Here is a 144,179-nt window from a genome sequence, read left to right on the forward strand (position 1 = left end):
GAATTTTTTGTCATTGATTTTTATATTAATTGTTTTATGCTGCTGCATTGCCTCGTCCCTTAGTTTAGCATCTGAGCTCAGTAGATTTAAGTTAGCTTAAGAGGGGGTACACTATATAAGAAATTGACTATGGAGAATAGGTAAAGAATGCATTGCGAAGTTATATAAAAAAGATTTGGGCCAAAATGAGTATTGTACAACCAGAAATAATTCTTTTGAAAGAAATATGAATAGAATACAGAAAGCAGGTATAGATAGGACTTTTTGGGAATAATGATGATGAAGGGAGATCTCCAAGAAGCAAGGAAAGTTTTGTTTGCAAAATACTGCAATAAAACAAAACCTGTCCTTTCCTTGTGTTATCCCACTATGTGTTTGTGTTCCCTTGTGTATTTGTGTTTTTCCTGTCTTTATGTGTTTAGCTAATAAGAGTTATGTTGTAAAATTTTTCTGATAATAGGTTATATACCTTGTAAATATGCTTAGACATTATTCATTCTTTTTGGTTTTAATGCTCATGTGTGAAGTTGATGTTTCGAAAGTTATTTTGATCTTTTATGTATTTACTTATGTCATAATTCCTGTAACACTGATGTATATGTTACTTCAATTCTTTTGTAAAGCCCGTATTACCACAAATGTTATCTGTATTGTTATGTTCTTTAATGATACACTCCTGGAAATTGAAATAAGAACACCGTGAATTCATTGTCCCAGGAAGGGGAAACTTTATTGACACATTCCTGGGGTCAGATACATCACATGATCACACTGACAGAACCACAGGCACATAGACACAGGCAAAAGAGCATGCACAATGTCGGCACTATTACAGTGTATATCCACCTTTCGCAGCAATGCAGGCTGCTATTCTCCCATGGAGACGATTGTAGAGATGCTGGATGTAGTCCTGTGGAACGGCTTGCCATGCCATTTCCACCTGGCGCCTCAGTTGGACCAGCGTTCGTGCTGGACGTGCAGACCGCGTGAGACGACGCTTCATCCAGTCCCAAACATGCTCAATGGGGGACAGATCCGGAGACTTTGCTGGCCAGGGTAGTTGACTTACACATTATAGAGCACGTTGGGTGGCACGGGATACATGCGGACATGCATTGTCCTGTTGGAGGAGCAAGTTCCCTTGCCGGTCTAGGAATGGTAGAACGATGGGTTCGATGACGGTTTGGATGTACCGAGCACTATTCAGTGTCCCCTCGACGATCACCAGTGGTGTACGGCCAGTGTAGGAGATCGCTCCCCACACCATGATGCCGGGTGTTGGCCCTGTGTGCCTCGGTCGTATGCTGTCCTGATTGTGGCGCTCACCTGCACGGCGCCAAACACGCATACGACCATCATTGGCACCAAGGCAGAAGCGACTCTCATCGCTGAAGACGACACGTCTCCATTCGTCCCTCCATTCACGCCTGTCGCGACACCACTGGAGGCGGGCTGCACGATGTTGGGGCGTGAGCGGAAGACGGCCTAACGGTGAGCAGGACCGTAGCCCAGCTTCATGGAGACGGTTGCGAATGGTCCTCGCCGATACCCCAGGAGCAACAGTGTCCCTAATTTGCTGGGAAGTGGCGGTGCGGTCCCCTACGGCACTGCGTAGGATCCTACGGTCTTGGCGTGCATTCGTGCGTCGCTGTGGTCCGGCCTCAGGTCGACGGGTACGTGCACCTTCCGCCGATCACTGGCGACAACATCGATGTACTGTGGAGACCTCCTGCCCCACGTGTTGTGCAATTCGGCGGTACGTCCACCCGGCCTCCCGCATGCCCACTATACGCCCTCGCTCAAAGTCCGTCAACTGCACATACGGTTCACGTCCACGCTGTCGCGGCATGCTACTAGTGTTAAAGACTGCGGTGGAGCTCCGTATGCCACGGCAAACTGGGTGACACTGACGGCGGCGGTGCACAAATGCTGCGCAGCTAGCGCTATTCGACGGCCAACACCGCAGTTCCTGCTGTCTCCGCTGTGCCGTGCGTGAGATCATTGCTTGTACAGCCCTCTCGCAGTGTCCGGAGCAAGTATGGTGGGTCTGACACACCGGTGTCAATGTGTTCTTTTTTCCATTTCCAGGAGTGTATATTTTGTACCTTAGTTATTGTATTCTCATTAAATAATATTGTAATTGACACCAGTTCAGCAAATTAAGTAACTTGTAAGCATTCATTTCACTGCACACATTTCTGCTGGTCATACTATATGGACAATATGTGAGAAGTAGGGACTGTTAGTGTTTGCACGTGTTGTAATAATTCAGCAAGGGACTGGATAACAGCATTGCTGGTTCTAAGGACAATTCAAAAACTTTATGTGTGCACAAGTGGTGGTTTATGAACTTGCTATATTGTCCGCAAGACTCTTCGATGGTGATTGTGCACCTGCACATTTGCAACAGATGGCTGCTGGCCGTCTCTACAAGGACTACAGTGGGTCTGCGTCTTTGCTGAATCACCAGTACCATTATTTCTACAAGGACTGCAGTGGGTCTGCGCCTCTGGTGGCCCACCAATATCGTAATCTCTACCAGGACTACAATGGGTATGCTCTGTGATGACCTACCTAGCAATATTCTTCAAAACTTCGACTGACTCTGCTGTGGGTTTGCTCTGTTGTGGCCCATTACCTGTTGCATGTCTAGAGTTAGCAATGTCTTTCCGTTGGAAGGACAACACTACTTCTTTAAGACAGCGTGGAAATCCACTACTTCTGTGTGCATTTTCTTTTACTGCTCAGACTTTGTGCATAAAATTGTAATTAATACTGTGATCAATGATCAGGACTGTCTTTATGGACTGTGAGAAAATTTTAGCTTTTGACCAACATTGTATCAATAAGTGTGTGCCTTTGATTTCTTTGCTATTGTAATTATGAAAAATTTTTTCAAATCTGTATTGGCCACTGCCCAAAAAAATTTGTAAAATTTTTTGTGGGGAGCATGGGGGCTATGTAAGTAGGCTGTTTAGGTTTTCTTATTGGTAACGCCACGTAGCGCTCTGCATGAAAAATGACTGGCTGTGCTGTGTGCAGTCTGTGGCTAGTTTGCATTGTTGTGTGCCATTGTAGTGTTGGGCAGCGGCAGCTGGATGTGAACAGCGCGTAGTGTTGCGCAGTTGGAGTTGAGCCGCCAGCAGTGGTGGATGTGGGGAGAGAGATGGCGGAGTTTTGTAATATGTCATGAACTGCTATATATATTATGACTATTAAGGCAAATACATTGTTTGTTCTCTATTAAAATCTTTCATTTGCTAACTATGCCTATCAGTAGTTAGTGCCTTCCGTAGTTTGAATCTTTTATGTAGCTGGCAGTAGTGGCGCTTGCTGTATTGCAGTAGTTCGAGTAACCAAGATTTTTGTGAGGTAAGCGATTTGTCAAACGCATAGGTTAATGTTAGTCAGGGCCATTCTTTTGTCGGGATTTCTGAAAGTCAGATTGCGTTGCGCTAAAAATATTGTATGTCAGTTTAAGCACAGTCGTCTATAATTGTTCAAAGGGGACGTTTCATATGGCGACCCTGCCAGGGGACGTTTCATCGTTTCCCGTAGAAGCTTGTAAACAGGAACCCACCAACCGGAACTGGGTCATCAGCCAGTTAGTGATGTAGTGTAGATAGTGGCTGGACATAATTGGTCTTGAGTTCACACGTTCTCTGTGGACGCAACCATCTGCGATATAATGACAATTGCAGAGACTGTTACAGTTTTTGTGTGAAGCGTATTTAGAATGCCAGTGTGTTCGTAGTTGCTGTTCCTTTCCTGTGCTGCTACCCCCTTGCGTGAAAAAATGTTCTTACATGGGTCCACTCTGATGAGGTCATCGGTCCCTAAACTTTCACACTATTTAAACTAACTTATGCTAAGAACAACACACACACCCATGCCCGAGGGAGGACTCGAACCTCCGGCGGGAGGGGCCTCGCAATCCGTGACGTGGCCCCTCCAACTGCGCGGCTGCTCCGTGTGGCCAAATCTACAGTTATTACAGTCCATGACTACTTGTAAGACTTCGTCAATTCAAATAGTAACTCAGCGTACAGTACGTGTTCCACGAAATAACGATAAAAGATATTTCCCTACATTCGCGTTCCTAATTTCGAAATATATTCAGCTCTTAAGTGTTACTCACAAGGGAACCTCCCAGTCGCACCCCCCTCAGACTTAGTTATAAGTTGGTACAGTGGATAGGCCTTGAAAAACTGAACACAAATCAATCGAGACAACAAGAAGAAGTTGTGTGGAACTATGAAAATTATAAGCAAAATATACAAACTGAGTAGTCCATGTGCAAGATAAGCAACATCACGGACAATGTGAAGTCAGGGGCGCCGTGGTACCGTGGTTAGCGTGAGCAGCTGCGGAATGAGAAGTCCTTGGTTCAAGTTTTCTCTCGAGGGAAAAGTTTAATTTTTTATTTTCAGACAGTTATTATCTGTCCGTCCGTTCGTCCGATGCGAGGTAACTGCGCCGTGGTAAGGGGACGCTACACCTAAACAAAGATCGAAACAAACGACGTCAGTCGACTACAGCGCACGGAAGAGAGAGTATTCCTGCTAACGAGGCTCCCTGGCTGGCAGGTGACTGTTCGCTACTTTGGACGAGAGTGCATCTAATACGTGAGATGTATTGCGTGGGCAATATGAATCCAGCAAATATAGCTCGCGACTTCATTGGAGAGGCACGTCTTTTCGTCTACAAATCGCACGGTTTTGCGGTGCGGTCGCAAAACACAGACACTGAACTTATTACAGTGAACAGAGACGTCAATGAACGAACGGACAGATCGTAACTTTGCGAAAATGATAAAAGTAAACTTTTCACTCAAGGGAAGACATAAGCGAATTACCTCTCGTTCCGTAGCTGTTCACGCTAACCACAGGAGCACGGCGCTCCTGAGCTCACACTATCCTTGATGTTGCGTATCTTGCACGTGGTCTACTCAGTTTGTATATTTCGCTTATTTTTTTCATAGTCCCACACAACTTCTTCCTTTTTTCTCGATTGATCTGTGCTCAGTTTTTCAAGGCCTATCCACTATGGCAACTTATAGCTATATCTGAGGAGGTTGCGATGGGGAGGTTCCCTTGTCAGTGATACAAGGAGTATTATACTGCAATGCTGCTGTTACGTCGCGTTAATGTCACGGGTCTATTGCTCAATGTTTCCCACGTCGAATTTTTCATCTGGCGTTTCTTGCTTTGCCAAGGCACAGTAATGCCACAAAACTGTTTTTTCTTGACATGGCGATAATGGAGATACTGCCAGAAGTAATGCTGTGAGTACCGTGCGTGAGTCGTGCTTCGGTAGCTCAGATGGTAGAGCACTTGCCCGCGAGGGGCAGGGGCCCCGAGTTCGAGTCTCGGTCGAGCACACAGTTTTAATCTGCCAGGAAGTTTCATATCAGCGCACACTCCGCTGCAGAGTGAAAATCTCATTCAGGAATGGCGATAATACGAGGGCAGTTCAATAAGTAATGCAACACATTTTTTTTCTGAAACAGGGGTTGTTTTATTCAGCATTGAAATACACCAGATTAATCCCCAATCTTTTAGCTACACAACACTATTTTCCAACGTAATCTCCATTCAATGCTACGGCCTTACGCAACCTTGAAATTAGGGCCTGTATGCCTGCACGGTACCATTCAACTGGTCGATGTCGGAGCCAACGTCGTACTGCATCAATAACTTCTTCATCATCCGCGTAGTGCCTCCTACGGATTGCGTCCTTCATTGGGCCAAACACATGGAAATCCGACGGTGCGAGGTCGAGGCTGTAGGGTGCATGAGGAAGAACAGTCCACTGAAGTTTAGTGAGCTCCTCTCGTGTGCGAAGACTTGTGTGAGGTCTTGCGTTGTCATGAAGAAGGAGAAGTTCGTTCAGATTTTTGTGCCTACGAACACGCTGAAGTCGTTTCTTCGATTTCTGAAGAGTAGCACAATACACTTCAGAGTTGATCGTTTGACCATGGGGAAGGACATCGAACAGAATAACCCCTTCAGCGTCCCAGAAGACTGTAACCATGACTTTACCGGCTGAGGGTATGGCTTTAAACTTTTTCTTGGTAGGGGAGTGGGTGTGGCGCCACTCCATTGATTGCCGTTTTGTTTCAGATTCGAAGTGGTGAACCCATGTTTCATCGCCTGTAACAATCTCTGACAAGAAATTGTCACCCTCAGCCACATGACGAGCAAGCAATTCCGCACAGATGGTTCTCCTTTGCTCTTTATGGTGTTCGGTTAGACAACGAGGGACCCAGCGGGAACAAACCTTTGAATATCCCAACTGGTGAACAATTGCGACAGCACTACCTACAGAGATGTCAAGTTGAGCACTGAGTTGTTTGATGGTGATCCGTCGATCATCTCGAACGAGTGTGTTCGCACGCTCCGCCATTGCAGGAGTCACAGCTGTGCACGGCCGGCCCGCACGCGGGAGATCAGACAGTCTTGCTTGACCTTGCGGCGATGATGACACACGTTTTGCCCAACGACTCACCGTGCTTTTGTCAACTGCCAGATCACCGTAGACATTCTGCAAGCGCCTATGAAGATCTGAGATGCCCTGATTTTCCGCCAAAAGAAATTCGATCACTGCCCATTGTTTGCAACGCACATCCGTTACAGACGCCATTTTAACAGCTCCGTACAGCGCTGCCACCTGTCGGAAGTCAATGAAACTATACGAGACGAAGCGGGAATGTTTGAAAATATTCCACAAGAAATTTCCGGGTTTTTCAACCAAAATTGGCCGAGAAAAAAAATGTGTTGCATTACTTATTGAACTGCCCTCGTACTTGGTAAGCCAGATTTCGTTTTAATTATGGCGTTGTACCAGACGAAGTGTATACCGCTTCAGCAGTAATAACTGAATACTTACTATTCATTCACAGTCAGCTTATAATATATTTTTTCTATACCGTGCGTTTGTGTGTAAAAACTGTGTAGCGAGAGTGGGAAGCAAAGACACTACTGAGTGACTGTGATCGCAGTCGCGGATGACGGTTATATATTATCTCTAAGAGAGAATGATCTCTGCACGCAGTAATTAGTACGAAAATGATTAGGGATTCTTCTATACTGGGTTTGGTCACGATGGAAAACAAAGGGTTGGATGGACTACATACTAAATAAAGCATATTTACCACTGAAGCTCGCCCCACAGCCGTACGTATTTGAGAAGTTACTTTATTTTATTTTGGCACCCAGTTTCGGCATTTCAGAATGTCATCTTCAGGCTCTATATGCACTTGATATACAGATCTCCAGATATATCGGCATACTAGAGCTATCAGTGTCTGGATATCATGAATCCGTTATTCGCGAGCTTCCTTCGAAGACTTACCAACAACAACTTGAACACTCAACGATGGTAAACTCATTAACACGATTTGTTTCAATGCTGTCTAGCCATCCGAGAAAGCTGGTTTTCCAAACACCTGACATTTGACGACTAGGCAGGATTCAACATTTGGTGACGAGTTATTAGCAGAACCCAGTGCCTCGCATCCACGCTCGAAAAATTATGTATACAATCCAGGTGTTGTGGTCCATTTTTTTGCCTCCAAGATTTGCTTGAAGTCACAGTGTCGGACAACGGCCCTCACTTCTGGCATACAGCGTCTAACTAGTACACCGTTTCATCCACAGTCAAACGGCGAAGCGGAACGTTTTGTCAACGTTCAAGCAGCAGATGGCCAAACTTCGAACCGCACATATCAGGGATCAAGCATTGCAAATGTTTCTCGTTTCCTATCGTTTGCATAAATGACATGGACCATCGCCGGCGGAATTACTACACTGCAGCCACCATTGGACCCAGCTCCATCCACTCCACCATCCTCACTATCTAGCACCGAAGGAAGGCCGCAGATCCCGCTTGACGTCGCATGATATTGTCTTTTACAGAGTTTTAAGCGGCAGCTGACAATGGGCTCGGCGCGAGATCCTTCGTCGACTTGGCGCATGCATCTATCTCATTTACGACCCAGACGGATCGCAGCGCCGACATCACAATCCAATTCGCCACTCTCATGTGCACGGTGTTCCTTCTGTATCTCTTCCCGCGAAGACAGCGCGGTCAGAGCAGCCGCCGGAGGCTGTCGTCACGACACCGCGGGACGGCCTCAAGGACACGGAGCCTTCGCCTCCTCTCGTCCCACCGATGGAGCTGGACCAGCCCACGCCGCAGCAGCAGGCGACGCCTTCTACATCTGGTTACGGGCCTCAGGAGGTGGACGCGTACCCAAATGGTTGTTTTCCAGGGGACGTTTTTGCCAGAACGAAGGCTGATCCTGAACTAATTCTGCAGAGATCTGTCAGTCTATGGCGGTAGCGTGGTACTTGACTCTCTGCTCCACCCACTCAACACCTGCGCCCCCGTCTCTGCCACAACATGGATTTTAAAGTCTGGTATCATCAGATAGATACAGCAATAAGGAATACCGCTGTAGGCAGTACAGTTGAAGAGGAATGGACATCTCTAAAAAGGACCATCACAGAAGTTGGGAAGAAAAACATAGGTACAAAGAAGGTAGCTGCGAAGAAACCATGGGTAACAGAAGAAATACTTCAGTTGATTGATGAAAGGAGGAAGTACAAACATGTTCCGGGAAAATCAGGATTACAGAAATACAAGTCGCTGAGGAATGAAATAAATAGGAAGTGCAGGGAAGCTAAGACGAAATGGCTGCAGGAAAAATGTGAAGACATCGAAAAAGATATGATTGTCGGAAGGACAGACTCAGCATACAGGAAAGTCAAAACAACCTTTGGTGACATTAAAAGAAACGGTGGTAACATTAAGAGTGCAACGGGAATTCCACTGTTAAATGCAGACGAGAGAGCAGATAGGTGGAAAGAATACATCGAAAGCCTCTATGAGGGTGAAGATTTTTCTGTTGTGATAGAAGAAGAAACACGAGTCGATTTAGAAGAGATAGGGGATCCAGTATTAGAATCGGAATTTAAAAGAGCTTTGGAGGACTTACGGTCAAATAAGGCAGAAGGGATAGATAACATTCCATCAGAATTTCTAAAATCATTGGGGCAAGTGGCAACAAAACGACTATTCACGTTGGTGTGTAGAATATATGAGTCTGGCGATATACCATTTGACTTTCGGAAAAGCATCATCCACACAATTCCGAAGACGGCAAGAGCTGACAAGTGCGAGAATTATCGTACAATCAGCTTAACAGCTCATGCATCGAAGCTGCTTACAAGAATAATATACAGAAGAATGGAAAAGAAAATTGAGAATGCGCTAGGTGACGATCGGTTTGCCTTTAGGAAAAGTAAAGGGACGAGAGAGGCAATTCTGACGTTACGGCTAATTATGGAAGCAAGGCTAAAGAAAAATCAAGACACTTTCATAGGATCTGTCGACCTGGAAAAAGCGTTCGACAATATAAAATGGTGCAAGCTGTTCCAGATTCTGAAAAAAGTAGGGGTAAGCTATAGGGAGAGACGGGTCATATACAATATGAACAACAATCAAGAGGGAATAATAAGAGTGGACGATCAAGAACGAAGTGTTCGTATTAAGAAGGGTGTAAGACAAGGCTGCAGGCTTTCGCCCATACTCTTCAATCTGTACATCGAGCAAGCAATGACGGAAATAAAAGAAAGGTTCAGGAGTGGAATTAAAATACAAGGTGAAAGGATATCAATGATACGATTCGCTGATGATATTGCTATCGTGAGTGAAAGTGAAGAAGAATTAAATGATCTACTGAATGGAATGAACAGTCTAGTGAGTACACAGTATGGTTTGAGAGTAAATCGGAGAAAGACGAAGGCAATGAGAAGTAGTAGAAATGAGAACAGCGAGAAACTTAACATCGGGATTGAAGGTCACGAAGTCAGTGAAGTTAAGGAATTCTGCTACCTAGGCAGTAAAATAACCAATGACGGACGGAGCAAGTAGGACATCAAAAGCAGACTCGCTATGGCAAAAAAGGCATTTCTGGCCAAGAGAAGTCTACTAATATCAAATACCGGACTCAATGTGAGGAAGAAATTTCTGAGGATGTACGTCTGGAGTACAGCATTGTATGGTAGGGAAACATGGACTGTGGGAAAGCCGGAACAGAAGAGAATCGAAGCATTTGAGATGTGGTGCTATAGACGAATGTTGAAAATTAGGTAGACTGATAAGGTAAGGAATGAGGAGGTTCTACGCAGAATCGGAGAGGAAAGGAATATGTGGAAAACACTGAAAAGGAGAAGTGACAGGATGATAGGACATCTGCTAAGACATGAGGGAATGACTTCCATGGTACTAGAGGGAGCTGTAGAGGGCAAAAACTGTAGAGGAAGACAGAGATTGGAATACGTCAAGCAAATAATTGAGGACGTAGGTTGCAAGCGCTAGTCTGAGATGAAGAGGTTAGCACAGGAGAGGAATTCGTGGCGGGCCGCATCAAACCAGTCAGTAGACTGATGACAAAAAAAAAAAAAAAATCATCAGCCCTCAAATATGTGAAGGGCTGGGTGGCGAGTAACCGCAAATCCCTTTGACATGTCACCTGAGACTGTTGCACTAATATTCGGATCGAGTAACTGCGATGATTGCTGTTGCTGGAGGAAAATTTTCGCATTGATTTTGTCCGGCTTGTATTTTTCAGTTAACTGGCTTTTGACGTATGATAGCTAGTTATGGTGTTAGTACTGGGATTGCCTCTAAGTAAATAACTAGCTCTATGCATATGCGTAATATTCATGTCGATATACTCTCCTGTAGACGGAATACAATACCATGGTCGGTGCACTATCGAACAGCACGTGGGAGTAAAAAGTGAGGAATGCTGTGATTAGGGCCCAAATCTCCTCGTAGTCTTACAGTAGCTCTGTGTTAGACGTGCAGTTGTGAGGCTGTTGCACTCATAACGATATAATGGATAGGTTATTGGAAGCTCTGTTTCACTGTTACATTCATTTTATGAAGAAAGAAGGTGATGTATTTCTCACGAGACGCTATGATATCAACGAAGACTCAGAAACCACTACGCTGTCGTATTTCTTGCGTAGTAATCATAATAACACGGTTACGAAGATTGGGACACGTACGGGGTATTTATAGACAATCATTCGATATCGATGAGTTGTAGATGTTATGCTTCTGAATTTCTTTGTGCCGTTCACACATACTCAGCATCGTTGTGACTTTCCTTCTATACGTTAGAGGGCTATTTTTCTCGATTCTCTGTGTTACTACCTCCCTCTACCTAGTCGGTGACGGGTGAAGCTCTAGACAGCTTTCTAACTAATAGAACAATGCTGTTGGAACGCGATGGGATTTCTAGATGATTAGCGTGGGTCTGTGACTTGGCGGAGGATATCTCATACTCGTCGAAATCTTGTGGACTCAAATGCTATCTATCGAAGACTGGAAGATACGTGAGACTATTTCAGGTAAGAGATACTCTGACGAAAGGGGAGTTGAAAAGTGAACTAGATACCACTTCTTCTAAGTGTCTTATAACCACACTAATGCGTTTCCGCAAGTGAAAATTAGGTGCTAATAGAAAGACTTTTACCGAGAGATAATCAGCAGCAGAAGTTTTGTGTGCCTCTAAATTGATGGAGCGAGATCTTAATAGGAACACTAAATTTTCATCTACTCTGTATTTACACTCTGCAGGCCATTGTGCTGTGCGTGTATCAGGACTAGGTATTTCCTTTCCTATTCCAATCGGAAATTGAGCGATGGACACGTGGACTATCTATACAGCCCCGTATGAGGGTGTGTTACTGTGAACAGCTCAGTGACCGGGTTGTTCTAATCAGAATCGAAAGCAGACCAACACCTCCAACGACAGTTCAGGTATACATGCCGACGTCACAAGCTGAAGATGAACAGATAGAGAAAGTGTATGAGGATACTGAAAGGGTAATGCAGTATGTAAAGGGGGACGAAAATCTAATAGTCATGGGCGACTGGAATGCAGTTGTAGGGGAAGGAGTAGAAGAAAATGTTACAGGAGAATATGGGCTTGGGACAAGGAATGAAACAGGAGAAAGACTAATTGAGTTCTGTAACAAGTTTCAGCTAGTAATAGCGAATACCCTGTTCAAGAATCACAAGTGGAGGAGGTATACTAGGAAAAGGCCGGGAGATACGGGAAGATTTAAATTAGATTACATCAGGGTCAGACAGAGATTCCGAAATCAGATACTGGATTGTAAGGCGTACCCAGCAGTAGATATAGACTCAGATCACAATATAGCAGTGATGAAGAGTAGGCTGAAGTTCAAGACATTAGTCAGGAAGAATCAATACGCAAAGAAGTTGGATACGGAAGTACTAAGGAATGACGAGATACGTTTGAAGTTCTCTAACGCTATAGATACATCAATAAGGAATAGCGCAGTAGGCAGTACAGTTGAAGAGGAATGGACATCTCTAAAAAGGGCCATCACAGAAGTTGGGAAGGAAAACACAGGTACAAAGAAGGTAGCTGCCAAGAAACCATGGGTAACAGAAGAAGTACTACAGTTGATTGATGAAAGGAGGAAGTACAAACATGTTCCGGTAAAATCAGGAATACAGAAATACAAGTCGCTGAGTAATGAAATAAACAGGAAGTGCAGGGAAGCTAAGACGAAATGGCTGCAGGAAAAATGTGAAGACATCGAAAAAGATATGATTGTCGGAAGGACAGACTCAGCATACAGGAAAGTCAAAACAACCTTTGGTGACATCAAAAGCAACGGTGGTAACATTAAGAGTGCAACGGGACTTCCACTGTTAAATGCAGAGGAGAGAGCAGATAGGTGTAAAGAATACATTGAAAGCCTCTATGAGGGTGAAGATTTGTCTGATGTGATGGAAGAAGAAACAGGAGTCGATTTAGAAGAGATAGGGGATCCAGTATTAGAATCGGAATTTAAAAGGGCTTTGGAGGATTTACGGTCAAATAAGGCAGAAGGGATAGATAACATTCCATCAGAATTTCTAAAATCATTGGGGCAAGTGGCAACAAAACGACTGTTCACGTTGGTGTGTAGAATATATGAGTCTGGCGATATACCATTTGACTTTCGGAAAAGCATCATCCACACAATTCCGAAGACGGCAAGAGCTGACAAGTGCGAGAATTATCGTACAATCAGCACAACAGCTCATGCATCGAAGCTGCTTACAAGAATAATATACAGAGGAATGGAAAAGAAAATTGAGAATGCGCTAGGTGACGATCGGTTTGGCTTTAGGAAAAGTAAAGGGACGAGAGAGGCAATTCTGACGTTACGGCTAATTATGGAAGCAAGGCTAAATAAAAATCAAGACACTTTCATAGGATGTGTCGACCTGGAAAAAGCGTTCGGCAATATAAAATGGTGCAAGCTGTTCCACATTCTGAAAAACGTAGGGGTAAGCCATAGGGAGAGACGGGTCATATACTATATGTACAACAACCAAGAGGGAATAATAAGAGTGGACGATCAAGAACGAAGTGCTCGTATTAAGAAGGGTGTAAGTCAAGGCTGTAGCCTTTCGGCCCTACTCTTCAATCTGTACATCGAGGAAGCAATGATGGAAATAAAAGAAAGGTTCAGGAGTGGAATTAAAATACAAGGTGAAAGGATATCAATGAAACGATTCGCTGATGACATTGCTATCCTGAGTGAAAATGAAGAAGAATTAAATGGTCTGCTGAACGGAATGAACAGTCTAATGAGTACACAGTATGGTTTGAGAGTAAATCGGAGAAAGACGAAGGTAATGAGAAGTAGTAGAAATGAGAACAGCGAGAAACTTAACATCAGGATTGTTGGCCACGAAGTCAATGAAGTTAAGGAATTCTGCTACCTAGGCAGTAAAATAACCAATGACGGACGGAGCTTGGAGGACATCAAAAGCAGACTCGCTATGGCAAAAAAGGCATTTCTGGCCAAGAGAAGTCTACTATTATCAAATACCGGCCTCAATTTGAGGAAGTAATTTCTGAGGATGTACGTCTGGAGTACAGCATTGTATAGTAGGGAAGCATGGACTGTGGGAAAACCGGAACAAAAGACAATCGAAGCATTTGTGATGTGGTGCTATAGACGAATGTTGAAAATTAGGTGGACTGAGAAGGTTCTACTGAGAATCGGAGAGGAAAGGAATATGTGGAAAACACTGATAAGGAGAGGGGACAGGATGATAGGACATCTGCTAAGACATGAGGGAATGACTTCCATGGTAATTGAGGGAACTGTAGAGGGCAAACACTGTAGAGGAAGACAGAGATTGGAATACGTCAAGCAAATAACTGAGGACGTAGGTTGCAAGTGCTACTCTGAGATGAAGAGGTTAGCATAGGAAAGGAATTCGTGGCGCGCCGTGTCAAACCATTCAGTAGACTGACGACACAAAAAAAAAAAAAAAAAAAAAAAAAAAAAAAAAAAGAAAGGCTAATTTTCATGTCTTATATCCGTGGTCCCGTGGTGCCAGTAGAAGGCTTTTAAAGTCAGCTTCAACTGTTGGGACTCTGAATTTTCTCAATAGTGTTCTTTGATAAGAACGTCGCCTTTCCTCCAGCGATTCCCATTTGAGATTTCGAAGCATTCACCCACTACTTTGGTTGGAGTCAATAGGAACGTTTCTACAGGGCTGTATTCAGAGGCAAACCCAGGTCGGCAGACAAGTATTTTGCTATTGTTCACTGGGTCAGCCCTTCCAGAGTGTTTCTCAAACACATCTCAGAATGTTTTGTTTTGCAGATGGGCGAGATGGAAGGATATTGTTCAACATCTTTTTTATTTACCTCAGTAGCATTTCAGCACCCAGTCATTCTCATAAGACTAGGACAACTTTTCCAAGTCTGGAATCATTAACAGCTTTCCTGCACGAGGAGTGTTACTTATCGGCCATCAGCAGTACAGCGCCGACGTGCGTTTGGAGGCTCTGTACCTGGTAGTGATGGTGGCAGCTGTTTGCATGCAACCCGTGGCAGTGGCAGGCACGAGGACGGAGGTGTGATTGGGGTGGAGAAGAGAGTAAAGCATCTTACTGGCGCCATAGATCGACAGGTATCAGCAGCATTACTCTGGGAACAGCGTAGTGGAATTCTGCGTGACTTACACCCAGAAGGCAACTGACTGACATATCGTAAATAGCACTGGATATCCTCAGTTATCTGACGACAGTATTCACAATATTAAAAACTACCGTCCTATCAGCTTGCTCTCAATTTTGTACAAAATTTTCACAGAGATCTTGTTAAACCGAATTAGTTCCACACTAGACTCAGCCCAACCTATAGAACAAGCTGGATTCCGAAGCAATTTTAGCACTATTGACCACATTCTGACCGTTAGTGAAGTGATAAGCAGAGCGAATGAATACCAACTGCCTCTCTGCATTGCCTTTGTTGACTTTAAAAAGGCATTTGACTCCGTTAGCCATATAGCTGTCCTCCAAGCTTTGAGTGAGTAAGGAGTGGGAGCAGCATACATTGACGTGCTCAGGAAAATCTACGAGAATTCTTCAGCTTATGTTAACATCGGCGAATCAACTCAAGAATTCAGCATCATGAGGGGTGTCAAGCAAGGCGATCCCATCTCCCCAAAACTGTTCTCTGCTGTATTGGAAATGGCTATGTCAAAGCTGAGCTGGGAAGGTAAGGGAATTAGAATTAATGGAAGATGGCTTACCAACTTGAGATTTGCTGATGATATTGCCTTACTGGCCAAAGACTTCGCAGAGCTCCAAAACTTAGTTACAGATCTGGCATCGGAATGTCAGCTGGTTGGCTTGAACATGAACCTTTCCAAAACAAAAGTAATATCCAACAAATGGGTCCCAGCTGGAGATGTGAAAGTCAAGGACAGTCTACTAGAAGAGGTCAGTGAATATGTCTACCTTGGCCAGATTATAAATATGAAGGGAGACATAAGACCAGAAATCTATCGACGCATCAAGCTTGGCTGGCAAGCATTTGGGAAGAATTCAAAAGTATTCAGATCAAGAATGCCAGTAAATCTGAAGAAAGCAGTATTTGATCAATGCATTCTTCCTGTGATGACGTATGGCTGCGAGACATGGACACTAAACTCATTCACAAAAGGGAAACTTAGGACAGCACAGAGAGCCATGGAGAGATCAATGCTGGGCTATACAAGAAAGGACAGGAAAAGGGCAGATGACATCCGGTCTCTGACGAAGGTTAATGACATCTTAGAGAGAGTAGGTTCCTTGAAATGGCAGTGGGCTGGCCACGTTGCAAGAAGAAAAGACAACAGATGGACGAAGCTAGTACTGGAGTGGAGTCCGAGAGAGCACCGGAGGCCTAGAGGAAGACCACCAGACAGATGGGACAAAGACATCAAGAAGATCGCTGGTAACACCTGGCAGGGAACTGCCCAAGACCGTCCCACTTGGAGAAGACTTCTGAAAGCCTACCTGAATCCACGACTCGAAGAGGCCACATCATCTAATGACTGATTTTGCTAATGATGATGATGATGATGATGATGACGACAGTTACCAATCATTTTGATATCGCAGAAAGTGAGTACCTACCCTGTGGGAGGCCTACAGAAATCAAACTACAGGAAGCAGTTACTCCCCATACAAAGGGTCCGCAGCTCGTGGTCTAGTGGTTAGCGTTGCTGCCTCTGGATCACGAGGTTCCATGTTCGATTTCCGACCGGGCTGGGGATTATCTCTGCACAGGGACTGGGTGTTTGTGTTGTCCTCGTTATTTCATCATCATCATTCGTGACAGTGACTCGACGGGACTTTGCAAAAAAATTGGACTGTGGAAACATTGGGACTTTGTACAGGGGCTCATGACCGCGCAGTTGTGCGCCCCACGAACCAGATATCATCATCATCACCACACAAAGGGACTCTCATGGTGAATTTAATTAGTTAGTCAAACAGTGCAGCCGAGCAGGTGCAAGCTAGGGCGGGAGTATCACGGATACGACTCGCGAGCTGGAATGATGATCAGGAGTTTTTTCAAAAAATGTTTCAAACGGCTCTGGGCACTATGGGACTTATCATCTATGGTCATCAGTCCCCTAGAACTTAGAACTACTTCAACCTAACTAACCTAAGGACATCACACAACACCCAGTCATCACGAGGTGCTTTTTGTCACAGCGTAATCATCTAACGAAATATCAATCCCCCACGTAGACAGGGTGGTACTTACTGTTAACTAGATTCTTACACCTCCGTGCTGCTATTAGGCTACCTTAAGAGACTTCATAGGTGAAGCAACATTTGGCTACCTTAAGAGATTTCGAAAATGTGGAGGCATCCTGTGCTCTTACCGCTCCGTCATAATTTTCTAGTCCTGCTATACAAGACATACCAGATATTAAGCTAATAAAAACAGATGTCTTTACCTGATCAGAGAACACTTTTAGGAAATATAGCCTATGATATGCTACTCTACAGGATTTTTAACAACAATTAACGATACTTTAGCGATGTGAAAACGCATGTATGCTCCGATTTCTTCTGTTCTGGAAAATAACCCGTATAAAAGGGAAGAATCTGCACTCCTGGAAATGTAAAAAAGAACACATTGACACCGGTGTGTCAGACCCACCATACTTGCTCCGGACACTGCGAGAGGGCTGTACAAGCAATGATCACACGCACGGCACAGCGGACACACCAGGAACCGCGGTGTTGGCCGTCGAATGGCGCTAGCTGCGCAGCATTTGTGCACCGCCGCCGTCAGTGTCAGCCAGTTTGCCGTGGCATACGGAGCTCCATCGCAGTCTTTAACACTGGTAGCATGCCGCGACAGCGTGGACGTGAACCGTATGTGCAGTTGACGGACTTTGAGCGAGGGCGTATAGTGGGCATGCGGGAGGCCGGGTGGACGTACCGCCGAATTGCTCAACACGTGGGGCGTGAGGTCTCCACAGTACATCGATGTTGTCGCCAGTGGTCGGCGGAAGGTGCACGTGCCCGTCGACCTGGGACCGGACCGCAGCGACGCACGGATGCACGCCAAGACCGTAGGATCCTACGCAGTGCTGTAGGGGACCGCACCGCCACTTCCCAGCAAATTAGGGACACTGTTGCTCCTGGGGTATCGGCGAGGACCATTCGCAACCGTCTCCATGAAGCTGGGCTACGGTCCCGCACACCGTTAGGCCGTCTTCCGCTCACGCCCCAACATCGTGCAGCCCGCCTCCAGTGGTGTCGCGACAGGCGTGAATGGAGGGACGAATGGAGACGTGTCGTCTTCAGCGATGAGAGTCGCTTCTGCCTTGGTGCCAATGATGGTCGTATGCGTGTTTGGCGCCGTGCAGGTGAGCGCCACAATCAGGACTGCATACGACCGAGGTACACAGGGCCAACACCCGGCATCATGGTGTGGGGAGCGATCTCCTACACTGGCCGTACACCACTGGTGATCGTCGAGGGGACACTGAATAGTGCACGATACATCCAAACCGTCATCGAACCCACCGTTCTACCATTCCTAGACCGGCAAGGGAACTTGCTGTTCCAACAGGACAATGCACGTCCGCATGTATCCCGTGCCACCCAACGTGCTCTAGAAGGTGTAAGTCAACTACCCTGGCCAGCAAGATCTCCGGATCTGTCCCCCATTGAGCATGTTTGGGACTGGATGAAGCGTCGTCTCACGCGGTCTGCACGTCCAGCACGAACGCTGGTCCAACTGAGGCGCCAGGTGGAAATGGCATGGCAAGCCGTTCCACAGGACTACATCCAGCATCTCTACGATCGTCTCCATGGGAGAATAGCAGCCTGCATTGCTGCGAAAGGTGGATATACACTGTACTAGTGCCGACATTGTGCATGCTCTGTTGCCTGTGTCTATGTGCCTGTGGTTCTGTCAGTGTGATCATGTGTTGTATCTGACCCCAGGAATGTGTCAATAAAGTTTCCCCTTCCTGGGACAATGAATTCACGGTGTTCTTATTTCAATTTCCAGGAGTGTACATTTCACATCAGAAAATGATTTGTATGATCAACAACTTCCCAGTTTTGGACTGGGAAAAGTGAATGTTTTGCCGTCGGATGTTTATGTCACAAGTGGAACTGCCGTTATAGCTGTATATCCAAGCGATGCCTGCTTGTCACACAGCGTGCTAGGGGATAATAGGGGATTGCAACGCCCATTCCGCAGCCAGAGGCAGTAGTGTTCACGAGCCTTCAGGTGACTTGGAGCCGTGACTTAGCCTCTCGCAACCGACAGGTACAAAAAAATGGTCCGACCTACTGACCGCAAAAGCAGGAAGGTTCGCGACGCCCACTTGGTGACTAAACAGTGAATTAACCAGTACAATGGTTGAGCGACAAACAAGTGGACGCGTGTTTTGCATGTATTTTCCGATTTTTATATGAAAAATGTAACGAGATACAATGTGTCCAGTATTTGTACTGGACGATCATTCCTCGCCTTTTGTCTGACTGCAAGCTCATTAGGCCGAGACCTGTTGAAATAAAAACTTGGATGGCGGAAAAAATGTTCACTGAGGGAAATATATCTGTCTTTTGTCACAAATGTTTTTTTCGTGAACCTGAGCGTTCTTGAGTTGTGTAAGGTACGTACACACTAGGCCAAACAAGGTCAACGAACGATAGTCAACACTTTCGTTGGCTGAGAGTTGTCTAGTGTGTACGACCGGCAAATCTTTCGTTGAAGTTCGGTCTGCTGGCGGTTGTTTGGCGTTGGGACCCCTTTGTTAGAATGGATGTTCGTCGGTTCAGCTTGGCATTTCTTGTGTCTATAGAATGGGTGTGCATCTAAGTTTCTCAAGATAGGCACAAGTCGCACTTCCTATTTCTTACTGGCGGTTTCACTCTTTAATTTAACAAGAGCATCATCAGAAAATCTGGAATTTACGTTTTGAAGTACAGTAGTTGGATGTTAAATTAAAGAGCGAATCCAGTCAGTAAAACGTACTGACTGCGACCAGTGACTGTCCTGAAAAACTTAATTTGAACAACCGCTGTTTCTCCTGAAGGCAATGTCTGCTCCCGCTATGGGTGTGCATTTATTATGTTGAGAAATGCTGGAGTACAAAGTGGAATATGGAGAGAGCATTAAAGCTGAGCGTTCTATCGTGGACAGGAATGTTTATGGGGTCCTACGAACTGCGATTATAAAAACAAGGAGAAAAGACTAGACGCGTGGTGGGAAATATCTCTGCTATTAGAAAGTTATATACACAATTTGGAAAAGAAAATTGTGGTTAATTGACATCTTTTCGCCGTGAACGTCACAAAGATTCCCCCTGGCCGAATGCTTTGGCCCCACGCCCTTCGTTTCCTGTGAATGAGAAGCCGAGTGCCAATGCATTGGTGACCAACGTTCGTCTAAATCCATTGTCTGGCGTTCGTTGGCGTATACGCGCCTTTGCTGAAACGTTCATTAACGTTTGCGGACGCCGTGAGCTGCTATTTTATGGCGGCCAATTGAGAACTTGCTCAAATTTGCAATTCTACGAATTACAAGCGCAAATGCTGTCCTAGTACCGCGCCTCAGTTCCCCGTAGGCTAGGCGGACAGCCGTGGGCACGTGGCGAGCACGTACCTAACTTTTACACAGCAGCAGCTGCAGGTGTGGACCGGGATGCATTTGACCGCTAGCCGCAGGCGGTGGCGGAGGCAGCTGTTAACGACCAATACGCAGCAGCAGGTAACCGCCAACGCTCGAGGCGTGCTAAATTCACTCCATGATTCGAGAGTGGAGACTGCTGCCGTAAGGCCGGCAACGCACTAGGCAGCCAGGCTGCGGTAGCCAATAAAACAATGACAGTTGATTGCAGGCAGCGCACTAAGCAGGCAGGATATTGTAGCTACGGCAGCCAACAGAACACGAGCGACTGCAAGGCAGCCGGGCGGCTGTATGCATGAGCTGTTAAGCTCGTTGTGCGACAGTTCTCGCACTTCTCTGCTTTTGCAAATGTCTGAACTGTGAAGACCATGTTCTTCTAAAAATATGATTTAATATCACCAGTCTCATATACTCTACACACCAACACGAATAGTCGTTTCGTTGCCAATACCCACAATTACTTTAGAAATTCCGATGTAATGTTATCCGTTCCTTCTCTCGTATTTGATCCTAACAAGGGAACCTCCCCATCGCACCCCCCTCAGATTTAGTTATATGTTGGCACAGTGGATAGGGCTTGAAAAACTGAACACAGATCAATCGAGAAAACAGGAAGAAGTTGTGTGGAACTATGAAAAAAATTAGTAAAATATACAAACTGAGTAGTCCATGGGATACATAGGCAACATCATGGAGAAGATGAACACAGGAGCGCCGTGGTCCCGTGGCTAGCGTGAGTAGCTGCGGAACGAGAGGTACTTGGTTCACGTCTTCCCTCGACTGAAAATTTTACTTTCTTTATTTTCGCAAAGTTATGATATGTCCGTTCGTTCATTGACGTCTCTGTTCGCTGTAGTAAGTTCAGTGTCTGTGTTTTGCGACTGCACCGCAAAACCGTGCTATTAGTAGACGAAAAGACGTGCCTCTCCAATGGGAACCGAAAACATTTGATCACAAGGTCATAGGTCAACCGATTCCTCCACAGGAAAACACGTCTGATATATTCTACACGACACTGGTGACGGCATGTGTGTCACATGACAGGAATATGTTGTCGACCCACCTAACTTGTACACTTAGCGTATGGGTAAAAAGATTCTTCTACCTTGCCCGATTTAGGTTTTCTTGTGGATGTGATAATCACTCCCAAAAAAGTGATGAAAACATAAGAGTTTGTCACATAAACTGAAAATAAAAAATTAAAATTTTCACTCGAGGGAAGACTTGACCTAGGACCTCTCGTTCCGTAGCTGCTCTCGCTAACCAGGAGACTACGACGCTCCTTGATTCCCTTTGTCCTTGATGTTGCCTATCTTCGCATAGAATACTCCGTTTGTATATTTTATTAATTTTTTTCATAGTTTCACATAACTTCTTCCTGTTTTCTCGATTGATCTGTGTTCAGTTTTTCAAGGCCTATCCACTGTACCAACTTATAACTAAATGTGAGGGGGCTGCGATGGGGAGGTTCCCTTGTAAGATGGCGAAAGACCGTTCCATTGCGTAGAGATTATACTGTAAAATACAGTTTTGCAGCCAAAAGAGTGGGGAATAATACGATGTACTGGGATCCTGAATGGAACACCCTATTTTCGAAAAAATGAATTACTTGTTCAACGCCCCTCGCATGTTACGTTTTCTCTTTTTCTTTTTGTTAGAATCAATTTTTGCAGCACAAGTTTCGTTAGGTTAAATTATCGGTTGGTGTTACTTACAATTCACAACGTAGGGGATTCATGTGTGTCGTCCTAGAGATGTATTTACTCGCTCTGCATCGTCCAGATGACTGATTTTCGGCGCTCTTTCGACCACATTTATTTCATACCCCACTCCCAGGTTTTTCACTGTGTATTTAATCTGTGTGTTTACAGTGTGCAGTAGGTTTGGCCACTGTTTCTATGTTTCGATACAGTGTATGGATACGTGGAACTGTTTCAGTGTTTCGGAACGGCTACGGTTCACTGTTTGGAAACAGTGGTATTTTACTCCGCCCCCGTCTCGGGTAACCGGACCAGATTCGGTCTCGAGCCAGACACAGAAACTATATCGTTGTTTCAAAATAAGGCTGTTTCGGTCCACCTGTGCTTGGAACGGACTAATTGTATAGAAACAGTGATGTTTCATTCCCCTCTGTGTAGGACGAGTTTCGGGCTCGGCACAGGTACTGAAACACATTTAACATACCACTTCATGAAACATATCCAAGAGTGTCGAAATCTTTTTGACAAGCAATAGCATGAAGCTTAAGATATCCGAAAATAAAGCTTCGTTTCTAGCTGACTGTCGTATTCCGAAATGGCGTAACATCTGCTTTATAAACACTAGCCAAACAATAGAACAACGCATACTACTTACATTCAAAATAAAATATGTGAAAATCATTCAATTAAATTACAGTTTTTTGTAACATACGCTTCTCTGTTCATGTACAGTAATCATATTAAGAAACGCAAGTAAGCCTACAACATTTTGAATAAAAAAAGGCGTAGAGTGACAATTATTAGACATATACAGAAATTTGATGTAGGTGTAATTGCAAGCAATCTGTTTGACATATCACTGATATGGTGAACGGGAAGGGCTAGGAAGCATGGTGAATTTATAGTAACGGTTTGAAACACCTTGAAAGACAAAATTTTTTTCTGTTACATTTTATTATTTATTAGAATTATTTGGCGTTATTTGTGAGTCTGTAGTCACTGTGCCTATTATCCACAATGATTCCCTTTGTGTGCATGGAAATTAGCAGGATGGGTATATTACCCATACTAACGGAATGTGGAAATCGCAGTAGCATATCCGTTGTTTCTGCAGTTTGCTCCCACCTCCAGTTCCGTTCGTGGTGGTTCTTCTGTCTTCAGCTATGGCTGTCCTCAGCCAGCCGAAAAGTATGAAAGTCACACGACACGAAAGCAGTGCATTTGCTGAAGGAAATATAAAACTGCCATGGCGCCTAAGTGATAATTTCATACTTTCTGCGATACGATTAGCGCTCTTGCACCTCATTTGTGTTTATATGGACATACTTATGAAGTAGACATTCAAGATGATAAAATGTGTAGGTTTATTAGATTACAAAACGCAAATTGTTTCACTGTTTCGAAACAGCGTATCGAAACATTACATTGTACTGTTTCATTTGTTTCGAAACAGTTACGTGTTTGTTTGCCCATCTCTAGTGTGCAGTATTGCCAACTGTCAGATGTGTTTATCCTTCGTCTTTTGTTTGTGTTGCGGTGTGTATATGTGGTTTGATATTTGCTATGTGCGCGCAGGTGTGTGTGTATGTGTGTGTGTGTGTGTGTGTGAGAGAGAGAGAGAGAGAGAGAGAAGTCATATGACATAGTGATATTCCCATATCACAGATGGTGCTAGTATCGCGTACACAAGTTATAAAAGGACAGTTCATTAGTGGAGCCGTCATTTCTACTCGGGTGATTCATGCGAAAAAGGTTTCCGAAGTAATTATGGCCGCACGACGGCAATTAACAGACTTTCAACGCAGAGTGGTCGTTGGAGCTAGAAACATACTCATTTACTTTTTAGCATCTACGATAGTGACACGTTTCGAGTCCTGTAGTTCGAGTTCCTCCTCCTCCGGATTTCCGATGGTTCCCATTCTACTTACACATAGCGCTCTGCTCCAGATGTACACACTTTCAGGAACTTCCTCCTCATTTCCATATCAAATCTGACACTAGTAAAGCTCTTTCATTAACAAAAGCTTTGTTCGCCAACGGATTTTACGTCCGACGTCTTTCGCGCTTAGATCATCTTGCATAAGTTTACTTCTGTATACAAAAATCCCTTGTCATCTAGCACTACTGCTCCTTCCGCTGTTTTGATGTTCAACAAATCGTTATTCTCCTTTCTGCTCATTCTTCACCACCTTCGTCATTGCTCTGCCTACACTTAATGAATGTTCTGAGATAAGTATGCTGTTAACTCCTTTCAAAAGATATCAAATTTTGTTCATTACTATCGGACAACTTTCGGAAGTCAAGGAACGCGGTATCTACATGGACGCCTGCATCTGCTGCCTTGTGTTGGTCTCGTAGACGAACAGAGCGAGCTAGGTTTCGCACGATCTTCGTTCGCGGAATCTATTTTGATTCACGCAGAAGAGATTTCCTGTCTTCAGAAATATCTACGTACACATTCTTCCAGCGATTGTCGTCGGCGAACTAACTCTATAATTGTTTGCTCTGTTCGGCGACTCTTCTCGAAAATGAGAACGACCTTTGCTTCCTTCCAAATACACTAGGAACCCTCCGCTCCTCCAGGTATCTACGGTAGACTTCTGCTGCAAGAGGAGCAAGTCCATTCGTAAAATGTATGAAAGATCGTACAGGTCTTCCAGCAGATCCAGGCGTCTTTCATCTGTCGAGCGAATATAGTTGCTTTTACAGCCGTCCTCACACGGGACGTGTCTGTCATCCGCGAAGAAAGGGACATGTGATTGTTGGACGGTCTGAAATCACCTGGTGTATCTCACGCAGCGTAACGTGCTGCTCATCGTGATTTGCGATCGCAATGATTTCCAGCGGCTGTTCCTGTCTGCATCTGCGCACAAAGCACAGTATTTGTTTACGGAAATGGACTTGCGTGAGAAAGCTGCGAATCTCTGTCAGCGACCGTTGAAGAATGGTGGAATCAGCCAGAGACGTAGATTGTAGTCTTGCGTTCTCTGGTCCATGTTTCCTGGCAAATTCACAGAATTGAACAAACTCTTGGACGGAGAATACTCTTATTTACAAGATATAACATCGAGTTTTCCAGATCACACTTCCGTTAATTTAATAACATAGTCCTAGAATCTTTTAGAAACATAACGTGAATAAAAAGGTCAACACCCAAACGCGAATCTACCAGCTTTCGTTTCGTAGTCAAGCACCCTGTCTGTTCACCTGCATCCATTCGTGTCCATTGTTCACTTGGGGAATTCCACCAGGACAATGCGACGCCCACACGCACTGTTCAGAAGAGATGTCCACCTTCTCGTACTCTTACGGATTTAAGGACAGCCCTACAGGATTCATTGTGTCAATTACCTCCAGCACTTCTTGATACTTTAGCCGAGTCCATGCCACTTCGTGTTACGGCACGTTATTGAGCATATCTAGGGTGTCTTGCAGTACGTGTCACCTGTCAGGGTGTCCGCCCCTGGTAGCTGAGTGGTCGGCGGAGTGTCGTGTCTAACGGTCCGGGTTGGATTCCAGGCTGGGTCGGAGATTTTCTCTGCTCAGGGACTGAGTGTTGTGTTGTCCTTATCATCCTCATTTCATCCACATAGACACGCAAGTCGCCAAGTGGACATTTGGAGGCAAAAACGTGGCCTCTATATCTTGATCTTGAAGTTCATCTTCATTAGGATGACAAGTGGCATTGTCTAGAAGCAACAGTGCTTTGCGGGGCAAGTTGTTGGCTTTCAGTTTGTGGCACGAACTCGTTACAAAACCATTCTTTAAAAATGTCTGAGCTCATCTAAGTATTTTTTTGGTTGTAATATTTCATCGGTAAAACACTTTTAGATACATTTTTAAATGCTCTCTTTTTTTTGGCTTACCTATCATAGACAGTTCTATTTTCAAATTTTCTATGGCGTTACTGCATGTAAGAATTGTCACTCTTTCTTTGCTACGTTTGTAGCCTGGCGCTGCCTTTTCGGCCTTTGACGCTAATGTTTTTTCCGGTAACATTTTGTAATTGAGACCTGTCTCGTCGCAGTTAAAAATTTGATCGCCTGTTAAGTTTTCCTTGTTCAATACTCTGTGAAGTTTATTCCTAAACAATTGAACAGCTTCAAAATTTGCTGAAAGCTTTGCACCACAGACATTAAGTTGCCGAATTCCGTATCTTTTCTTCCATCTATCGAGCTAGCCTACACTAGCTGTGAAATCAGGTTCACCTTCGTTTAATTCGTTACGAAACTTTAAGGCTTTTTCCTGCAAAATAGGTCCCGACATGGGTACACCTTTATCTCTGTTGAGTAAACCACAGAAACAAAGCTTCACTTCCTTTTTGATAATCACATTTTTCATGGTTTTCCGACCTTCCCAAAACAGGCGAGGTTGCTCGCTGAGAACACCACTTCTCAGTTTCATTGCGGTTCCTTTTCCAGTCTCCGACTGTTGTTTTCCCGACGTTATAATCTTGTGCCACTTTTAATAAAGTTTCACCATTGTCTATTCTTTTTAAAGCTTTAAGTTTTTCTTCCATTGAAACGACCACCTTTATGCGTTTTGAATCCATCACCACAAATTTTTACAATAAACGAAGTGCAACACGTCCACTCCACTACAGATCTACGTTAGCATTGAGGAGTGAGGAGTAGCAGACGGCGACAATGAACAGAGTATCAACAAACAACACGTTACTCACTGACCTGCCGTCGGCTGGCGCACGGCCGGCGCTCTGAAAGGGTCGGATAACACAGAAGGTCGGAAACCGAAGATCCGATAAACGAGGCTCTACTGTACATCAGAAATGGCGTCTTGGTTATATGTTACACTACGCATATAAATGTCTAAAGCAGGAGCAGGCAGGAATCCTGCACGTGTGCGGTGCACTTGCACGCGTGCAGTTAACAGGTGTTCTGCGTGCACACAGGGGCAACTGGCCACCCGTTTATCCCCCCCCCCCCCCCCCCAATACACACACATACACCACACCTTCTTTCCACTCCTTCCTCTGCAATGCGTTTGTTTCCTAGCTTGCTCTATTGAATGTAGGAATAAGATTAGTAGGAGTGCTTGAAAGATGTGTTTTGAAAGAGTATCTACTACCTACGATACGTTTTATTTAATTATCACAGGTGGAGTGGAGCAAAATTTCTACATACAGACAAACGCAAACAGTTACTTAAATTTTCATCTCTGATGTTTGCTCTTAACCGACACATACTAATTTAGCAAATGGTTTTCCACCTCTCGCTATATTAAGCGCAATCTTATAACTTGCTCGTACCGCTGGGCTGTTATTGTTGTCGTCCTGAAAAATTGAAATCAGTGCTCCATAAAATGTTAAATCAGTTAGATAAGAGACGTGACGAAAGGAAGTCGCAGATCTCTCGTGACCACAGAAACTACGACAGATTCATCTAGTATCGTCATATCGCTCTTCTTAAGCTCAGTCAGTTTCCCCATACGCTCAGAATCCGACAATAAATTGTACTCGTCCTTGTGAAATTTGTTATAACGGCCTTCAATACTAAACTTCCGCTGGCCAGCGAGAATACTGCCACATATTAAACATTTTGAATTTTCACGTTTTTGCACAAAGAAAAAATGATTCTCCCTTTCCTTTTTAAAAGATAGCAAATCTCCACTTCTCCGTTTCCTTGTTTCACTCTGCATTTTCCGGTTCTTGAAACAAAACGTTCACTACGTAGTGGTCGCTACGCATCAACGTCGGCAGCTTAGCCTGGCACTACACTGCCGCAACCTGCCGGCTGTCGCCACTGCCCCGGTCGACGATCGCACGCGAGCAGCACACGTGCAGCGCTGTGCGCTCGCGAGCCGCGTGCAACGTTGCCCGCCTTTGGTCTAAGGCCGGTATTACACTATCAAATTTCTTTGTCAAATATCTTTGTCAAAAATCTTTGTCAAAGATATTTGATGGTGTAATAGGGAACTTTGTCAAATGTCGTCCAATATTTAATCAGATCTAGAGCCTCGCTGTAGATTTGATCAAAGAAGTCGCTTGTCTTCTGTTCACTACAGTGTGACATGTTACCACATGGAGCGCTAGCATCGCTGCAGCGTCCTGTCGGCTGTAGTGTTTTTATAAACATTGCCGGTAAATACAATTGGTGTGTGCCGACAACTACAAAATTAATAAGAGATGTATGAAGCTGATGAGGCGCTTTACAACGTGGGGCACCCTGAATACAAAAATAGATTAAGAAAATTGGAGACCTAACCTAACCTAACCCTCTCCTGTAGCAAGGAATCGGAGTGTCACAGTGCGCCTGTCTTCTGCAGATGTAGCAGTTTTTAAGTGAATATTGCGCTTTGTGATGTGAGGATACACTTCACTGAGCACATACAGAAATGTATGCTCATCCATTCTTAAGTAATTGATGTACGACTTGACGTCCTCCACTATACCTCATGTAACAAGTTTTGTTGAACGCTTTTATCGTGTCGTCGTAAAACCCACGGCTTCACCCAGGTATGTTTCCTTTTTTTTTTCCCCGCTTCTCTTCCGTATGTGCACATAGTGCAATTGTGGCACATGCAACTGCAGCGGTTAGTAACAAGTTGTTGTTGTCAGCCATCTTGAACTTTGACGAAAAATATGATGACAGTGTAACACCCCTTCTAGCGCTACGTCAAAGATCTTTGTCAAATATATTTGACGGAATATTTGATCACATCTTTGATCAATTCTTTGACAAAGCAATTTGATAGTGTAATACCGGCCTAAAGGCTGTAACCAGACAGAGCGTAACCTAAGTGCGTGCAAAAGTGGTACAGGTCATACAGAATGTTCCACTGAACAATTTGAGGTAGGGAACCTGGGCTCAGAGGAGCCAGCTTAAGAAGATAATAGGAATCAAATCGCATTACTGTGTACGTTTTGATTTACGTTAGTTAACTGCAGATACCATCATTGACGCAATGAACGTACAATTTGTACTGTATCTTACAAAATGTGCTGAAAGTGGCTGCCATCAACCTCAATGCAAGCGTGACATCGGCAAACAAGATTCTGACGCACCCTGACGGATATCACTGGTATGTTTCGAATCACATCGCAGGAAGCTACAATTCTGGCAGCTAATTCCGTCTCCAAATTCACTGGAGTCTCATACACAACTGACTTTAGGTATCCCAATAGGAAATAATCACGGGAATTCAGTTCAGGTGACCTCGCAGACTATGGAATAGGATCTCCCCTTTCAAGGCAGTGACCAGGAAATACCCTACTGGTACTGCTCCATCGTATTGTACTGTACGTCTCTGACTAGCACTGACAAGGGAACCTCCCCATCGCACCCCCCTCAGATTTAGTTATAAGTTGGCACAGTGGATAGGCCTTGAAAAACTGAACACAGATCAATCGAGAAAACAGGAAGAAGTTGTGTGGAACTATGAAAAAAATTAGTAAAATATACAAACTGAGTAGTCCATGCGAAGATAGGCAACATCAAGGACAATGGGAGTCTAGGAGCGCCGTGGTACTGTGGTTAGCGAGAGCAGCTACGGAACGAGAAGTCCTAGGTTCAAGTCTTTCCTCGAGTGAAAAGTATATTTTTTTATTTTCAGTTTATGTGACAAACTCTTATGTTTTCATCACTCTTTTGGGAGTGATTATCACATCCACAAGAAAACCTAAATCGGGCAAGGTAGAAGAATCTTTTTACCCATGTACAAGTTAGGTGGGTCGACAACATATTCCTGTCATGTGACGCACATGCCGTCACCAGTGTCGTATAGAATATATCAGACGTGTTTTCCTGTGGAGGAATCGGTTGACCTATGACCTTGCGATCAAATGTTTTCGGTTCCCATTGGAGAGGCACGTCCTTTCGTCTACTAATCGCACGGTTTTGCGGTGCGGTCGCAAAACACAGACACTAAACTTATTGCAGTGAACAGAGACGTCAGTGAACGAATGGACAGATCATAACTTTGCGAAAATAAAGAAAGTAAAATTTTCAGTCGAGGGAAGACTTGAACCCAGGATCTCTCGTTCCGCAGCTACTCACGCGAACCACGGGACCATGGCGCTCCTGAGTTCACTTTTCCTTGATGTTGCTTGTGTGGCGCATGGACTACTCAGTTTGTAAATTTTACTAATTTTTTTCATAGTTCCACACAACTTCTTCCTGTTTTCTCAATTGATCTGTGTTCAGTTTCTCAAGGCCTATCCACTGTGCCAACTTATAACTAAATCTGAGGGTGGTGCGATGGGAGGTTCCCTTGTAAGTCTTTCAATGTTCTTTTAAATTCTAATTCTAATACTAGGTCCCGTATCTCTTCCCTATCGACTCCTGTTTCTTGTTATGTCTCGTCATCAGATAAATCGTCCTCGTCATAGAGGCCTTCATTGTACGCCTTCCACCTATTCGCTCTCTCTTCTGCATTTAGTAGTGGAATTGCAATTGCACTCCTAATGTTCCAGCCCATGCTTTTAATTTCCCCGAAGGTTGCATTGACTATTCTGTATGCTCAGTCAATGCTTCCGACAGTGATTTCTTTTTCGATTTCTTCACATTTTTCATGTAGCCATTTCGCCTTAGCTTCCCTGCACTTTCTATTTATTTCATTCCCAACTGATTTCTATTTCACTATTCCTGAATTTTCCTGAACTGTTTTGTACTTCCTTCTGTCGTTTTTGTGTTTACGTCTTTCTTGAATCAGCTAAAGTATTTCTTCCGTTGCCCATGGTTTCATTGCAGTTACCTACCTGGTACCCATGCTTTTCTTTCCAACCTCTTCGACTGCCCTTCTTAGGGACGTCCATTCCTCTTAAACTGAACTACCTATTGAGCTGTTCTTCATCCCAGTACCCATAGATTCGAACTTCAAGCGTATCCTTTCGTTCCCTGGATAAGATCAACTAACTGAATCTCCCAACCAATTGGCGGACGAGGAGTGAAAAATATAAAAAAGGATGAGGAACGCATATCAGGTGGAAAAGACGTCTCCTGCAGTAAGATGAAACTGAGAAAACCGAGATCAGCGATAGAAAAAGGAAAAGGTAGAGCAACATCGAAGAGAGTTCGAACCGGTAGAAGGATGGCTGACAACGGAAAACACACACACGTAGACGATCCTAACGGAGAAACAGGACTGCAGAGCGATTCTCCTCAATCGGAGGATCATTGCGAAACCAAGTCATATCCATGGAATTGGGTCAAAATTATGTCTAGGGAGACTATGAAGCAGAGACAGATGTCGATCAGGGAAAAGGAGAATACGGAGACACGGCCTGGACAGAATACTGAAACATTTCGAGTAGTCACAAGGGAACAACTCACGTTGTCATTAGATTCTAAAATGTGTAGTGTTCCTCTTGTTATTTTGCCACACTCTTTCTTTTTCTCCATTTACCAATTACTTGTGTGTATGAAATTCCATATCTGCTGCAACGATACACCATATATACGTTAACAGGATTTATACCGACTTAAAGACTTCAGCTTCAAAAGAATGTCTGTACGACTCCAGAACTGATGTTATCCTGCTGCAAGAATTAAGCATCTTTCCTTTTAATATTCCAGATTATGGCGAATATATCAATGTAGCTACAGAAGAACAGAATGGAACGGCTGTTCTCTGCAGATAAGGCATAGCAGTTCTGGAAATTGAACAGCTGGAAGGGGTGCCAATTTTCGAATGTATTGTCTTAAAGTTGAAAGCTTGTGTGCTTCATCATGTACTCAATGAAAGCACATTGAGCCAAATTTTTCAAGGAGGACATTATTTGTTTACTAAGAAAGAGCCCTTTGAGTTTGCTGATAACTGGAGATTTCAACAGTGTCATCCATGAGAAGGACCAAGGGCGAAATTACGAATACTCTAAAGAATGCCATGAAGTAGTCACAAATTTTTCTCTGAAGAACACTACGTAATTACAAAATTTTCTGAGAGTCAAATGTACCTATATCACACAAAGTACTTGTAGTCTTGTAGACAGAATATATGTATCAGACAAGATAGAAAATATCATCCTGAATACATAAATTATGTCACTCCAGACTATTTTGGGGATTATATTGCGGTTTTTGATACATTAAGGTCACCAAAAGAGGCAATAAAAATACAGGAGTCAATATTGCCTTATTGAAAGACATAAAACTGAAAGAGGATGTCGGACTGGAGTGGCAGGAAAATTACTAAGCCAAAGCAAGTTTAATTCTGAGCTGGACTAGTGGACCAACGTCACCAAACCACGCTTGCAAAACACTCTCATGAGTTACACCAAGTTAATTCAGAGACACTAAGAATATTATGAAATTTAATTATAAACATTTAAGGGCTTGTACAATCAGGATAATAGAGTGGGTGCCTCCTTACAAGAAACAAAAAAGATCGAAGCTAAAATACTCCTAGTAAAGAAACGACAAGTATAAGGACAAAAGTTGAAAGCTATACAGAGATAAGTTATTTACAACACGAGAATACATGAGAGCTCAACCTAACAATTGGAGAGATGACCAGGGATATGTAGAAACAATGGGATCTAAGAGAATTATCCCAATTTTAAGGAGAAGCAGTATGGTAAAACATAAATATCAGGATACACACAAGTAAAACTAAAACAGGTTGGATAAGGCTGTCAGCAATACCAAGACCACAAATGAAAGGCTATATCAGATTCCAATATGTGCTTATCATTTGTGCCAAAAATGTAACTTCACTGACAACATGCTTCAGAGACTCATTTGTAGCGGCTATATGGAATGTTGAAAATAGGTTATGATAAGTATCTCTCTATTAACTGGACAAATATATATGACTACTTCGTGTTTTATTACCGGAAGCAAAATTTTCTCCAGATATTAGAAATAATACAGTTATGTAGTTAACGTTAATTTCGTCAACAGCATTATCAAATATCACGTGAAAGACAGCTTCGCAGACTGTATCTGATCTAGACTGGTTCAAACAAACATACTACGGTGAAAAAGAGAAAACATTTGAAGACATGTTGAGCGATTTCTGTAACAGAACAGGAAAAGGATACAATTAATGTACAAAAATGAAATTTCTGATATGCAATTGTCTAGATGACATATTTAAGTCATTAACATTATAAGATCAATCATCAATCTTTAATATACACTACTGGCCATTAAAATTGCTACACAAAGTAGAAATGCAGATAAACGGGTATTTATTGCACAAATATATTATACTAGAACTAACATGTGATTACATTTTCACACAATTTGGGTGCATAGATCCTGAGAAATCAGTACCCAGAACAACCACCTCTATTCGTAATAACGGCCTTCATACGCCTGAGCTTGAATGGCGTGTACAGGTACAGGTGCCCATGCAGCTTCAACACGATACCACAGTCCATCAAGAGTAGTGACTGGCGTATTGTGACGAGCCAGTTGCTCGGCTACTATTCACTAGACGTTTTCAATGGGTGAGAGATCTGGAGAAAGTGCTGGGCAGAGCAACAGTCGAACATTTCCTGTATCCAGAAAGGCCCGTACAGGACATGCAACATACGGTCGGGCATTATCCTGCTGAAATGTAGGGTTTCTCAGGGATAGAATGAAGGGTAGAGCCAGAGGTCCTAACACATCTTAAATGTAACGTCCACTGTTCAAAGTGCCGTCAATGCGAACAAGAGGTGACCGAGACGTGTAACCAATGGCACCCCATACCATCACGCCGGGTGATACGCCAGTATGGCGATGACAAGTACACGCTTCCAATGTGCGTTCACCGCGATGTCGCCAAACACGGATGCGACCATCATGATGCTGTAAACAGAACCTGGATTGATTAGAAAAAATGACGTTTTGCCATTCGTGCACCCAGGTTCGTCGTTGAGTACACAATCGCAGGCGCTCCTGTCTGTGATGCACCGTCAAGGGTAACCGCAACGATGGTCTTCGAGCTGATAGTCCATGCTGCTGCAAACGTCGTCGAACTGTTCGTGCAGATGGTTGTTGTCTTGCAAACGTCCCCATCTGTTGACTCAGGGATCGAGACGTGGCTGCACGATCCGTTACGGCCATGCGGATAAGATGCCTGTCATCTCGACTGCTAGTGATACGAGGCCGTTGGGATCCAGCGTTCCGTATTACCCTCCTGAACCCACCGATTCCGTATTTTGCTAACAGTCATTGGATCTCGACCAACGCTAGCAGCAATGTCGCGATACGATAAACCGCAAACGCGATAGGCTGCAATCCGACCTTTATCAAAGTCGAAAACGTGATGGTACGCATTTCTTCTCCTTACACGAGTCATCACAACGTTTCAGCAGGTAACGCCGGTCAACTGCTGTTTGGGTACGAGAAATCGGTTGGAAACTTTGCTCACGTCAGCACGTTGTACGTGTCACCACCGGCGCCAACCTTGTGTGAATGCTCTGAAAAGCTAATCATTTGCATATCACAGCATCTTCTTCCTGGTGGTTAAATTTCGCGTCTGTAGCACGTCATCGTCGTAGTGTAGAAATTTTAATGGCCAGTAGTGTAATGTCGAAAAACGCTGTTACATATGTGAAATGTTCGTATATTAATAACTGGTGTAACCGCCAGAATGTTTAATGCAAGCATGCAAACGTACATGCATTTTGGTTGTACAGGTGGCTGATATCACTTCGTGGCATAGAGTTCCATACCTGTTGCAACGGTTCGGTCAGTATAGGACGTTTAATGCTAGTTGTGTATGACGCTGGAGCTGTAGTCCGATGAGGACCCATATGTGCTCCACTGGAGACAAATTAAAGATCGAGCATTGCAGGGCAACATGTCAACAATCTGTGGAGAATTTTGGATTACAACAACTGTACGCGGACGAGCATTATCCTGTTGGAAAACATCCCCTGAAATGCTGTTGATGAGTGGCAGCGCAACAGGACGAATCCTCAGATTGACGTACAAATTTGCAGTGAAGCAGATAACAACGAGAGTGCGGCTCCTGTCATATGGAAGCGCATCCCAGGCCACACTCCAGGTGCAGGACAAGTGTGTCTAGCATGCAGACAGGTTGGTTGCAGTCCCTTACCTGGCCTCCTTCTAACTAACACACACGGCTATCACTGGCTCAGAGGCAGCTCCAGCTTCCATCGTAAAACACAACACACCTCCACCCTACTCTCCAATGAGTCCGTGTTTGACACCGCTGACGTCGCAAATGGCGTTGGTTTGGGGTCAGTGGAACGCACGCTACAGGGCGTCTGGTTAGGACATCATTGTTGTTTGATTTTTGGGGCCGACTGCTGCTCAGGTTTCTGCTGCAGATTCAGTAAGATACGACAGAGCCATAACGCCCAACACAGCGGTGTTCCCTCTCGGCGGCTCTGCCACGTCGGTCTGGAGAAGTTGACACCCCACTTTCGAGAAATATACTTTTGTTTCAGAGTTCTTCGTAGGTATGCCAGCGTTCTAGAGTTCTCTATACAAAATTTAAACAGTTCTATAGAATTTCGTGAAGAAACCAATAAGAGTTCGGAAAATTTTACCCTTGTAAGAACGAAATTCCAAATTTGGGAAAAACATAATAACTACAATTCTGAATCGCCCCCCAAGAGTTCTACAGAAATGGTTAACGACATTTTTTTGACCAGGTTTATGAGATAATTGCAATAATGACGGACGCATTCTCACTAAGGAAAATCAACAAACTCACACTGGATTCCAGATGACAGTTCCGACAACAGTTCTGGATACCACCCAAAGAGTTTTATCACAAATTTGTGATGGTAATCGTTTATGATTGCGATGGCCTGAGATCGACTTCCCTAACATAATAGATTTTCGTACGGAGGCAAAAAATTGTTGCCCCAGTTGTGATCGGTGCATCTAGAGACAGGTCGGCACACGTTATGTCGATTGTCGCTATGCATCCGACTTCTGAAAACACTGGCAGTCTAACTGTAGTTACCATTTTTTCGTGTATTTATTGTGTTTTATTACAGTAACTTTAATTTAATTTGATATCCTTTGTTGCCATTAAGTGTCGGAATTGAAGATAGCTGTTTCTATAAAGTGCTTTCACAAATTCCTGTTCCTTCAGTATTCGGTAAATACTGGAATTTTCAAACACTTAATAAGACATGTGCTATTTTTTTTCACTGAGGAGTTCAGATGCGTCGTACAATTCAGACAAATTTGCACCTTCATACTTCCGTTGCAGTAATGAGGGAGCCATTCTCACTAAGGAAAATCTACAAAATCGCACTGGACTCCAGATGACAGTTCCGACAACAGATCTTGTTCGCTTATCGGCGGTAAAAGAACAACGAACTCATACAGTTAAATCAGTTAACTTGCGTCAGCCCTAAAGACACACGCTTAATGGCGCACCAATCATCAGTATTTGGAAATCATCTCTTCGATGAGAAGGTGAGTGTTTTCGTGGTGCTACAGCTGCCGGAGAGTGTCATTTGCTGGAGATAACTCTGGGCTAGATTTCTGGATGCGAAGAGTGTGTGTGTGTGTGTGTGTGTGTGAGAGAGAGAGAGAGAGAGAGAGAGAGAGAGACAGAGAGAGAGAGAGAGAGAGAGAGAGAGAGAGAGAGAGAGTGAGAGAGACAGAGAAATTGGAGTTCTCTGTTGTGTCTGCTCTACTAGGAGTCGCAGCCGATGCTTAACAGCCAAAAATAAAGGTTGTTTGTAAGATTAATCAACATTTTCAATTATTTAATTAATATGTTTAAACAACCTGTGTTACAGCTCAGGAACATTGCATAACATTAATCTGATTCTTTTACCCGTAACGTTGTATCGCCTTCAATAAATGTCATGGATGCAAAGCGTTGCATTGACCTGTATGTTGTCTCAAAGAGACATTAGCTTATGTAACTACGTGCATATCTTCTTAGCCTACCAAATGTTCACTGCGCAATGACTGATAGGAAATAATTATCGCAGGATGATTTCAATGTAATAAAAGATAATCAGATTTCATTTTTAACAATGAAATTGATTGTGATCAAATCATCCCAATTTCTGTGTCACTAGAAATATGCATTATATTTTGTTCACTAACTAAAAGTGGGTTGAAAGCTTATGACAATGGGTTCCAAATAAGCTTTGCAATATTTACATTTTACGAAATAACCTGACTAAAACTGCTGTTATCAGCAAGATATACTCTCTGTTCTTTCAGGTGTGGCAATTGACTCAAATCCTCATTTTATAATTGAGAGATGATCAGTTTTAACATAATTTTAAATGGACTGATGCTTTTGCCTTCTAGTTTTAAATTTAGGCTTTGACATGGCAGGTAACTTCAACTAAAATCCCAAATCCAGTTGCTTGTTGTCATATCGCAGGGTTCATTTTTCAGGTAGTGTACTTTTCTGTTTTAAAAATTAAAAACAGAATTTTCCATGTACCAAAACGTATTCAGAAGCTTTTCTTTGGAAATATGCCTTCTCACAATAAAGGACATGTTCATCATACTCCAAATCCAGCAATTCGCAGCACCCTCAGAATTCTTCTGTAGTTAACGCCGGAGCTCTAGGTTTATTTACGTATTGCAGAACCTATGCCATAAGATGTTTTAAGATTCTTCCACACAGTGTCTCTTGGTGTGTAACGCAGTAGTATTTTAGTACACGATGATTTGATTATTTTAGCATCCAATGCCTCCAGACTGGTAAAATCTTCGAAGACATTAAAATTAGCGCCAATTCCAGTTATAAAAATGATATACTGAGCAACATCGCTTATATCCGATTGTCCATACAAAGCTGGAGAGAAGAAAGTCCCGAATGGGCAAGGTCTTCCAGCTGCTGAGGTACGTCCTGAGTTCATCGTTTCGTCTCGTCACTGGCTGTCTTAATATAGCAGTTATTTCGCATTCATTTCAATACCCTTATTACCAACATGGCGCGCAAGCATTTGGAGACCAAGTACAACAATATTTCTCCCGTCAGAAAGAAGATTATCTTATTTCACCAATCCTAAAGAAGTTTCGTATGACGCATATGTCATCGTCAACTTTTCTCAACTTCTACTTCTTTCGGCGTTTATCGTGTTCGGATGCTGGCTATCATGTATGTTATTCTTCTGTTGTTGGTAGCAACATTCTGTTAGACATACTGAACCAGCATCTAAGGTTGTCAAACCAAAATATTCGTTTTCTTGCATGACCTCTTTTGCTGTTGATTTTGTCTTCAAGTATTTTTTGTGGTTAATCATATATATTTGCATTACGTATAATATGTCCCAGACATTGAAACTTTCGGCATTTCAATACCTTGATTAATTTAAATATTGTGTTCACTCTTTTCAAAACTTGTACGTTTGTCATTCTCTGGGTCCAACGTATTCTAAGAATCCTCCTATAAAGACCTCCAGCGTCTTCTCCGTGTTTTTATTTAAGGTCCATATACACTCCTGGAAATGGAAAAAAGAACACATTGACACCGGTGTGTCAGACCCACCATACTTGCTCCGGACACTGCGAGAGGGCTGTACAAGCAATGATCACACGCACGGCACAGCGGACACACCAGGAACCGCGGTGTTGGCCGTCGAATGGCGCTAGCTGCGCAGCATTTGTGCACCGCCGCCGTCAGTGTCAGCCAATTTGCCGTGGCATACGGAGCTCCATCGCAGTCTTTAACACTGGTAGTATGCCGCGACAGCGTGGACGTGAACTGTATGTGCAGTTGACGGACTTTGAGCGAGGGCGTATAGTGGGCATGCGGGAGGCCGGGTGGACGTACCGCCGAATTGCTCAACACGTGGGGCGTGAGGTCTCCACAGTACATCGATGTTGTCGCCAGTGGTCGGCGGGAGGTGCACGTGCCCGTCGACCTGGGACCGGACCGCAGCAACGCACGGATGCACGCCAAGACCGTAGGATCCTACGCAGTGCCGTAGGGGACCGCACCGCCACTTCCCAGCAAATTAGGGACACTGTTGCTCCTGGGGTATCGGCGAGGACCATTCGCAACCGTCTCCATGAAGCTGGGCTACGGTCCCGCACAGCGTTAGGCCGTCTTCCGCTCACGCCACAACATCGTGCAGCCCGCCTCCAGTGGTGTCGCGACAGGCGTGAATGGAGGAACGAATGGAGACGTGTCGTCTTCAGCGATGAGAGTCGCTTCTGCCTTGGTGCCAATGATGGTCGTATGCGTGTTTGGCGCCGTGCAGGTGAGCGCCACAATCAGGACTGCATACGACCGAGGCACACAGGGCCAACACCCGGCATCATGGTGTGGGGAGCGATCTCCTACACTGGCCGTACACCACTGGTGATCGTCGAGGGGACACTGAATAGTGCACGGTACATCCAAACCGTCATCGAACCCATCGTTCTACCATTCCTAGACCGGCAAGGGAACTTGCTGTTCCAACAGGACAATGCACGTCCGCATGTATCCCGTGCCACCCAACGTGCTCTAGAAGGTGTAAGTCAACTACCCTGGCCAGCAAGATCTCCGGATCTGTCCCCCATTGAGCATGTTTGGGACTGGATGAAGCGTCGTCTCACGCGGTCTGCACGTCCAGCACGAACGCTGGTCCAACTGAGGCGCCAGGTGGAAATGGCATGGCAAGCCGTTCCACAGGACTACATCCAGCATCTCTACAATCGTCTCCATGGGAGAATAGCAGCCTGCATTGCTGCGAAAGGTGGATATACACTGTACTAGTGCCGACATTGTGCATGCTCTGTTGCCTGTGTCTATGTGCCTGTGGTTCTGTCAGTGTGATCATGTGATGTATCTGACCCCAGGAATATGTCAATAAAGTTTCCCCTTCCTGGGACAATGAATTCACGGTGTTCTTATTTCAATTTCCAGGAGTGTATTTACCCCATATATCAGGAGAGAATGTACAAAGCACTGCAAAAGTCAGATTTTTGTTCTTAGAGTTAGGGTATGGCTTTTGAAGACAGCACAGATTTTCTGAAACACGCTTCTTGCTTTCCCGATGCGAAACTTGAGTTCTTGCGAGCTGTCCCAGTTTTCATTTATAATGGTTCCAAGGTATGTATATTGTTTTAGCCTTGCTATAGTTCTTTATGTATGACTAAGTTTACTCCTGTAATACTTTCCTAACTTAACGACCATTAATTTTGTCTTTGTGGAATTTGTTTCAAGCCCATACTGACTGCTAACTCTTACAATACCTTCCATTAATAACTGTAACGCTTGAATATTGTCAGCAAATGCAATAGTATCATCAGAAGATCGATTCTTGTTTACTCTTATTACATTTATCACAATTCCTTCTTCTACTTCTTCCAGGGATTCTCTGAATATGAATTCTGAGTACATATATTAAATAGTATGAATGACAAGATACGTCCCTGTCTTACTACCTTGAGAATTTTGACTGCCTCAGTGCGTTCTCCATCAATACTCAACACTTCTCTTTGATTCCTGTAGAGGTTCTTGATGATTCGCAGATCTCTTTCCTCCATTCAAATATTTCTCAAAATCTCCATCAATTTGTCGTTTCTTTACTCTATCAAAAGCCTTCTGGTGATCTATTAGGCAATCAAATACACTTTTTATTTACATTTCTACATCTCTGTGATGCTGTATGAAACGTGATATTAATTTTTGGTTCTCGACACTCTACAAATCTATTCTAAATTTATTAGAGAACTCTAGAGCTTTAGCATATCTATAAAGGACTGTAGAAATTTATATTTCTTGAAAATCGCGTGCCAACTTCAAAGTTAGTCAGCTACTCAGAAAGTGATCATAATTTTTCCGCCAAGTTCTGCAGAACTCTTCATAATTTGTACAGAGAACTCTAGAATCATAGACCATCTTTAAAGAAATCTAAGAGAAAGAAGAAGATGAGTATTTCTCGAAAATCGGGTGCCGACTTCATAGCTAGTCAGCTATTCAGAAACGTGATCATAATTTGTTTTTGCGAAATACTACAAAACTGTTACCAATTTATACAGAGAATTGTGGAACTACAACATGTATACTAATAACTCTGAGAAAAATGTGTGTTTCTCAGAAGTCGGGTGCCGACTTCACATGACTACGGGAGTAGGTCCCTAATTATTGCTGTTGTCTCATAAACTATTACCTGCACACAAGAAATGTCCTTCTCTGTAGAACTTTTGGGGAGCTATTCAGAACTGTGGTTATTATTTCTTTCCCAGATTTGGCCATTAATTTTTGTAACAAGATTAAAATATTCCCAAGTACTATTGTTTTCTGCTCGAAATTCTTCAGAACTATTTAAATTTTGTGCAGAGAACTACAGAACTGTGGCATACCTATTAAGAACTCTGAATGAAGTGTATATTTCTCGAAAGTCGGGTGCCAACTTCGTCATGACTTGCCATGTGGCCGTCATGGGCCCAATCTTCTTGCGACCGTATATTCTTGCGACCACTGCTGCCGACAGTCAAGTGCAGTGGTTACATTCCTGTCAAGTCGTTCTGCGGTATCGCAGGAGCGTCTCATAGTCATATTACACGACTCGATTCAAGCTCAGTTTGTTGTTGATAAGGACGTCGTCGTCGCCTTAAAGGCATTCTTGAGTAACATCAACACACCACGACCACTCTCAAAAGTAACTAACGCTCAGAACAGTTGCCACGTGTTATTAAGGAAAACCTGATTTACACGTTCACAGTGGCGCTACTGGGGTCAGCCTTATACGACTGGTGCGAAATCTGAAGAGACATCATTTTTCAGATGTAGAAATACGTCTACCAACTTTCGTTTATGTCGCACAACTCCTTGGTGTTGCGAGATTTTTCTTCCGTCAGTGTACACAGAATGAAAGTTTCATAAACAAAATAAGAGAAACAGCAGATGGGTTTGCTGACTGAGTCGTCAGCTCAGTGGGACGCCAAAGTTGAGGGGAGGGAGGAGCCAGCAGTACATCACACGCCACTCCACCCCCCTCCCTCCTCGCCACATTAACAGCAGGTAAGCCAACGACTGCCGCTGTAGACCAGATGCGCCGCCAGTGCAAAGAGTGTGTGTGCGGTTCCCTTTAATGCGGTGTCCGAAGTGTTTTACACTGCGTCATGACAGAACTTATGTGGCTGTGAAAGTGCGCAGTATACATGTTTCTTGTTTCAAGAGGCAGACTGGTCTCGGAAGACTTTCTTTTTCACAGTCGTACACTGCTTTCTGGTTTTCTGAATATATTTTTATTAAATCTGCTACCGGTTAAGCACCACTTATACAGGGTGTTACAAAAAGGTACGGCCAAACTTTCAGGAAACATTCCTCACACACAAATAAAAAAAGATGTTATGGGGACATGTGTCCGGAAACGCTTAATTTCCATGTTAGAGCTCATTTTGGTTTCGTCAGTATGTACTGTACTTCCTCGATTCACCTCCAGTTGGCCCTATTGAAGGAAGGTAATGTTGAATTCGGTGCTTGTGTTGATATGCGACTCATTGCTCTACAGTACTAGCATCAAGCACATCAGTACGTAGCATGAACGTGGTTTTGCAGTCAGTGCAATGTTTACAAATGCGGAGTTGGCAGATGCACATTTGATGTATGGATTAGCACGGGGCAATAGCCGTGGCGCGGTACGTTTGTATCGAGACAGATTTCCAGAACGAAGGTGCCCCGACAGGAAGACGTTCGAAGCAATTGATCGCATCTTGGGGAGCACGGAACATTCCAGCCTATGACTCGCGACTGGGAAAGACCTAGAACGACGAGGACACCTGCAATGAACGAAGCAATTCTTCGCGCAGTTGACGATAACCCTAACGTCAGCGTCAGAGAAGTTGCTGCTGTACAAGGCAACGTTGAGCACGTCACTGTATGAAGAGTGATACGGGAGAACCAGTTGTTTCCGTACCATGTACAGCGTGTGCAGGCACTATCAGCAGCTGATTGGCCTCCACGGGTACACATCTGCGAATGGTTCATCCAACAATGTGTCAATCGTCATTTCAGTGCAGATGTTCTCATTACGGATGAGGCTTCATTCCAACGTGATCAAATTGTAAATTTTCACAATCAACACGTGTGGGCTGACGAGAATCCGCACGCAATTGTGCAATCACGTCATCAACGTTTCGGCAGGCATTGTTGGTGATGTCTTGATTGGGCCCCATGTTCTTCAACCTACGCTCAATGGAGCACGTTATCATGATTTCATACGGGATACTCTACCTGTCCTGCTAGAACATGTGCCTTTACAAGTACGACACGACATGTGGTTCATGCACGACGGAGCTCCTGCACATTTCAGTCGAAGTGTTCGTACGCTTCTCAACAACAGATTCGGTGACCGATGGATTGGTAGAGGCGGACCAATTCCATGGCCTCCACGCTCCTCTGACCTCAACCCTCTTGACTTTCATTTATGGGGGCATTTGAAAGCTCTTAGCCACGCAACCCCGGTACCAAATGTACAGACTCTTCGTGCTCGTATTGTGGACGGCTGTGATACAATACGCCATTCTCCAGGGCTGCATCAGCGCATCACGGATTCCATGCGACGGAGGGTGGATGCATGTATCCTCGCCAACAGAGGACATTTTGAACATTTCCAGTAACAAAGTGAAGTCACGCTGGTACGTTCTGTTTCTGTGTGTTTCCATTCCATGATTAATGTGATTTGAAGAGAAGTAATACAATGAGCTCTAACATGGAAAGTAAGCGTTTCCGGACACATGTCCACATAACATATTTTCTTTCTTTGTGTGTGAGGAATGTTTCCTGAACGTTTGGCCGTACCTTTTTGTAACACCCCGTATACGCTTTCCGGGTTTCAGCCAGTCAGTCAGGCCGCGTCCGCTGTCGCGCGGCTCCTCTCAGCTTGCACGGTCATTGCCGCTCTCATCATTTAAATTTTTTTTAAAAAGATTTTAAAATTTTAACTCCCGCTTTCACCAGATGACGGTATATTGGACGTGGATGGTGGGGAGTGGCTTCAGGACAATGTTCAACGTTACTATGCTATAAATAGCGTATATTGCTCGAGGATGCACCGATGAGTGGTGCTAAACCGGTCACAGAATTAATGAAACTCATTGATACAGCCAGTACGCAATTTTCTTTGAAAAAATGTCGAAGTTTGGCTGTGGTTGCCCGCCCTCCAAAACAAGATGTTTCTGAATCCAGAGTTACACAAGATCTTTTTTCCTTATGTTAATTTGTTAGTATTGTGTTTGATGTAGCGTGTTCCTGTAAGTCCAAATGTCTATTCTTACGTGCGGTAAAAAACTGTTTTGAAATGGGTACATAATTCTTTTTCATTCTTGTGCAAGTAAAAAATGGAAAACGAATGCTATCTGTAATTTTTCAGACATATTCGTTTGTGGAACCAGGACGTGCAGCATATTCATATGATAAACTACGACCATATTATATGGCTGTGAAGTAGCTAAGATTGGCTAAATTGAATGGTTCTTACATAATGAATGAAATCAATAACCTAAAATAAAGTGTCCGCAGCACGCAAAGAGAGAACAGGTGGGCGGGAGGTTGGAGGGTAGGAGGGTGGTGGTGGGAGCACTTTTACAGATTCTTTATGTTGTGACTTGGCAAGACAGCGAAGTCACTATGAGAGGAAGCCGAAAGGCACGCGCTTAAGCTCACGCAGGCTGGCGCGAGGTATCGGTCTGACGGTACATGCATCACAAGTTAAATATCTATTGATAGTGGCGCCTTGCTAGGTCGTAGCAAATGACGTAGCTGAAGGCTATGCTAACTATCGTCTCGGCAAATGAGAGCGTATTTGTCAGTGTAGCATCGCTAGCAAAGTCTGCTGTACAACTGGGGCGAGTGCTAAGAAGTCTCTCTAGACCTGCCGTGTGGCGGCGCTCGGTCTACAACCACTGACAGTGGCGACACGCGGGTCCGGCGTATGCTAATGGACAGCGGCCGATTTAAAGGCTACCACCTAGCAAGTGTGGTGTCTGGCGGTGACACCTCACTTTATTATAATTTTACTGTCATACTATATTGCGATATTCCTTTTGTTTGTCTGTTCGCTTAAATTGTCCTGTTCTTTCTTCCTATATTACAACTTTCACAGTTCGACTTAGATCTGAACTGCCTTTCGCTTCTACAGAAGGAGAATATGTAATGAGCAAAATTTTTCCCCGCAGTCATAGTACAAGACCTAATACACCACCTAGTCTATTTACTATCCCTGCTGTTTCTGTTTTTACTCGTCCGATTGGTTTGACGCAGCCTGCCTCTAGTTCTTCTCCTGCCCAAACGGTTCGTCCCAGTGCAGCACTTGCACCATATATCAAATGGTTCAAATGGCTCTAAGCTCAGTGGGACTTAACGTCTGAGGCCATCAGTCCCCTAGACTTAGAACTACTTAAATCTGACTAAACCAAGAATATCACAAACAACAACGCCCGAGGCAGGAATCTGCGACCGTAGCACAGCGCGGTTCCGGACTGAAGCGTGTATAACCTCTCGGCCACAGCGGCCTGCTGCACCATATATCCTCAGTTATATATTGGTTGTCTCCGATCTCTGTCTTCCCTTACAGCTTACACCCTGTATGACTGCCTCTAGTATCATTCCTATGTCCTGTTATCGTGTCCTATTTTCTTGCTAGTGTTCTCCATACGAACCATTCTTAACCGATTCTGCGGAGGACATCTTCATCCCTAATTTTTAATATCCCTCTATAGTACCACATCTCAAATGCTTGAAATCTTTTCGTTTCCGATTTTTCCACAGTTCATGATTCACTGCAATTACTTTGGAGCCTATGTTTACGTATTTTTTCCTTCCTTTTTTTTTTTGTTCCATGCTACCACCTCTCAAAATTTGGAAAGCTGGAAATCAAAGAGCTTGCACTAGGACGCATGTGTTTCATAGTATCGAAGATGATTAAGTGCTCACTGCTCATGAGGTATGCATTTCAAAGCTCACGTTTACTAGACTTTTTTGCTTCAAATGACACTTCCTCTCATATAACTGAATATTAATCATTCGTCTTGGGACGCCCCATGTCTGTTCAAATGTTTATAAAGTGTATTCAATACCTCCACATCAGTTACGTGACCTACTCATCTCATCTTCAACATTCTCCAGTAGCATCGAAAACTTCAGGTTCCATTCTCTTTTTGTCTAAACTGTTTGTCATCTATGTTTCACTTTCATAGATGTTTACACTCGAAGCAAATACCTTTTGAAAAGGCCTCCTAAAACTTAAATCAATATTCTATGTTAACAAATTTCTCTTCTTCAGAAATGCTTTTGTTGACAATGGCACTCTACATTTTATATCCTGTCTACTTCGGCCATCATCAGATATTTTGCAAAGCTCATCTACTACTTTAGGTGTCTCGTTCCTAATCTAATTCCCTTAGCACTGATCAGCTGATTTAATTTGACTAGATTACATTATCCTTGTTTTGCTTTTGTTGATACTTATCGTATATCCTCCTTTCAAGACACTTCTGTTCAATTGCTCTTCCAGGTCCTTTGCTCTCTCTGCTAGAAATAAGATATCATAGATAAAGCTAAAAGTTTTTTCTTCTTCTCCCTGAAATTTAATTCCTACTCCAGTTTTTTCTCTCGCTTCCTTTACTGTTTGTCATATGTGTAGGCAAACGCAACGCACGGTTAGCCAACGTCTGTTTTGTGCCTCTCACTTGACGTCTCTTTCTCCGTTGAGTCAGCGTGCGTTCACCAGCATTGACTGGTTCTGAGAGCCTGCCGTTATAGGCAGCCATTTCAACTTCGCTTCCAATCACAAGCCATGGCTTACGTGAGGTCTCGTCAATTGCAGCTGTCGTGCAGCAGTTTTCGCCAAGTTGGTGATGCTGACGGAGAAATGGGCTGCCGATTTCACTCTTCCAGCTACAGCAGTGTTCGCAACGACGAGAACTACGCGCTATTAACAGTTACAATCACTCCAAGTTCATTTTCTGTTCGCAGATACTTTGAAGCGATGGTTAAAAGTTCTGAGCGTTCTTTATGTCAGCAGTCGCCGTTACATTCACACATTTTTTTTACAACCTTGCAGATCACCACATAAGATTTCATCCTTGCACACCTACCTCACACGCCAAACCGCTGCCACCTGTGGACAATTTTTCGATAACGTTACCGGACAGCGTCTTTGCTGGTCAAAGAGACAGACAAAAAGAAATGCTAATTAATCCCCAAAATTACAATACAGAACAACATAGAAACAGGGGACGTACATGTGAAATTGTATATGAACATTCTTTACTACGTATCTCTGTACTACATTTGTCATTTTATCTAACGACATTTAAATCTATCTATACGTGTTATTCGGGCAGCATAATTGACTGCCATAACATACAACACAACACTGCTAAGAAGTAAAAAAGTGAATAAGAAAAATTCTTTAGTTGACGCATGTAGTGTCAAAGTAGTCCGTACAAACGGACATCGTGATGTTACCTTGGAAGCATAAAACACTACCTAAAATTTCTGAAACTCCTATGATTTAAAAATTAATTCAATTTGTTAACAGTGTGGTGTGCAGAGAGATATAGCTATAAATATTTTTCTAATATAATTTCAGTGGTCATTTCTTCATTTTTAATTTTGTTATTTTATCGGTCGTTACTGGTTCTGACGTAAATACACAACGTGTAAATTCCATTTACGTCTAATGAGCTTTGTGGCAGAATCGATGACAGATGAATAGTATGTGTGCTATTGGTCAAGTCATCTACGAGAAACATATAGCAACCTAAGAAATAAGTTTAATGGGTCTATAGTACTGGATTAATGATATCGGTGTTGATGTCAAGTTAGCGTTGGACACAAAAGTAAAATAAATATGTTGGTCATGGCACAAAACTATCAATCCGTGTTCTTTAGCATCTGCTGTTTCAGAATCACCAAACAGGTTTCTCGGTGCACGTTACACCTCTCGTTTACTCTCTTGTTGCCTCTCACCGCCACCCCTTTCTCCTCCTCCCTCTCACTGTCTCACCATGTGCGCAATTGTGGAGAGATACTCTCTTCATTTGTCCCCATACTCGACCTCGTGAACTAATAACAACGATCTTACATTACAACGCTCCTCAGAGACGTCCGAGACATCGTTACCTGATCTCGGCAATCTAGCCCTTGAGTAATGTCTTCACCCAACATCGAAGTCCGTATAGGCCGGTGGAGCGGCCGTGCGGTTCTGGGCGCTACAGTCTGGAACCGAGTGACCGCTACGGTCGCAGGTTCGAATCCTGCCTCGGGCATGGATGTGTGTGATGTCCTTAGGTTAGTTAGGTTTAATTACTTCTAAGTTCTAGGCGACTGATGACCTCAGAAGTTAAGTCCCATAGTGGTCAGAGCCATTTAGACAATTTTCTTGAAGTCCGCATATCATATTTTCTCTGCTTTGGAATTCACGAACAATAAAATATCAGTTTCCTTTTTCCGTTTTGGCAATATTAGTGCGCTGGACTGCATATCCTTCAACACATTTAATGATGTACTACTCGTTAATTCTTCGGTTTCTCGCTGAAATACCAATAAACTCACGCTATTGTGTGAACTTAAAAATTGTCATCTTACAGCTTTCACTCAGATATCACGGAAGTATGGCTTGAATGAATGTAGAGTATCTCTGTGTCTGTGTTGCAGAAATAAGTGCCTTTCATTACCGAGAAGCTGAGCGGACTTCTGTGCAGCAGTGCTCTCTTTTCTGTCAACGTAACGACCGTACAGAGACGTCAGACAATGTGGAAATGTTGAAGCAAGTGCCAGCGTGTCACGTGGACGTGGAACAACACCGTGCCAGTACGTAAGGGACGGAATTGAGTTCGTCATACGGCAGCATGCTACCTAACACAGTGAATGCGGCCAGTGGAACGTGGCATTGTAGAACCCCAGCAACAGATTAGGATCGCATGGAGCAACAATCAGGTATTGGACGACAAAATGAGGCCAATCCATGAGGTGTTCACCATAATGTCCAGATTGTGGTGTCACCGCCAGACACCACACTTGCTAGGTGGTAGCCTTTAAATCGGACGCGGTCCGCTAGTATACGACGGACCCGCGTGTCGCCACTATCAGTGATTGCAGACCGAGCGCCGCCACACGCCAGGTCTAGAGAGACTTACTAGCACTCGACCCAGTTGTACAGCCGACGTTGCTAGGAAAGGTTCACTGAGAATTACGCTCTCATTTGCCGAGACGATAGTTAGCATAGCCTTCAGCTAAGTCAATTGCTACGACCTAGCAAGGCGCCATCACCAAGTTATATTGAGATGATAATACTGTATCAACAAGACCAATGTTCACCAATTGTGGATTAAAGTTACGTATTCCAGCAGCTACGTACTTTTCTTTATAGCATTCATTACGTATCCTGTTTCAGGCCTCACGCCAGCCTGCGTGAGCTTATAGCGCGCATTTCGGCTTCCTCAAACAACACGGTGTTGGCACTTCTGCCGACACTTCACAGATGATGACAGCGAACCACATACTTCGAAAGGTGCCTACAGTTTTATTTCGATTACATCTTCGGCACTAAAGCACTAGCTATTGTCTGGTAATTCAGCCAAAGAACTTTGTATCTGAAGAAGTGCGTGGCTCTAGACCTCTGTGATAGGCTTGGTGAGGAACGTAACAGCTGAAGTCAGAGATTCTGCTCTCTAGTTGACGGACAAGTAAAAGTAGGCACAGGGCACAGGCTCGCTTCCGGTACGCCGACTGGAGTGGGACTGCCTGCTGCTGCTGCGACAATTGTCCTCTGTGTGTTGATGTGCTGAAGTGTATGGATGCTTTTGCGCAAGGCGCGATCTCTAATATTTTGTAGTATGATTTGGGATGAACGTCAAAGCTGCGAGTCCTACTTTTGATATCAGAGTCATGATTAGAGAACCAGTAGCCACTTTCCTGTACGCACGAAGACTTAGGTGTCATTGGAAAGTTATAAGAATGGGCTTGTAATTGTGCAATGGTAGTACTTACATGCTACTGTGATGTATCTCCTTCAAAATAGTCCAAATCTGACTGAACACACCGACTCCAAAGGAGTTTCCATGTTTGGAAACATTCCTGGACGTTTTTCTCCAGAAGTGTGTTAAGGATGCTCTCCGTATTTGCCTGGATGTTTTCAATTGAATCAAATCGCTTCCCTTTCACTGAAAATTTCAGTTTAGGAAACAGGTAGAAGTCCGCAGGGGAATATGGCGGTTGTGGAAGAACAGGAATTTTGAATTTGGTCAAAAATTCAACGATGGGGAAGCCACGATAAGCCGGAGCATTGTCATGATGTGGCACCTGTCTTTCCACAATGCAGGCCTTTTCTTCCGCACCTTTTCGCGCAAACGCTCATGGACACATTTGTAGTATTCCTGGTTAATTGTCTGTCCTCCAGGGGTAAATTCATGATGCACAATACCGGTAGAATTGAAAAAAATCACCCACATTTTCTTCATCTTCGACCGACGTTGCCGTTCTTTTTTCGGTCGTGGTGAACCTGGAGTCTTCCACTGCGAAGACCGCACGTTAGTTTCAGGATCGTATCCATATATCCTCTATTCGTCACCTGTAATTACCCTGTTTAACAAATCTGGGTGAGTTGTAGTTCGACTACTCAGTTCTTGCCACACCTCAAGTCGGTATTATCTCTGGTTACTTGAAGCAATGGTTGGGAAAGGAGTGAGACAGGGTTGTAGCCTCTCCCCGATGTTATTCAATCTGTATATTGAGCAAGCAGTAAAGGAAACAAAAGAAAAATTCGGAGTAGGTATTAAAATTCATGGAGAAGAAATAAAAACTTTGAGGTTCGCCGATGACATTGTAATTCTGTCAGAGACAGCAAAGGACTTGGAAGAGCAGTTGAACGGAATGGACAGTGTCTTGAAAGGAGGATATAAGATGAACATCAACAAAAGCAAAACGAGGATAATGGAATGTAGTCAAATTAAATCGGGTGATGCTGAGGGGATTAGATTAGGAAATGAGACACTTGAAGTAGTAGATGAGTTTTTCTATTTGACAGCGGGTGGGTAGATCACGTAACTAATGAGGAGGTATTGAATAGGATTGGGGAGAAGAGAAGTTTGTGGCACAACTTGACTAGAAGAAAGGATCGGTTGGTAGGACATGTTTTGAGGCACCAAGGGCTCACAAATTTAGCATTGGAGGGCAGCGTGGAGGGTAAAAATCGTAGAGGGAGACCAAGAGATCAATACACTAAGCAGATTCAGAAGGATATAGGTTGCAGTAGGTACTGGGAGATGAAGAAACTTGCACAGGATAGAGTAGCATGGAGAGCTGCATCAAACCAGTCTCAGGACTGAAGACCACAACAACAAACAACTTGACAACACTTTTGGAATGAATTTTGCGGACACTCGACGCCTGTTCAGATATTCAGTTAAAATTGACTGAACTGCATAGGAACTTAAATTTAGTTCATCAACCATCTCCCTAATTGTAAGTCTACGATCAGAGCGCACTAAGTCGCGGACATTAATTATATTTTTATTCGTTTTTGGGGTGGAAGGACGGCCGGACTGTGGTTCATTTTTAAATCAGTTGAACCAGACAAAAACATTTGACTGGCTCATAAAATTATCTCCAATAGCTGTTTTTAATAGTTCGTAAGTCTTAGAAGCTGATTTCCCGGTTTTAAAACAAAATTTCACACAAACTCGTTGCTCCGTTATTACGTCCATTTTCTAAGCAGACAGAATCCAGCAACAAGCCCTAACAGACCCGCACTCAACCAGCTGCCACAACGAACTGTCAGAGGGCGTTCATGGACAAGGTAATGACTCACTCCCCACCCTGCGTGTACCTGTCCACCAAACCATTAAGCAATAGCGGATCCATTCTTAAACCTTTCCAATCACACCTCGTTTTAGCCCGAAAGCCCAATCTCATATGACAGTTTATCATGACAGTTATTTCATCGGGTCAGGCTTTGGTTTAAGCAACCACTGATTGATTGGGTGTGTTCATGTCATGTGCATGTGCTCTGAAAGTAGCGTGGATTTTACGTTTTCCCTTTGTCACCACGTGTTTAAAGAGGGATGAACTTGAAACTGAAAATTGAGCCCTATTAACTCGTATTTGATTTTATATATGCGGCAGTCGAATGAAAATCAGATGTTTATTATTTCAAACGTAATTGCCACAAGGGTTAAAACATTTACCCCACTGTGAAACAACACGGTCAACGCTTTCATGGAAAAATGATTGCGGTAGGCTGAAACAGAAGTCGCTGAGGAGTGAAATAAATAGGAAGTGCAGGGAAGCTAAGACGAAATGGCTGCATGAAAAATGTGAAGAAATCGAAAAAAAAAATGATTGTCTGAAGGACTCACTCAGCATATAGGAAAGTCAAAATAACCTTCGGTGAAATTAAAAGCAATGTTGGTAACATTGCCGGCCGCGGTGGTCTCGCGGTTCTAGGCGCGCAGTCCGGAACCGTGCGACTGCTACGGTCGCAGGTTCGAATCCTGCCTCGGGCATGGATGTGTGTGATGTCCTTAGGTTAGTTAGGTTTACGTAGTTCTAAGTTCTAGGGGACTAATGACCACAGCAGTTGAGTCCCATAGTGCTCAGAGCCATTTGAACCATTTGGTAACATTGAGAATGCAAGTGGAATTCCACTGGTAAATTCAGAGGGGGGAGCGGGTAGGTGGAAAGAGTACACTGGATTCTTCTATGAGGGGGAAGATTGGTCTGATGTGCTAGAAAAAGAAACAGGGGTTGATTTAGGAGAGATACGGCATCCAGTATTAGAATCAGAATTTAAAAGAGCTTTGGAGGACTTAAGATCAAAAAAAGGCAGAAGGGATAGGTAATATTCGATCAGAATTTCTAAAATCATTGGGGGAAGTGGCAATAAAACTACTATTCTGGTTGGTGTGCAGACTATATGGGTATGGCGATTCACCATCTGACATTTGGAAAAATATTATGCACACAATTGTGAAGACTGAAGCAGCCGACAAGTGCGAGAAATATCGCACAATCAGCTTAACAGCTCATGCATCCAAGTTGCTGACAAGAATAATACACAGTTTTAATCTGCCAGGAAGTTTCATATCAGCGCACACTCCGCTGCAGAGTGGAAATCTCATTCTGGAATATACAGATAAATGGAAAAGAAAATTAAGCATGTGTTAGATGACGATGAGTTTGACTTTGGAAAATGTAAAGGCACAAGTAAGGCAACTCTGATGTTGCAGTTCATAATAGAAACAAGACTAAAGACAAAACAAGATATGTTCATATGATTTGTCGACCTGGAAAAGCGTTCGACAATGTAAAATGGTGCAAAATGCTCGAGATTCTGAGAAAAATAGTGGTAAGGTATAATGAGAGAAGGGCAATATACAATATGTACAAGAACCAAGATGTTGGACGACAAATTGTTGTGATTGCCGGCCGCGGTGGTCTAGCGGTTCTAGGCGCTCAGTCCGGAGCCGCGCGACTGCTACGGTCGCAGGTTCGAATCCTGCCTCGGGCATGGATATGTGTGATGTCCTTAGGTTAGTTAGGTTTACGTAGTTCTAAGTTCTAGGGGACTGATGACCATAGATGTTAAGTCCCATAGTGCTCAAAGCCATTTGAACAATTGTTGTGATTAAAAATGGTATAAGAGAGAGATGTAACCTTACGCCTTTACTGTTTAATTTCGGCATCCAAGAAGCAATGGTGGAAATAAAAGAAAGGTTCAGCATTGGAATTAAAATTCAAGGTGGAAAGATATCAGTGATACGATTAGCTGATGACAGTGCTATGCTGAGTGAAAGTGAAGGATTACAAGGTCTGCTGAATAGAATGTACAGACTGATGAATATGGGATAGTAAATCGAAGAAACACGAAAGTAATGGGAAGTAGCAGAAATGAGAACAGCTGGAAACTTGACATCAGGATTGAGGGTCACGAAGTAGATGAAGTTAAGGAAAAATACTACCTAGATAGCAAAATAAGCAATGACGGAAGGAGCAGGGAGAACATCAAAATGAGACTAGCACTGGCAAAGAGGGGATTCCTATCCAAGAGAATCTTCTAGACTCAAACATAGGCCGTAATTGGAGGGAGAAACTTGTGAGAATATACGTTTGGAGCACAGCATTGTATGGTAGTGAAACATGGACACATGGACTGTGGGAAAACCGGAACACAAGAGACTCGAAGCATCTGAGATGTGGTGTTACAGACAAAATGTAGGTGGGCTGATAAAATGAAGAATCAGGAGGATCTGTGCATAATCGGAGAGGAAAGGAATATGTAGAAAATACTGACAAGGAGAAGAGACAGGATAATAGGACATTAGGGAATGACTTCCACGGTACTAGAGGGAGCTGTAGATGGCAAAACCTGCAGAGGGAGACAGAGATTGGAATTCATGCAGCAGACGATGTTGCAAAAGGTACTCGGAGATCAAGAGGTTGGCACAGGACAGGAATTCGTGGTAGGCGCATCAAACGAGTCAGAAGATTAATGATTCAGAAAGGAAAGAAAGGATTCTGAATCATGATGCACCCAGACGTGTTTCTCTTCGTCCGAAGTGGGCATACATATTGACAAAGTTGTTTCGACTACGCTGCAGAATTTTTCCATAGCGTAAAGATCTCTCGCCATATGATATTCGTATTTTTGGAGTCCAGAAGAGAGAAAATGGTGGCCGCCGATTTGCTTCCGGGGATGAGATGCACGCTTCCGTACAATCAGTTTCGTGGGAAACCACAAATATTTTTCCATGAAAGAACTGACTCACAATGGGATAAGTGTACTGATAGTACTAACTTCAGAAATAATTAACAGTTAACTTATATTTTCCACATCCGTCTTTTTTCCGTTTTCTGCCTCTTGTAGTTTCAATACAAAAGTTGTACAGAAGGTGTGGTGTCACCGCCAGACACCACACTTGCTAGGTGGTAGCCTTTAAATCGGCCGCGGTCCGGTAGTATACGTCGGACCCGCGTGTCGCCACTATCAGTGATTGCAGACCGAGCGCCGCCACAAGGCAGGTCTAGAGAGACTTCCTAGCACTCGTCCAGTTGTACAGCCGACTTTGCTAGCGATGGTTCACTGACAAATTACGCTCTCATTTGCCGAGACGATAGTTAGCATAGCCTTCAGCTACGTCATTTGCTACGACCTAGCAAGGCGCCATTATCAATTGCTATTTATCTTGTGATGCATGTACCGTCAGACCGATGTTCACCAATTATGGATTAAAGTTAAGTATTCCAGAATCTACGTACTATTTTTGCTACTATAAAGACCTTGTCCTGTTCCAGACCTCACGCCATCCTGCGTGAGCTTAAACGCGTGCCTTTCGGCTACCTGTCATAGTGGATTGGCTGTCTTGCCAGTCCACAACAGAAGGAAATTTTTGGTTCACTTTACCTACAGCCTCTACACTTCCAGTTTACTATCGCAAGATCTCTTTGAACAAATAAGCACACTCGCGTTGAACAGCGCCACATTTTATTTCATGTGCATATGCAGACGATTACGTGTCAGGAAAGCGCATGTCTCACGTTGCGCAGGATACATTTTGAGTTTGACAGACAAGTGGAACAATTTGTCTAGTGTGTACTTATTGTCTCGTACGTTCCAAGGTAGTAGAATGACTAACAGTTCAAGACTTGCATTTAGCTTACCCAACCAGATCAAAATTTCATCTCCCTTCAAAATCCTAGGCTCAACGTAGGATCACCTCATCCGAGCTGTTCGATCCAGTCTGTATAAGTGAATTCGACGAGATCTTTTGCTGGCTGGACATGTTGTCAAGGCTTCCATAGTTGCTTGCTTTTGCCGAGAGTCCGTACTATGACCAGTACAAAGAGTGCCATAATGTTTGATAATACCGTACTGACTGTGTTCACTAGTTTCTTCTCATCCTGTTGCGTTTTGGTGACCACATTGCTTTCTTCTATTGGCATTTTGTGGACATTCTAAACAGCAAGTTCCAAATAACATTTCTAGTGCTTCTTTCAGTAACTACAGCGAATTCATGGCAGCACATTTCAAGATACAATTAGTGTCGGCGGAGAATTGCAGGCGAAGTTCGATACAGCAATTAAGCGAATGAAATACAACATGCCATTGCGAGGTGCTAGGGCTAGCAGTGTTTTTAACTCTAAATTCAGTTGAAATTTGCATTACGGAAAGGATGGCTTAAGCCTCCCTTTGATAACTCCAACTTTTGCTGTTGGACGTGGATTAAAGAGAAACGCGAACTGACTGTAGTCGACCCTGCAAGTGGGATAGAGAAGAGTTTGGCACCTGGAATAGTTTTAATTCGATAACAATTAATTTTACAATGGAAAGTTTAATTAATTCGTGACAGAGAAAAGGGTTACTCTACCTAACTATGGAATGAAAGTTCTGTTCAAAATAACAATTGGATTTATTGTGACTAAATTCAAAATGGAAGAACACATGATACATTTACAATACGATAATTTGATATACAGACAATTGCTGTGATTGTGAAGTTGTCCATAAACTAGCTTGTGACATTTATGAACAAGAGGTATGCGGAGCTAATTACTTGCAACACAAATCTTAAGAAAAATCACACAGCAAACCCAACATTAATTGTGCTCCAACAGTAGTGAAAACTCAGACAATGACAACCCAAGACAGAACCAAGATATAAAGAACAGAAACAGGCGCCCTCTGTTGAGCTCTGATTACCACATAGCAAATTTCTCTAGTCAGCCGGTGCTGCGGACATACATTAACAGGCTGTTTTCTTCACTGCAAGAACAGAATCTGGCGCACCGGAGGCGATGGCTGGTTGCTTCGACGTCCCGTCCTGGTGATGATAATGTCGCGAGTATAGCCCGATACAAATTATCCCGGCCTGGTTGTTCCAGACTGAACACTTCCTAGCAGTTCAAATGTGCCTCTGATGGAGACGAAGAAAGTTCGCAAACACAGACAGTACACTGATTGATTTTAACCGTGGAAATCACACAGTAACTCTGATAAAATCAACTTCAGCTAAAACTACTCAAGACGGACAACACAGGCCGTTTGTTTGCAGAGCTGCCAACTGTACCCGGAAAGTTATATTGAAGTCAAAACTTCAGCAACTTCGTCAAACAGGTACTATTAAACGAAAATATGTTAGACAGCCAACGGAAGGCAGGCTGCCCAGAGCAGCGAGTGCTCAATGTTGAAGCCTACTCAGACCAAAAGGCGAGACTAGACTATACCAGACTGAAGAAAAATAAAATCGAACATGCCCATAGGACTAGTCTACATGGAAAAAGCACTCCAGTATGTAAAATGGTGCAAGATATTCTGAATTCTGAGAGAAGCAGGAGTAGTCTGAAGGGTAACACGGATATTATACAGTTTGTACATGAACGAAGAGGAAAAAATAATAATGGAAGACCAAGAAAGAAGACCTCAGATTAAGAAGTGTATAACATGGGGAATATCAATGATAGGATTCGCCCTGGCCAGCCGCTGTGGCAGAGCGGTTCTAGGCGCTACAGTCCAGAACCGCGCTGCTGCTGCAGTCCCAGGTTCGAATCCTGCCTCGGGAATGGATGTGTGTGTGATGTGCTTAGACTAGATAGGTTTAAGTAGTTGTAAGTCTAGGGGACTGATGATCTCAGATGTTAGGTACCATAATGCTTAGAGCCATTTGAACCACTTTTTTTTTATTCGCCTTCAGTGAAAGTAAAGCAGACCTGCGGAACGTACAGAATGGAATGAACAGTTCAGTGAGTACAGAATATGGATAGAGAGTAAAACGAAGAAAGATGAAAGTAATGAGGAGTAGCACAAATGAAAATAGTGATAAGCTAAACATCAGTATTGCGAACAATGAAGTAAACTAAGAAACTCTCTTTTGGAAGCAAAATAACAAACCATGGACGAAACGAGCAGGACATACAAGAAAGAGCAGAGGTCACAGTAAACGCTGACATTGGCAGTATTAGCGCTGTGGATTCGCTTAGGATTTTCCAAGCCTGCTGGTATCAAATAACAGGAAGAAAATTTCTGAGAAAATACGTTTCGAGCGTAGCATTGTATTGTAGCGAATCAAGAACTGTGGGAATACCGAAATAGAACAGAAACGAAGAGTTTTGCCTGTGGTACTAGATAAGGATGTTCAAAATCAGATAAGGAATGAGGTGGTTCTCCACAGAATCGACGAAGAAAGTAACATATGGAAAACACTGACAAGAAGAAGGGACATTCTGATGGGAGATATGGTAGCAAAACAGGGAATAACTTCCGAGATTCCAGAGGGAACTTTACAGGGTAAGAACAGGCGGGAAGAAAGAGATTCGGATAAGTGCTAAGAATAATTGAGCACAGTGGGTGCAAATGTGACTGAGGGGGAGCTTGTCACAAGAAAGGAATTAGTGGCCCACCGCATCGAGCCAATCAGAAGACGGATGACAAGGAAAAAATTAAAAGAAAAGTAAGCTAACATTAGTCTAAGAGCCTACAAAGAAGAAAGATTAAGGAAACACAAACCTACGTTACTAGAATTTGTAGACTTAGAGAAAGCTTTTGACAATGTTAACTGGAATACTCTCTTTCAAATTCTGAAGGTGGCAGGGGTAAAATACCGGCAGCGGAAGGCTATTTACAATTTGTACAGAAGGCCGATGGCAGTTATAAGAGTCGAGGGGTATGAAAGGGAAGCACTGGTTGGGAAGGGAGTGAGACAGGGTTGTAGCCTATCCCCGATGTTATTCAGTTTGTATATTGAGCAAGCAATAAAGGAAACAAAAGAAAAGTTCGGAGTAGGTATTAAAATTTATGGAGAAGACATAAAAACTTTGAGGTTCGCCGATGACACTGTAATTCTGTCAGAGACAGCAAAGGACTTGAAAAGCAGTTGAACGGAATGGACAGTGTCTTGAAAGGAGGGCATAAGAGGAACATCAACAAAAGCAAAACGAGTGTAATGGAATGTAGTCGAATTAAGTCGGGTGATGCTGAGGGAATTAGATTAGGAAATGAGACACTTAAAGTAGTAAAGGAGTTTGCTATTTGTGGAGCAAAATAACTGATGATGGTCGGAGTAGGGAGGATATAAAATGTAGACTGGCAATGGCTAGGAAAGCGTTTCTGAAGAAGAAAAATTTGTTAACATCGAGAATAGGTTTAAATGTCAGGAAGCCGTTTCTGAAAGTATTTGTATGGAGTGTAGCCATGTATGGAAGTGAAACGTGGACGATAAATAGTTTAGACAAGAAGAGAATAGAAGCTTTCGAAATGTGGTGCTACAGAAGAATGCTGGGTAGATCACATAACTAATCAGGAGGTATTGAATAGAATTCGCGAGAAGAGGAGGTTGTGGCACAACTTGACTAGAGGAAGGGATCGGTTGGTAGGACATGTTCTGAGATATCGAGGGATCTACATCTACATCTATACTCCGCAAGCTACCCAACGGTGTGTGGCGGAGGGCACTTTACGTGCCACGGTCATTACCTTCCTTTTCTGTTCCAGTCGCGTATGGTTCGCGGGAAGAACGACTATCTGAAAGCCTCCGTACGCGCTCGAATCTCTCTAATTTTACATTCATGATCTCCTCGGGAGGTATAAGTAGGGGGAAGCAATATATTCGATACCTCATCCAGAAACACACCCTCTCGAAACCTGACGAGCAAGCTACACCGCGATGCAGAGCGCCTCTCTTGCAGAGTCTGCCACTTGAGTTTGCTAAACATCTCCGTAACGCTATCACGGCTACCAAATAACCCTGTGACGAAACGCGCCGCTCTTCTTTGGATCTTCTCTATCTCCTCCGTCAACCCGATCTGGTACGGATCCCACACTGATGAGCAATACTCAAGTATAGGTCGAACGAGTGTTTTGTAAGCCACCTCCTTTGTTGATGGACTACATTTTCTAAGGACTCTCCCAATGAATCTCAACCTGGCACCAGCCTTACCAACAATTAATTTTATATGATCATTCCACTTCAGATCGTTCCGCACGCATATTCCCAGATATTTTACAGAAGTAACTGCTACCAGTGTTTGTTCCGCTATCATATAATCATACAATAAAGGATCCTTCTTTCTATGTATTCGCAATACATTACATTTGTCTATGTTAAGGGTCAGTTGCCACTCCCTGGACCAAGTGCCTATCCGCTGCAGATCTTCCTGCATTTCGATACAGTTTTCTAATGCTGCAACTTCTCTGTATACTACAGCATCATCCGCGAAAAGCCGCATGAAACTTCCGACACTATCTACTAGGCCATTTATGTATATTACGAAAATCAATGGCCCCATAACACTCCCCTGTGGCACGCCAGAGGTTACTTAAACGTCTGTAGACGTCTCCCCGTTGATAACAACATGCTGTGTTCGTTTTGCTAAAAACTCTTCAATCAAGCCACACAGCTGGTCTGATATTCCGTAGGCTCTTACTTTGTTTATCAGGCGACAGTGCGGAACTGTATCGAACGCCTTTCGGAAGTCAAGGAAAATAGCATCTACCTGGGAGCCTGTATCTAATATTTTCTGGGTCTCATGAACAAATATAGCGAGTTGGGTCTTACACGATCGCTGTTTCCGGAATCCATGTTGATTCCTACAGAGTAGATTCTGGGTTTCCAAAAACGACATGATACGCGAGCAAAAAACATGTTCTAAAATTCTACAACAGATCGACGTCAGAGATATAGGTGTATAGTTTTGCGCATCTGCTCGACGACCCTTCTTGAAGACTGGTACTACCTGTGCTCTTTTCCAATCATTTAGAACCTTCCGTTCCAGTAGAGACTTGCGGTACTAGGCAGTTACAAGGGGGGCAAGTTCTTTCGCGTACTCTGTGTAGAATCGAATTGGTATCCCGTCAGGTCCAGTGGACTTTCCTCTGTTGAGTGATTCCAGTTGCTTTTCTATTCCTTGGACACTTATTTTGGTGTCAGCCATTTTTTGGTTTGTGCGAGGATTTAGAGAAGGAACTGCAGTGCGGTCTTCCTCTGTGAAACAGCTTTGGAGAAAGGTGTTTAGTATTTCAGCTTTACGCGTGTCATCCTCTGTTTCAATGCCATCATCATCCCGGAGAGTCTGGATATGCTGTTTCGAGCCACTTACTGATTTAACGTAAGACCAGAACTTCCTAGGGTTTTCTGTCAAGTTGGTACATAGAATTTTACTTTCGAATTCACTGAACGCTTCACGCATAGCCCTCCTTACGCTAACTTTGACATCGTTTAGCTTCTGTTTGTCTGAGAGGTTTTGACTGCGTCTACACGTGGAAGCTCTCTTTGCTTTCGCAGTAGTTTCCTAACTTTGTTGTTGAACCACGGTGGGTTTTTCCCGTCCCTCAGAGTTTTACTCGGCACGTACCTGTCTAAAACGAATTTTACGATAGCCTTCAACTTTTTCCATAAACACTCAACATTGTCAGTGTCGGAACAGAAATTTTCGTTTTGATCTGTTAGGTAGTCTGAAATCTGCGTTCTATTACTCTTGCCAAACAGATAATCCTACCTCCCTTTTTTTATATTCCTATTAACTTCCATATTCAGGGATGCTGCAACGGCTCTGAGCACTATTGGACTCAACTTCTGATGTCATTAGTCCTCTAGAACTTAGAACTAGTTAAACCTAACTAACCTAAGGACATCACACACATCCATGCCCGAAGCAGGATTCGAACCTGCGCCCGTAGCGATCTCGCGGTTCCAGACTGCAGCGGGCTGCAACGGCCTTGTGATCACTGATTCCCTGTTCTGCACTTACAGAGACGAAAAGTTCGGGTCTGTTTGTTATCAGTAGGTCCAAGATGTTATCTCCAAGAGTCGGCTCTCTGTTTAATTGCTCGAGGTAATTTGCGGATAGTGCAGTCAGTATAATGTCACTCGATGCTCTGTCCCTACCACCCGTCCTAAACATCTGAGTGTCCCAGTCTATATCTGGTATATTGAAATCTCCACCTAAGACTATAACATGCTGAGAAAATTTTTGTGAAATATATTCCATATTTTCTCTCAGTTGTTCTGCCACTAATGCTGCTGAGTTGGGAGGTCGGTAAAAGGAGCCAACTCTTAACCTAGCTCGGTTGTTGAGTGTAACCTCCACCCATAATAATTCACAAGAACTATCCACTTCTACTTCACTACAGGATAAACTACTGCTAACAGCGACAAACACGCCACCACCAGTTGCATGTGATCTGTCCTTTCTAAACACCGTCTGTGCTTTTGTAGAAATTTCGACAGAATTTATCTCTGACTTCAGCCAGCTTTATGTACCGATAACGATTTCAGCTTCGGTGCTTTCTATCAGCGCTTGAAGTTCCGGTACTTTACCAATGCAGCTTCGACAGTTTACAATTACAATACCGATTGCTGCTTGGCCCCCGCATGTCCTGACTTTGCCCCGCACCCTTTGAGGCTGCTACCCTTTCTGTACTTGCCCGAGGCCATCTAACCTAAAAAACCGCCCAGTCCACGCCACACAACCCTTGCTACCCGTGTAGCCGCTTGCTGCGTGTAGTGGACTCCTGACCTATCCAGCGGAACCCGAATCCCCACTACCCTATGGCGCAAGTCGAGGAATCTGCAGCCCACACGGTCGCAGAACCGTCTCAGCCTCTGATTCAGACCCTCCACTCGGCTCTGTACCAAAGGTCCGCAGTCAGTCCTGTCAACGATGCTGCAGATGGTGAGCTCTGCTTTCATCCCGCTAGCGAGACTGGCAGTCTTCACCAAATCAGATAGCCGCCGGAAGCCAGAGACGATTTCCTCCGATCCATAGCGACACACATCATTGGCGCCGACATGAGCGACCACCTGCAGATGGGTGCACCCTGTACCCTTCATGGCATCCGGTAGGACAATTTCCACATCTGGAATGACTCCCCCCGGTATGCACACGGAGTGCACATTGGTTTTCTTCCCCTCTCTTGCTGCCACATCCCTAAGGGGCCCCATTACGCGCCTGACGTTTGAGCTCCCAACTACCAGTAAGCCCACCCTCTGCGACCGCCCGGATCTTGCAGACTGAGGGGCAACCTCTGGAACAGATCAAGCAGCCATGTCCGGCCGAAGATCAGTATCAGCCTGAGACAGAGCCTGAAACCGGTTCGTCAGACAAACTGGAGAGGCCTTCCGTTCAGCCCTCCGGAATGTCTTTCGCCCCCTGCCACACCTTGAGACGACCTCCCACTCTACCACAGGTGAGGGATCAGCCTCAATGTGGGCAGTATCAAAGAAATGGTTCAAATGGCTCTGAGCACTATGGGACTTAACATCTGTGGTCATCAGTCCCCTAGAACTTAGAACTACGTAAACCTAACTAACCTAAGGACATCACACACATCCATGCCCGAGGCAGCATTCGAACCTGCGACCGTTGCGGTCACGCGGTTCCACACTGAAGCGCCTAGATCCGCACAGCCACACCGGCCAGCCGTGGGCAGTATCCTGTGCAGCCACAGTCGTAGTCCGATCGAGGGATGCGTGGGACGAGCTGGCCGTCCCCGACAAACCCCAATCCGGACCCCCACAGTGATGCCCATTGGCAACAGCCTCAAGCTGTGTGACCGAAGCCAACACTGCCTGAAGCTGGGAGCGAAGGGATGCCAACTCAGCCTGCATCCGAACACAGCAGTTGCAGTCCCTATCCATGCTAAAAACTGTTGTGCAAAGAACGTCTGAACTAATCTACCGACAGCACAAACAATTCGACACAAAGTTTAAACGGTTATTAAAATACAAGATTGCCTAGTAAATGCAGTAATGCTGCTACTTGCACACTGCTGACACACTGCTCGGCGGCGGAAGGAGACTACGTGATTTTACACTATTCAGGTACTAAAACGCGACGCTATAACTCTCAAATACTACAATACGCCCGAAATTTAGTATTGGAGGGCAGCGTGGAGGGCAAAAATTGTAGAGGGAGCCCAAGAGATGAATACAGTATGCAGATTCAGAAGGATGTAGGCTGCAGTAGGTACTGGGAGATGAAGAAGCTTGCACAGGATAGAGTAGCATGGAGAGCTGCATCAAACCAGTCTCATGACTGAAGACCACAGCAACAACAACAGTCTAAGAGAGGAAAAACATTCGAGACTTGACTAGCTGTGGGACGATATGTACAGATTCGTCTCGTGGGCACTTAGCTTGTAACAGCGCACAGAACAACGCCACTAAAAGCGACGAGGTGTGTATCGAAGGGCCTAATGACATTTGGAGTGCCACCCTCTAAACTTACGAGAGAGGGGGCAGGGGCGCTAACGACGCACTTGCGTGTCTGCAAAACCTACAGAGACCAGCTCTCATGCGCCACCTCTTCCTTAATGTTTTCTTTTCTTGTTCTCTGCGATGGAACTTCCCAACTTTAGTCGACTGTTAACGTTCTCCCATCACAAGAGAGTAGATCTCGATGAATTCTGTCTATGACAACTAGTTAATTTTTGTACCAAGATCAGTGAGGCGAGATTTCTTCACAATTGTGACTTGTGACTTTTGGTGGTTACTCGCGGGCCCTAGCGCTTTGACTACCGTGATGTGCTAGCTGTCCAGCTAGTTTCTCCCGTTCAGTGGGTTCGAGATTACCTGCAGCCGACATATTGTAGATTGCTATGGACTGACTCAACTTCTGCTGTTTGGAGCCTCCAGTCCCTTATATTACAATTAGGGCTCTTGATAAAATCTCAATATATCGATATTTTTTTCGAAGCAACGTTTACATTTATCGTCGGTTTACCAATACACCGATAACCGATATATCGATATATCTACACAAAACGATTATACCGAGGGCCGATATTTTTGTTTTGTATTACTCTTTTCCACGATTTTCGATAAATTTCAAACAGTTCTTTTGAAATTAAAGCAGAACATAATTTTATTTTCACTGCTTGAAGAAATTCTTGTACGTTTTGAGTTTTCAACACGTCCAGTCTTTCTCTTTTACTGCGTTAAGCAAGTACAGGTGTTACAAATAAGAAGGTCGATTGCATTTGGGTGGGGGGTTACTGGAATAACAAGATTTCCGATCTGCCGATCTGAAGAAACTGCACACCAGTTGCGATAAAAAACAATCTCTAACCCACCCAATGTGCTTTTACTTCAAATCAACATTCATCAAAAAAAGTGTCTGAAAATGGCCAACAAAAGTCTAAATGACAAGATTAATCTTTGAGGTGGGCGAGGAAGAGTAAAGGGAAATGTTAATGTGATCGACGCCCGGTGTTACCGACAGAAACTGCCGAGTTTACCTTCACCATACAATTTTGGCACTACATCTACTAAGCCACTGGCGTTGGCAAAAATGAAAAAAAGCAAGGAAGTCGACATAATGTGTTCTGGACGATATGTGACGAAACCGAACAACGGACCCGTCGGACACCTTTTATTTTGCCACATACATGCAGTTACCAATGTTAGAAAAATGTTATCCCCAACCGTGAATGGGCATTGTTGTTTTTTTTAATTTCTTCCTCAGTGGGGGATAAGCAGTCTGCTAGCTTGTTGATGTACGGGATATCTAATAGTAAGTCATTACTTCAGTGTACATTTCTAAATTCGGTACTATACTTACAATCAGCAGCCGATATTTTTATAGGCCGGTACGACGATATTTTTCTCCTGGTATGTCGTTATATAAACACTTTCTCGATTAATCCTTGGCCGATTATGATGTTTCCTTAAATATCGATGTATTGGATTCCTGATATTTTCAAAATGCAATCAATCCTATTTGCAACATACCTCTATAGTCCAAGAAGTATCGTGACTGGATTAATAAAAACAGCAGACAAAAGTTAACATTCTTGGTTTAATATTTCACATCGTCAACATAGTACAACACAAAAAACTTTCATACAACCATGCGAAACTGTCAGAAAAGTCTCTCTTCGAAATGTTGTTCAACACGCGTGTCACGGTACCTTCAGTGTCGATTAGGTCGTTAACGTGCTAGCTTTTCATAGGCATGTCTGTGCTTTGCCGTTTTGTGGTCAGTTCATACTGATAACAGAAAATCTCGTCAGCGATGACTGTTTTTTTACTGAAAATAATTTTTCGGCTTTGCATTTCAGTCAAGTAACAGCATACATCCACGAGTCATTGTTTTCGTTCGGGAGCCAAGGTGTGCGGGACAACCTCTGCAAACACTTTTCTCTTATTCAAAACATTTTGGAGAATTTCTGGATCACATGATTTAGAAATGTTACTCAGTTGTGATTTGTGACACAGCCAACTTTACACATTAAAGACGCACTTCCACAATTTAACACTGCCCGCTCACAAGTGACGGATCGATTAAATGGTTCAAATGGCTCTGAGCACTATGGGACTCAACTGCTGAGGTCATTAGTCCCCTAGAACTTAGAACTAGTTAAACCTAACTAACCTAAGGACACCACAAACATCCATACCCGAGGCAGGATTCGAACCTGCGACCGTAGCGGTCTTGCGGTTCCAGACTGCAGCGCCTTTAACCGCACGGCCACTTCGGCCGGCGACGGATCGATTACATATGTCCTATTTATAGTTGTTAGTTCAGGCTGACACCGTTGTCACTACACTGTTGCTTGTACTCCAGGAATAAACACAGGGCCGCGGGTTTTGGACTGGGAGTGTGAGCTATATTCAGGGGTGTATACTACGATTTACGAAACCGTACAGTCAGGCATTTCATGTAACTTAAATGAGAACTAGTCGGAAAAACTTAGTAAAAGAGAGAGAGAGAAACACACAGTATGACTACTGACTTGACTTTGATCTAAGGCCTCTATTATTCAAGCAGGAACAGTATTTTTCTAACTTTGTGGGCACTTTATGCCACTTTCGTAAAAGCTGTATACAGCATTACGATACTTATTCCGATTGGTAGGTGGCACTTCTTAAACATGAATTTTCCCGTTGTATTTTGGACCGCATCGGCTTTTGTAAAATATATAGTACTAACTTGAGCTTTTTGAGTTCCATACATGGCCAATGTTGCATGTAACTATTCTTAAACATTAACGGATCTTGTTCAGTTTGATGGTTGAGTAGGAAATTTGTAGGTTGGGATGCTTACCATCCGGTTGTGAAACTATTCAATAATCTTCTAGCTAATTCAGACTATCCACTGTGTGCATAATTCTGTTCCAATAGGACGCCCCACTTGGACCTTGACGTATAAGACAAGGTTAGTTCAAGCTGGTACATATCTGAGGCGTGTAAAGCATGAAAATTGTTAAATTCACTGCACGAAATGGCTAAAAATAATTTTAAATATTCGTTTACCACTTGATTCAAGTGTTGGAAAAATAGACGAATCACAGTGAAAAACAACCAGTGAGTGTGAATGGTTTTTGAAACGTTTCCACACCAATTCCATGGTTTGTCGCAATTGTTGGGATGTGGAACTGCAATTAATCAGCTATGTGACGGAAGACTGGCAGAGTCATCTCATGCCAGAATGGCTGGCCGCGTGCAACGTGGACTGAAATCCGTCGTCTGCGAATCTTAGCATCGATATCTATCCCGATTGCACTTCTATCCAATTCCCGAAATATTGTTTCATTTATTTAATTTCACCCATAAACTATAAGTTTAACAGCACATGTAATAGGAAGCCATGCCTCTCATACTGCTTAACTCTATGTTGTGTTTCCTAATCTTTTAAATTTATTACAACCTTTTTTTCGTTGCAGACCATTCTTCTGTCTTTCTACTTTATCTGCAATCTTTAAAAGATTGCGATGTTCTTACTCCAGATTATATTTTCGAAGGCTGTCCCAAGGGCTAAGAACGACTGAAATGTATCCTGATGGTCTTCGGTTGTCTTGCATTATAAACCGCAAAGTCAGAAAAGGGAATGAAATGTTTATTTAGTTTAACACAAAATCAAACATACTGTGTACAGCCGACGACGGCTCGCCAGACACGAGACATCAATCAAAGCAGCGAGGTGAGGATAGTGACATTGAGCCGAGGAGATCAAAGCAAGTTTTATCTACCGAAAGGGTTACTTTGCCAAAGTGAGGCTCTAGCCAGTTACGACTGTGTACCAGGCTACAGGTGTGGCCAGACCTTTCCCTTCATTCACACGAAGGCGACTCATGAACTGCTAAGACTGCCAACTTACCGGTGGTATCATTCAGGAGGTGTTTCTGTTAACGGTAACTCATGGCGGATTAAAGAGCTCGTTACGAAGGCTTTCTTAAGACTGTCGCTGCTGCTTGCGCTGACATGGCTGTGCCGTGGTTCTTCCGTGGTGGCTTCTGCTTATGTTCATGCAGTGGAGCAAAATGAAGTCGTTAACGTGGCTGGAGTTGGAGAGGGACGTTGGGATTGTCGCCTCAAAGGACAAAATTAGGTACTAGAGTTGTTGAGATTAGTGGTTAACGGTAAACCCTTTGTCTATTTAAACAGGAACTGGGAGATGGATAACTGCCTATGATGATGGCTGCAAAGATTCTAAGCCTGGTGACAGTTGTGGAAACAAAGGGTCGTAATGTCACTGGTCGAATTGACACAGGAAAGCGGTTTCGATAGCAATGAAACGGCGTGCCGCGAGGTGTAGTAGAAGACAGGAATCAGTAACGATGGCGAAACCGGAGATGAACGTTAGGTCATAGCCAAATGTAGTCCACGAATAATTTGATAAGAAAAGTTAGACGAGCATTCGTGACACTATGAAGAATGAACTAAAATTTAAGCGACAGACGAGCGACACTAAGCAGAAGACTATGACGACAATTTAGTGTATGAGATTGCAATCTTTCTCGGCGTATTCCACTGATTAATTCTTCTCGGGTTATCAGCCGAATGGTGCAGTCGTCTTTTCGCAACGCTTAATGAGTTTCGTACCCATCATCTTCCGGCGAAGTCGCCAGAAGACTACGAAACTCCTTGAAATGTTGCGACAAGACGACGCCACAACTCGGCTGATAACCCGAGAAGAATTCATCACAACAATTTAGTCACTAACTGTGCGCGATTTTCTATTATTGTTTACATTTCTACTTAGACGGCTACGATTTCTACGTAGAAGGCGAAGGACAGTGACAATGTTTCCGTTTTGATGCCTTTGAAATGATATATTAAAATTTCCATATAAAGGTATTAATCAGAATGACAGCGATAATCTGAAACTTGTACACAGTTACTGATGTGCGTAGATTTCTATCCTATAACATCTTCTGCGTCAAAATTGAGATATATATAAGATTTGTAAGGAAAAAACATAAAATAAACTATGGTATGAATAACAGCAGGTTTCAAGAGATAGGATATATGGTGTTAGGAGGTGCGCAGGATTTCGGTAATGCATGGAGAAGATAGAGTTTGCGTTTCATTCAGAATAAAAGATAAAAATTACAGTTGAATGAATGAGTAGGAACGTTTTAAAAGTCTGGGAGATGAAGGAGGTATAAAATATTCTGGTAGAGGAAATGGAGTGCGTGGAGATGTGTGGAAGTTTGTATGTGACAGCATACAGTGGGGTGTTGACATTCGATGTTGCGAAAGATTTAGGACTAGTGAAGCTATTCCAAATAAATGAGGACGTTTGGAAACTTCGTCAAGCGGAACAGGTTACAGTTGGGAGAGGTTAATCTGTTATGGAAAGCTCGGCGGGGGTGCACGATGCTGATGGTAGTGATAAGACTAAGTAGAGATGGAAACACACTCAGTATACAAGTTAATACATAAAATAGCACTGACAAGACAGGCTCTTGAGGTACACTTCCAGTTGTGTGGAAAATGCAGATATGCCTGTTGCACATTGATACACTCCTGGAAATTGAAATAAGAACACCGTGAATTCATTGTCCCAGGAAGGGGAAACTTTATTGACACATTCCTGGGGTCAGATACATCACATGATCACACTGACAGAACCACAGGCACATAGACACAGGCAACAGAGCATGCACAATGTCGGCACTAGTACAGTGTATATCCACCTTTCGCAGCAATGCAGGCTGCTATTCTCCCATGGAGACGATCGTAGAGATGCTGGATGAAGTCCTGTGGAACGGCTTGCCATGCCATTTCCACCTGGCGCCTCAGTTGGACCAGCGTTCGTGCTGGACGTGCAGACCGCGTGAGACGACGCTTCATCCAGTCCCAAACATGCTCAATGGGGGACAGATCCGGAGATCTTGCTGGCCAGGGTAGTTGACTTACACCTTCTAGAGCACGTTGGGTGGCACGGGATACATGCGGACGTGCATTGTCCTGTTGGAACAGCAAGTTCCCTTGCCGGTCTAGGAATGGTAGAACGATGGGTTCGATGACGGTTTGGATGTACCGTGCACTATTCAGTGTCCCCTCGACGATCACCAGTGGTGTACGGCCAGTGTAGGAGATCGCTCCCCACACCATGATGCCGGGTGTTGGCCCTGTGTGCCTCGGTCGTATGCAGTCCTGATTGTGGCGCTCACCTGCACGGCGCCAAACACGCATACGACCATCATTGGCACCAAGGCAGAAGCGACTCTCATCGCTGAAGACGACACGTCTCCATTCGTCCCTCCATTCACGCCTGTCGCGACCACACTGGAGGCGGGCTGCACGATGTTGGGGCGTGAGCGGAAGACGGCCTAACGCTGTGCGGGACCGTAGCCCAGCTTCATGGAGACGGTTGCGAATGGTCCTCGCCGATACCCCAGGAGCAACAGTGTCCCTAATTTGCTGGGAAGTGGCGGTGCGGTCCCCTACGGCACTGCGTAGGATCCTACGGTCTTGGCGTGCATCCGTGCGTCGCTGCGGTCCGGTCCCAGGTCGACGGGCACGTGCACCTTCCGCCGACCACTGGCGACAACATCGATGTACTGTGGAGACCTCACGCCCCACGTGTTGAGCAATTCGGCGGTACGTCCACCCGGCCTCCCGCATGCCCACTATACGCCCTCGCTCAAAGTCCGTCAACTGCACATACGGTTCACGTCCACGCTGTCGCGGCATGCTACCAGTGTTAAAGACTGCGATGGAGCTCCGTATGCCACGGGAAACTGGCTGACACTGACGGCGGTGCACAAATGCTGCGCAGCTAGCGCCACCGCGGTTCCTGGTGTGTCCGCTGTGCCGTGCGTGTGATCATTGCTTGTACAGCCCTCTCGCAGTGTCCGGAGCAAGTATGGTGGGTCTGACACACCGGTGTCAATGTGTTCTTTTTTCCATTTCCAGGAGTGTATAATGGAGGAACGAATACTTAGAAGGAAGTCCATAAGTGATTTCTCAAAGAATACCACTGACTAGCTGCAAGAAAATCCATCCTACGGACGTACATATTTATGTGGAAGTATAAGAGATACGCGTAGAGTATAAGAGAAACATAGTCGATCTTTCGAACTAGAGTCGTTAGGTGCAGGGTGACTTTAGAGACAGAAGCGCTAGTATCGAAATAAAAGCCACAGCGACTCATACCACCGTCCACTGTAGGGACTGAAATTTTACTCACAACTGTGTGCATTCTGCAGTACCGCTTTACTCACTGAATGCTACAAGATGTCTGCAGACGCGATAAAAAAATTGTAGAATTCGAATAAAAAGAAATAACATGTGGCCTGAACCTAAAGGGTACCTCACAACTTTCCTGTTTTTATTATTTGATACGACAGGTAGGAGAAATGTTATTATACGTAAGCGAGAAATGAAGACTGAAATTTTTCTGACTAACAATTCACCAGTGAGATAACTGAAGTGGTTGATTCTTCAACTAATGTGCAACCCTACAGAATAAGAACTCCGTTATGCACGTTATGCTTTCTTAGTGTTCGCTTTGTCCTAGTTGTTTTTGAAACAAAATGTATGGTGGTACTTACGTTCTTTTAGTAATCAACAAATACCTCTCACAAGATTAGTACATAACACACGATATGAACTCAGCAATTTTACATTAATTACGATGAGTTTAAGAAACAGGCCATTCCACAGAATACTAAGAACAATAGGACTTTTTTGCGAATGCAAAATGCTTCCACTGTTTTCCAGAAACGAGCAGCGCTTTAAGGAGATTGCCGGAAGTAAAGTCCTAAGAAAACAATAATTTGTACATCCGTCTGCACAATTTGGGTAAGGTGGGGTTCATGTGTTGCTGCAAGGAGAGATGGAATGTGCTGTAGAGGAAGTGACGAAGCCCCATCATGTTTGAATGGGTTCATACAGATGCTTTCAAATATATAAAACAGCTTCATGACTACAACTTCCTCAGATGTGATGTGCTACAATGCAATAAGGTGGTTTAAATCATCAAATCAGTGCCTAAGCGACAGAAAAGTAATGGATAAATAAAAAAGGCATTCCGCATGAAGATTCAAAACATTGATCCAGCGAGAAAATGTTTCTGAATCTGTATGTATGAAGCACAGTAATATACGGAAGGGCAACATAGCGGTGTGTAATTATTTGAATCGTGGTAATTGAGAGACATATCAAATTTAAGTGAATGGATAAACCACGAAAGAACACAGTAATAGAAAATAAAACAATTATTGGAATTATAGGAAACTGTTTCCTGAAGAAGGAACGGGTTTTGGAGTTATATGGCTGGACATCCACGGCTAATTAAACCGTCAATGGAGACCAAAATTTGTTAAGTACTTACGAAAACTGAAATGGGCTTCATCCATTATCTTAGACGATGCGTGTACTGTATATGAGGAGTGTAAAAGACCAACACATTACAAAAATGAGTGATAACTCTACAGAAACGCACAGATTATTGATTCTATGAATATAAAAAAAATTAACGATTCTGATTGAGGACGTGCTAGTTAAAGGCTTTCTTTTGTTTTATAAACCGCTGCTGAAAGGGTATTGTAATTTCATAACGGAACACTGTAATGACTGAAATAATAGTGCTACGGCGCCACTTAATTTTTTGCCAAAGAGTGGGGCAGTGTTTATAAGTTGTCAGTTGGAATTAGGCAGGCAGACAACTTGTTACATAAAGACAGGGGGTTTCCACTTAGTGGCATGGAGAACTCTGTATTATTCCGCATCAAGGCACAAGGTTCTTTGGTGTGGATATAACTAGTGCTTATGGATAGCCCGGGAGCGAGATATCGTCGGCGCCGGTAGTCTACTATGGGCTGCAAGCCAAGTCTTGGGGCAGTAACTATGATAGGTCGCACGTGTGCCGTGTAACCTACGGAGACACATACACGATGACCGTTTTCAGCGGGGTTCTGCAGAAGTAGCACCAGAAACGTCCCTGCAGGAGATGGTGAACAGATGGATTGCCGAAATACCGAGTCATGTTGGTCTTAGGATCTACCAGCTAATGCGGAATTACTACCAAGAATTATTACGCTGGCAATGCCTTCACAATTTTCGTTACAACCATAATTTGACGCACGTCCACTCTTTTGTAAGGTCAATCAGGAACTATCTGTGGTGTGTCTGAGAACACTTGTCAGTTTTCTTACAACGTCTACATGTACAAGGCTACTCTGCAATTCATACTTAAGTGTCCGGCAAACGGTTCGTCGAAGCGCCTTAGGAGTTTTTCTCTACCATTCCATTCTCGAACAGCGCTTCGGAAAAATGAGCACTTAAATTTTTCCGTACGAGACCTCATTTCCTTTACTTTATCGAGACGATCATTTCTCCATATTTAGGGTGGTGTCAATGAAGTATTTCCGAATTCACAGGAGAAAAGAAGAGAAAAAATTGTGCTAATGCCAATTGACCATTGTTTGAAATACGTGTTCTCCACACTGATTTTCATAGAAAAACCACAAGTTTTGTTGAGCATTTTTGTGACATAACTTGAATATCTTCAGTAATGAAATGAAAGAGATACACGTTGTGTCAGTGGCCGCAGACGTTGGACACTAACATATCGTGTATACGGATGGTGTAACCCTAGCGACATCAGCTAAGACCTGAAGATAGTTCACTGAAGCTCTGTCATATCCATGAGTAAAGCCAAGTGTGAATTGCATTATTAGTACCATAACGGGGAATTGTAAAGGCATTGTTGATAACAAAATGAGAAACTGTTAAGAGGCAACAGTAATGTATTTAGGCGTGGCGAGAGGAGCCACAGACCCGAAAGCGGGCTGGCTGGCCGATGCCAGGCTGATGGGCAGCCGTGTTCGACAACGACCTAAAAGCTAGAAGCCGTAAAGGCACAAAGGGGGCTCTGTGTACTTTTGACAACGGGGTCCTTGATAAGGATTGGAATTAAAGTTAATAGGCATACAGCAATTCTGGTTAGAGAGAGAGCATGGGGAGAGAGGGAGAAAGAGAGAGGGCCTTCTGGTTGGGACAGCACTGAGTGATGAGAAGCCAGTACAGGGCTTAGGACCTCCCAGTTCAGATGAAACAGTAGCTGAAAAGTTCAACGAAAACCTGAGTTTAATTTCAAACACGTACGCGACTCATACGATAATAGTTGGTGATGACTTCAATTTACCTTCGTTATGTTTACGAAAGTACATGTTTAATTTTGAGGTACTCATTAAATATCATCCGAAATTGTGCTAAACACATTATCTGAAAATTATTTAGAGCAGTTAGTTCATGATCCCACGCGAATAGTAAACAGTTGTGAAAACACACTTGACCTCTAAGCAACAAATAATCCTGAGTTAATAACCAGCATCAAAACCGATATAGGGATTAGTGAACACAGGGTTGTCGTAGCGACATTGAATATTGTAGTCCCCAAATCCTCGAAAAATAAGCGAAGAACATACATATTCCTAAAAGCAGATAAAAATTCACTTGACGCCTTCCTGAGAGACAATCTCCACTCATTCCAAATTAGTAATATAAGTGTAGACCAGATGTGGCTTCAGTTAAAAGAAATAGTATCGGCAGCAGTTGAGAGATTTATATCAAATAAACTAACAAACGACGGAGCTGATCCTCCTTGGTACACGAAACTGGTTAGAACACTGTTGCAGAAACAACAAAACAAACATGCCAAATTTAAACAGACGCAAAATCCCCAAGACGGGCGATCCTTTACAGAAGCTCGAAACTTGGCGGGGAGTTCAATGCGAGACGCCTATAACAGTTTCCACGACAAACTTTGTCTCGAAACCTGGCAGAAAATCCAAAGAGATTCTGGTCGTATGTGAAGTATGTTAGCGGCAAGAAACAGTAAATTCCTTCTCTGCGCGATAACAATGGAGATACTATCGAAGACAGCGCTTCCAAAGCAGATTTACTATACACAGCCTTCCGAAATGCCTTCACAAAAGAAGACGAAGTAAATATTGCAGAATTCGAACCGAGAACAGCTGCCAGCATGAGTAACGTAGGAGTAAATATACTCGGAGTAGTGAAGGAACTCAAATCACTTAATAATAGCAAGCCTTCTGGTCCAGACTGTAAACCAATTAGGGCCCTTTCGGAGTATGCTGATGCAATCGCTCCATACTTAACACACGTATACAACCGTTCGCTCGACGGAAGATCCGTACCCAAAGACTGGAAAGTTGCACAGGTCACACCAATATTCAAGAAGGGTAGTAGGAGTAATCCACTAAGTTACAGGCCCATATTGTTACCGTCGATATGTAGCAGGATTTTATAACATATATTGTGTTCGAACATTATGAATTACCTCGAAGGAAACGGTCCATTGACACACAGTCAACATGGATTTAGAAAACATCGTTCATGTGAAGCAGAACTAGATCTTTATTCACATGAAGTGCTCAGTGCTATTGACAAGGGATTTCAGATCGATTCCGTATTCCTGGATTTCCGGAAGACTTTTGACACTGTACCACACAAGCGGCTCGTCGTAAAATTGCGTGGTTATGGAATATCGTCTCAGTTATGTGACTGGATATGCTATTTCCTGTCAGAGAAGTCACAGTTCGTAGTAATTGACGGAAAGTCATCGAGTAAAACAGAAGTGATTTCAGGCGTCCCCGAAGGTAGTTTTATAAGCCCTATGCTGCTCCTTATCTATATAAACTATTTGGGAGACAATCCGAGCAGCCGTCTTCGGTTGTTTGCAGATTACGCTGTTGTTTATCGACTAATAAAGTCGTCAGAAAATCAAAACAAACTGCAAAACGATTTAGAAAAAATATCTGAATGGTGCGAAACGGGGCAGTTCACCCTAAATAATGAAATGCGTGAGGTCATTCACATGAGTACTAAAAGGAACGCGTTAAACTTCGGTTTCACGATAAGTCAATCCAATCTAAAAGCCGTAAATTCATCGAAATACCTAGGTATTACAATTACGAACAACTTAAATTGGAGAGAACACATAGAAAATGTTGTGGGGAAGGCTAACCAAAGGCTGTGTTTAATTGGCAGGACACTTAGAAAATGTAACGGACCTACTAAGGAGACTACCTACACTACGCTTGTCCGTCCTCTTATAGAAAACTGCAACGCGTTGTGGGATCCTTACCAGGTAGGCCTGACGGAGTACATCGAAAAAGTTCAGAGAAAGGCAGCACGTTTTGTATTATCGCGAAATATGGGAGAGAGTGTCACAGAAATGATACAGGATTTGGGCTGGAAATCATTAAATGAAAGGCGTTTTTCCTTACGACGACATCATCTCACGAAATCCCAATCACCAAATTTCTCCTCCGAATGCAAAAATATTTTGTTGACACCGACTTACGTAGGGCGGAACGATCACCACGATAAAATAAGAGAAATCAGAGCTCGTACGGAAAGATATAGGTATTCATTCTTTACGCGCGCTGTACGAGATTGGAATAATAGAGAATTGTGAAGGTGGTTCGATGAACCCTCTGGCAGGCTCTTAAATGTGATTTGCAGAGTATCCTTGTAGATGTAGATGCAATGTGTGACCATATTGAGAGAGGCGTCTCTACCACTCTACCTAGCCTCTGAAGAATCACTGAAGAATAGTGCACAATGACAGCCAATACGGAGGCAAATTACGTCAAGGCAATAGCCGGCGGGGTTGAAGGGGAAGAGACGGTCCGGGGCAGTAAGTAAGCAGTGAAGGGCAGACAGGAGACGAGACGGAGAGATCAGTTGGTCTGACGCGAGGTGCTGCAGGGAGAGCTGATGAGCAGGTAGGTAGCAGGTGTGGGACTCTGAGTTAGTAGTGGGTCGCATTCGAAGAGTAGACGGTACGGTGGCTGTCATACGCCGTCTCTGTGTCAGATTTGGCCGCTCATTGGAAACATCCAGAGCACTTAGGATTCGTTCCGTGTATTTTGAGTAAACTTCAGATTGTTAAACGTTTCTGGAGAATGCTTCAGTTATCTCCCAGCCTTTTTGTACCTACACACCAGGGATTGAAACTTCTTAGCTGGGTCAACAGTCTCCTTCTCACTACTGCCAATCAGCTTATCTGTGGTTACGAACCGTGTCGCTCAATCTCAAGTAAAACCCACGCTTGGGACGCGACATCATCGAAACTGGTAGCTGTACATTAAATGACATCATACGGACAGCTATAGGTGTTTCATTTACTTACATAAGTGAACGGCCAAAGTCTCCCAGACCTCCAATCACGAGGATGGACATCCAAAAGTCTTCTACATACTGTTCATGTTGCCAAGTATGACTAGGAGTTCGTGCAGACGACGTAGAATGGAACTGTCTTTCCACTGAAGTATGACTAGCCCGGAGTCTGAAAGAAACAGTAACAGCCGTACGCTTATTCGCTGCAAGACATCGAGAGAAAGGCCAAATCTCATTAACTGCCAGCAGTTGTTGGAGGTGTAGGCACAGAACTCCTCTAAAGTGAGACATCATCCGACGTGACGTTCTAATGCTCGAGGATTGCTTATAGATAGCTGCATCGATTTCGAGACAATGTAAATTCGCGAAAATATCATCGTTTACATGTTCAAACATATTATTAGAATTTTCTCAGGCACTTATGTAAAGGTTTCTTTGTGGACGAGTTCTCACTCACAACTCGGTGGAACGAGACGCACCCGTACAATATAGTGCATCTCAGCAAGTTGCGCTTACTCCTTCCTGACTGACCGTAAGTTTGGCAAACCGTGTGAATAATCATGGGTGAGTGGCTTGCAACGCACGAGAAACTAGAGCAATCAACATATTAATTTACCAAGAAGTTATCTGCAGCTCGTGGTCGTGCGGTAGCGTTCTCGCTTCCCACGCCCGGGTTCCCGGATTCGACTCCCGGCGGGGTCAGGGATTTTCTCTGCCTCGTGATGACTGGGTGTTGTGTGCTGTCCTTAGGTCAGTTAGGTTTAAGTAGTTCTAAGTTCTAGGGGACTGATGTCCATAGATGTTAAGTCCCATAGTGCTCAGAGCCATTTGAACCATTACCAAGAAGTTATCAAAGAATGTGACGCTAGCATAAATGTAGTTACATGAGATCTAGTCGACACATATACGAATGTCACAAACTAAGCACCAGAAAACTGTAGTGACTTTCATGAAACCGGCTGTTGGCTTCCAATAAATCACCAGTGTTTGGTTTTGTATTGCTGCATACAATCAAGAGAATTGCATTGAAATATTCACCATACAGTCTCGTTCGATGTTCATGTCTGAAAATGTTTGCTCGCAAACGGAAGTTGTTTCATACACTGATGCCATATCAGCTGCAAATTTTGTTGTTTTCGGAAAGTCAGCGTCGAGTAATCAGAAGCAGGATTCGGGAAATTTTCCTTCCCTGTGCTTGTCTTTCACAAAAGCATTTTTCTGTCTAACCAATGAGCTGCAACTGGCAGATCATCAACGATACAATAAGCGCGTTCTGGAACAGGTGACTAGTTTTTTCAAGATCTGAAAACCTCTCCAAGATATACTGACGGAGAAACATGGCAACACCCAAAAAGTAATTAATGCAGAGGAACGAAATTCGGGGAATACATTTGTCTAGGTGTCCTATTTAAGTGATTAACGCTAAATGGTTCAAATGGCTCTGAGTACTATGAGACTTAACTTCTGAGGTCATCAGTCCCCTAGAACATAGAACTACGTAAACCTAACTAACCTAAGGACATCACACACATCCATGCGCGATGGAAGGATTCGAACCTGCGACAGTAGCGGTCGCGCGGTTCCAGACTGAAGCGCCTAGAACCGCTCGGCCACTCCGGTCGGCTGTTGGGAAACATCTCCTGGAATGATGTTCATGAATGGCAGCACCACAGGTCAAATCATTCGATTCACGTACAGTCTTAAAGTCTGTGTGCGTGTGATCTGCCTACGAATTTCGCAACCCAGACCATATTTCCAGGTGTAAGTCCAGTGTGCCTAGAACGCAGACAGGTAGGTTGCAGGCTCTCAACTGGCCTCCCTAATGACCATCACTAGCATCGGGGCACAAACAGCCTACATCAGAGAGCAAAACAGACTTCCACCTTTTGCATGCCACCACTGAAGTCACAAATGGCGGGTCTGGGGTCAGTGCTGTACAATGCACGGTACAGGTGCTATGGCTCGGAGCTGTTCTTGAATTACAACCGATTTGTAACAGCTCGTTATGTCACTGAGGGGCCAACTGCTGTTCAAACTGCAGCAGAAGATGCAGTCGATGAGCCAGGGTCACACGCCGAACACGATGGTCTTCCCTCTCGGTAGCTTCACGTGACCATTCGTATCTCGGTCATCTTGTGACCATACTTTTCGTGGCCACCTGTGCCAGCAATCATGTACAGTGGCTACATCGCTGCCAGGTATTTCTGCAGTCTTGCAGAATGATCATCCTGCCGTTCGTATCTCGTTCATTTTGAAACCGTACATTCCCGTGACAACCGTTGCCAGCAGTCACGTACCGTGGCTACATTCCTGCCAAGTCTTTCTCTAGTATCACAGAAGGATCGGCCAGATTTTTGCACCCCAGTTACACGACCCCGTTCAAACTCAGTGATATGCTGATAATGGTGACTCTGTTGCCTTAAAGACGTTCTTGATTAACATCAGTTCACCATGTCTCAAAAAGAGCTAGCACTCACGACCGTTAGAGTGTGTGTTTAAAACAAATCTGACTTGCGTGTTCATAGTGGCGCTGCTAGCGCCACTTTCATGCGAATGGCGTGAAATTTGAATAGACATAATCTTTCAGATTGTAGGGAAGCAGCCTACTCACGCCGTAATAAATGCACATCAGTCTTTCCATTGTGTGCCAGCCAGTCCGCTGTAACTAGCTCTGACGTCATAAATGTTGCGCAATACTTTAAAAATCAAGTAAATAACCTAAAATGTTTCTAGCATGTCAGGAGTAATACTAAATTAATACGTGTTGAATATCAGTTCAATAGCTTTAACCATTTTCGAAATATGGACATTTTTCTGTAAAAATCATTGGCGCAACAGAAAAGAGCTAGAGATTTAAAAATTTATACTTAGATTCCTTTTCAATAATAATTTAATAGAAACAGTACTTTGGATCTCACAAATTAAGATTTTAGTTGAAATTCATAATTTTCTGGTTTTTGTCTTAAAACTTAAGGAAGCAAGATAGATTAAGTAGGCTAATAAATAAGGCTAGGATGTTTATATTTAAATAGAATGGAGATCCGCTATAATCATAAAGATGTGAGAAGTTTCATTTAAATAACTATAAAACTATAGCGATAGCGTATCTCAAAAGGGCAAGTTCAGAGCTCGTCTACTGCGTGCAGTGTAATTAAATTAATTCTCTCGCCCAAAATATTTAACTTAGCCACGTCAAACTTTTTTTATGATTACTTACCTGTGTGCTGAATGCACATTTAAATTAAGAGCTTCATCGGCCATCAAAAAAAGAAGCTATGATTTATTCGGTAACTTAATGTGGTGCATTACTAGCCCAGCGGCTAGTCGGGAGAGCCGATTTGATCAGGCGTTCCCATAGCCGTCCGCACCGCGGCTTTATATATAAGAACGCTGCGCGGGAGAGTAAGGCCCCAGTTCTCTCCAGACGCTGAATAGCACGCCATCTGCGTCGGGAGTCGCGTCGCGTCGGTATCATTGCCACAAACAGCCTCGGATGCCGTATTAAGTTACTCGGGATACGCGTAACCATGAAATCATTTTCGAGTGAAGTGTTAATTCTGGGATGACTTTAATGATATATCTTCAGTTTGCGTATTGTCGTATTTTCACGTGCCGCCGCGGGACAAACATTCTACCATTATTTAGCGTGGCGTTTGATGAACCTAATCATCAAATTATGGCGAGCATTCTTTTAAACATTTAATTTGGACATTTATAGTTGCATCAGCGCATCAGACTCTGAACTGCTCTGTTAGTTAGATTGTGTGGATTCTTTTGTTTTCATCTGTGACTTTCAGGATACAGATATTTTTTCACGAGCGTTTTTGATTATAAATCCCAGACAATCTCCTAATTCATCAGAGCTATAAGCTGTAACTATAAGTGTATTCTCAGATGAAGTGTGCACTAGGAATTCTAATTACAGGCTTCACGTTTTGCTAATCACTTTCTGGTTGCCAATATTGTAGTTAGAGAGCCAGTGTTGAGAACGGCGAAAGACAGCATAAATAACATTCTAAATAATAGGAACTGGTTTAACATTCTGCAAACCTAACATTTATATAAACAACATAAAATTGACATAATTCCACCCGCCGCCCCACAAGATGTATAACAACGTCTGCCGACTTTCGTTTATGTCGCACAACTCCTTGGTGCTGCGACTTTTTTCCGTCTGTGTATGCTTTTTTAAGCCAGGAATAATTTTTGTGAGAAAACAGACACTGACATCTTCGGGAATTGTAGCAAGAATCTCTTTGAAATAGTGGAAATGATAAAAGTTTACTCCTTGCCGCTGCGTTTCAAACAATGACAACTTTCTCCAAAATTATAGTGGAAATGATAAAAGTTTACTCCCTGCCGCTGCGTTTCAAACAATGACAACTTTCTCCAAAATTCTTTGATTATTCCGTAGACATCACAGACGAGGCTACCCTTTCCCTAAAGTTTCAACTTGAGTTCGTTCATATGTGATGTGATGTCGACCAAAATTGTCAACGATGACAGCCAGGTAGGGTTTGACAGCTGTAGATCAGTGTTTTCTTTTCCAGTCGGTAAAACTACTATTTCGTTTCGGACCCCCAAAAGCAAAAGAAACTTTACCATAGCTACCTCACCGCTGTGTGATAGCGCAAGTTACAGAATGGTTCAAAATGGCTCTAAGCACTATGGGACTTAACATCTGAGGTCATCAGTCCCCTAGACTTAGAACTACTTAAACGTAACCTGAGGACATCACACACATCCACGCCCGAGGCAGTATTCAAACCTGTGAACGTAGCAGCAGCGCGGGTCCGGACTGAAGCGCCTAGAACCGTTCGGCCACAGCGGCCGGCAAGTCACAAAATTCGGAATAAATTTATTCAAGGAAAGCCTGAGAAAGAAGGTGGTTGAGTGCATGTCGTCGATTCAAGTTCACAGCAGAAACGATTGTTATCAGTACGGTAGAAATATCTCAGCCTTCTCCATAGAGTGCTTCCTGTTTTACGAAGCACTGAATGAACAGGGTGCCCGGAATTGGCAAATCTTTCAACTGAATCCTGGCTAGGGCCGCCAGACCCTTGCTCACACCAGCCATGATGTTTTCCCCTTAAATTCTAACACATCAAAGCTGATTCCATTGAAGCTCATAGTCTTGCAAATGTTTTTACATTTCCATGAGAATATCTCTTAGAGTTGTTCCATGCATACTGCAGGCGGGTACCGACATTTATGTTACTTAAAACTCTAAATAGGCACCATGAATGAATACGAGGAGTTCTGAAGTAGTCTAGATATTAGCAGACTCATCCAGCGTCAGAGAATACCACAAGGACTACCTAGCGTGTAGCACCAAACACTTTCCAGTTTCTTTTGGTTTCCGCACAAGAGACGTTGCCGAAAGGGTGATACTTCTAAACAAACCGGCTTTTGATGGATACAAGTATTATCCTGCTTCCGTTGTACACTCTGTGATGAACTTGGCATAGGTAAACGGTTTGCCTCGTTCTGTCACCATGTGCACTATTTGTAGCTGATACGAATGATCGCTTCTATGACAGCAAAATCTCTTGTGAGGAGATTTCTTTAGGTTTCTAAATTATTTTTCAGGTCTCATTTTTCTCAAAGTGTATCTTTACAGAAAGCTATGAATATGTTGACAGACATTTTGCTTCACAATTACGTCGAATATGGCAACACTTTCGCTGCGTGTAATGCAAATTGTTTTCTGCCCCCCCCCCTTTTTTTTGTAGAAAGGAGTACTTTGCTCCCCATTCTTAACTGAAGATGCGACACACGGATAACAGTTTTTTTCCTTTATAGCTACAACGAAGGATGAATGAAGTAAACGGGATCTGAAATTGAAGAAGCCTTTGAAATGTAAATATTATCAAAATCTTACGATGGTGAAAAATAAGCAAGAAAATCTAGAGACAGTAATCGAAAACTTGACATAGTATATGTAAAGCAGATGGCAGTCAGGAGGTCCCTGCACGTCTTTAGGTCTACATCTACATCTACATATATATTCCGCTATCCACCAAGCGGTGTGTGGCGGAGGGCACAATTCTCGCCAAAGTCTTATTCCCCCCCCCCCCCCCCCCCCCTGTACCACTCGCAGATCGCGCGAGGGAAAAACGACTGTCTGAACGCCTCAGTACGACCTCTTATTTCCCTTATCTTTGAATGGTGATCATTGCGCGATTTGAAAGTTGGTGGTAGTAAAATATGCTCTACATCCTCGGTGAAGATCGGATTTCGGAATTTGGGGAGCAGCCCCTTCTGTTTAGCGCGCTGTCTATCTGCAAGTGTGTCCCACTACAAACTTTCTATGAGATTTGTAACGCTCTCGCGATGGCTAAATGTACCAGTCACGAATCTTACCGCTCTTATTTGGACCTTCTCAATCTCTTGAATCAGACCCAACAGGTAAGGGTCCCACTCAGACGAACAATACTCTAAGACTGGACGAACTAACGTATTGTAAGCTATATCGTTTGTTGAAGGAGTGCATCGCTTCAGGATTCTACCAATAAACCGCAATCTAGAGTTCGCCTTACCCGTTACTTGTGTAATCTGATCATTCCATTTGAGATCATTTCGAATAGTCACACCCAGATACTTGACGGACGTTACTGCTTCCAAAGACTGGGCATTTATTTTGTACTCGTACATTAATGGGGATTTTCGCCTTGTTATACGCAGTAGGTTACACTTACTAATATTGAGAGATAACAGCCAGTCATTACACCACGCATTTATTTTCTACAAATCCTCATTGATTTGTTCACAACTTCCGTTGATATTACTTTCCTGTAGACTACAGCATCACCGGCAAACAGTCTAAGGCCGCTGTCAATACCATCAACGAGATAGTTTATGTAAATCGTAAAAAGCAGAGGACCTATCACGCTGCCCTGGGGCACACCTGAAGTTACGATTGTATCTGTTGAAGTCATCCCGTTCAGGACCACATACTGCTCCCTGTCTATCCAACCGCATGTTATGGGATAGACCGTAAGCGCGCACATTTTGTAGCAAGCGAGAGTGTGGAACTTAATCGAACGCCTTTCGAAGGTTGAGATATATGGCATCAACCTAGGAGCCTGTTGTGTATCATGCACAAAGAGGGCCAGGGACTGGTAGCATTCTAATAATTTTATCACACCGTGTCGTGTTCCGTACGCTTTATCAGACAAATCCGAGTACCGTCGGTGGGCCTGATGAATGGACGTCTCGGGACAGATGCCGTCCGTGGGCCTTTCGTTTTGTGACCCGAGGTCTAGAGGGTCATGAGGATTCTGCGGGTCCATTCCAGCGGATGACCAGGTGAGAGGTCACGCCTCGGACGTTGCGTCCTGCGGATTTACGCCGCCATCTGCATTAACGACTATAGTGAAGCAGGGCGAGAGAGCGAAGCTGGCCGTCTGCGCATCTACCTCGTGCTCCACTGCTCCATAGCCGGCAGCTGCGTGGGTCGCGGCGTCCCTGGAGCGGACTGTGCGCAGCCCTTAATGCTGGACTCAAAATCTGCCGTTAACGCCGCCTGTGCAGTTAGTCTGTAACGATTAACTCCACGGCTCCCACCCTATAAACGAACTCTGCTGTTTGAGAGTTTGGGAACTACCAACCGTTCCAATGTTACATTAATGGCCATTAAAATTGCTAGGCCAACATGAAATGTAGATCATAAACGGTTATTCATTGGACAGATATATTATTCTAGAACTGACATGTGATTACATTTTCACGCAATTTGGGTGTTTAGATCATGAGAAATCAGTACCTAGAACAACCACCTCGGGCCGTAATAACGTCCCTGATACACCTGGGCATTGATCCAAACAGAGCTTGGATGGCGTATACAAGTACAGCTGCCCATGAAGCTTCAACACGATACCACAGTTCATCAAGAGTAGTGACTGGCGTAATGTGACGAGACAGTTGCTTGGCCACCATTGACCAGACGTTTTCAATTGGTGAGAGATCTGGAGAATGTGCTGGCCAGGGCATCAGTCGAACATTTTCTGTATCCAGTAAGGACCGAACAGGACCTGCAACATGCGGTCGTGCATTATCCTGCTGAAATGTAATGTTTCGCAGGGATCGAATGAAGGGTAGAGCCACGGGTCGTAACACAATTCAAATGTGGCGTCCACTGTTCAAAGTGCCGTCAATGCGAACAAGAGGTGACAGAGACGTGAAATCAATGGCACTCCATACCACCACGTCGGGTGATACGCCAGTATGGCGATGACGAATACAGGCTTCCAATGTGCGTTCACCGAGATGTCGCCAAACACGAAAGCGACCATCATGATGCTGTAAAGACAACCTGGATTCAGCCGAAAAAATGACGTTTTGCCATTCGTGCACCCGGGTTCGTCGTTGTGTACACGATCGCAGGCTCTCCTGCCTGTGATGCAGCGTCAAGGGTAATCGCAGCCATGGTCTTCGAGCTGATAGTCCATGCTGCTGCAAACGTCGCCGAACTGTCCATGCAGATGGTTGTCTTGCAAACGTCCCATATGTTGACTCAGGGATCGAGACGTGGCTGCACGATCTGTTACAGCCATGCGGATTAGATTGCTTGTCATTTCGACCGCTAGTGCTACGAGACCGTCTGGATCCTTCACGGCGTTCCTGAACCCATCGATTCCATTTTCTGCTAACAGTCATTGGATCTCGACCAACGCGAGCAGCAATGTCGTGATACGTTAAACCGCAATCGCGATAGGCTACAATTCGAACCTTATCAAAGTCGGAAATGTGATGGTACGTATTTTTCCTCCTTACACGAGGCATCACAACATCGTTTCACCAGGCAACGACGGTCAACTGCTGTTTGTGTATGAGAAATCGATTGAAAACTTTCCTCATGTAAGGACGTTGTAGATGTCGGCACTGGCGCTTACCATGCGTGAATGCTCTGAAAAGCTAATCATTTGCGTATCACAGCATCTTCTTCCCGTCGGTTAAATTTCGCGTCGGTACAAGTCATCTTCGTGGGGTAGCAATTTTAATGGCCAGTAGCGTAGATCGCACTACTCCATTCCATCTGGCGTCTTAAACTAAATACATTGAACATCCCAGTCATTGTAAGGAATGAACTGACTTGAACAAGTACAGTAAAGTAAAAATAATAAAGTACAGTAAAGCATCGCCATTCTACCGTGGTTTGGACCTCATAAGCCAAAATAGTCAAATGGTTCAAATGGCTCTGAGCACTATGGGACCTAACATCTGAGGTCATCAGTCCCATAGAACGTAGAACAACTTAAACCTAACTAACCTAAAGACATCCCACACATCCATGCCCCAGGCAGGATTCGATCCTGTGACCGTAGCGGTCGCTCGGTTCCAAACTGTAGCGCCAAGAACCTCTCAGCCAGTCCCGTCCGGCTAAAAATAGTCACTTAATACTTGTAGTAATGCACTCCGCAGACGAAGAGTTGCACCCATGAAATACTACACCCAAATCGTCACTGAAGACCTGCCATGTTTCACTCTTAGGACGTAAACTCGACCAGAAGTTGGAAACAGCCTGAAACAAGACTCATGCGGCCAAATGACTTTACTGAGCGATGTGGCGCAGTGGACAGCATACTACACTCACATTCAGGACGACGACGGTTCAAACCCGCGTCCGGCCATGCTAGTTTAGGTTTTCAGTGATTTCCCTAAATCGCTTCAGGCAAATGCCGGGATGGTTCATCTGAAAGGGTACGACCGATTTCCTTCCCAATATTACCCTAATCTGATGGGGCCAATGATCTCGCTGTTTGGTCCCCATCCTCAAATCAACCAACCAAACAAATGACTTTCTCCGAATGCATCATAGACCATGTTTTACGGCTTCAGCACAGATTTGTTCTGCTACGGGCATTTGCTTCACTGATGAGCTCTCTTTGAATTCCAGTTCTTCCTGCGAAGTCCCGTCTTATCAGGTTCCCCTCGTCGTTTTTGGTGCTGACAGGGTTCGCGCGTCATTTTATGCTGTCGTTCTCTTATTGTGCGGCGCAGTTCTCTGAAATCACCGTCTGTCATGACAACTCGTCACCCACTTTCAACCACATTGTGACTAAACGGATGATACCGCTTTTCCTCTGTGCGATACCAATCTTAGGTACGGTGCCTCGTGAGAGCAAAACACTTTGCCAACCTCGCTTTCGGAAGCACGTGTGCTATGCGTTCCAACAATTTGCCCATCTTCCAATCCACTTAGCTCAGTCATAACTCACTCACAGCTCTACAGAACACTGTTCTGACAATGACTGACCCTTGAAACGTGCTGAGGACATTGCTTAGATGCCATTCGTGAGCAAATACAAGAGCGCGTCCTTGGTTAACGTCTACGTTTATGTTCAAGAATGAATTTCTCGCGGTGTTTCCACATTTTAAGTCAAACTCCTGTAAGTATTGTTAATAGTCTGAAGCTAAGCTAATTTGAAGGATCGTAACTTGCTTGAACCTAAAACATTTCAGACTCTAGCTTTGACATATTTTCTTCTTGTCGTAGTTTATGACAAACTTAATACAAGTGATTTCTATACAGCATCACACGTAATATAAGGTTATTGAGATATATCTCCAGTATTCCTGGAAACGACTGCACGAAAACTACAAGAACTGCCGAATAATGACATACATCAGTGAATAGAGCAGTTCTCGAAACTTCGATGTGTAGTATGCGCCATGCAAAGTTGCACTAGGTGCCACGCAGTTCATAACATGTGGAAATATATCCGCTTCATATTACCACACGGAATTATACAGCGCCTAGATCACAAGCGATTCTAGGAATAGATTTCTAAAGAGGGCCTCAGTTGCACTTTCCTCTGTAACTGCTGTCAGTGGCTTCAGTGAACTGCTATACTGACGTTTGCCCATTTAGAGCACCTGTTGCGTGGCATAAAGGCTTGGACACATGCTCTACCCACTGATGTTTGTCTATCTTCTGTAGATCTTGTAGTTTTACCCACAGTCGTCTTCTTAATCCATGTTTGTACTTATGAACAGCCCTGTCCAATGTCTCAATGAGAAAGCTGTACAATATATGTACATACCTCATTATGCTAATGAAAAATAATGAAGAGTTCTTGTACAGAAGAATGAAGGCCATTTTTCAAGTAGTGACCTCGTTCGTTGACCATGAGAGTGTCTGTTCTAGGCAAGGTCGTCTTGGTCGTCTTGGAGGTTGTATGCCCACACCTTCATCCCACCTTTGCACTGATCTGCTGTAGTGTTTCTCAATATATACTAAAAAAAAAATAAAGATAAGATGTTTTATGTTATTATTGGTTAGATAGACACGAATTAATTAATTAAAATGGAATGTCAATAGATTTTAACTCTGCTAGTATACATGGCTTTTAAAAAGCATAGAATAATTGGTAAGTACTGGTTGAGAACACAACATGAACGTTTATTGCTTTGGTGGAGGCAATACTACTGAAATGATAAAACAGGGTACAGAAAAATTTTACTGCATTTTCTAATTGAGCTGAACTCTGCCATTCAGCATCGTCACTACATCAGACCGGCGAGTGCATCGGTAAACGGCATTGTCTGGAGGCCAACGACCGATATGAATATTAGACGGTTCGCATAATAACATTGCCCGGAATTTGAGAGAAAAATATCGGCAAAAATGATTTCAGGGAGGTACGAATTATAATCCGATGGATTAAATGGCGATTGAACCCTAAAAGTGTTCGGCCGTGACCACCAGACTATGCGCCATCAACTTCTCTTCGATGCAGCTTGAATCTTGAGGAAACAGATGCGTAAAAGAGTAACATATAACATGAATAGCAAGGGAAGGAACCTTCAAATGAAACCCCGCTAATTAACATCACATTAACGTAATTATTCAACAAAAGCGTTCAAGTGACACTTACACAGCTTATCTCGATAGAGGAGGACAAAAGAGAGAGAGTGGAAAAGTCGTATTCCGCTTTTTTTTATATAGTTAGACACACGTGTGAACCTACTACATTTTGTTTCACAGAGGTTTCTTTACACATTTTAACTAATAGATATTTCTTCACAAAATAATTTAAAATACATTGTCTCACCAGTAAATCATTTCTTTCAATTGATGTATAAATTTATTTATACGTGTAAAATTATTTATAATATTTTCATGCTGTTAATTGAAATAAACTGGAAGCAGTCTTGATCACATAAATTTATTTATTTATAATAATTATATATCGCTGTTTCCTATAATAATAACTATGTTCTTTAAAATGTTAATTGTCAATTAAAATTGGGCCTAAGTTTTTATATATTTACAAAATACCATTTCACTACCTATCTAGCCCACTTGGAACCGCAGAACGAACTGCCATTATTTACGTTAACAAACTGTTGACAGCGGTATACGGAGCGATGAGAGCCATCAAAAATTTATGGTAGTTATGTAGCCTACCACGTGAGTAATTCACAAAGCAATGCGTGTTGGCAGTTACTAAAACCTTCGTCCGGGTCCCAGTAATGTTTGCCTAATGAGTGATCGTTCGCTACTGAAGAAGAAACAATATGGTCTTCGAGTAACAGTACAATTTCAGTTACATTCTCCGTAATACTGTTCCAATTAGTTTCCGGGCTACGAAACACACTGCCGTACAAAAGTCACATACAAGGAATGGCATACAGTAGAAAACAGTGCAGCGGACAAATCCCACGGAAATTTTGCGCCTACTGTAATAAGGTCGTCGCAACGGACACACGGGCAGTTTGGCAACAGCGCGCGCTGTTCCCCGACGGTAGAGTCCTGTGCCCGTGATTCTTTTTTTTTTCCGTCGAACGCGTAGCCGCCTCAGGGGTAAAGCGATACAGCGTAATTGCTCCTCTCTTTAGAAATCCGTTCCTGAACATCAGCCACGGGGTTTAATTACGTGCCGCAGATGCTTTTACGGCGAGCACTGATTTTACATAGTTGCGCCATGGCACCCTTTTATACTCACCCTGTGTTTTAAATGCGCTATGTTTCTGAGGCGCAGTTCTCGCTTTTTTCGAGAGGACTGTGCAACACAGTGCTGCCTGCCGCAGAGTTTTGCTGTTCATCCATGCCATGCAAAGGCCGCATTAGAGGGATTTTTACATTTTGTGTTACTTTTTCACCTCTGAAATTGTTACACGAAGTGTACACGAGGTTCACAGTGACCTTGAAATATTTAAAGTAGAAAGTGCCTGAAAGTAGATTTCATAATGAAACTGGACTCTCATGCACTGAACTCATTTATTTCACTTCTCTTATGCACTTTTTCAATTAATATTAGTATTAATAAATCCAAAACTTGAGATTAAGTAAAAACTGACATGGAAACGTTTCAGTGAATAAACTTAAAAGAAAACCAAATCTAATGACTTTATTTATAGTTCAGTTATGTGAAGATACTATTCACTTAATGAACTGCACATGTTACATGAATATTTTGAGGTTTTATCAATTATTTGTATATCCATTCACTCATTATTTCCACACTCTTGGTAGTAGTAGTATGGTATTCTGCCTTATGGCAAGTCTTGTCATTTCACTTTTTCCATTCTTCTCCATATCCACATCTCTAGTGCCTCCAATCTTCTTTCATCTTCCTTCCTCAATGTCCAGGTCTCCGCACCATATAGTGCAACGCTCCAGATGTAACATTTGGCAGGTCTTTTTCTTAGATCTTTTTCTAGTGGTCCACGAAGTAATTTCTGTTTCCTCTTGAATCCTTCTTTTGCCATTGCAATTTTTTCCTGATTTCTGTGGAGCAATACATATCATCCATTATTACACTTCCCAAGTAATTGAAGTTATTCACTTGCTCTATTTCCTCTCCCCCTATTTTCATATGGCATTTTCTCCCCTTTCCTCCAGTTACCATTCTTTTCGTTTTCTTCTTGTTAATCTTCATTCCATATTCTTCTATTTTTGTATTTAGATCATCTAACATTTGTTACATGTCTGTTGCACTCTCTGCCATCACAACCACGTCGTCTGCAAATCTTATACACTCCACTCTCTGACCCCCTATACAAACTCCTCTCCTTCCATCGAAACTTCCACTAATAATTTCCTCCAGATATATATTAAACAGTGTGGGTGATAAACTACAACCTTGTTTTACACCTCTTCCCAGTTTAATTCCTTCACTCATCACACCTCCTATTCTTACCCTTGCTCACATATAAATTTCTAATTAGGCGTCTATCCCACCAGTCAACTCCATGTTTCCTTATGATTTCCATCAGTTTGTCCCATCTGACACAGTCGAAAGCCTTCTCAAGATCAATGAACACAACATACACCTTCCTTTTCTTCTCCATGTACCTCTCCCCTGTCACTCTCAGTAGCCCAATGGCATCTCTAGTTCCCACTCCTCGCCTGAAACCAAGTTGTTCATCTCCTATTACGCAATTCAGCTTTCCATATAGCCTTCTGTTGAGCACCCTCAGCAAGACTTTGGCTGCATGCGATATCAGGGTCACTGTTCTATGTTCCTCACACTTTTTGCTGTTCTTTTTCTTTCCATAGGTATTAAGATGCTTTCTGTAAAGTCCTTTGGCCACTTCCCTCCCGTGTATATTTATTTGATTACACAATCCAATCAACTCCCTTTTCCATTCTTTCTCCAATGACTTTAACAGTTCCACAGGAATCTCATCAATTCCCGTTGCTTTTCCATTTTTCATCTCCTTCATAGATTCTTCAATCTCACTAGTTAGTATTGCATATCCTTTACCATCAACTGCAACTTTATCTTCTTGTTCTATCTCAAGGTCTTCTTCACTTGGTTGGCTGTCTGTCACGTACAGCCATTCTATATATTCTTCCCGTATTTTCATTATTTCTTGGGGTTCACTCACCATTTTACCCTCAGCTGCCTCTACTTCCTTTGTACAATTGTTGTTTCTATTTTCCCTGAATTTCAAATCCATTGCTTCTTTGTACATCAAATCATATTTTCCTTCTTTCGCTAATTTCTCTATCTTGTCACACTTTTCTGTCAGCCATTTCTCCTTTGCTTTTTCTTTCTCCCTTCTTAATTAATTATTTATTATCCTGTAGTTGCGCTTCCCTTGTTCTGTGTTTACAGTTTTCCATTTCCTGTGATCCTCCATCTTGGTTATCATATCTGGTGTTACCCATTTCTTCTTTACTTTTTTCCTCTCCTTTATTCCAAGCGTTTCTTAGCTGCCTTTTTGAACCCATTTTTAAAAAGATCCCATCTTCCTTCTGTACATTCCGTTTCCTGTCCTTTTCTCATAATTTCACAATATGCATTCTCTAATATTTCACTATTTCCTTTTGTCTTTCAGTTTCTCAAAATTAATGTGCTCTCTCTTCTGTCCTTTTCAGGTTCTTTTCAATTTAACTTGGACCTCAGCTATTACTAATATATTTTCTGAATAAGTATCTGCCCCAGGATAGCTTTTGACAGTCTATAGGCAATTTCAGTATCTTTGTTGTATCATTAGGTAAACAGTTTGATATCTTTTGTTGTCAAAGCAAGATATCCAAGTGTACTGTCGTCTTTTGTGGTTATCAAATAGAGTATTTCCAACTACCATGAAGTTTTCATTGCAGTATTCCAACAATCTTTGCCCTCTCTTATTTCTTTCTCCCAGTCCAAATTTTCCCAGAGGTTTTCCTTCTGGTCCTTCGCCATCTACCACATTCCAATCACCCATTATAACAATGCATGCATTTCTTTTCTCTCTCTCTGCTAAGTTTTCTATCGTCTGACAACATTCTTCTACCGCTTCATCTGAATGGTTACTTGTTGGCATATAGACCTGGATGATAACTAAATCTTCCTTTTCCCCTTTCAATCTCATCATCATTATTCTTCCACTAAGATATTCAACCTTGACAACCTTATCCTTCAATCTTTTACCTATCAAAATTCCAACACCATACATTCCATTTTTATCTTCACATGAATAGTACAATCGGAAGTCGTCACTTTGTAGTTCTTCACAACCACCCTATCCGCTTCACACATTCCGAGTACATCCAATTTGTTTCTTGTCGTTTCATGTTTGGCGTTTTCTAATTTCCCTTCCTGGAAAAGGGTTAAAACATTCAACGTCGCAATCCTGAATTAGTGTTCCTTCTTATTTTCCTTCCATCCTTTTCCACTTGCCCAAATCTCTGGAGTCCTCGTTGTATTCCCTCACCGTCCACCTCGATAGCTGAGTGGAGCTGGCGCGGTAGCTCAGTGTGTTCAGTCAGAGAGCTCGTTGGCCTCTGTAATAAAAAAGTCAGTGAAAGGATAAAAAAAAAAAAAACATCAACGGATGTCATGCGCCATCTATAACAAAGCGAATAAAGTGACCCAACTAAAACATTCATATTTCTTTACGTACTACACGAATATGTAATTAAAATGAGGGTTCCTATTTAAAAAAAACGCAGTTGATATCCGTTTGGCCTATGGCAGCGCCATCTAGTGGGCCAACCATAGCGCCATCTGGTTTCCCCCTTCAAGGTAGACGAGTTTTGTTCTTTGTAGTATTTTCGTTTGATGCTTATTTCGTGAGATATTTGGCGCAGTCACTATCAATGGACCACCCTGTATATGAATCTCTTCGACCGGGTACGTGAAAGTGATAGTGTAACACGTAGACATCACACCAGAAGAAAACAAGGGAAGACAGAAGAGAGAGAAATTAATGTTCTTGCTGCTGCTATACTTGATCCTTCTTATTTTTGTCCGTTTTTCGTTTTCAGTGAATTTTGTTTTTCAGCTCCATAACTCACCGTTTGAATTGATCAAATGTGGGAGAATAAGCTCATGTCCTGAGTTATTTCAGGTCAAAAATTCTTCTGGAAAACAACCCTTGTCAAAAATTATACTGCAGAAACAGCCTTGTCACGAGGAGGTAATATGTATCAGGCAAGTGTCCTATGCATTCTCCATCGACATAGGCTCCATCACTGTCACATCTCCCTCCGCCAAGAGCTGCATGGAAACGATTACGACATGATCATTAAGACAGGATACTCCAGACGCAGCATGCATCTTGTTTCGTGGTGAAGCCACATTTAGCAATGATGCTCAGGTAAACCACCGAAACATGCACTATTGGCCTCTTGACAATCCCTTAGCATACGGCGCTAGTCGTCGTTGAACAGCGTCGCGGGCCGCAAGAGGATAACACGCCATCCGACGCGTCACTGTAACAGGTCTGCGGGACAACGATTTCAATGTATTTGTGACTCAAGGTAAAAGAGACGTCGGGATGAAGTTTTAAGACCTGTAGTTGCAATCGCAGTAGTTGACATAGTAGCGGATATTCCAGGCGGGATAGCACTATTTGTTTTTCCGTCTCTTACTGGGACGTGAAGGCATTGATTTGCCTGCGCAAGTGCGTGTTTGCTAGGCGCTGCACAGAGGGGGCCACCTGTCGGGATTGCGGAATCTGGTTCGCCCTGCGTCAATTCGTCTTCAAACGGGGACATTTGCGTTTGTTACTGTCTGGAGCGGATAGGAAATGGATCGCTATTCTTGGGTGGAAAGGGCAGACATGTATTGTGGTTAAGGTGGGCTGTCAGAAATGCTCAAGCTGCCCAACATCTGCACATCCGGCGGTTTCCGAATCGTCGAGTGCCAGATACATGCACGTTTGCGGCCGCAGGTCCCTGCGAATGACAGCTTCACGTGAGGTGCGCTTTCCATTGGCGCGTTCTCGCAGTGGGAATATTCATTTAAGTTATGCTTCGAAACCTGACGTAAACGCTCGTCAACGTAGAGCGCGTACCCAAGAGGCAGAAAAAATGGCCTTAGCACTGCTAGAAAATACACCCTCATCAAGCTCGCGGCGTGTTGCACGGCAAATGTGTGTAAGCCGTTCCACAATTTGGGGTGTGTGGCATGAAGATAATATGCGTCCCTCCCGCCTTCACTAGATTCATGCCCTTAACCCAGACGATTATCTACACCGAATTGAATTCTGCCAGTGGTTTTTGCGGAGGTGTGGCATTCAGCCGGACTTCCCAACCCGACATCTTTCACACGGGAGATTATGTTCACCAGCCACAGTAAACACGTGCGGGCACGGCGAAATCCCAATGCCACCTCCTTAGTTCGTGCTCACCCAAGATCCTTTCGCTGTCAGCATTTGGGCCGGCATGGTAGGCGATAATCTTCCTCGGTCCATACAAGTTCCCCCGCCAAATGAACACAGATAGAGACTTAACCATTTTACGAGAGACTCTGCCAGAGTTGTAACATATTCCACTCAACGTGAGACAGCGAATATGGTACCAACACGATGCTGAACCTGTGCACTTCGCACACGCAGTGCGAATGCGTTTGGATGAAATCTTTGGTGAGAAATGGATAGGGTACGGTGGGCTGGTGGCATTGCCTGTACGTTCCCCAGACATGACGTCCGCTGACTTTTCCTTCTGGGACAACCACAAGTCTGTTGTCTATGAAACAGACATTTTGATGCCACAAATACATTGAAAAAGATGCCCTGCAGACCAGCTACCTTGACGGCTCGGATGGCATCTTGTATGCCTATACTTTTGGCGGCGCGCGACACCGTTCAACGGCGCAGAGCACTGTACGCTAAAAGATGAGGACATGGGTTGCTAGGTGAAATATGCCTATGACCCACTCAATGAGCCTACTCATTTTGTACATTCGATTCAAATGGTTCAAATGGCTCTGAGCACTATGGGACTTAACATCTATGGTCATCAGTCCCCTAGAACTTAGAACTACTTAAACCTAACTAACCTAAGGACACCACACACATGCATGCCCGAGGCAGGATTCGAACCTGCGACCGTAGCAGTCGCGCGGTTCCGCACTGAGCGCCTAGAACGGCGAGACCACCGCGGCCGGCTACATTCGATTCAGATACATAAACTGAAGCGCCAAAGAAACTGGTATAGGCATGCGTATTCATATACAGATATACGTAAACAGGCAGAATACGGCACTGCTGTCGGCAACGCCTATATAAAAGCGTCTGGCGCAATTGCTAGATTGGTTACTGCTACTACAATGGAAGGTTATCAACAATTAAGGTAGTTTAAACGTGGTGTTATAGTCGGCGTACAAGCGATGGGACACAGAACCTCCGAGGTACCGATAAAGATGGCATTTTCCCGTGCGACTATTTCACGAGCGTAACGCGAATATCAGAAAACACCAAACCTCCGACATCGCTGCGGCCGAAAAAAGATCCCGCAAGAACGGAACCAACGACGACTGGAGAGTATCGTTCAGCGTGACAGAAGTGCAACCCTTCCGCAAATTGCTGCAGATTTCAACTTTGGGCCCTCAACAAGTACGAACCATTCAACAAAATATCACCCATATGGGCTTTCAGAGCCCACGCGTGTACCCTTGATGACTGCACGACACAAAGCTTTACGCCACGCCTGGGCCCGTCAGCACAGATATTAGACTGTTGACGACTGGAAATATGTTGCCTGGTCGGACGAGTCTCTTTTCAAATTGTATCGAATGGATAGACGTGTACAGGTATTGAGACAACGTCGTGAATCCATCGGCCCTGCATGTCAACAGGGGGCCGTTCCAGTTGGTGTGGGGCGTGTGCAGTTGGAGTGATACGGCACCCCTGATACGTCTAGATAGGACTTTGACAGGTGACACGTACGTAAGCATCCTCTCTCATCACCTGCATCAGTTCATGTCCATTGCGCACTGGGCGATTGCAGTAGGATAACGCGACACCCCACACGTCCAAAATTTCTAGAGTGTGGCTGGGGAACACTCTTCTGAGTTTAATAACTTCCACTGGCCACCAAACTCCCCAGAAATGAACATATTGAGCATATCGCGGATGCCTTGCGACGTGCTGTTCAGAAGAGATCTTCACCGCGTAGTATTCTTACTGATTTATGGACAGCCCCGCAGGATTCATGGTGTCAATTCCTTCCAGCACTACTTCCGACATTATTCATGTCCATGCCACATCGTATTTTGCTGCTTCCACGTGCTATAGGCAGGTGTACCAGTTTCTTTGCCTCTTTAGTAGGCTCATCACTATATGTGGTGGCGGCCAACTTCTTCATGGAACATTTCGAAGCACAGGCACTGGACTTGGGGACTTGTAAACCTAAGGTGTGGTATAAATACGTCGATAATAATTTCGCTGTGTGGACCCACTGTGAAGAACAGCTCGGTGCCCTCCTAAGCACTTAAACCGCCTTCATGCCAACGTAATATTTACCATGGAAGCAGAAAAGGACAAAAAACTACAATTTCTAATGTGGTGGTCACAAAGGATGGCGAAAACCTGGGACACAGGGTGTATCGAAACCCGACACACACAGACCGATACCAGCATAAACTATCAAACGACCACCCGAGATAGAAAAGAGGCATGGTCAACACGCTCCTAACGCCAGCAGGACGGATATGTAAGCCGCACGACCTCAGACGCTAAATGCAACACCTGGAAAGTGTTCTGACGAGCAATGAGTAGTCCAAAAATAGTATTATAAATGTAACGGAGCCACATTCTCGGCGAAGTAACAAATCAGAAAATGATGTGTCGGGTACGGCCTTTCCGCCATACATTCCCAGAGTGCCGGACAGAATCGGCCGTATATTGCGCAAACACGGCGTAAAGACGATTACTAAACCAACAAGGAAGATCAAAGAGCGTCTTACATCGTCAAAAGAGAAAGGGGATCCACTTGAAATGCCGTGAATATACCGCATACCAAGCACATGCGGAAGAGTGTGTCGGAATGACTGGACGATCAATTTACACCAGGATCAGGACGCAAGCGACATTGCACGTTGGGATAGGTGGAGAAACCGGCCGTGGCAGAACACGCACTGAGTGAACCGCCCTACGTAATAAAAGTCGCCGACACGGAAATTGTGGCTATAGAGAAGCACTATCACACCCGCTTGTTCAGCGAAGCTATAGAAATACAAAAACACGGGAATAGCTTCAACAAGAAAGATGAAAAGCTGAAGGTAAACGGATCCTGGCTTCCGTGCTGCAGCGAACGACCGTCGCAGGTAGCAAGAGGAGAACCGCACCGGAAATGACTGCGGAGAAGCCCTCGGACGTTGGCACGCCAGGTACATTTAGTCTGCGGCCGCGAGCTGGGCCCCAGTTCACCACCGGCAGTGGAGGATGAAGCTTGGACAATGCCATCCGTTCGTGCTGGAGAAAAATCAGAAAAATCATCAGACGAACGTCAGCCGAAGAACCCGAGACAGAAGACAATAGACAGCTTGTCAACAAGCGGCCACGACAGCCTTACCGTATATCTTGTTACCGACACATAACACCGAACCAAAATCTATTAACCGAACGCCGGCCGAGGTGGCCGAGCGGTTCTAGGCGCTACAGTCTGGAACCGTGCGACCGCTACGGTCGCAGGTTCGAATCCTGCCTCGGGAATGGATGTGTGTTATGTCCTTAGCTTAGATAGGTTTAAGTAGCTCAAAGTTCTAGGGGACTGATGACCTCAGAAGTTAAGTCCCATAGTGCTCAGAGCCATTTGAACCATATTAACCGAACCTTACATTTGTGATTAGTTAAGCCACTCGCAGTGGCGAAAACTCCTCGGATTAACACTTGTGGCCTCAGGTTGTAACGATATGAGTTTCGTTACCACCTTGTATAAAAGCGGCAACAGTAATAAAATGAGCTCACCTAGCACTTTACGGAGCTGCCGGCAGATAGATAAATGAGAAATCTGAAATCTTAGATATATTTTTCAACATTACAGTTTAAATAATGTCTTGTGTGTTGTTTTATGTACTTGTCAAGCTCCTTACATGATTGTTATTGTCATGGACTTACGTAAATACAAATGTGCAGGGTCATGACTTTAGTTTTAAGACGCAATCAGTTGGGATTTCCCCGCGAAAGTGTTTTGGCGCCTTCTTACTCACTACATCATTCTCTAGGTGAAAGTGGAAGACGGCCTAGAGCTACGAGTGCAATGGTAAACACATATTTTGTGTTGCGGTGGTAGAACTAAGCATAATTGTTGTAATGGCCTCGGATGGACGAGATCAAGTTCCTACTATCAATTCTGCAGTGGTTTTAAGCAGCTCTTATACAAGGAAGAAGAGGTGACTATATATTTTGTGGGCCAGTTTGAAGTTGTCGAATGCTGGATTAGGCTTACATTACATTGCTGCAAGACCTATTGTGCTGGCCAAGTGTGACGATGGAAAGTACTACGACATCTAAGCCATAATCAAAAGCTGCAGATTCATCGTTCTGTACAGATTCTCGTAGGAACCTATAAGAAGTGGTCACCACCTGTGAAAGGGCGAAAGTATAATTTTTATTGGTGCAGTTCAGTGTATAATAGTCTTCATACTTGGACGACATAGTAAAATATTTGTGACCGTCTTTCTCATTTTGTGAAGTTATTTGAGCTGGTTGTAAACATAACACGTTCAAAATTTCTATTACTAGCATAATTGAGTAAAACATCATAGTGTTACCAAAGAATCTTTGCCAGCTGCTTTGCTATAGATATTGGAGGGAATGTTGCAGAAGAAGACACAAAAAGTCATTGTGCAATTATATTTACCTACAACACAAAAGTACTGGATTTCATAAATTTATTCGCGTGTGGCGAAAGTAACTTCCACATTGATAAAGTGTAGGATAGAGTTTTTTTTTTTTTTTAATCAAAATGTAATGACATCATTGCAGGCCAGTTTCGACATAAGGTGTCATGTTTTAATAATAGTACAAAGCACATTTCTAGACAGTGGTCAGACATTGTTAAGCAATACGAAAGTAATGATTACTACACACCTACTAATAAAAGTACCAACACAGTAGCTAAGCATCTTTAATGCTTGGTAGGTTATTTTTACTGAATATTTCACCGGACATTTATTTATAAGCGAACCATGTTTGTAATTGCGGTGTTTTGAGCAGATGATAGTATTCATTTTCCCGCTAACTAACTCAGTGCATGTATGTTGTCCATGTTAGTCATTTGCATTCTACCATCGCCACTCAAAAGTGTTGCCCATTAATCATTGTGCCCTCCTCTTCCATGTTTTTAATAACGTTACTCTGTCGGTTCCCTTAATCAAAATTCTAGTGTTCTAGTAAGATACGAGCTCCTCATTCTAGGGAGATTAATAAAGTGAATGCCATTTACTCACTACACGCGAGTGTCCGCTGTTCACGGTCAATTATAGGCCAATGCATATCCATATTAAAATTAACTGGATGAAGCATCGCAAGGTCCGCAAGAGAGTGCGCTTCAAAGGTGTGAAAGAGGGTAGGGAAACGGAGACCTCATCTACTGCAGACTGACAGCAGCTGAATACCAAACAAACCACCGTGAAGCGACGCGCTGGGATCATCAGTTGGGCCCACCTCATCGGCGATAGGTGTGACAGTGCGCTCCACAAACTTCCTGAGCCTACCGAGCCCCCGAGTTAATTTTGCCGCACTCCTGGATTACACGGATCAACTACCGACGTAATACTCTCGTCGCGTAGTTGCTGGCACTGCTATAGCATCAAAGGTACTTATGGAAGCGCAGCAACCCCTGTCGCGTAGTGATAACGTACGGGCGACTGCTTATGTGCGATGTTCGTCATTCACGTAGATTGGATGGACGCCTGGCGACTGAAGTGGGAAGGTAGTAGTCGGGCTTTGGCAGTCAAACGACACAGAACACTGTCGGCTGCACAGCGTTCGTCAGTGACTGGGCGCTGTTACGACCTGCTGGGGTTCAGTGCAGTCCAAGAAATGATCAGACAGCTCTGTTTACTCTCCACCCTTGCGGCACTCGCATTCCGCTCTATCAGGGAATTCTGGTGGTGATGCAAGGGGAAGGAAATCATCCCACTTGACGGACCATAAAGAGGTGTCCGTCGATGTGGGTATTTGAGAATAACTGAGGTAAAATGGTTGAAATGGCTCTGAGTACTATGGGACTTACCATCTGAGGTCATCTGTCCCCTAGAAGTTAGAACTACTTATACCTAACTAACCTAAGGGCATCACACACATCCTTGCCCAAGGCAGGATTCGAACCTGCGACCGTAGCAGTCGCGCGGCTCCAGACTGAAGCGCCTAGAACCGCTCGGTCACCGCGGCCGCCTGATAACTGAGATAACTTGTATTCGATAAGTAACAGCCGTTTGCTTATATTTAAGTATTGTCAGGTCAGACAAAGTTGAAAGACATTTATTGATTGTTTACGAAGCCACAGACGTCATTATTTTAATTCATTAGTCGTTTTATTGTGAACGAAAGAAAAACAACAAATGCATCATCAACGTTGCTCTCTCCAGTTGTCAAGTAATCTGATATTGTGTGCAAAAATCTGCAACTGCTCAAATTCACCAATAGATGTGCTTACCTCATAAGATTGGCTTACGGAGGAGGAGCTGCACAGTAGACAAATGATCACACAGTGAAATGTGAATGATGAAACGGGGATTGCCAAGCCCAGCATGAAAACTGTTTAAATAATGCCACTGTTGGGCAGAAACTTGCTGCTTGATGCAAGACCGATGATTTGTGCTCCGGCTAACGATTTTCCTCACGTTGGGCCCTATACCATTTACAGGATTCCCGTAGAAACGGTCAGGTATTGCAAATTCGGTGCAAGATCGGAACCGAAATTTCTTACTGACAGATACAACGAGGAAAAATGGCTAACAGAGGAGCCTTATGGATCTCCATCGACAAGATGGAGATGATTGTTTTTCAAACTGTTACGGCTGATAAGACATCGGTATAGTTCACCAATGCATAATCAAAACACCAGCCAGTTGAGGGGTTCCATTCAACATTGACAAACCGATTTAAAAAATGACGAAGGATCTCCTTACTCTAGGCGAAAATTATGGATACCATTTTCTGGAACAAGAAGTGCACAGAGTTTGAAAAACTGTAACGTGCAATCTATATCGACGGCGTTGGAAAGTGCTGTCCGGTCTAGTCCTCCACCATGATAACGCGCGTTCCCAAATTGTTGTCCGTTCCAAGGATAAGTCTTAGCATTTCTGTTGACAACATTCCGACCAGTGTTTCATAAAAGTACTGATGGTCACGTATTTGGTAATATGGTGGGTAGCTTTGTTTCGCGGTATGTCAGATGATGTGAATGCTCCTGTCAACTCTACTATATGACCTTTCGTGGGGATTAGATCGATGCAGACATTCTGTATGGGAGGATGTGGCTGTGAATGTGCATGGGTAAAAAATTTGACGGGTTGTGTGTTGATATCAGATTCAGGGTGGAATTGAGACTTAGTAGAGGAGAGGTTAGGAGACTTCGTTGGATAATGAATAAGGAACTGTATGGGGGAAGTCGGTTTCTGGGATTGTCAGGAATCACAGTGGACAAGCTGTTCGCTGTTGCTGCGTTGTTGGCACTGAAATCGTAGGTAGGGAAGTGGGTAGGTAAAACTAGTGCGGGATGACAGTTAAAAATGACGAGTGCCTAATTGTTGGATTGAGTAGCAGTTATGTTGAAGTGGAGTACAGATTGAGCAGTTGGGACAATTATGTTGGATTTTGTGATGATGTCGAGACTGGTGACTGATCTGCGGTACTTGTGACAAGAAGTGAACAGTAGCTTCATATGTTGGTGAGGAACGGATGGAGTCTCTGGAGTCGATCGGTGTTAACGGGGAGCGTGAGATCGGTTCGGTTACGAGGTGGTTTTGCTTCAGCCTTGTGGGAACATTCGGTATCAGTTTCATTGCACGTATTACAAGCGTGTGGGAATTTAATGTTGAAGTAATCTCCATGAAGATGTTGGCACTTGAAAAGAAAACACGTCAGATGGCATTTGTATATACGAGTTTAATAATCCATTGAAGCAACGAACAGCTTGGGATTTAGAATTGTAATGTTTAGTTTAATAATATTGGAAGTAAAACATTTTTGGTAGCCTAAGACTGCGTCATGAGGGTAGAAACCCACCACGACATCTCGCGCACTTCCCAATACCCATGTCACCCTTCCTACCCCACTCCCCCTTTTCGATTGCATGATCTCCACATTCTCAATCCATTCCCCCTCCGTGGTGTATGTCTCCCCCAATTACGTCAGGCTTTTGGATTCATTACATTTATAACAGCTTTGTTTCAATGTGCTGATAGTGTGACACACACAATATCTGAGGATTGCTGCTACGCTGTGTTCAATTTCAAAATGGTGGAGCTGTTTACGCTATAACAGTATTATTTCTCTAAACAATTTCAGCATTAGCATGGGGCAGTGTATGAGCACTCTACTGAACACACACTCTGCGCAATAGATATTGTTACACCCGAAGCGTGCAACGACATTGTAAAGTAATCAGATATTCGAAGCGGCTTTATGCATGGGAGCTCGGTTCTTTAAAGAATATGGGATGTAATGGTCATACTGTACATATATGTAATGTAGGATATTCTGCCTCTGCTCAGCTTTGTAGTGTTCGTATGTGAAGAGTTACTACACACAGCAGGTTGGTCACTCGCCTCTGGCACCACAGATTTATATGTGCGACGTAAACGAAAGTTGGCAGACATGTTTCTGGATCTGAAAGACGATGTTCCAATTTCTCGCCAGTCACATAAGATTGGCGCTAGTAGCGCCACTATGAGGAAGCAAATAAGATTAGCTTTAAATAGATTCTGTAACATGAGCGTTAGTTAACTTTCAGATTAAACGTGGTGAGTTGATGTTAGGCAAGGATGCCTTTACGGTGACGAAGACGCCATTACCACATCTAATTTTGTTTGAACGGGGACGTGTAAGAGGGGTGAGAGAAGCTGGATGTTTCTTCTGCGATACTGCAGAAAGACTGGTAGGAATGTAGCCACTGTAGATGATTACTGGCAGTGGTGGTCACGAGAATGTACGGTCTTCAACAGACCGGATTGCGAACGGCCACGTGCGTTGCCGATAACACCATCGCGTGAAGTGTATCGCTCTGGCCTCATCATAGGGCATCTAAAGGAGCAGTCGGCATCACGCTGACACAACGAGCTGTTACATATCGGTAACTTCCAGGACAGCTGCGAGCAAGACACCCTGTAGCGTGCGGTCCACTGACGCCAAACCAGCGTCTGTTGTGTGAACCGAGACCTGATTTTTCGGCAAGCTGGAAGTCTGTCTCATTTCTTGACGCAAGCTTGTTTTACCTCAGTGCCAGTAATGGTGTCAGTGTTGCTTAGAAGGAGCCCAGTTCAGGGTCTGCAACTAACCTGTGTGTGTGGTAGACACATTTTACCTGTACCTGGGGTTATGGTCAGGGGCGAGATTTCGTATAACAGCAGGAGGACTCTCTGACTGCAAATTTGTACGTTAGTATGGTGATTCGACCTGATGTCCTGCCATTTATGAAAAACGTTCCACGGTGTGTTTTCCAGCAGGATAACGCTCGCTACCTATCTCCGTTGTAACCCATCATGCTGTACAGAGTGCCTACATGTTGCCTTGACCTGCTCGATCACCAGATCTGTCTCCAATCGATCTTACATGAGACATAATCGGAGCACGGCAACTCCAGCGTTGTCCACAACCATCATTAACAGCCCTGTACTGACATGCCAAGTGCCAAACGCATGGAACTCCATCCCACAAACTGTCATCTGGCACTTTTACAACACATTTCATGCACGTTTGCATGATAGTGTTCAACATTCTGGTGTTTACAACTGTTATTAATGTACCAGCATTTCACATCTGCAATGGCTTATCTCGCGTTTACATTAACTTGCGATTCTGCAATGTCAGTCACTTAAATAAGTTATCTAGAGAAATTCATTCGCGAAATTTTATTTCTCTACATTAAGTAAATGCTGGTAAATGTCGTGTGACCAGGCCTCCCGTCGGGTAGACTGCTCGCCAGGCGCAAGTCTTTCGATTTGATGTCACTTCGGCGACTTGCGCGTCGATGGGGATGAAATGATGATGATTCGGTCAAGACAACACCCAGTTCCTGAGCGGAGAAAATCTCCGACCCAGCCGGGAATCGAACCCGGGCCCTTAGGATTGACATTCTGTCGCGCCGACCACTCAGCTACCGGGGACTGACAGTAAATACTGGTGATACGACTTTTTCCGTCAGAGAATATTGCTTCATCGTACATGTAACTCGTCAAAAGTCGATGAAGCTAGAATGAGGAAGGCTCGAACGTATCAGACAATCGCCAGGAAATGTTCTTCCCATGCACCATGTGTTCCTGGAACTGTGGCAGGAAGTTGCAGTTGTATACAAAGTACCCTGCACCATACAACCTGTGGAGTATACTTGTAGATATACACTCAGGTTGTGGCAGGGCTACTCTCCGCACCACTGTTATCTCCCCTACCATTCACCGTTCCATTCGCGAATAGCCGGTGGAAGGAATGTTGTTGCTTAAACTGCATAAGATACCTAATTTCTGAAAACTTGCCGTTATGAATCAGGATGTTTATTTCAACAGTCTCGATGGTCAGGTATCCTACTGTCATTTTTTTCCACATTTATGATGAGTATCGTGTGCATATTTCCGTCTTCCAAGATTAAAACACCCGTCTTCACTGTGCTGCAGTGAACGATGTGGTAGAGTAGTAACACAATACACTCGCTTTCGCTGGAACGACGATTCAAATCCGGGGCTGGCCATAGAAAATTAGGTTGCCCGTCACTTAGCTAGATCGCTCCAGACAAACGGCGGGATCGTTACTTCAAGAAGACATGGCTGATTTCCCTCTCAACCTTGCAACATTCCCATCTTGTGCTCCTTAATGAGCTCGTAATCCCGGGAAGTTAAACCCTGACGTTCCTGCCTGCCTCCCTCCCTTTCTCCCTTCCTTCCCTCACTGTACTGCATGCATACGTTTTCTGTTTTGAAGAATTCTGAGGCAAGCATCGCTCCACTACAGTACCTCTAGATGACCTGACATTAATCCCACTGAAAATTTCAGTTGGTTATGTCACTCCTGAAGAAACCGGTAGATTATAGTCCTCGCCTTATTGAGACAACACTTTACACAGCATTAGTGTTGTGGCCCTCAGCGTGATAAACTTTTTGTCTGGTGTGCCTTCATCAACAACAACAAAAATTTGGGTTACTAACGAAGTTACTTTCACATCTCTCGATTTCGTCCCGTTAAGAACACTGTAGTGTGTTCTGAATCCAGTCATAATGAATATGCTTTTGTTATGTATGTATGTATGGATGGATGTGTACAGAAAATTGAGAAAGTACTGCTGAAGTCGAGAATCACGGCATCAACCTGGAAGCCGTTGAGTATGTCGCCCCCGCTAGCTGAGTTTAGCAAGATATTTGTTCGCAGAAACCTTGTTTATTCCCCTACAGAAAATTTTGTCGTCCAGTATGACTAAAGACAGCGGAAAAGAAAATTTTCTGTGGACGTGAGTAAAGGCGTCCCTCGAAATGTTGTCAGCGGAGGATACTATTACACTAAAAAGTAATGTGATAAGCTTCCCTGAAGAAAATATTTTATGTAGTATTAATAATTGCAACAACGTCCCTCTTTCTGCTGCTTCAAAGCTTTGGTTTCCCCGAGTTTACCTCACTTGCTGGCGTGAGATACCTCTTCCAAGTCTCCTGGTCCACTGAGTTTGCTCGTACAGCGTGCGGTGTTTGGCCCGAGGGTTTTGTCTCCTCAAACTTGCCATCCAATCGTGTCGCTTTGCTCGTTTTCCGCGATAGGTGAAACCCGTTATTAACGTCACACTGGCAGAAAGTTCTCCCCCGAAGGCAGAGCGAGACTTCTGGTGTCTTATTGGCTGCCGGCGGCAATGTCAGTCAAGAAATGGGAGGGGAGAGGGTGGGGGAGGATAGAGAAGGACGGAGAGCCAATGATTCTGCCGGAGCGACAGGACGCGCCGTCGCACGGCTGCGGGGATTGCTCTGCGGATTGAGAAAGTTGTGCCGGACTTTCTCCAGACTTCGTGGTGAGAGCGAAAGTGCGACGCGCCAAAACTGAGGATGTGGTGTCGCAAGAGTAACAGTCACACCTTCTTGTATTCAGATAATTTCTAAGGGGAAGTATTAACGTTACGGTTAGAGAATACGTGATTTTATATTTTGATACACTCTAAAGAAATAAAAATAAAAGGAAAGAAAAGACGTATCACGAAGCAACTATCCGAATCGGCTCGGTAGATGTTGTGACAGATCTCATTTTGGTTTAACCTTAAAAAGTATTGGAACACTGTGTGGAGCAAAGATGCAACAGAAACATACCCGCGCCAACAGGAGATATACGCAAAAAGAAAGATGAACATTTACCTCTATTCTAGTGTTTTCTTTAGCAGATATCAAATTTTTCACTCTTCAACCATGTCTTTTACCTTCCATGATTTCGGGTGAACGTATTGTGTGTACGTCAGAAAACAATATAAATCTGTGTAAAGGTTTTTATACTATATCTTCTGTAAAAGAAGGTAGTTCCATTCATTTCTATGTTGCTTCATCCTGAAAGTAATACCTGGACACACCGAAGCGTACAAACTTGGGAACACACGCGACATTGTATACGATTATATTATACTGCATACCTTATCACAGATCTGGACGCTGCATTGTCTTCTTCAAGAAAGAAGAGGTAAATGCCACTCTGCTCAAAGGACAGTTAATACACCAATCAATTTAGGATGTAACAATGGCAATGGCAGAAAGAGACGGTGGAAGTGCGAATTTAAACGCGTCAGTTGCTGTTGGTGAAAGTATCTGCCACCCACACACCTCGACATATTCCACATTATTCACACCTCCTTACGGCGCCAGTACTTACATAGCAATATAATGCGATACACTTCTATAGGCGATCATGATTACAGTTTCAGAAAAACTGGATGATTCGTTCAAGTTCAAGAGAAGGAACTTCAGAGATTGAGAAACTCAAGAACGTGTTGGTTTACCTCTGGCTCTTACACGAACAGTTATTCGCCTTGACGCATTCGGAGCCCACTCGTGTACCCTTGATGACTGCACGACACAAAGCTTTACGCCACGCCTGGGCCCGTCAGCACAGATATTAGACTGTTGACGACTGGAAATATGTTGCCTGGTCGGACGAGTCTCTTTTCAAATTGTATCGAATGGATAGACGTGTACAGGTATTGAGACAACGTCGTGAATCCATCGGCCCTGCATGTCAACAGGGGGCCGTTCCAGTTGGTGTGGGGCGTGTGCAGTTGGAGTGATACGGGACCCCTGATACGTCTAGACAGGACTTTGACGGGTGACACGTACGTAAGCATCCTCTCTCATCACCTGCATCAGTTCATGTCCATTGTGCACTGGGCGATTGCAGTAGGATAATTGTCGGATGTGTGTTGCCACGCGGGATAGGCGCCTTCTCACGGTTCGCGCGTCTCCCTCCGTCGGAGGTTCGAGTCCTCCCTCGGGCATGGGTGCGTGTGGGTCGTCCTTAGCGTCAGTCAGTTGAAGTTAGTATAACTAGTGTGTAAGCCTAGGGACTGATGACTCCAGCAGTTTGGTCCCATAGCAAATTACCACAAATTTCGAATTTGTTGGATGTCCTCCTCAGGGTATGATGCCGAATTCTGTCCAACTGGAGCATTGGATCATCAGAACCCCGAGATGATTGAGGGCCCTGCCCATAATGCTCTAGACGATATCAACTGGGGAAAGATCCGGTGAGCTTGCTGACCCAGATACGGTTCGGCATTCACGTAGACAAGGAAGGTAATCTCTCTCTGTGTGCGGTCGCATTATCGGTCCGAAATTTAAGGCCAAGATGGCTTGCCTACAAGCGAAACAAGATGGGGTGAAGTGTTGCGTTTTGAATAATTAATAAAATATGCCCCGTAAGTTAAATTAATGCTATAAGACATTAAGAATAAATCTTCTTTGTGTTAACAAATCTGTAAATTAAGGAGAAAAGGTCATAAAATAATATAAAAAACTATATTCCTTACTGTCCATATAAAGAATGCTCCAGAGAAAAATACGCTCTGTAAAGCAAGTTGAAGGTAGTCGCCGTAATTTGTTTGGACTCTATGAAAGCAGGAGCTGCCCTGCTGTCTCTCCCTCTCGTGTACTATTGATAGATGTCTCATACGATGTAAGTATCGTATCTGTAACTTTTGTTTAAATAATTACCTTAATTTAATGGTAGCAGTCGTGCTTGAATCTAGAAACATAATTTCCTCTTCCATTAATGCTACATCTCAATTAGTCGTGTTTGCATTTGAGAACTTTTTTCAGGCTGCAGCGAAGGAGAGTTGCCTAGGTGGCAACAGCCTAACGGTAATTGTATTCAATCGGCATTTACTTCATCAAACTTTTATTTGTCTGTGAGACCTCATTTACCGACCTTTTACGTCAGTATCCGGGGAAGGTAATTACGCAAATCGCGCAATTTTGGAATCGGTCACTGACGTCTGAACAATGCCGTCGGTCAAAGTTCTCGTAGATCTGATGGGAGTCTGAAGCATGATGGCGAAATGGAAATCAATTAATAAGCAAGTAAAATTTTTCTATGCACCGTCTCACCATTTCAGAAGCTTTGCCAGCGGTAGAAGAGATTAAAGGTTTTATAATATTACTTACTAACCGCTTAAGAAACTGTAAATGTCTTTTGGGAAGTTAAATTAATTTCAGTGGGGAATATTTAAATCAGATGCTAGAAATTAACTCCCCCACCTCAAAAACATCGCAATGTAATATTTTAATGTTAGCAATATTATTGGGCGGTAGAACATGGTCGATATAAGTTTTGCTATAAGTGTACCGGAGATAGGAAACAAAGGGGTCCTTCTACGAAAAGAAACGGAATCCTAGACCATTACAACTGGTTGTCGGGACGTATGCAATGTGACAGTAAAGTTGGTATCCAACCACTAACTGGAGCGTCTCCAGACACGTCTTCAACACTTAAGTTGGTAGTTGGTGCATATATGTACTCCTAAGTGTAATGATAACCCAGCGTAAGTTATATAATTTGCATAAAGTATGATATACTCAATGTTGTCATCGTTGTATCAAGATAGAGACGCAGGCTTTGTATACTGAGGTCTAGGTCATTACGGTTAAAAGTAAGCATTAATAGGTGTTTTTCTTTTAAAGAGGAATTTTTATATCTTTGTTATAAGTGTAACATTACCGAAATCCCTGAACACAAGGTGAGGTTGGACAAGGAAACCGTGGAAGGGCGAACCCAGAGTAGCAGCGTCTTTTGGTATTTGAATGGTTACATGTATTTAATCACCACATAATAGCATGAATAAATAAATTGTGAATTAACAAATAATCATGCTTGGCAGGGTAAAGGCTAATTAGTTGCATACAGCAATAATCGGCCTTAATAAATGACTTTTCCTCAACGAGCCACAAAATATAGTGCCAGAATAAGTATAGAACAGCAAAAAATTAAAAAAAAACTACTTTTCTTATAAAAGAGAAGCTGCTCGAAGGGCAACAGCGAAGATATCTTGAAGACAATATAAGGAAAGGTCACTCAAGGCGTTCACAGGATTTTTTAAAAATTAATTAATTTTTAAAATCAAACAGCCCTTAACACACTAGAAGGGAAACACACTGTTGAAATGAGCATAAAAGCTACTGAAAATTTTATGAAGTACCAAAACAGCGAAATAGATTGAGGTTGCCCACACATATGGCAAGTACAATTTCAGTTTAGCCTCAAAACAGTAATTACTGTTAAATTATTTTAAAATATTTACGGAACATAATAATCAAGACAATACTTTCCTCTTGAATAAGTTTAGAAAAAAACTTAGCCACCAGAAATTCATAACATGGGCATTGCAAGCACATGCCAAAGGAGCTGTACAACTTTAAGTAAAACCTTCAATAAGGTTTCATAGATCAGAACACTGAATAGTATGGCTATAACTTAAAATTTATTAGCAGGCAGTGTGAACCAGCATGCTAAAGCAATTGTAGATGTGCCTCAAGGGCAGTCAACAAACACAGAGGTGGTGCGTGACGGCAACAAGCCCCAGCAGCCACCTGGAAAACCGGCCGTGAAACTCAAAGACTAAGTAGAGCTGTTAACGAATACCACACAGACGAAACGTAGGCCAAACAAATAAGCTAAGCAAGTATTAATGGTACCTTCTCTAGAAAAAGTCAGCATAAGGCCTCTTCATATGCCACCAAAGTTCTAAAATTTAACCAGATTTACAAAATATCAAGAATGTGTAGAAGTGGCGCAGATAATGTCTCTTAAATCATTTAGTTGAGTACAATCTGACACATAAAAACTTAATAAATGCAAAGAGAATAAGATCTGACAGTAATTTAGCCAAACCACACGGCAAGAGACTTCGCGTTAACGAAACAGTTACGTAAGGAAAATGAGAAGTTTACCTCTACGAGGCGGTACTTAATAATTAGATTTTACAAGCAATGCTTCCTTACGTGGTATTTAGACACGGAAATCTACAACACAATTTTAGCTCTATATTAAATACAGGAACTTCTGTTACAGGAAAAAAGTATAAAATAAAAGATTAACTACAAAATACTTAAAAACACTTAATATCACAATGGAACCCACAAAATTTTTTGCATGTCTTATTCCTAAAACATCTTTCCGGAATACTACAGCACAAGAAAGCCGGCGGCCATATCAATGGGAAAATCTAATGAATACACTGCGTACAGCCAAAACAAATACACTACAATGAAGCTCTCAGTGGAACACAGATATCACCAATACACGCACAATTATGTATAAGCAGCAAGATATTTGACTGACCAGAAATATAAGTTCAAATGTTCAAATGTGTGTGAAATCTTATGGGACTTGACTGCTAAGGTTATCAGTCCCTAATCTTACACAATACTTAACCTTAATTATCCTAAGGGCAAAAGGAGGGCTCGAACCTCCGCTGGGACCAGCCGCACAGTCTACGACTGCAGCGCCTTAGACCGGAAATGTAAGTAATCAGAAGCAACGGTACCTCAGCTCGGAACATTAGGCCCAAACAAACATTGACGATAGAGGTGGCCGCATCGAAGTGTTAGACGTACTGATCATGGACGCACGAGTGGCAGATATTTGATAATCCTGGAAATTTCCTGTGCGGCTCCCAGCAACCAGTCCCACACAGCATGAAACACCAAAAACGGAAAATCAGCAGGTGTGTATAGCAGGACTCCTTATACAGGTCAGTGGAGCAACTGCGACTTCGCTAGTTACAGCAAGTACTGGCATTAACAGAGCTAACGGCCAACTGAACTCGGCCTGTGGTGCCCTCCACTCCGCTTTCCCTCGGTGCCTGTCTCCTACAGTCTCCTCAGTGCTGCTCAAGGCCTGCTTTAGGACTCGCTCTGCCAGAGATAATCAGCGACAAGCTGCAGTCAATTTGCGCTGCCAATAGTAGCGCCAGTTAATAATGCCCGGAACCAAGGCCCCCAGCGGCTCAATTATTATCATACTTCGAGGTGACAAAAGTCATGGGGTAGAGATAAGGACATGTACATATGGCAGCAGTATCGCGTGCACATGGTATATAAAAGCGCAGCCCATCGTCGGAGCTGCCATATGTACTCAGGTACTCAAGAGATTCTTGTGAAATGGTCCCCGATTTGATTATAGCCGCAACCTCGGAATTAAAAGACTTCGAATATGGAACAGCAGTTAGAGCTAGACGCATGGGACATTCCGTTTCGGAAATTCAACATTACGAGATCCACAGCATCAACAGTATGCCGAGAATACCAAATTTCAATCATTACTTCTTACTACGAGCAACGCAGTGGCCGATAGTCTTCACTTAACGTCCAAGACCAACTGTGTTTGCGTAGACATGTCACTGCTAAAAGACGAGCAGCACTGCGTGGAATAACCAGAGAACTTAGACGTAAGGATAGGGCGGCGGAATCTGGCGTCGGTGGGCTACGGCAGCAGATTACCGACGGGTGTGCGCTTTCTAATAACACTACATCGCCTGCAGAGATTCTCCTGGGCTTGAGAACATATCGACCGGACCCTAGACAACTGGAAAACCGTGGCCCGGTTAGATGAGTCCCGATTTCAGTTATAAGGCTTCAAGTGTGCCCCAGACCCCACGAAGCCATGGACCCAAGTTTTCAACAAGTCTCTGTGCAAGCTGGTGGTGGCTCCATAATGGTAAGGGTTGTGTTTACAGGGGATGCAGTGGGTGTTCTGATCCAGCTGAACCGATCATTACATGGAAATGTTTATGTTCAGTTATTGGAAACCATTTTCAGCCATTCATTGATCTCATGTTACCAATTAACGATGTCATGTCACTGGGCCGCAGTTGTGTGCGATTTGTTTGAAGAGCATTCTGGGCAGTTAGAGGGAATGATTTGGCCACACCGATCTTCCAACATAAATCCGATTGAACATCTACGGGACGTAATCAGGAGGTCAGTTCGTGTACAATATGCAGCACTGGCAATACTTTCGTAATTGTGGACTGCTATAGGGGCAGCATGGCGCAATATTTCTGCAGGGGACTTACAACGACTTCTTGAGTGCATACCACATCGAGTTGCTGCATTACACCATATAAAAGGACGTGCTACAGGGTATTACCAGGCATCTTATGATCTTTGTCAATGAATTTACACTACACTATAAGAGAAGAATTGCATCAATCAAAGTACACTGTAATATTTACATCCTACGAGAAACAGGTCTTGAGAAACATACGATGTCTAGCTTATTTTGTAGGGCTGTGTGGACCATAAAATAAGGGACATATCGTTATAATAAAATATATTTATGTGAAAACACATAAAGCTGACTGCTTAAGTGCGAAACATTGTAGCTCAACATGTAAGTGAGCTTTTGAAGATAGCTGTAGCTCTACGTGTAGATGAACATTTGAAAATAGTTTTGAGGTACCGCTCAAATGAGTAAGTATCGAAGAACAATACAAAACCAAAGCATTAAGAACCGTTAAAAACCTCAGTGATGTAGAGGAAACAGGTACTAGCGTCGGATTATAGAATTGCGGCAAAATATTTAAAAATTATTTTGATGAGAATCTGAATGGCCATTCAGTATTGTATGTGGTGACTTCCTGCTCCAGATAAATATCTGCAAATTCCCTGAGAGGTCCAGCTTCTTCCTTTCGGTTCCCTGTGTGTTATTGTTGTGGTTGTCAGTCCGAAGACTGGTTTGATGCAGCTCTACAAGCTACACTGTCTTGTGCGAGCCTCTTTATTCCCGAATAACTACCGCAACCTACATTCTTCTGAATCTGCTTACTCTACGCAGCTCTTGGTCTCCCTCTACGATTCCTACCACCCACACTTCCCTCCAGTACTAAGTTTGTGATACCTTGGTGTCTCGGAATGTGTCCTATCAAACGATTCCTCCTTTTGTCAAGTTTTGCCACAAATTCCCTGTCTCCCCAGTTCCATTCAGTACCTCCTCGTTAGTTATGTGATACCCAATCTAATTTTCAACATTCTTCTGCAGCACCCCGTTTCGATATCTATTCTTTTCTTGTCCAAACTGTTTATAGTTAGTATTTCACTCCATACTCGGCTACCCTCCTGTCTAATTTCTACAGAAAAGACTCTCTAAAGCGTAAATGTATATCAGTGATAACAAAGTTCTCTTCTTCAGAAATGCTTTTTCTTGCCATCGCCAGTCTGCATTTCTCATCCTCTCCTCCTCGACCATCATCGGTTATTTTGCTGTCCAAATAGCAAAACTCATCTAGTACTTTAAAACGTCTCGTTTCCTAATCTAATTCCCTTAGCATCACCTGATTTAGTTCGACTACGTTCCATTATCCTTGATTTCCTTTTGTTGATGTTCATCTTATGTGCTCCTTTCAAGACATTATCTATTCCGTTCAACTACTCCTTCAAGTCCTTTGTTGTCCCTGACAGAATTACAATCTCACCGGCAAACCTCAAATTTTTTTATTTCTTCATCCTGAACTTTAATTCCTATTCCGATTTTTTCTTTGGTTTTCTTTACAGCTTGTTTAGTATATATGTTCAGTATCATCGGGGATAGGTTACAACTCGGTCTCACTACCTTCTCAACCATTCCTTCCCTTTCATGCCCCTCGACTCTTATAGCTGACTTCTGGTTTGTGTACAAATTGTAAATAGCGTTTCGCTCCCAGAATTTCACCACTACTACCTGCAAATTTTCGAAGAGAATATCCTAGTGAATATTGTCAAAAACATTCTCAAAGTCCACAAACAATATAAATGTAGGTTAGCCTATCCTTAATCTACCTTCTAAGATAAGTCAGTATTGCTTGGCGTGTTCCTGTATTTCTCCAGAATCCACATTGATCTTCCCTGAGGCCCGCTTCTAACAGTACTTTCATTCTTTCTTCTACCACATTTTTCATTCTTCTGCAAAGAATTAGTGTCAGTATTTTTCAGCCGTGACTTATTACACTATTCGTTCGGTAAATTTCACACCTGTCAGCAGTTGTTTTATTTGGAATTGGAATTACTACTTTTTTTTAAAAAAGAAAAGACCGGATACTTCACTCATCTCATACATCTTGCGCACCAGATGGAAGAGTTTCGTCATGGATGGTTCTCCCAATGCCATGAGTAATTCTTATGGAATTTAGTATAGTCCCAGGGCCTTGTTTCGACTTAGATCGTTCGGAGTTTTGTCAACTTATCCTCGCAGTATAATATCTCCCCTCTCATCTTCATCTACGTGTACTTCCCTTTCTATAACATTGCTTTCAACTTCATCTCTCTTGTATAAACCTTCTATATACTCCTTCCACCTTTCAGTTTCCCTTCTTTGCTTATGATTGGTTTACCATCTGAGCTCTTGATATTCATGCAGCTGTTTCTGTTTTCCCGAAAGGCTACTTTAATCGTCCTATAGGCGGTAGCTATGTTTTCCCAAGTGAAATATGCCTCTAGATTCTTACATTTGTCCTCTATCCATTTATGCTTAACAATTTTGTACTTCCTGTCAATCTCGTTTTTAATGTTTGTATTCCCTTTCGCCTGCTTCATTTGCTACATTTTTTAATTTTCTCCTTTCATCGATTAAATTCAGTATCCCTTCTGTTATCCACGAATTCCTACTAGGCCTTCGATTTTTAGCTATTTGATCCTCTTCTGCCATCACTACTTCGTCTCTTCAAACTTCCTATACATTTTCCGCTATATTCGTTTGCCCGTTCTAGTCAACCATTGTATAACCGTCCCTCTGTAGGTCTCAACCACCTCTATTTAATTTACTACTTTTTTCCAATTTCTTCAATTTTAATCTTTAGTTCATATGTAATAAATCTTGATAAGAGTCCATATTTGCCCCTGGAAATGCCTTACAATTTAAAGTCTTGTTCCAAAATTTCTGTCTTACCGTTATATAGTCAACCTGAAATCTTCCAGTGTCTCCAGGTCTCTTACATTGATTCAGTCGTCTCTTTTGATTTTTAAGCCAAGTGTTAGCGATGATTAAATGATCTTCTTTTCAAAATTCTACCAGGCGGCTTCCTCTTTCGCTCCTTTTCTCTGGTCAACATTCACCTACTATTTTTTCTTCTGTTCCCCCATCACGATTAAATTTTCGTCTCCTTCAACAATACGAATGATTTATTTTATCTCATCATAAATTTCTTCAGTCTCATGGTAGGTAAACTTGTACTATTGTGGTAGTCGTGGGCTTCATGTCTATCGTGTCTATGATAATTCCTTCACTATGCTGTTCATAGTAGCTTACACACATTCCTATTTTCTTATTAAACCGGCTCTTGCATTACCCGTGACCAGAAGTCCTGTTCCCCTTGCCATCGAACTTCACTAACTCCCACTATACCTAACTTCAATATATCCATTTTCCTTTTTAAATTACCGACCTACCTGCCAGATTATGTATCACCTTCATATTCTGTAGAACGTCTGTTATTTATGTTTCGTTTCTTTTATATGCGTAACAAATTCAATTTTGTTTCGTGTGTTAACTTCTTCACGAATATAATACTGTCATTACATTACAATCTATATACTCCATAACCAGTGTAAACGTCTTTACCTTTCTTATTAGTCTGATGACATAATTTTCATTGCAATGTGTTAGATGTTTTAATGTGAATATTAATTTGGGTTTTCGAAATTTATGATAGATTTTATCAGATATTTATTCTTTATATGTCATCTTAACGTACTTGTTTCTTATATTGTTATTTTCTGGTGATCGGTTGTTAGTTTTAGCGTGGAATCGCCATTTTTAACAGTTTAATTTAAATTTTATCCATACCTTTCATTATAACTGCTAGCAATCGCACTTTGTCTTAGTATGGGTAATTCTTCGTTGACATTTACTGAATCCATCGGAATTTCTGGATGGGATGACTCAGTATTAATAATAACATGGCCATCTGCTGGTTAGATCTAAAAAAAGTTAAAGGACCTGTTCGTTTCCAACTCAAATACACTGAAGAGGCAAGGAAACTGGTATAGGCATGCGTAATTAAATACAGAGGCATGTAAACAGACGGAATACGGCGCTGCGGTCGGCAAAGCCTGTATAAAACAACAAGTGTATCGCGCAGTTGTTAGATCGGTTACTCTCCCACAATGGCAGGTTATCAAGCTTTAAGTGAGTTGGAACGTGGTGTTATAATCAATGCACGAGCGATGGGACACAGCATTTCCGATGCAGCGATGAAGTGGGGATTTCCACGTACGACCATTTCACGAGTGTACCGTGAAAGTCAGGACTCCGGTAAAACAAAAAGTCTCCGACATGGCTGCGGCCTGACCCTGCAGGAATGGGCACAAATACGATTGAAGAGAATCTTTAAACGTGACATAAGTGCAACCTTTCCGCAAATTTCTGCAGATTTCAATGCTGGGCTGTCAAGATGTGTCAGCGTGCGAACCATTCAGAGAAACATCACCGATATGGGCTTTCGGAGCCGAAGGACCACTCGTGGACCCTTGATGACTGCACGACACAAACCATCACAAGTCGACTGGGCTCGTCAACCCCGTCATTGGACTGTGGATGACTGGAAACATGTTACCTGGTAAGACAGGTCTCGTTTCAAACTGTATCGAGCGCATGGACTTGTACGGGTGCGGAGAAAGCGCCATGTATCCATGGACAATGCATGTCAGCAGAGGACTCTTCAAGCTGATAAAAGCTCTGTAATGGTGTGGAGCGTGTGCACTTGGTGTGATATGGGAGCCCTGCTACGTTTGTCTACGACTCTGACAGGTGACACGCACATAAGCATCCTGTCTGACCAGCTGCATCCATTCATGTCCATTGTGCTTCCGATAGACTGGGTCAGTTCCTGCAGGACAATGTGACACCCCACAAGTCCAGAATTGCTGCCGAGTGGCTCCAGAAACACTCTTCTGAGTTTAAGCACTACCGCTGGCAACCAAGCTCCCCAGACACGAACATTATTGAGTATATTTGGGATGCCTTTGCAACGTGCTCTTCAGAAAAATCTCCACCCCCTCGTACTCTTATGGGCTGTGAACAGCCCTGCAGGATTCATAGGTGTCAGTTCCACACAGCACTACTTCAGACATTAGTCGACTCCATGCCACGTCATGTTGCGGCATTCTGCGTTCTCGTGGGGCCCTACAAGCTATTCGGCAGGCGTACCAGTTTCTTTGGTTCTTAAGTGTTTCAGATTCATTTTGTGGTGCATGTTGTTAGGGTAACAAGGTATGCTTGGATGTTAGTTTCTGATTCACTGATCAATATTAGAACATCATCAACCTATCTTTTGTAGTATACACCTTTTTCTGTCATTATTGTATGTATTATTTACCTACTCAAGGATACTCTTTAACGTTATTATTACACACTGAACCTAATTTTTGTTCGATACGACAGGAAGTCATCAGTATCAGCAGACATTTTTGGGAGCATGTACATTGTTAATGCATATGGGATAATTATGTTTGCTGTCCTTTGAACAGTTTTTTCTGGAGTTGAGAACAAGCAGGCAGTCTGATTGTTTAGCAGCAAATCTTGCAGTGGACATTTGATGCTTGGAAACCATGTGCAGCTGTTAGGGAGAGGACCATCTCGAAGCCCTTACTGGTGTTAGAATGCTAGCTCCAAGAAACTCTTGCACCCGTGTGGAGCAATGCTTATGACCAAAGAGGCAGAAAAATCGCCTAACTGGCTCTACTTTGTAGACACCTCTGGCCACAGCAGGAACAGGGACGCAGCGGGGAAGTAGGTCACCTGGCCAAGACCTTTTTGACCCTGTCGTAAGAGCTCATTGTGTAAAGGGGTGATGGTTAAAAAATTCGCGAGTTTCCATGTTCCCTGTGGACTGGACGTTATTGAAGGGGCCGTCAGGTGGTGGTGTCGCTCTGACTGCCGAGACTTTTCGGAAACCTCAGGTCTTCGGAAGAATTTTAGAACGAAACACAACATTTTTGGTAGCTCTGAAATGGTGGGACACAAAAGTACTTCTCTTACTTATTCTGAGGCCCCTGGTTGGACTTGCTTGAATGATGAGCCAGTCCAGATAATGATCTCAGTCAGAAATCAGTTGTTCACTTTTGGCATACATGGAAACTCAACACACTCTGCCTAAAGTGATTGTGAGAAAAACAAGTCGGGAGTGTCACGTCTTCTCCTCTCTGCATGGGAATTTGTGAGTCAGGGGTTGGCTGCTTCTCTAGAAAAGAATAGAATATAATTCATTTTAATTAGGATTGGCCGGTGGGTGAAGCAGACGAGTTATAGGGGAGAAATGGAGCTGATGGAGTCTCGTGATTGGCATGAACCCTTGTTGGTACAGTTGCGTGAGGGTTTTTGGGGAGTTTACATGGACTTAATGGAAAGGGAGGAGCTAAGAAAACTGGTTCTTGTGATTCAGACTCTGGTCTGGAAAGGAGATTCCGGGCTTGACGCTTGTTATGAGTGTTTACTCTTAGGACTCGTGTCCTGATCATGACTTCACACTGGCATTGGTCTTCACTGGGAAGCCCGTGTTGAAGTGTTAGGTGTACCGACCGTTTATACCTCAGTCATCTTGGACAACTCGCTGTGCAAAGGGCAATCTTATTTCTGTCGGACACTGCCGTATTACTGAGTCAAATTGTTCCATAGTATGACCGGCGAACAGGAGTGGTACACTCTGAAATCTGCCATGATTTCGTCAAACAGTAATTGCGATCCATCTACCAGATCGGCAGCCTACGATACTGCATATTTTATGTCCGCGATAACGAATTACAGGCGCCACATATCACTAAGCTACGATCGAGAGAGAGGTCTCAGAAACAGAATCACAGTCTCGCCCCTGTTCACTGCTACAACAACGAAGTATAGCTTGCGCGTAGAATAAATCCATCAAAGCCTATTCACCCTTAGATAATTTCAGATTGTGTTATCCATGTTTTGAGCAAGAGCAGATAGGTAATACAAACCTTAATCTTTCCTAACTAATCGGCACCATTTGGAGGACTAACTATTTGTTGCATCTATTTGTGTTGCCAGCAGTTCATGATTTGTTTGTCGTCTCGCTTAACTTGTATTGTTTGTCTCATTTTATGATCAATAAACTTTTACCACAATTTTTATAAAAGATTAATCCTATGTTGATATATTAATTCCCCATCAATAAATGACTACAATAATAACGGTTGTCATACATTTCATTAAATTATTTCAGCATTGAAGTTTTATTTGGATTTTGATAAGAATGATAACCTCCAATGCAGGCTAGCAACGACAATCTCTTTCAGAGGGCCGAATTCATTTAGCAGATGCATGACCAGGTAGACAAGAGGGAGGCCTACAAGTTAGAGTGTTTGCTGTCAGTGCGTAAACTTATAGTCGCATGTAGCCTTTCAGATCAAACTGCAAGACCATTATAGAGTTGCAGTGCAACAAAAAATTTATTCTCTGAGTTGTTAAGAAATATTTCTGCTAGAGTGTCTGCTGAGCTAATCCACTTAGCAAGCGGTTCTGCGTGATGATAGATCTTACGACTAAAGGCAAAGTAATTGTAGCTAAGTGACACTCTGTTCTAGTATTTCTCCAGTACATATCTTTTAGACCTAATGATGCGCTAGTTATTTATATCGACACATTGTAATATAGGTACATTGGTATATATAGTGGTTACATCAAATGAAGCTAATATGGCGTATTTTGGAATTGGATTATTAGAAAGGAAATATATTTGCTCATAGCCATTTTTAATGTTTATCTGGTTTGTAATGTCCACGCTTTCAATATTTATGAAGTAATTTATTTAATTCGTAATTCGGTGAAGTTCTGTTAAACTGTACGTCGCAACTATGTTGAAATGCTCACCTAGACGTCGAGCTATAACTATGTTCAGATGCTGAACAAGACGTCAAGCTACAATGTTTCGTACGTAAGTGTTGTGAGTTGGCGAGACAGCCAAGTCACTAGGAGAGGAAGCTGAAAGACACGCGTTTAAGCTCACGCAGGTTGGCGTGAGGTCTGGAACAGGTAAAGTAATTATACTATCAAGAAAAGTACGTAGCTTCAGGAATACTTAACTTTAATCCATAATTGGTGAACATCGGTCTGACTGTACATGCATCACAAGATAAATGGGAATTGACAATGGCGCCTTGCTAGGTCGTAGCAAATGACATAGCTGAAGGCTCTGCTAACTATCGTCTCGGCTAATGAGAGCGTAATTGTCAGTGAACCATCACTAGCAAAGTCGGCTGTACAACTGAGGCGAGTGCTAGGACGTCTCTCTAGACCTGCCGTGTGGCGGCGCTCGGTCTGCAATCACTGATAGTGGCGACACGCAGGTCCGACGTATACTAACGGACCGCGGCCGATTTGAAGGCTACCACCTAGCAAGTGTGGTGTCTGGCGGTGGCACCACAGTAAGTATCCGAGTTAATCTGGTTCAAATGGCTCTGAGCACTATACTACTTAACTTCTGAGGTCATCAGTCGCCTTGAACTTAGAACCAATTAAACCTACCTAACCTAAGGACAACACACACATCCATGCCCGAGGCAGGATTCGAACCTACGACCGTAGCGGTCGCTCGGCTCCAGACTAGCGCCTAGAACCGCATGGCCACTCCGGCCGGCTCCCAAGTTAATCTGTTTTCATATTAACGTATATCATTATAACCAAATGTACCCTCATTTTATGGTTCACACAGCCCTGCAAAATATGCTAGATCTCACATATTTTTAAGCCCTTTTTCTCGTTGACTGTAAATATTGCGGTGTGAGCTAGTTGATACAATTATTCTTTTTAGTACAGTGTATAGTAATATTTTTTTCTTAAAAGATATCATAGTCGCCGTTGACTATATAAAATATTTATTATTACGATTGCAATTTCGGCCTTAGGCCATTTTCAAGTAACACTGCAAAAGTTACATTCGATCAGAATATAAGACTATCTGACATGTGTATATGTCGCCGTCAAAATGCAGCCTTTTATATAACCGAACAAAAAGAGGAATCATTTGTCTGCTCTTTGAGAGTAAGCTTTCAGACAGCGAAATTGCAATAATAGTCTAATACAGGAAAGCATTACAGAATAGTGTAATTTCTTTCAGTATAGAGATCGCTGCTTTTACTTTACAAATTACGAGTTCGGGCAATGTCGCCCATCTCCATTCCATATGCTGCAGTGATATAGTAACCTCCGTTGAGGAAACTGTCAGTCACTGTCATAAACTTGGTTTGTTACAGTGAAGTGACATATCTTTCACAAGTTACTATGTAACAACATATGATCATAAGATGGTCGATATTTCCAGAAACGGGTAATTTTGAAATAAAAAACAGACATATCTATACTACAAAAATACACAGTTTTGTATAAAGAAGGACTGCGGATAAAAACAAGAGTTACTTTATGCGCTCAGATCGGAGTATTTCCAAACTAGCAGTCAGTTCTGAAATTAAGAAGAAGAGTGAAGCAAAAAAGAGAGAGAAAAATGAAGAAAAGGCAGTCAGAGTGGAATTAACAGAATTATTTTCATTCATACAATGGGCAGATGACCACTTGCATATCCTTTAGCATGTTTAAAAGTATCTTATTAGGAAACAATCATAAATTAGCGTGAGTTACATCTGTCTGCGAAAGTACACATCGCTGTGTCACAGTTGAAAGGGAAAGGAAAAGATATTTATTTCTCAAATATCTGCGTCGCATAGTACTCATTCATTAATACTGGAAAGAAGAATTTAATTGCTATTGAAGGAATATACGGGAAATAGAAAATCATTTCACTGACGAGACAAAGGAAGTCAGAGTTTGCTGTTATCACTCGTTATTACAAGAAACAGGAAGTGAACAATTTACAGCACGTAACTTTTGAACGTATAATAAACCTTTCACGTATGACACCTCCTTTATTGTTCAATAGTGTACAGGGTATTAAGGAGACAGCATTAAAAATTTTCCCATGGAGTGATATATACACAGTTGCAACAAAAATTAGTACACCTTTTTACAAGTTTCCAATTCAATCAAGATTTGTTGTAGCAACAGATCATGTGGAGTACCTGAAATGATAAAATTTACAGATCAATAACACTAACGGTTCTGAGGTACCAGGTATCGACTATATTCGTATGTGGCGTAGCCTCAACGGGAGCAATGCAGGCACTGACTCTGGCAATCAGTCAATTATACATGATGGGAAATACTGTTCTGGGATACGTTGTTCCACGCCTGATCGACTTGTTCAAATAGTTCTGTAAGTGTTGTTGGTTGACGAGACGCACGAGTCACTTTTGCTCCCATCGTATCCCACACATCCTCGATTGGAGACATGTACGGAGATCGTGCTGGCCAGGTAAGTTGCTCCACGTCTTCCAGAGCACGTTGAGTTTCACGGGCAGAGTGTGGGCGAGCATCATTCTGTTGGTACAACATATCATTTTCCTGTTGCTCTCGCTTCCCTCGCCCGGGTTCCCGGGTTCGATTCTCGGCGGGGTCAGGGATTTTCTCTGCCTCGTGATGACTGGGTGTTATGTGATGTCCTTAGGTTAGTTAGGTTTAAGTAGTTCTAAGTTCTAGGGGACTGATGACCATAGATGTGAAGTCCCATAGTGATCAGAGCCATTTTTTTTCCTGTTGCTAGAACGGCAAAATGATAGGTCTAACATTCGGCACGTACCGAGAGCTAGTTACCATTCCTTCTGGGAGCCTCTAAATGTGAACGAGGCCTGTAGCTCACCACATCCCAGACCATAAGGCCTGTGGTGGGGGTAGTGTGCCTTGGACGAATCCATTCTACGAGGCAAAGTACACTGCATCTATTTCATAGGTCCAAACGACTAACACTTCCGTGCTGGCAGAATCTACTTTCATCGTTGAAGACCACGGCGAGCTGTTCCATCTTCCAAGTTAATGTTCTGACGGCACAAGTCGAGCCGTGCACGTCGATGCCGTGGCGTGAGAGGTGGACAGGCTAGAGGTATGCGGGCCCATAGTACCACTGGTAATAACAGTATCGTCACAGTTCGTGTTCACACTTCTGGGATCTCCAGCCCTCTGATCTTTGCTGTGGTAAATGTACCATCGGCAACTGCTACCCACTTTGCTGTGTTAAATGTACGATCGGTAACTGCTACCGACAAAATGGACTATTCTGTCGGGTGTCTGTGCTGCGTGGACGTCCAGAACCTTGTCGATCCTGGTGGACGTCTGTGCTGCGTGAACGTCCAGAACTTTGTCTAAAGGTGTGAGAATTTTCATGTGACCATTGGTACCAGCAACTTTGCACAATAGATGCAGCGCGTCGAACTTACGAGGCAATTTTCCGGAAGGACCTAGAAGCCACTCGGAAGGGCACAACCCCTTTCAGTTTCGCTCAGCTGTGGCATGGTTGCCTGCTTGCTTCACACATTTACACCACACTAAGCCTTCGGGCTGTGAGCTTTCTCTGTTGTAGAGCAGACACAAATGGCATCCTAGTAGCTACAACACTACGCTATCTGTTCGCGGAAGACGCTGGAACCATTATTAGTACATCAACCATCTGACAGGTAGTATATGTCACGAACGGATAAAAATCGATGTCTTTTTCCAGATGTACTAATATTTTCCAGTAGTATATTTTAATCACGGTAATAATAGTAATTCTAAGCGCTAAAAATGTGTAATGTTTTGAAAAGAACGTATGTCTAAAAGCAGTCATTCGGATAAGGATCGTGTTTGTTGCCCACAAGTGTATACTTATTACCCACAAAAGGTTGTCAGCTTACGTAGACCTACCTTTTTATTGTTCCCATTAGGAAACGAGAAATATATAGAATAGCGCCAGAGCTTCCTTTGCGCCAGTAGAACATTTGCCTCGAGGTTTTGGTTCTAAAGTGTCACACGTTGTGAAGGCAGTTGTACAGTTCATCAAGTTTCGTAAATTGCTCCTCATCAGTGGCAAAGTACTTTCTGCTACTTCCAACGCCAGTGTTTCTTTCCGTAAAATTTTATGTCAGAGGCAAATATGTTTCTGTAGGAAAATGGGAAAGACACTGACGCCCAATAGTTACACTGAGCGTTACTTCGGTAGATTGTAACCACACCCTACATCAACTGAAACATGAAAGTGCGGCAATCACACACGTAGAGCAGGATGTAGAATTTACACTAGCAATTACCTTCAAGGTAATATATGCTTCACCACTTTTTAGAGACGTTGCATAGTTTTAGTTCCTATATAGAAAGGAGCCGTCAGGAACATCCTTGAGAAGCCGCTATAACACTCACTTACCACCCACCATTCGGCGTCTGATCCGTTGGCTACTTAAGCAAATACAAGAATTTACAGCTCTTATTGAAATGTGGGTAAGCTGCCATACAAATTTTGTACGCTGCCTACAGACCACTGTATTTATCTGGCACCTCATACTGAGTATCTCTCTGTGCGGGATTGAAAGTAGTCACGATTACAATCCACAAAATATACAATTGTACGACGTTAAGATTTGTTACTAACTATCATTAAGTGGAGTAGCCACTCTGTGTGGAAGTGTGAATGTCTGGATTGTTGAGCAGCCACTCACGTTCGCTTCCAGAACCAGTACAGAGATTGCGACTTCAGTGTTCGTACAACCTGGTGTCCGTTCGTGAGATGAGAATATGATCCATACATTTTTCTACCAACAGTAATATTTTGATGTCGATGTACAATAGTAGCTGCTTTAATTTATACAGGGACTTTTCCTAAGTTATTCATTAGTCTAAGAAGATTCGGCTACAACACAAATTGTAAAACGTTTAGTTTGGTTGGTACACTGACTACTATCCCGCGCCTCCCACGTTGGATGCAACGTTGGTTCTTGCGCTGAATCAGCAACCTGCTGTTGCAGCAATTTAGTTGAGCATGTTCTGTCTGGTTATTAACGAGATAGGGGCACATATAACACACAGTTGAGCGCGTCTATACACAGAATTTTTCTGAAAAGCTAAAGGCGACCTATTCCAGCCTAGAGCAAATTAATTAAAGCAGCAGGGAATGAAGGTCCAGGTTGTGAATGAAACGTACTAACTGGCTAACTTACATCACAACCGCAGGTGGGAAATTTGAAAGCATACACTCCTTTTACTTACTTTAACCAGGGGGTACATACGAAACTATGAGCCTCGTCTTATTACCTGAAAAGTTTCCTATTTATATCAGAACTGACCAATACACGTATGGGTAAACGTAACTTATGTTAATTCACTTTCGGTGGGGGAGGATGGTCACAAATCGCAACAAAATAAAAAACGGAGGGTGTTAACCATGGTAAACAAATACAAAAAAACTAGAATTCTCACTGTAGTTCTCATGCATTCACTTTATTGTAAAGAAACTGCGTGTTACGCATACCATTTATGCAACGCAAAAGATTTTGCCATCTGAGTTTTACATCACTTAATGACGTGTCTTCGTCTCTGCTAGTTCGTGTCCAGTAGATCAACAACAACACACACCTGCATAACTGAATATATTTTTAAAAAAAGTCAATCTCCGAACTCTGCTTACGCCACGCTAACTCACCCCAGTTTTTAATATAAATAAAACGAATGGGTGCGATCGGAGAACGAGGTTCTTGAATGGCCATATAAATGGAAGACGTGGAAAAATTATTTAAACAGAGACTAAGGGGAGAAGATAATAAGTTAATAAAAATCTCAACTATACTCAAAACTTAATATAATGACTAATCTTTGATTACGACAGAATTTGTCGAAGCCAATATAGGAATCCATCACAGGCAGAATCAAGCGTAATGTGGCAGATCAGAAACGTTAATCACATTGGCTGTGTCATCGATATTCCTCGAGGTCTACGTCCCCCTTAGTCTCTAACACGTGTTGGCTGGATGCAAGTGGATTTCAACGTTGCCACTACGTCATGTATCACGTGAACAGTAGGAAGCAAAATTAACAGTCCATAAGGTGTTGGGTGAGCAGTTACACCTTTTTGCCTATAATGAGCTAATCGTCCTACCACTGAAAGCAATTGATCGTCATTCGCGTGTTCGTGCTGGTCTGGATATATAATGACAATGACAGCATGAAAATGTGTCGATTTCTAGATGAAGCGACGTTTCGTATTTGTAGATATGTGAAGCGGCACTAATTAGGAAAAGACCCATAAAACACACGGCAACACATCCATGACAGCCCGAAGCTTAATATTTAGTGTGGTATAATGTACAACAGGGTATTGTGCCCATTTTCCATAGCAGGAGAACCCATAACGGGATATGTTAATCGTGACATGCTTGAACAGCTACTGATACCACAGAACGAATAGATGCAACCGTACATCATCTACCAGCGTAATGGTGTACTCCAACACCGCAGTCTGAACTTGCGGGGTGTGTTGAATGAAACATTTCCTTTAAGGTGCACGGGTCGTGATGGTCCAATCGCATAGCGCCAATGCTCTAATACACTTCATTCTAATGGTTTCGCCAAGGACCATGTGTATACAGCACCAGTGAATGACAAGGACTTTGTCATTCCTCGTACACGAATCACTGAAGTTATCAGAAGTACTGGTGCTGTAATGATGACCCGTACGTGGGCGCAGGTCGAATATCATCTTGATGTTGTATGAGCAACGAGTGTGGCACACAGTGAAACTATGACATAATAGGGAGAATCTTCGAGAACTGCTATAAGTTTCATAATAAAACCCAATGCTCTAGCCCCCGTCGTTCCAAAGTAATGATTTATTGAGACCCTTTCTAAGTTTGGTCTTAGTATTTGGTGGCAATGTTACAATTTGTAAAGATGTACGAGGGCAGTTCCATAAGTAATGCAACACATTTTTTTTCTCGGCCAATTTTGGTTGAAAAAACCGGAAATTTCTTGTGGAATATTTTTAAACATTCCCGCTTCGTCTCGTATAGTTTCATTGACTTCCGACAGGTGGCAGCGCTGTACGGAGCTGTTAAAATGGCGTCTGTAACGGATGTGCGTTGCAAACAACGGGCAGTGATCGAGTTTCTTTTGGCGGAAAACCAGGGCATCTCAGATATTCATAGGCGCTTGCAGAATGTCTACGGTGATCTGGCAGTGGACAAAAGCACGGTGAGTCGTTGGGCAAAGCGTGTGTCATCATCGCCGCAAGGTCAAGCAAGACTGTCTGATCTCCCGCGTGCGGGCCGGCCGTGCACAGCTGTGACTCCTGCAATGGCGGAGCGTGCGAACACACTCGTTCGAGATGATCGACGGATCACCATCAAACAACTCAGTGCTCAACTTGACATCTCTGTTGGTAGTGCTGTCACAATTGTTCACCATTTGGGATATTCAAAGGTTTGTTCCCGCTGGGTCCCTCGTTGTCTAACCGAACACCATAAAGAGCAAAGGAGAACCATCTGTGCGGAATTGCTTGCTCGTCATGTGGCTGAGGGTGACACTTTCTTGTCAAAGATTGTGACAGGCGATGAAACATGGGTTCATCACTTCGAATCTGAAACAAAACGGCAATCAATGGAGTGGCGCCACACCCACTCCCCTACCAAGAAAAACTTTAAAGCCATACCCTCAGCCGGTAAAGTCATGGTTACAGTCTTCTGGGACGCTGAAGGGGTTATTCTGTTCGATGTCCTTCCCCATGGTCAGACGATCAACTCTGAAGTGTATTGTGCTACTCTTCAGAAATTGAAGAAACGACTTCAGCGTGTTCGTAGGCACAAAAATCTGAACGAACTTCTCCTTCTTCATGACAGCGCAAGACCTCACACAAGTCTTCGCACCCGAGAGGAGCTCACAAAACTTCAGTGGACTGTTCTTCCTCATGCACCCTACAGCCCCGATCTCGCCCCGTCGGATTTTCATATGTTTGGCCCAATGAAGGACGCAATCCGTGGGAGGCACTACGCGGATGATGAAGAAGTTATTGATGCAGTACGGCGTTGGCTCCGACATCGACCAGTGGAATGGTACCGTGCAGGCATACAGGCCCTCATTTCAAGGTGGCGTAAGGCCGTAGCATTGAATGGAGATTACGTTGAAAAATAGTGTTGTGTAGCTAAAAGATTGGGGAATAACCTGGTGTATTTCAATGCTGAATAAAACAACCCCTGTTTCAGAAAAAAATGTGTTGCATTACTTATTGAACTGCCCTCGTATGACGTCGATGAGTATCTGATAATGACACTGTAGCCTGCACACCTGTCACAACAAAATAAATATGAAACGGAGTCTATTGTGTCTGTGAAAACTCTGTTTACTAGATAAATTTTTGTATCTGCTATGGGCCGATAGTAAGTAACTCTACAAACATGGAGATAACGTAGCTCCTATCTGTTGTCGGATTTGGCAGGAAGCTATCTGAGCTTCAGAAACATAATAGTGTTGTTGCAGATTGGAACTTTCGTTTATATAATGCAGTACAAAGGTAAAACAGTTTATATATCTCATACCACTCTGGAAAAAATACCTTTCTGTTAATAACAACTCTAACTCTCATACATACATTTTAAATCTAGCTTGAGAGTACACGTAAGTGACGGTATGCTGCAGAATTGTATGTAAAGGTTGTTAAAGCTTCTAAAGACACATGAAATAATAACAAAGAAGCCTAAGTGCCTAATACGCGAGAACAAAAACGGAATTACAAAGGAAATCTCAACCTAATTCTTGGTAAAAAGGTCACAGCTAATTAAATCCCAATGTCTACCGTATGGCTCTGAAACAAAGCGTGGACAGAAGTTGCACTGGAAAATAATGTCACTTTTACGGTGCACAATTTTTTACACACAATGGCATACGCAGTAATGGCTTGCATGTGCTACGTGTACCAGGAGGTACTAAGCAAACTAAGTATGGACTACTCACAATAGCTACAAATATTCGTCTGCAAATAGAGTAAATACTGCTGTAACGTTGCTCAATATACTGTCCTCAGTCGTCAATAGAAATAATATAGCCCTAACAGACTACATATAAAATGCTTTTAGGTTGCTTAGACCTAAGTACGTGTGGTACAAGGAAGCTATTGAAGCTTCTTTTTTTTGCCCTGATCAGCACGTCAGATATTGAGTGTGGATGCGTGGACTCAATGTGGGAAGTCTATGCTGAAAGGCGGAGACCACTTAGTGGCGCAGTTACGGCACAGCACAAAACGTTAGGTAGGTAATCGTGTTATGTGTTTGCGGGAAGACTGTTGGACAGAGAGAAAAGCAGATAACCTACTGAAGTGGTTTCTTATTAAAGTGCCACTTATCACAATATCTGTACCTACACCCCTAAGACTCTTTATACACTGTATATTGGCGGGGGTCGTACCGTTGCTTAGGTGTACTTCCTATCCTCCATAATGGACTATTTAGTGCATTTTCAACGGCAAACTTTTTGTTGGTCATACTCCTTTCTATCTGCTGAGTCCATTTAAGCTGCTGCCTTCCTGTGCGACTTCTGTTTGCTGGTCTGTAGTCAGACATAACCTTCCGTATTTTTTCTTGTCCTGCTCCTATTAAGTGTCCGAACCATAGAAGTTGTCTGGGTTCTGTTTCACCCGTTATAGTAGCTTTCTTTTGTATTATTTCACAGACATCATTTTCTCTATGTTCCAGTGGGGACATCCTGGATGCTTACTTTAGACAGTCCATTTCTACAGCTTCAGTGTTCCTGCAGTTATTCTTCATAATCGTCCAGCATTGCGAACAACACATCACAGCTGGCTCAATAATGCAATTATATTGATAAAGTTTCATTTTAATGCTATTTTGTCGACAACCAAACGGAGTATAAGTTTCGTGTTGGTCTCCTTCATGATCTCAAAACGTTTCTCAAGTTATAAGTTATCGGAAATGGCCCATATTTATTAATTATGCTACTTATGTAGTTGCAACAATTACCGATGGCTACATCCACACATAAAAATGTATGTGTATATGTTGCATGGGGGCTTTATTAAATATGATTGAAAATACTTTTTAGTTTTTAGTAGCTGTATGTCCAATTACGCTGTGTCTCGTAATCGGTTGGCCCTGACTAGTATTATTACGCAATCTGACTGCATAGAATAACAACAAACAATGAAAGAAAATTTTCGTGAACACAGTTAATTAATTAAGTCCCCAGCAACTATAAAACCTACTAAACCAAGCACAAGTATCACTGTTCTGTATGTGGAAGTATGACTCAACGCACATCTGGCACGGTTCTTCTTCAACAAGACAAGAATTTTTAAATACCAATTATACTGACGTGATAAAAGAAAATTAGAAATACTATAATTGCGCAAGAAAGCAGAATTAAACTCTAATACAAGAACACACGCCAGATGCTTTGTTGACTGAACCTGTAATGACCCATTATTTAGGACACTGAAATAAAAAGAAACGGAGTTTATTACCTCATTTATATTGATGAAAATCACTCTAATCCTTACATTATATCTCACACCGACTCTCTACTATCACATCTCAACCAGAACTCTCCAATATCACATCTCAGCAAGCACTGCCTACTAGCTCATCTCAACAAACACTCTTCACTACAACATCACAGCACAGACTACCCCGAGTCCTCGACAGGCACTGACTACCACGAGCTCTCGACAAGCACTGACTACTACGAGCTCTCGACAAGCACTCTGGAGGCGGCTTAATAATACTCTTTGGCGCAATCTCTGGCGCAGTGGTTCAGTGTAGAGACCTTTCATATGCCCCTCCTCCACAGGCCAGAATTTGATGGTATTTTTGCCAGCATTGGTGGGGAAAATACCACCAAATTCGTCCAGAAAAATACAGACAAAAATAAAAGATAATATTAATACCTAAATATCACATAATTAGTTAAAATTTTGGCTTTGCACTGACCTTTCAATAACCTAATATATAAAATACAGTAGGCAATACAAATTCTTTTCATACATGTGGCTTTACATAATAGTTTACACAATACACAAAAAATCAATTTATACAAATGTTCACATAAAATACTTTTAATTATTCAAAAAAAACAAATAGTTGATAATTCCAGCCCAGCAATGGTCAACAGGTGCAAACACCAACAAGTGACATCATTTCAGCAGAAGCAGTCCATCAGTTGCACCCAGCAATGTTGAGCAGGTGCAGACACCAACAAGTGACATCATTTCAGTAGAAGCAGTTCCATCTGTGGCACCCAGTAAAGTTGAAGAGGTACACACAGCAACAAGTCACATTAGTTCAGTAGAATCAGTTCATCAGTGGCACCCAGCAATGTTGAGTAGGTGCAGACAGCAAGAAGTAACATCATTTCAGTAGAAACAGTTCTAACAGTGGCACCCAGCAATGTTGAGTAGGTGCAGACACCGGCAAGTGACATCATTTCCATAAAAGTAGCTTCATCTGTGCACCCAGTAATGTAGTGGCACCCAGCAATGCTGAGTAGGTGCAGACACCAACAAGTGACATTATTTCAGTAGAAGCAGTTCCATCTGTGGCACCCTGCAATGTTGAAGAGGTACACACAGCAACAAGTCACATTAGTTCAGTAGAAGCAATCCATCAGTGGCACCCAGCAATGTTGAGTAGGTGCAGACAGCAAGAAGTAACATCATTTCAGTAGAAACAGTTCTAACAGTGGCACCCGGCAATGTTGAGTAGGTGCAGACAGCAACAAGTGACATTATTTCAGTAGATGCAGTTCCATCTGTGGCACCCAGCAATGTTGAAGAGGTACACACAGCAACAAGTCACATTAGTTCAGTAGAATCAGTGCATCAGTGGCACCCAGCAATGTTGAGTAGGCGCAGACAGCAACAAGTGACTTCATTTCCATACAAGTAGTCCATCAGTTGCACCTAGCAATGATGAGCAGGTCCAGAGAGCAGTCCATGATATTCACTATCACTGATCACACTGTTCATCAGAGTATATAAGCACAAATTAAACATGTCCTAGTGGCACCAATCATGTAGAAAAAGTACAAGTAACAGTCCATAATATTCACATTATGTTGAAAAAGTGCAGGTAACAGTTCATAATATTTACCACCACTAATCAGACAGTTCAGGCATGAACAATAGTTTGAATGCACATACAAATGCTTTTACACTAAACATACAAATCATAACAAACACACAAATGATGTCAGATAATTTTCATATTAACTATTACAAATACTCAAATATCAGTAAACCTATAATATTTATGGGTGTCAGTGCAAGCCACTACAAACAAATAAAATAATATTTAAGAGATAGGTGGGTAGGATTAGGAAAGGAAAACACGCAAAACATACTCACTCATCTTTCATTCGCATTAAGTACTACTGTGTAATTGAATAGTGTTAACTGTGTAAATGCAATTCTGTCAAAATCTGATGTTCATCATGTGTATCAAGTAGTAGTGGCAGCAATGTAGAACAGTCAATAATAGTTAAGTCAACGTCATAGTCATCATGTCAAGACCAATGTATGCCAAGCCAGATCAAATGTACTGTTGTTGAACAACTGTCAGTGAGCCAAGATATGCAAATACTTCCTCTCTTCAAAAAAAAGTATATACTGCTTAGTGATTTAACAAAGTGTGTATAGACTATCTTCCTTCTACTTTAGTGTTCTAGTCTGCTATCTTCATCCTCCTTGTTCCATAAGACCAACAAAAAAAATATGCTCCTCACTTACTTTACTTCTTATACACCAAAACTCCAATAATCATCAGCATCACATAATCTCAATACTTCAATAATACCTCTTACGTCGATACATATAAACCTTATTATCAATATCATTTACCTTACCTCTTGTCCACAAAAACTCCAATAATCATCAACTTAATATAATCTCAATACCTCAATAATATCTCTTCAATACGTCGATACATATGAACCTTATTGCCAATATCATCTCACTTCCAACACAACTCTTTCCTCTGGTCAGTCTCCTCGAACAAGTACAGATGAAATCGTAGTGCAAACGTCAGTTCATCCTCCCATACAATCTGAAGACACATTGTCAACACACAACCTCTGTGTAATCCGTCTGACCCAAATCTTCTACTCATTATGAAATATAAACAAAAGAAATGCATACATGACCTCTAACAGACTTAGTTCGAATAACTCTCAGTAATTAAGTACGAGTACGGAGTTTGAATGATAGTAATATTTCACAGTGTGTACACCACTTCAAGAATTATGGCAAACAGAAGCAAACATGTGGAGTATTTCTTGTGTCAAGTGTCACTTCCTATTTCAATTGCTCACGAAAAATGCAGTGTAATAATTGTCAATGGTCTAAACCTAGTTTTGGTATGTCATGTCGTTAGCTTCCTTCCTATTAGCATAAATTTATACAGCTTCCATAAAACCTCCAGCTCATGTGACTTCTATGAAGTTTCTTGTACCAATTTTATTCGTCGAATTATAGCAGCTCATTTTCTTATCTTAAAAATATAAGGCACTGAGCGTAAGCAAAACAAGCAATAGCGAGTAAATATACCAGTAGTGAACAGAATGTCAAAAAGTGGATGCAGCACAAATCCTACAACGAGGCTCTGCCAAGCGAACAATCTATAATTAACACCATACTGTAACCTAAACTCTATGTTCGTACACTGTACATCAGCATTGCTATATACCAAATTAAAGAGTAGTTGTGACAACAAACAGAAATGTATAAATATGCAATCCATACGCATAGCAGCAAACAGGTCATTAGCATCATATCAGCATAAGCAAATAAATGTTCATATGTCATCTTAATAAGTAAACATGAAGGCGCAAGCCGATAAATCACAAAGTATAACTTACATACATATCAGCACAACTAATCAGGTGACAATTATAATTTAAATAAATAAGCACAGCAGGCACATAATAAAAAAATATGACATCAGTGAAAAAGCAGTGCAGGTAAGCGATGCATAATATATACAAATAACACTCCTGTTCATTAATAAAACATTGACAAAAATCAGCAAATATAAGCAAGCACGTCGCTTCACACGTAAATTCATAGAACATGAAATTAGCACAAAGTATGAATCACGTAATCGCGAGCATCAAATTACGTCTAAAGTACGTACCTAAGTGGAAATATGTTACCTGAAAAATGAACTCAATTAATAGTTACCTTTTTAGTTCATTAGTTTCTTCTTCGAAATTACATTCTTCCTGAAAATTTCTCGATAGCAAGTCCTCTTAACGTCGGAGACACACAGAATTTACCTGAAGTTCTTAAATATTTTATAGAAACGTATCCTGAAAAATACTGAATGTTAATAACATAATTCATCAAGTCACTATAGCTTTATACTGAATTTAATCGGAGAAATTAAACTGTGTATTTGTGTACGGCTGTCAGTGCATTCACACTGAGCGCTCGATCAGCTGTAGGCGCGTGACGTAGGAAGCAATTGTTCTCGGTCAACGACTGCCTTGTGCGGCGCGCAGACTTGACTGTTGCTTTGAGTATATGCCGCCGCCAAAACACAGCGCGGTATCCTTGTATTCTCCGCATGTTTACATGTAGCTGCTAGTTTCTCACAAGTATATCATTCCACAAAAATTTTTACGTTAGATATATGATGTATTCCTTTAGAGCGTCGAGATTTAAGAGTTTCTACTTCGACAGTGTTATCATGAATAATTTTACGAATTCTATATGGACCGTTATAAAGCAGAAAAAATTTGCGACAGAAGCCTTTTCCTTTGTGAGACAAACGATGAGACTTAATTAACACCTTCTGACCAACTGACAAGATTTTTAAACGACCAGGACGTTTAGCTGATCTCTCTCTTCTAGCAGCCGCAGATGCAATATTTTGTAGAGCCAGGTTGACAACTTCAGAATGCCGTAGTTTCCGTGTAGGCGGAAAGGGAACGATTTCAGATATGCGATTTGTCGGTGCTTTGTTTTTTAATATCAGTAAAGGCGGTAAAGAAGTTGAATCATTAGGGAGTTCATTCAGAATGTTTTGAAAAATATGAAGATACTGATCCCACGTTCTGTGATTCTGATGGCAATAAAGACGACACAATTTATTGATTTCTTTCATCCATCTCTCTGAAGCGTTGGATTGAGGGTGAAAAAGTGAAATGAAGATTGGTTTAATTTTACGATGCTGTAGAGTACGAAGCCAAATTTTAGAACGAAACTGTGATCCATTATCTGATATAACCTTATCAACATGACCAACTTCTTTAAGAAAATGTTTGATAAAAGCGTTAGATACTGAACGAGCTGTTGCTTTGCGTAAAGGTGTAAAACACACATATTTTGACGTCAACTCCACTGCTACGAAAATGTACGCAAAACCATTAGTAGAACGAACCACTGGACCGAACAAATCGACTGCAGCCATGTCCTTTAATTTCGCTGGAATGATAGGAAACAACGGTGCTCTATGAGAAACTGTTGGCGGCTTAGCCGTTTGACATAATTTGCATTTGGCAAGAACAGATCGAACACGTTTTTCCATATTACTGAAGTAGCAATTTTCTCGTAATTTATGAAAACATTTTCTGGGACCAAAGTGTGCATAACTGAAATGCGTATACCAAATCAGCTTATTAACCCACTCATCAGGAATACAAACTAACCAAACAGAGTTGTCGACCGATTTTCGTTTAAAAAGAATGTCATTGCGAACTAAATAATGCTGTCTAATCGCCACGCTTTTCTTTCTCCTCCACTTCTCCTTAATGTCCTTCCAGATTGGATCCTTATTTTGCTCCTTAGCGATGTCCTGGAGCGAAGACGAAATAAAGTTCTCAAACGCAACACCTTTAATATACATCAAACAATAATTGTTTTCCTTGCAGTCCTCTTCAGCACTTTGTTTCAAACCCATAGGTGCACGTGATAAAGCATCAGCAACAATATTTGAAGAACCCTGTATGTAAACAATACTAAAATCAAACTCCTGTAGGTACAACGCCCATCGTGACAATCTACCGTGAGTTACTTTTGTTGACATACGAAATTCCAGAGCTCGATGATCGGTATAAAACTTAGTATGTCTGCCAAACAAAAATGTGCGAAATTTTGTGAAAGCCCAAACAACAGCCAAAGCTTCAAATTCCGTAATCGAATAATTCTTTTCTGATTTTGAGAGGACGCGACTTCCAAATGCAATAGTCTTCTGTACTACAACGCCGTTTTCTTCTATCTCTTGAAATAAGTGTGCACCTTGGCCTTTGTACGATGAGTCCGTCGCCAAACAAAAATCTTTAGATAGATCCGGATGTGAAAGAAGTGGAGCAGCAACTAAAGCATCACGGAGCTGTTCAAATTCTGACTGAGCTTCCACATCCCAACACCAATTAGATTTCTTTCCAGATAGTTCGCATAAACGAGATGTGGCCAAATTGTCCAATCTAACAAAGCGTCTAAGAAAATTACAAACACCAAGAAAACTACGAACATCACGTTTTGTGGTAGGAACAGCATAATTACGAATAGCATCTAATTTTTCTGGATCAGGAAGAATACCTTCTGTAGAAATAATGTGACCGAGAAATTTCACCTGAGAACGACCAAATTCAGATATTTCTAAGTTCACTGTAATGCCAACTCTTGCAAAGATACGTATCAATGAATCCAAAATTTTGTTATGCTCACTCCAAGAATGTTTAGCAATAAGAATATCGTCAACATATGAAGTAATATTGTTACGAAGATAAACAGGTAAAATTTCATTTAAGCTACGAATGAATGCTGCTGAAGATACAGTAAGTCCAAACGGTAAATTCCAAAGTCACTTTTGGGTAAATTAGTTATATCCGGTTAATGTTTACTTACTCTCTAGATAGATTGATAGTCGAAGAGTTGTTTTGACAGATGCAAAGAATAGTAAAAGAGTAGGCAGCGGTGCAGAAAACTAAAAGAGAAATAGGACCACTACAGCTCGGGGCCCTATGCTCGCTACGGCACATATTCACTTAGAGTAGTGAATCCCCTGAGGACTTTAATAGCCGCACATAATTTCCAGTTTGTGACTTAATGGCCAATTTGGAGGACGTGCGTACGTAAATTGATCTAACCATGAACATGGATGTATGTCATTCTTAGAATTGCGAAAGATCTTAAATTTCCGAACGGTCAAAAAGTGTTTATAGTCAAAGTTTTCGCCTCGTGGCGACAAAGACCTGCCGCGCCTGTCCCAGTCCCAATGACGATTATTGTTAAATTCACGCGCCTGGCGCTCTCTTATTGCATCCCGTAAATGAAATAAATTACTTTCTTCAAAGCCCTCTGCTATCTGTGATTCTAGATTTCTTCTGCTGTCTTTTCCTACGATTTCGCCTTCAATTTGTTTGACTTGCTTTTTTAATGCCTCAAATTCCCTTTTCACGCGTTGATTAAATTTTCCCTGATTTTCAACATGCTTATTTATGTTCTGGTACTCTTCGGTTTCTGCAAATGGTAATGGTGCTGTATCATCCGAGTCTCTGTCCCCATGTAAACTAAGATTTGTCAATTTATCTGAAATCTCCTCAACTCTTTCCGATAAGTCACCTATTTGTTCTTTCTGTTTATTTACGTCTTCCGTAAGTGTCGCGACTCGGGTTTCAGTGTTGACACATTTGGTAGTTAACTGTTCATATTGTTGTGTTAGATTATTTATTCTGTCATTTGGTACGGATTCCTCGATTCTCTCAAATATTGCTTCCTTATCGTGTGCACGTTGTAAATTTAACTCTGAAAATTTTTGTACTATCACGCGATCTCTTTCCTCCTGTTCTCTATCCTGTTCCTTTTCTCTGATTTCTACTGCAATTAATCTATTATTGTGAGAATTAAAAATCGGTTGTACTTCTTCTCTGATTTCTTTCTTTAATTCATCTTTCATATTTTTGAAACACGTCCCTATTCGTGAATCTAACCGTGTTTCCATTGTTTCCCTCTCAGTTCTAATTGTTCCTATTTGCGATCCCACTGAGTCTAACCGTGCTTCCATTGTTCCCATACCAGTTGTAATTGTTCCTATCTCTGTTTTAATTGATCCTATCTCTGTTTTAAATTCAAATCGAAACTGCTCCATTGTTTCCATTTGCGAGTCTAACCGAGATCCCAAATTTAATATTGCACTCATCAACTGCTCCATATCTTCTGTCGTTAATCTCGGATTCTGTGAATTTTCTGATTGAGAAAAATTTTGAAATGGTTCCGGACTATTTTCCCGACTTATTAAATTGTTTTCAACTCCATTATTCATCATACTGTTGTCCTGTGTTGGCGAGTTCGCCATGTCAACAATTTCGTCATTCTCACTATTCATCATTTTCGCCTTTTTCATCGACCATGTAATCATTTACAAGACATACAAAACTCGTCACTATGCGAAAATTACACACAATGCCTCCTTATCTCCAACAATACCATTTACATGCAATGTCTCCCTCAAACTCGATCAATCGAACAATTGAAATAATTGCCCTAAATTGTCAAACACGTAGACAAGACAACAAAAAAAAATAAATTTTGAAAAATACCATTAGAAGAATGCCAATTACCAAATCTACACATTCAATACAGACTACAATTACTAAACTCAAATTACTTCAACAATACTACGGTCTACTATTTTTACAATCAGAAGAATTCCAAGGGACGATCCGAAGCAGCGGTCGCCACGTGCATAGGGGCTTAATTAAATAAAACTTAAAATACTTTTTTTGTTTTTAGTAGCTGTATGTCCGATTACGCTGTGTCTAGTAATCGGTTGGCCCTGACTAGTATTATTACGCAATCTGACTGCATAGAATAACAACAAACAATGAAAGAAAATTTTCGTAAACACAGTTAATTAATTAAGTCCCCAGCAACTATAAAACCTACTAAACCAAGCACAAGTATCACTGTTCTGTATGTGGAAGTATGACTCAACGCACATCTGGCACGGTTCTTCTTCAACAAGACAAGAATTTTTAAATACCAATTATACTGACGTGATAAAAGAAAATTAGAAATACTAAAATTGCGCAAGAAAGCAGAATTAAACTCTAATACAAGAACACACGCCAGATGCTTTGTTGACTGAACCTGTAATGACGCATTATTTAGGACACTGAAATAAAAAGAAACGGAGTTTATTACCTCATTTATATTGATGAAAATCACTCTAATCCTTACATTATATCTCACACCGACTCTCTACTATCACATCTCAACCAGAACTCTCCAATATCACATCTCAGCAAGCACTGCCTACTAGCTCATCTCAACAAACACTCTTCACTACAACATCACAGCACAGACTACCCCGAGTCCTCGACAGGCACTGACTACCACGAGCTCTCGACAAGCACTGACTACTACGAGCTCTCGACAAGCACTCTGGAGGTGGCTTAATAATACTCTTTGGCGCAATCTCTGGCGCAGTGGCTCAGTGTAGCCACCTTTCAATGTGTGTAAGCATGTTCCACAACTCCTCCTCAACCACTGGATTGATTTCAACCTAATATAGTACATATATCAGTAGCTGTGTGGAAAGATTCGCTATGGTGGTAACAACAACCTACCGAACGGACGTGGGAATGAAAGCATGTGTAACCCACAATCAGCGAGTACTCCTATTTTATTCAATCAGTATTTGAGAACGAGGACACTTAATGACTTGCAACAAACAATAAACGTAGTTTCAAACCCTTAAGGATATTTTCTTTCTGGCATTCTCCACAAACTGAAGAAAAAAAATTTCGGCTCCTATATTTTCGCTGTTCATGCAGAAAACTGCTGTATCAAGGTGGCTCTGAGAACTTCTGAGGTCATCAGTCGCGTAGAACTTAGAACTACTTAAACTTAACTAATCTAAGGACATCACACACATCCATGCCCGAGGCAGGATTCGAACCTGCGACCGTAGCGGTCACTCGGCTCCAGACTGTAGCGCCTAGAACCGCACGGCCACTCCGGCCGGTGCTGTATCTACATTTACATGATTACTCTGCAATTCACATTTAAGTGCTTGGCAGAGTGTTCATCGAACCACAATCATACTATCTCTCTATCATTCCACTCCCGTACAGCGCGCGGGAAAAACGAACACCTAAACCTTTCTGTTCGAGCTCTGATTTCTCTTATTTTATTTTGATGATCATTCCTACCTATGTAGGTTGGGCTCAACAAAATATTTTCGCATTCGGAAGAGAAAGTTGGTGTCTGAAATTTCGTAAATAGATCTCGCCTCGACGAGAAACGTCTTTGTTTTAATGACTTCCATCCCAACTCGCGTATCATATGTGCCACACTCTCTTCCCTATTACGTGATAATACAAAATGAGCTTCCCTTTTTTGCACCCTTTCGATGTCCTCCGCCAATCCCATCTGGTAAGGATCCCACACCGCGCAGCAATATTCTAACAGAGGACGAACGAGTGTAGTGTAAGCTGTCTCTTTAGTGGACTTGTTACATCTTCTAAGTGTCCTGCCAATTAAACGCAACCTTTGGCTCGCCTTCCCCACAATATTTATCTATGTGGTCTTTCCAGCTGAAGTTGTACGTAATTTTAACACCCAGGTACTTTGTTGAATTGACAGCATTGAGAATTGTACTATTTATCGAGTAATCGAATTCCAACGGATTTCTTTTGGAACTCATGTGGATCACCTCACACTTTTCGTTATTTAGCGTCAACTTCCACCTGCCACACCATACAGCAATCTTTTCTAAATCGCTTTGCAACTGATACTGGTCTTCGAATGACCTTACTAGACGGTAAATTACAGTATCATCTGCGAAAACCTAAGATAACTGCTCAGATTGTCACCCAGGTCATTTATATAGATCAGGAACAGCAGAGGTCCCACGACGATTCCCTGGGGAACACCTGATATCACTACAGTTTTACTCGATGATTTGCCGTCTATTACTACGAACTGCGGCCTTCCTGACAGGAAATCACGAATCCAGTCGCACAACTGAGACGATACCCCATAGGCCCGTAGCTTGATTAGAAGTCGCTTGTGAGGAACGATGTGAAAAGCTTTTCGGAAATCCAGAAACACGGAATCAACCTGAGATCCCTTGTCGATAGCAGTCATTACTTCGTGCGAATGAAGAGCTAGCTGCGTTGCACAAGAACGATGTTTTCTGAAACCATGCTGATTACGTATCAATAGATCGTTCCCTTCGAGGTGATTCATAATGTTTGAATACAGTATATGCTCCAGAACCCCACTGCAAACCGACGGCAATGATATAGGTCTGTAGTTCGATGGATTAGTCCTACTACCCTTCTTAAACACTGGTGCGACCTGCGCAATTTTCCAATCTGTAGGTACAGAGCTATCGGTGAGCGAGCGGTTGTATATGATTGCTAAGTAGGGAGCTATTGTATCAGCGTAATCTGAAAGGAACCTAATCGGTATACAATCTGGACCTGAAGACTTGCCCGTATCAAGCGATTTGAGTTGCTGCACAACCCCTAAGGTATCTACTTCTAAGAAACTCATGCTAGCAGCTGTTCGTGTTTCAAATTCTGGAATATTCCATTCGTCTTCCCTGGTGAAGGAATTTCGGAAAACTGCGTTCAATAACTCCTCTTTAACGGCACAATCGTCGGTAACAGTACCATCGGCACTGCGCAGCGAAGGAATTGACTGCATCTTGCCGGTTGTGTACTTTACATACGACTAGAATTTCTTCCGATTTTCTACCAAATTTAGAGACAATGTTTCGTTGTGGAACCTATTAAAGGCATCTCGCATTGAAGTCCCAGCCAAATTTCGCGCGTCTGTAAATTTTAGCCAATCTTCGGGATTTCGCGTTCTTCTGAACTTCGCATGCTTCTTCCGTTGCCTCTGCAACAGCGTTCGGACCTGTTTTGTGTACCATGGGGGATCAGTTCCATCTCTTACCAATTTATGAGGAATGAATCAATTGCTGTTGCTACTATATATTTGAATTTGAACCACATCTCGTCTACATTTGCATAGTCAGTTCGGAAGGAATGAAGATTGTCTCTTAGGAAGGCTTCTAGTGACACTTTATCCGCTTCTTAAAATAAAATTATTTTGCGTTTGTTTCTCGTGGATTTGGAAGAAACGGTATTGAGCCTAGCTACAATCAAGCATCACGTTCTAATTTATTGATTCTTTAGTACGAACTTCCGTAAAACACTTTCCAGACAGTGTTCACATTTAGCACAGAATGTACCTGCAAAATTGTATCATTGCACAACATACGATTCAGAGAATATGACGTCATAAACACTGAGATGCGTGAAAACTATAGCGCAGGATGAAACTCGTTGGAGGTACAGGTGAACTATGTGTACAAGTATGTGTGAAGTATGTTAAATATATTTGAAATTTATGCAACATGCGCGTACACAACCAAACCCATGGGTAACAACCTCCACCTGAATGCGTAGGTCGATTTCAGCCAACTTTGGTACAGATGTTAGTGTCCTGAAAGAAATAATGTG

The sequence above is a fragment of the Schistocerca americana genome, chromosome 1, assembly GCF_021461395.2.
Source record: "Schistocerca americana isolate TAMUIC-IGC-003095 chromosome 1, iqSchAmer2.1, whole genome shotgun sequence".
Lineage (NCBI taxonomy): Eukaryota > Metazoa > Arthropoda > Insecta > Orthoptera > Acrididae > Schistocerca > Schistocerca americana.